This window comes from Garra rufa, chromosome 1 (assembly GCF_049309525.1).
Source record: "Garra rufa chromosome 1, GarRuf1.0, whole genome shotgun sequence".
Classification (NCBI taxonomy): Eukaryota; Metazoa; Chordata; class Actinopteri; order Cypriniformes; family Cyprinidae; genus Garra; species Garra rufa.
The window spans coordinates 41,916,359-42,038,254 of NC_133361.1; the positions used below are offsets into that span (position 1 = coordinate 41,916,359).

Sequence of the window (121,896 nt, forward strand, 5' to 3'; positions counted from 1 at the left end):
CATAAAAGCGCAGTTCATCCATGAAGACGTCCAGAGGCACATTGGCAGGCCGCCGTAACCGCCCTCCGGACTGATAGAAGTAAAGGATGGCGTCAAAGCAGAATCGATTGCGGTCCAGGAAGATCTCGTTGCGGAGTGGGTCAAAGTAGCGCAGACGCCTCTGAGGGTCTCCGAGTAGAGAGTCAGGGAACTGGGCCAGGGTTCGAATCTGTGTCTCGTAGCGCATGCCTGACACATTGATGGCCAGTCGTTCAGACAGCGCCCAGCCTCCTCTCCACATTGAACCAGATCGTCGGTTCTCTCTCTTCCTCTCACCCTTCTCTTTGTCACCCTTTTCCGCCTTGTTGCGCTGGTCCTTGAGCTTCTTGTCACTTTCGCTGATCTCTTCCTCTACTTGTTTTGTATCCTCCGTTCCCGTGTCCAATCCTCCTCCTCCTCCTTTGTCCATCTCTTCTTCTTTCTTGTTCACTCAGTCTGTTATATTGAGCAGAAACACAATCATTTCAGCCAAGCATGAACCCAGCAGTCAAAGGTTTGAACAATAGATAGATAACCTATAAACAGAAGTACTATCTATCTATCTATCTATCTATCTATCTATCTATCTATCTATCTATCTATCTATCTATCTATCTATCTATCTATCTATCTATCTATCGTTCTATCTATCTATCTATCTATCTATCTATCTATCTATCTATCTATCTATCATCTATCGTTCTATCTATCTATCTATCTATCTATCTATCTATCTATCTATCTATCTATCTATCTATCGTTCTATCGTTCTATCATCTATCTATCTATCTATCTATCTATCTATCTATCTATCTATCTATCTATCTATCTATCTATCTATCTATCTATCTATCTATCTATCTATCTATCGTTCTATCTATCTATCTATCTATCTATCTATCTATCTATCTATCTATCTATCTATCTATCTATCTATCTATCTATCTATCTATCTATCGTTCTATCTATCGTTCTATCTATCTATCTATCTATCTATCTATCTATCTATCTATCTATCTATCTATCTATCGTTCTATCTATCGTTCTATCTATCTATCTATCATCTATCATTCTATCTATCTATCTATCTATCTATCTATCTATCTATCTATCTATCGTTCTATCTATCTATCTATCTATCTATCTATCTATCTATCTATCTATCTATCTATCTATCTATCTATCGTTCTATCTATCTATCTATCTATCTATCTATCTATCTATCTATCTATCTATCTATCTATCTATCTATCTATCTATCTATCGTTCTATCTATCTATCTATCTATCTATCTATCTATCTATCTATCTATCTATCTATCTATCGTTCTATCTATCGTTCTATCTATCTATCTATCATCTATCATTCTATCTATCTATCTATCTATCTATCTATCTATCTATCTATCTATCTATCTATCTATCTATCTATCGTTCTATCTATCTATCTATCTATCTATCTATCTATCTATCTATCTATCTATCTATCTATCTATCTATCTATCGTTCTATCTATCTATCTATCTATCTATCTATCTATCTATCTATCGTTCTATCGTTCTATCTATCTATCGTTCTATCGTTCTATCTATCTATCTATCTATCGTTCTATCTATCTATCTATCTATCTATCTATCTATCTATCGTTCTATCGTCTATCTATCTATCTATCTATCTATCTATCTATCTATCTGTCTGTCTGTCTGTCTATCGTTCTATCTATCTATCTATCTATCTATCTATCTATCTATCTATCTATCTATCTATCTATCTATCTATCTATCGTTCTATCATCTATCTATCTATCTATCTATCTATCTATCTATCTATCTATCTATCTATCTATCTATCTATCTATCGTTCTATCTATCTATCTATCTATCTATCTATCTATCTATCTATCTATCTATCTATCTATCTATCTATCTATCTATCGTTCTATCTATCTATCTATCTGTCTGTCTGTCTGTCTGTCTGTCTATCTATCGTTCTATCCATCTATCCATCTATCTATCTATCTATCTATCTGTCTGTCTGTCTGTCTGTCTGTCTGTCTGTCTGTCTATCTATCTATCTATCTATCTATCTATCGTTCTATCGTTCTATCTATCCGTCTATCTATCTATCTATCTATCTATCTATCTATCTATCTATCTATCTATCTATCTATCTATCTATCTATCTATCATTTTATAGTTCTGTCGTTTTATCTATCAAATCTAAATTGGTTCAATACATTGAAAAAAAATCTATAAATAAATACATTTATGATAGCAAACAAGATGTACACAATAATTATGGAATAATAAATGACACATATTAAAATGTATTTTAAACCATTTAAAATGAATTAACAATTTTATTAATTACATTACACTCAGAAATTGCTAAACAAAATGCTAATAATTACAAATACAAAGAACAAACGCATGGAATTTTATGTGAAAAGTAGAAAGACTGAAACAGTACTCTCTTGTAAAACAAAATCCAATAATATTTTGTTCTATTTACAACAAAATCATTTGATATAGTATATATAATACAATTTAATTTAATAGATTAAAATGAAAAACTAAATTATAATACAAAATACTGTTTTTAAAGTAATATAATGTTGAATTAAAATGTGTAATAGATAAATAAACTGCTCTACAACAAGACTTTGGTAAATGTATACAGTCCTGTTCCAGTTATGTAACTGAAGATGGTAGCCTATCGATACTTAAATTCTTCTGCAGAGACTTCTCCTGCCATCCTATGATATCATATACAAAAATTCATGTGCTCTATCCGAACCCTGTGTTGACTCCTGAAGACAGATCCATCAGCAATTTGATCCTTGCCACAAGAAAAAGACTTTCAGTAAGTAAAGAAAGAAATAAAGACTATCTGTTAAGAGAGCTGGTTTATATGAAGACTTCAAAACTACCTGTGAGTATAAAACAAATATAAAATCATTTTTAATTAAACAGACTTAAATAAGAGTAAGAGGTGAAAAAGTTTCGACAAAAGCGTCACAATCCCTTGTAAGTAAATATCTCCCATAAAATCAGAAATTTGATATTGTACAAAGGTTTGTGTCTCTGAAAAGTGTTTGAGAAGACACCCTGTTTGTCCCTCCACTTACCCTCTGCCACTAGTGTCCGTCAATCCAGAATAGTTAGCTCACGCTATCCGTGTTTCTTCTTTACCTGCACCACACCATGAGCTGGGTATCTACTATCCCCCCTTTCTGCCAGATGGTCTACCCTATGAGTCCAACAGGAGGTGTTTTCTCCTGTACCCTGAACCACAAACTCTGTCCTCCCCTTGATCAGTAAAGTACAGATACTTAAACCTGTTTGTAGGTCACTGTCTTCACTCCCTCTCACGCTCACTGCAGCGCTGGGGAATGCTGTCATGCTGAAATTCAATCCAGAGCCCCTCGTCCCCTCATCAGCTCACTGTCCCAAACATCTTCACACCAGCACCACCTTAAAATGCCCGTCTCCCATTTTATCTCTTTTATCTTTGTTTATGCATTTTTCATGTATGAACTGACCGCAGTGATGCTCTAAAATGAGAAGGCAAAGTCCTCAAAGTGTTTATTTAAATATAAATTCATGTCCCAGTCCATTTTCTTGGTTTAATAAGAATTACTTACACTATCAGAAAAAGAAGGAAGAAAAAAAACATTTTATTTTATATTTTAACATGAACAGTGTGATCAATATTCTTTTTATTAAAGCTCCACAGTTCAGTGTTTTTAAGCATTAATTCCAAAATAATAACTCTAGGCAGTAACAGTTTATTTATTTGTGAACTTATGTTCAGCTATTCTTTTTAATAGTTATTTTTTTTTTACTATTTTTGATTTTTTTTTGGATTATCAGTCATCAAAGCTGGGTAAATACTGAGATTTACTTTAAATTTTACCAAGCTGATTACTCACTGAAAACTCCCACAGATTATGTTTTCAGCCATTTCAAGTCTTTTTTATGTAACAAAGTGGCTATATCTAAGTGTGAGAGTTGTTTACCTACTTTTTAAAATTAGTCTTCCCATTAACGCCATTATATTGTTCATTCAGACTGATTCGCAAACATGATTCCCAAACACGCACAAACACAAGAGCCGGGATTTATTACATGAACCAATCACAGCTAAACATAACCAGTCATTACCAATCATATCATGATGAAAGCTGTGCCTCTTCTCACATAAATTTCCTGTTCATTCTCAAATTACCCCCCACCAAACTCATGGCATGTTTTAGGGGGTCTGTTAAAACTCAGTTGGCTCTAGGGAGGTGGTAGAGATGGGGACTCCTGCTGTAACTTTACCTGCTGGTGTCACTGTTGGACAATGTTTCTTTAGAAAAACAAATAATTTATACACTTTCGAATGTTATTTTTTGTAGGGGTGTGACGAGACACTTATTTCACGAGACGAGACGAGACGAGATTTTGGGTTCACGAGAACGAGACGAGACGAGATTTTTTAACTTTTTAAAATAAATCCTCAATGATGAAATATATAGGGGAAAATGGTATTTTATCCAACAAAAAACACAAAATGCAAAAAAAAAAAATTAGGTGCATTTTGATATGAACTTGTACTTTATGAAATTAAACTTATATTTTAATGAATTATATGCAGTAATAAAAATGTAAACTAATGCTGCATGATTCTGGGTAAACTGAAAAACTATTTTCTTTTATAAACTGGAGATCACGATTCTGAAGAAAAAAAAAGGATTAGAAATCTAAACAAAATTACATAATTTACTATTGGTTCTGAAATAATGTTCATTGCTTAAGTCTGAAAAAAATGAAAGAGCCCGTGTCTCCATTAATAAAGACGTGTTTCACCATTGGAGTCTCTTGAATATATAATTCAATGACAAATACTTTTTTTTAAACGTGCAGTTTGTCGCCATCCCCTGGTGAAGAGAATAAACGTTGCTTTACATACGTGTTATACTTTCGTTTTGATTGCTATTGTAGACAATAAGTGTTTATATCCAAACTATAAGCTTTTATCCCAGTACTTATGTTATTTAAATGTCTGTAACAAAGACATAATGATGATTATGTGGTTAAAAAGACTGTTTGTGTTGCTTTCTGAAACCGCTGCAGTAAGAATGCAGATTTGAATGTCTTTAATTACTTACACATCGTAAGCGTCAATGGAGCGCGTGAAACAGTTGTAATAGACACCGCTGAATCGTTGTCATTCATGAATAAGATCACATGGGTGTTTGAATAGAGATCGTGATATTCATATAACTATTAGTCATGCAGCTATAATGTAAACATTAGGTGCGTTCGACTTCATGCAGCGCTGCGCAGACCGATCGGCGGCTGACTTGAAGTAGTGCATGCCGGTTAGAAATTTTGTCCGACTTGAACCGGCGCCGACGCCACGTGACGTTCACGTGTGGCATCAAAGTAACGCGAGAGCGTTTCGAGAACAGCCGGCTTGCTCAGCCAGCGCAACATTTCAGAAGGGACTGCGCCAGGCTGTGATGACGTCACAGCTTCTCATGATTGGCCACATTCACCACATGACGATGATCACGCGTGTTTCCTGCATAACAAATCAATTTGCATGCCATTTCGTAAATAGTTTACGATCTTTTGACTGCAGTACATTTTATTCCCTTAAATTCTTTATATTGGATTTATGCATAAGTTTATTATTGTACTTTTTTCATACAGACCACTTATAGTATTCAGCTGCATATTTAAGTAATATTTTTTATGGAATAACTAAAATGTCACAGACATTTAATGTAATGTGGTCAACACTGATTGATGCTGAAATCTGTAGTTGCTGCTTCACTTGCATGTGCTGCATTTCTTCCAACAAAAAAGGTATTTCTATAGCTTCCAATTCATCTGCAATAAAGTAGGCAAACGCCACGTGATCTGCCATGTTTGAGGAAGCAACGAGATCTCCAACTTGTCCGACTTGACGGCTCCGTTTTCAGCTCCTCCCCGACTGCTTTCGGCTAATCTCGCCGATCGGTCTGCGCAGCGCAGCATGAGCTCGAACGCACCTATTGCAAAATGTTTTGCCATGATATCGTCACGTTCTCGCGAGACCAGTCAGATCTCGCGGGACACCATCAGATCTCGCGAGATCTCGTGCCACGAGATCTCGTCACACCCCTAATTTTTTGTAATAGTTGCGTTGTTTTATTTTGTACTACAGTTTTTTTTCTCATCCAATATTTTGAGGAGGCATTGCTTTTCTTGCCTCCACAGAGAAAACGCCCCAAATGACAGGTTTTTGCAATTTGTTATTTTATCCCAGCCCAAAATTTCTGCAAGGAAACAAAATTATGAATATATATAATATAAATATAATTATACATAATGACATAAATTGGGGTTCTTGTTAAAAACATATATATTGGAAAGTATATCATAACTCTTCAACATTTCTTCAGTGTTTTCAGTTCAAGTCACATTTCGTTTGTAGTTCATTGCTTATGTATGCAGTTTATGATTCTGAACTGCGTATAGTTGTTAATTCTTGATTATACTTTTTTTTTTTGATTAACTCCTTTATATAGGCAATATTCCACAAATATTCCAGTCTTAGTTAATAAAAAACTATGGTTCACAGCAAAACATTAAATATCTTTGTCAGGCCAAAGAAGATGCTTTCAGAAGTGGAGACAGAATCGTGTATAATCAGGCCAGATACACAGAGATAAGAGTGGCTAATAGTAGCTGAATCAAAATTTTTTGTGAACAACTCTGCTTCAGTGTGGGAAGGGCTAAAAGATCGTACAAACTACAAGCCTCTGTTCCACAAATTTATATACGCTCTTAAAAATAAAGGTTCTTTATTGGCATTAATGGTTCTATGAAAAACCTTGAACTGTCACGATCCAGGCGGGGTTGAGGAGTGGAGAATGATGAGGAGAACCGGAGTAGATGAATGAATAAAGATTTATTAAAACAAAACACTGAAACTAATACAAACAAACAAAAACCGGGAGTATAAGATGAGCACATGAAAACAAGCAAACAGAGGTAACAGAATCATTGACGGACAAATGGGGAGTGCACACAAAGACTCTTAAATATACTGAAACGGGGGCGTGGTCACAAACAAGATAACGAGGGGGAAATACAAATATGGGCATGACTGAACTAACTAAACATAACCAAAAGGGGGAGACAAGGACTAAACCATAATAGCTAGAAACATAGGGGAAAAGACACTAGGAAAACATGACAGAACACAGACATGATACTAACATTACCCCCCCCCTCCCCCGAAGGCGCGTCCCGCGCCTAATAACATACAAGGGGAGGGAGGGTGGGCGCCCTGGAGACCACTAAGAGGACACAGAGGACACGGGATACTGAGGTGGTCTCCAGGGCGGATCAGGGATCTCAGGTGGCCATGGCAGGTCGGGAAGCTCAGGGAGCCATGGCCGGGTAAACTGTCCAGACGGCCATGGTGGATCTGGCGGCTCAGGCAGCCATGGCCGGGACAATAGTTCAGGAGGCCATGGTGGATCTGGTGGTTTAGGCAGCCATGGCCGGGACAACAGTTCAGGAGGCCATGGTGGATCTGGTGGTTCAGGAAACCACGGCCGGGTAAACAGTCCAGGTGGCCATGGCCGGGTAAACAGTCCAGGTGGCCATGGCCGATCAGGGGAGTAGCCCCCCCCCCCCCCAAAATTTTCTAGTCCACACAGGAGAGCACGGAAGGGCACGCAGGAGAGAGCTCCGGCTCTGGAGGGCGCGCTGGAGACAGCTCCGGCTCCGGAGGGCGCGCTGGAGACAGCTCCGGCTCTGGAGGGCGCGCAGGAGAGAGCTCCGGCTCCGGAGGGCGCGCTGGAGACAGCTCCGGAGGGCGCGCTGGAGACAGCTCCGGCTCCGGAGGGCGCGCTGGAGACAGCTCCGGCTCCGGAGGGCGCGCTGGAGACAGCTCCGGCTCCGGAGGGCGCGCTGGAGACAGCTCCGGCTCCGGAGGGCGCGCTGGAGACAGCTCCGGCTCCGGAGGGCGCGCTGGAGACAGCTCCGGCTCCGGAGGGCGCGCTGGAGACAGCTCCGGCTCCGGAGGGCGCGCAGGAGAGAGCTCCGGCTCTGGAGGGCGCGCTGGAGACAGCTCCGGCTCTGGAGGGCGCGCTGGAGACAGCTCCAGCTCTGGAGGGCGCGCTGGAGACAGCTCCGGCTCTGGAGGGCACGCAGGAGACAGCGTCGACTTGGCGGTAGCCATCTTGGGTGCAGACTCAGGCTTGGTGGCCATCTTGGCCGGGATTTCAGGTTGGGTGGTCATTTTGGCCGAGGGTTCTGGAACGGCGTTCATCTTGGCCGTAAACTCAGTAACGGCAGCCATCTTGACCGGGAACTCAGCAATGGCGGCCATCTTGGCCGGGAACTCTGGAACGGCGGCCATCTTGACCGGGAACTCAGGTTTGGTGGCCATCTTGGCTGAGGGTTCAGGAACGACGGCCATCTTGACCGGGAACTCAGCAACGGCGGCCATCTTGGCCGGGAACTCTGGAACGGCGGCCATCTTGACCGGGAACTCAGGTTTGGCGGCCATCTTGGCCGAGGGTTCAGGAACGACGGCCATCTTGGCCGGGAACTCTGGAACGGCGGCCATCTTGGCCGGGGATTCAGGCTTGGTGGCCATCTTGGCCGAGGACTCAAGAACGGCGGCCATCTTGCGGGCAGACTCCTGTGTGGCAGCCATTTTGCGTGCAGACTCATGCGTGGAAGCCATCTTGCGTGCAGACTCATGCGTGGCAGCCATCTTGCGTGCCGAATCCTGCGTGGCAGCCATTTTGCGTGCAGATCCCGGCATGGCAGCCATCTTGTGAGCTGGCGTGGTAGCCATCTTGTGAGCTGGCGTGGCAGCCATCTTGTGAGCTGGCGTGGCAGCCATCTTGTGAGCTGGCGTGGTAGCCATCTTGTGAGCTGGCGTGGCAGCCGGCAGATTAGAGCGCTGGGCGGAGGCCGGTAGATGGGAGCGCGGGGAGGAGGCCGGTAGATGAGAGCGCGGGGAGGAGGCCGGTAGATGAGAGCGCGGGGAGGAGGCCGGTAGATGAGAGCGCGGGGCGGAGGCCGGTAGATGAGAGCGCGGGGAGGAGGCCGGTAGATGAGAGCGCTGGGCGGAGGCCGGTAGATGAGAGCGCTGGGCGGAGGCCGGTAGATGAGAGCGCGGGGAGGAGGCCGGTAGATGAGAGCGCTGGGCGGAGGCCGGTAGATGAGAGCGCGGGGAGGAGGCCGGTAGATGAGAGCGCTGGGCGGAGGCCGGTAGATGAGAGCGCTGGGCGGAGGCCGGTAGATGAGAGCGCTGGGCGGAGGCCGGTAGATGAGAGCGCGGGGAGGAGGCCGGTAGATGAGAGCGCTGGGCGGAGGCCGGTAGATGAGAGCGCGGGGAGGAGGCCGGTAGATGAGAGCGCTGGGCGGAGGCCGGTAGATGAGAGCGCGGGGAGGAGGCCGGTAGATGAGAGCGCGGGGAGGAGGCCGGTAGATGAGAGCGCTGGGCGGAGGCCGGTAGATGAGAGCGCTGGGCGGAGGCCGGTAGATGAGAGCGCTGGGCGGAGGCCGGTAGATGAGAGCGCGGGGAGGAGGCCGGTAGATGAGAGCGCTGGGCGGAGGCCGGTAGATGAGAGCGCTGGGCGGAGGCCGGTAGATGAGAGCGCGGGGAGGAGGCCGGTAGATGAGAGCGCGGGGAGGAGGCCGGTAGATGAGAGCGCTGGGCGGAGGCCGGTAGATGAGAGCGCTGGGCGGAGGCCGGTAGATGAGAGCGCTGGGCGGAGGCCGGTAGATGAGAGCGCGGGGAGGAGGCCGGTAGATGAGAGCGCTGGGCGGAGGCCGGTAGATGAGAGCGCTGGGCGGAGGCCGGTAGATGAGAGCGCTGGGCGGAGGCCGGTAGATGAGAGCGCGGGGAGGAGGCCGGTAGATGAGAGCGCTGGGCGGAGGCCGGTAGATGAGAGCGCGGGGAGGAGGCCGGTAGATGAGAGCGCGGGGAGGAGGCCGGTAGATGAGAGCGCGGGGAGGAGGCCGGTAGATGAGAGCGCGGGGAGGAGGCCGGTAGATGAGAGCGCTGGGCGGAGGCCGGTAGATGAGAGCGCTGGGCGGAGGCCGGTAGATGAGAGCGCTGGGCGGAGGCCGGTAGATGAGAGCGCGGGGAGGAGGCCGGTAGATGAGAGCGCTGGGCGGAGGCCGGTAGATGAGAGCGCTGGGCGGAGGCCGGTAGATGAGAGCGCGGGGAGGAGGCCGGTAGATGAGAGCGCGGGGAGGAGGCCGGCCGCATCGGGCTGAGGACAGCTGCGGAGCTTTGGAGGACGACTGGGGATAGGAGACTAGGCTGGCGGTCCGATCCGTTGGAGCGGTATGTGGAGGTTCTCGGCTTATGGCAGGCTGGCGCGATGTGCTGTGTCTGTGAGGGGACCGGAAGATGAGACCGACCAGAATTTGGAAATTCTTCGACTTCAAAATCAGATCCATTCAAATAGAGAATCAGGTTTATTAGCTCGATCAAGGGGAAATTACAAGAGGGAAGATCGCAGCGAATGGTCTCATCATCCAGCCCCAAAACAAACACAGCACCAAGAGCAGCCTCGTGCCAGCCTACCTGATGGGAGAACTCGATGAAATTCTCCACATATCGTTCCAACTCACGGCCACCTTGCCGCAGTCTCCTCAAAGCTGCCTCAGCCCGACTCATCTTCTGTTTTGGTCCGTCAATCTGTCATGATCCAGGCGGGGTTGAGGAGTGGAGAATGATGAGGAGAACCGGAGTAGATGAATGAATAAAGATTTATTAAAACAAAACACTGAAACTAATACAAACAAACAAAAACCGGGAGTATAAGATGAGCACATGAAAACAAGCAAACAGAGGTAACAGAATCATTGACGGACAAATGGGGAGTGCACACACAGACTCTTAAATATACTGAAACGGGGGCGTGGTCACAAACAAGATAACGAGGGGGAAATACAAATATGGGCATGACTGAACTAACTAAACATAACCAAAAGGGGGAGACAAGGACTAAACCATAATAGCTAGAAACATAGGGGAAAAGACACTAGGAAAACATGACAGAACACAGACATGATACTGACATGAACATCTATGGAATCTTTCAAATGCACAAAAAAGGTTCTTTATAGTTAAAAAAGGTTCTTTAGATGTTTAAAATGTTCCTCAAAATGGTTATTTTAGGAATTGTTCACTGAAAGGTTCTTTGAGGAACCAAAAATGGTTCTTCTATGGCATCACAGCAAAAACACCCTTTTGGAACCTTTATTTTTCAATGTAGTGAATCAGCAATTGGCTGATGGCCTGAATGAGTTTTGCTGCAGATTTGAAACTCCAAGTCTTACACCCCGCACCCATTCTGACCATCTTTCTACACAACCATCTTCAGCAACTTTATCTGTGTGTTGTTGTTGTCTTTGTGTACTGGAAGCTACTTCTATTGCCAAAACAAATTCCTTGTGTGTGCAAACATACTTGGCTCAAAAAGCTCTTTCTGATTCTGATTCAGATTTGCGTTGACACTAGTGATGGGAAGTCTGAGTTTGTTTTTCTCTCCAGCAAACTGGTTCTCGTGGACCGTTCGTTTCAATTAACCTATTCAAAAAATAAATTAATTAATAAATTGGTGTCACTATATGCTATCACAAAACACATAAAAAAAGTCAATGTTATGTACATAAGTGCACAGCTGATTTACATTTCGTTTCATTAAATAACAATACAAACATTAAATAATAAATTATAATAATCCTTATTATTATTAGCAATAGTATAAAAATTACATAGATTTAAAAAGCTTTCGCAGTTTAACAAATTATGGTTTTAGGATTCCGTTTTTTCCATGTATTAAAACTAAGATCAGTTCCATAAAATCTAATATATTTTGTGCTATATTGTGAATAATAATATTTTTTTTAAATAATTTGAATGATAACGTACTTGTCATTTTATGATACAAAATATGTCTCAGTTTTAAATACATTTATTATTGTCACATCTTACAATGAAGCCATTAATCAGTGAGATGATTGAGATTTGGACAAATAGACTGTTTTGTAAACAACGCTGGGTGGCGTAAGTCGACATTATTCACCTTTGGCCTAGTAATTCATTCAAGTTTTTTAAAGCGCCAAATACATGCAACTTTATGTAAACGATGATGTTTTACAAGTCTAACGCATGTTAAGTAAATAAAATATTCTTAATCAACTCCCTGTCACGCCGTGCAGGGAAAGGGAAGCCAGGAGAACAAACGTAGGAGTCAGGGATATAAAGAAACACTTATTAACAAAAACCTTAAACAAAACAAACAGGAGCAAACACGACGAAACTTCATGACCGGATAAAGAACTGAGGAACCAAACGACTTAAATAGCAGTGACAGGGGGTGTAGCAGATTAACAAGACAGGTGAACCAAATCAAAGCTAATGGGGACAAACCAATAAAACACAGAACAACAGGGGGAGACAAAGGGAGAAACCAACTGAAGTCCATGTGAGGGGAGAAAACACTAGACAAAACAGGCTATAATCCTGACAGTAACGCCCCCCTCCTAAAAGGCGCGTCCCGCGCCGTATACTTCTAAAGGGGAGGGAGGGTGGGCGCCCTGGAGGCCGCTAGGCAGGGACCTAGGATACAGGGGAGGCCTCCAGGGCGGGTCAGGGTGCTCAGGAGGCCATGGCGGATCAGGAAGCTCAGGGGGCCATGGCCGGATAGATAGTCCAGGAGACCATGGCGGATCTGGGGGCTCAGGAAGCCATGGCCGAGTAAACAGTCCAGGAGGCCATGGCGGATCTGGGGGCTCAGGAAACCATGGCCGGGTAAACAGTCCAGGCGGCCATGGTGGATCTGGCGGCTCAGGCAGCCATGGCCGGGATAATAGTTCAGGAGGCCATGGTGGATCTGGTGGCTCAGGAAGCCATGGCCGGGTAAACAGTCCAGGTGGCCATGGCCGGGTAAACAGTCCAGGTGGCCATGGCCGATCAGGGGAGTAGCCCCCCCCCCCCCAAAATTTTCTTGGGGGAACCTAGGGTATAGTCCTCACAGGAGAGCACGGAAGGGCGCGCTGGAGACAGCTCCGGCTCTGGAGGGCGCGCTGGAGACAGCTCCGGCTCTGGAGGGCGCGCTGGAGACAGCTCCGGCTCTGGAGGGCGCGCTGGAGACAGCTCCGGCTCTGGAGGGCGCGCAGGAGGAGGCGTCGGCTCTGGAGGGCGCTCTTGAGGAGCGGGCTCTGGACGGCGCTCTTGAGGAGCGGGCTCTGGACGGCGCTCTTGAGGAGCGGGCTCTGGAGGACTGGACGACCCCAGCGGAGACTCTGGAGGGCTGGGCGTCTCCAGCGGAGACTCTGGAAGAGCAGGCTCTGGGCGAGCGGTCACTGGAGGGCGCTCTGGCGGCGCAGTCACTGGAGGGCGCTCGGGCGGCTCAGTCACTGGAGGGCACTCTGGCGGCGTATTCACTGGAGGGCGCTCTGGCGGCGCAGTCACTGGAGGGCTGGGCGGAACCAGCGAAGATTCTGACTTGACGGTAGCCATCTTGGGTGCAGATTCAGGCTTGGCGGCCATCTTGGCCGGGGACTCAGGCTTGGCGGCCATCTTGGCCAGGGATTCAGGCTTGGCGGCCATCTTGGCCGGGAACTCAGGAACGGCGGCCATCTTGGCCGGGAACTCAAGAACAGTGGCCATCTTGGCCAGGGATTCAGGCTTGGCGGCCATCTTGGCCAGGGACTCAGGAACAACGGCCATCTTGGCCAGGGATTCAGGCTTGGCGGCCATCTTGGCCGGGAACTCAGGAACGGCGGCCATCTTGGCCGGGAACTCAGGAACAGTGGCCATCTTGGCCAGGGATTCAGGCTTGGCGGCCATCTTGGCCAGGGACTCAGGAACAACGGCCATCTTGGCCAGGGATTCCGGCTTGGCGGCCATCTTGGCCGGAAACTCAGGAACGGCGGCCATCTTGGCCGGGAACTCAGGAACGGCGGCCATCTTGGCCAGGGATTCAGGCTTGACGGCCATCTTGGCCAGGGACTCAGGAACAACGGCCATCTTGCGTGCAGACTCTGGCATGGCAGCCATCTTGCGTGCAGACTCTGGCATGGTAGCCATCTTGAGAGCAGATACTAACATGGCGGCCAACTGGTGAGCAGACTCTGACATGGCGGCCATCTTGGGTGCTGACTCTGGCTTGGCAGCCATCTTGCCTGCAGACTCTGGCGTGGCAGCCATTTTGTGAGCTGACATTGACGTGGCGGCCATTTTGTGAGCTGACGCGGCGGCCATCTTGTGAGCTGACACAGCCGCCATCTTGGGTGCTGACGATGGCATGGCGGCTGACGGGCTTGAACGCGGAGAGGAAGCCTGAGACACTGGGCTGAGGACCATCGTGGGGCTTAGGAGAACTTGGGGACACGGGGGAGGCAAGGAGGGAGTGAGGTCGCTGGAGTGATATGCAGAGGGCTCTGGCTGTCGGTTAGATGGGGTGACTGCATGTTTCCAGATGGGAGGAGGATTACCATCCTCCACCATGACTTGGAACGGGGAATCACATAAATCAAGAACAAAATTTACAAAATCTGCTACGGGACGGTAGCAATCACTAAGAGAAATCAATTTGAATAAACTATCTTTTAGTCCCATCTGGAAACATGCATTGATCATTTTGTCACTCCATCTCATCAGATGGTAAATGCTCAAAAACTCCTCCACATATTCCTCCAGCGAACGCTCACCTTGCTGCAGGTTCCAGAGTTTGTCCTCAGCCCAGGTCATTTTCTTGTTAGATCCGGTCATCTGTCACGCCGTGCAGGGAAAGGGAAGCCAGGAGAACAAACGTAGGAGTCAGGGATATAAAGAAACACTTATTTATTAACAAAAACCTTAAACAAAACAAACAGGAGCAAACACGACGAAACTTCATGACCAGATAAAGAACTGAGGAACCAAACGACTTAAATAGCAGTGACAGGGGGTGTAGCAGATTAACAAGACAGGTGAACCAAATCAAAGCTAATGGGGACAAACCAATAAAACACAGAACAACAGGGGGAGACAAAGGGAGAAACCAACTGAAGTCCATGTGAGGGGAGAAAACACTAGGAAACACTAGACAAAACAGGCTATAATCCTGACACTCCCCTTTTTTCACAGAATTCATAAAAACTTGTTTTCAAACTTCAAATTCAAGTCCTGGTTGCACGCATGCTTGTAGTATCAGTACATAGACTCTTGTTCAGTGGACATCTACACTGATGCTTTTTGTGGAAATGTTTCTATTAAGTAGTTTTGGTGTTTTTTTTTTTTGTTTTTTTTTTTGTTATATTTGTTGAGACAAAGTATATAAAATACAAAATTATTACAATAATTACAATTAAAGAAGTGTGTTAAAAATGCAGCTCTCCAGCTCAGTGAAGCCAACTTAGCGATTTTGTTGCTAAATGTAGGAACTTTTCAGACTACCCTAGCAACTTTTTCTTCCAAAAGCACCTAGTAACAAAAACTCAAACTATAAAAAAGGCATTTTCCATCTAAATTACACAAAAAGAGGAAACCAAAGATGCCTAGCAGTACACTCATCACATGAATGAAGAATTAATTCTGCTATTTGCAATTGTTCAATTTAATATTAGTTATAATAATTAAATAATTTAATAGCGTATTTACTATATACCTTAGTAGCTTGCACCTGCGATTGTTAATCAGTTAGTACGCCATAAGAAAAATATCTAGAAAAATTGCAAAATCTAGAAAGATTGTATAGTTTTACTAGTTTTCTAGTTTCTAGCTTAAATAGTTAAAAAAATGTGTTACTGTTTAATAATTCGATGTATTTAAAAATACGGTTGTTTATATTTTAATACTATTGTATGCATTTATATTGTTTTCCAAATAATCTAAATTAACATTTTTTTTTTTGCCGTGATTTGATGCAGTACCACAATTTTGCGCCGTGATTAGCCTACGTAACATAATTTGCGCAATACGCAATTACATCACAACTTCCTTTAGTAACTTCACATGAAAATTAGTTGGAAACACTGCTCCAGCTTTGCAAACCTTACACGATGGCTGCGTTCGAAACCGCATACTTCCATACTACATAGTAGGCAAAAAGCAGTAGGCGAGCAAAAAAGTATGTTTGAATGTTCAGTATTCAGAAAAGAGTAGGCGAGAATTTGGACGAACGTCTACTTAAAGTGCGTTCGAATATGCCTACTTACTACTATATAGTAGGAAAAAAGAGTATGTGAAGAAAGAAGTACGTTCAAAACCTCAGTATTCATAAAAGAGTAGGCGAGAAATCCCCGGATGTCCTACTGCTTCAGCCCAGATTCTGAAGTGTTCATCTGATGCACACTTTTCAATCCCAGGAGGCCACAGGAGGCCAAAACGTCATCATCGAACGTGATTGGGAACCGCGACGAAGGTGTTTACAAATGTGAGTATTATACTCTTTGGTATTACAAACCAAAACACGGTTCCCTGTCTTAAAATCTTATTTGTTGAGCTGTATCGTAAACTGCTGATTTGCATTAGGTGCCAAGACATTAGACAGTAACGTTAAAGTATATTTGTGATTTCGCTGTAAAACACGTTTTATTACGTATAGCGACCATATACATCTTAAAGATGATTACTAAATGTTTAACAACTGACAGGAACATGTTCTGAGAGAATTAAATGAGCAACACCAAACAGACATCTAAACGAGTGATGGACGTTATGTGAGTTTATGTAGAATTCTCTGTTGTCAACACTGCTTTAGATTAATGTAATGTAAATAAACTCATGTACATATAGTAACTAAACATGAGTTATCTATTTCATTTGTCTAATAGTACTGTTGATAAATTCAGGAGCATTTGTATTGGATAAAAAGCCAATTAACACAACAGCTACCTGATAAATGTAGTATTGAGCACATGAATCAGAGGGAGCTGAATCTTGTGTGGATGTTACAGGGACAGATGAGACAAGTATGCTTGTCTGGTGAAGAGTGATTGATGAAGCAGTGCTGCCATCAAAGGCTTTGAGTGAGTACACTACAGACATCTATTTAAACCTTAAGTTGCAGTTTATTAATAATATTAAAAAAAATAAAAAAAACTTTCTGTGCTTTGTTGCAGATATTTTGCGGTGGAGCAGGACCTGAAAGGAAAGGTGACAGCAGCATTTGTGAGGAAAAAAAGTAAAATCTGAAACTTAATATAAAGTTAGGTAATTTTGTTACTTCTAATACAGAGATCTAATGAAATTGTGCTGTTAAAATGACAACTTTTGTATTGTATTTGTGCATCTTTGTATGATCTGAAATATCTGCTGCAGACTGGTGTGTGCAGTGAGAAAGGAGAAATCCACAGCAGCATCCTGGAAATGGTCTAGTGCCATCGATGAGACCCTTCATCACTCCACCTGCCCTTTGTCTCATCTGGACCAGATGTTGCTGTCGTCTCTTCATCCTCAGAGACCAAAGAGCCAGCAAGAGCATCTAAAGAAAGACTAAATTACCAATATGTCTGAATAAAGCTTTGTTCCATGTGTCTTTATTTATGTTCATGGTTACTTTATTATTTTACTCATTTATCCATGTTGTTATCGGTAAATAAAATATAAGTTTCATTAACATATGCATTAATTAATTACTTGTTTGAAAAAAAAAACATGCTTGTTTTACTAAAAAAATTAATTAATTATAGGTCAGCATTTATCATTATTATTGATCAGTGCATTCTGAGGTAATCTTAATTTCTAAGTAGTAATACTTACATTTTTTGAGTGTAAAATCAACTGTCTTCTCCAAACACAAGATTCACTTCTCCTTTGTGCAGATATTGCAAACATGGAGGAAGATGTACTAGGTAGGGTCGTTGTGTTACTGATGCTATGAGGTGTTTGAGCACCTGTTGTGCTTATTTTCTTTTTATTATTAATACTACATAACTTATTACAGGCTCAGGGATAGATGGTATTTATTTTTAACAATGAACAATCATAATGAGAAAAACTGAAAACAACTATTAGGCTTGCTTACATCATAGTATGTGAATATATACACAGGGAAATATGATTAAATATCTCTGAATAATCCAAATATTCACATCATAGTTTATCAAAAATTGGATTTGTTGTTTTTGTTATTGATAAGCCTCAGGGATGAAAAGAGAAATTCAACAATAATTTAAGCTATAGTTTTGCGTGTGGATAAACAATTTTGAACATAAAACAAAAGTAATAACTTTTAAAAATAAAGAATTTGGGTTTTCCTAACAAAGATTATTAAAAAATACAAAAACCTAAATGAACCCAAAACGTATCCGTTATACTACAATCACAATAAAAGAACAGCTGTTTCTTCAACATGACCACAAAATGAACAAATTTCATCAATATCAAAATATTTATAGAAAGATGAATTTAACCTGTCGCTATATGTTAAGTTGTTGCACCTTTTATAACGTCGTTGGTCACATGATAACGTCAACATGGCGGAAGAGGTGCAGATCACATCCATGCTCAACGAGATTTGGCTGTAGAGTATGTACTCTTTTAGCGCTCGTTAAGTAAGTACTTATTGAAAATAAGTACCTACTCATTGAGTATGCGGTTTCGAACGCAGCCAGACCAGCCCAGTACACGCATGCTCAGTTTCATGCAGCGGTTCTGCACATCAGACATGTCTGAAAAAAAAACAAAAAAAAAAAACTGTTCTTAGATCAGCAAACTGAGGCTTCGGAGTTTGGAGTACACACGTGACATCGGGTACTACTTCTCTATCAGATGATTTTAGTACATTAGAAACCGTTTACTCGAGCAGACGCTTGTGCAGAAATTTGGCTAATTTACATTTGCCGTATAAGTACACATTAGTAAAAGTTTAACGTACTAACATGGCTTGTGCTCAGCGATATGTCAACAAAGTTGTCGTCGTTACTGGGGGCACTAGAGGCATTGGAAGGGGGATCGTAAAAGTGTTTGGTAAGGGTAATATTTATCGTTTCATTAAGTAGCTAATCGAAAGTAAGCCTAAGTTAAAATGAATCCCGTGTTTGCTTTGCAGTCCAAAACGGAGCCAAAGTTGTGTTTTGCGCACCAGAAAGTATGTGACTGATTTAAATAGCCTTTTAACTATACGCCTCGTTCACAAGTAAATGCAATAACGTTTCCTTTCTTTGTTTGTAACTGTCAGCTGAGTTGTCAGCTGGCCAGTCTCTTGAGTCTCTGCTGAATAAGGAAGGACCGGGATCATGCACGTTTGTGTCATGTGACGTGACAAAAGAGGATGACATCAAGGTACCAACAGGCGGTCATGGATCTTTACATTTATAACATGTCTGTCCTACACCTTTAACTTTTTCCTCTTAAACTTGTATTATGTGAGGACAAATATATAATGCAATATATATAATATAATAATAGTAATACTTCACTAAAAATTATATTACAATTAAACTTTTATGGTTTTAGGGGTTTTCCATTTTTGAACTTAAGATCAGTATTATAAAACATAATGTATATGGGTTTTTTGTGCAGTTTTGTGTGTTCATTAATTAAGTTGGTTTGAGAAAGCCAACTTACTGATATTCTATTTTCTTCCTAGCCAAGATTTTTGACTGTATCTCCTCCTAGAGCTTTAACTCTACAAACTCCAAACTCAGCCCAGATCTTCAGTCTGGTCTGAGTCAAGTTGCTATATCTTTTCTAACTGATCGGACTTACGGTTTTCCTAAAAATGCCGATTAAAACTGGGAAAAATCCCATAGACTTACATTGACGGAATGTTCAAATGAGCCAAGACTTTCAAACTCCAACTGTCAAAACTCCCAGAATCCTTTGAGACTCAATCAAACTGCCATCAAAGTCCCTTTAAGCAAAGTCCTTTTAAGACAAGTCATGTCACTCGGCGGCCATCTTTGAAACGCCTCTCGGGCATACAAGTGCAGCTCCTATCTCTTTGAATGGGGAAACATCAAATTCTCCAAAACTGTTTGTCAAACTTGCGATTAAATTTCATATTTGAAATCTCCAAAGAAATCCAACAAGAACTGCCTCATAAATATAGTTCCTTGTGCTTTAATAGCGTTAAAAAAACGCTTATTTCTCCGGCTAGATAAGCCAGTGCGCATGCGCAGTACTGAACGCACGTCTTAGGGGCCGTTCACATGAAGCGTCTTTTGCGCGCGCAAGTTCGTTATTTCAAATGGAGACGCGCGGCTTGCGCGCGCATATTGGAAGCGACGCGGTCGCGACGCGCACGCGGTGCGACGCGCTCGTTTTTTCCAGGCGCGTCCGCGCCGCATCGATTTAAAAACATCTCAACTTTTCAGAATGTCGCAAGCGCACCGCAGGTCATGTGACATGAACTAACCAATCAGCTTCCTCACGTTTTTCCGTTACATTGAAACCTCAGCAGAAACATGGAGGAGCAGCTCATCATTGTGGTCCAGGGATTTCCTGAACTTTATGATTTGTCAAGCCCCCATTATTTTGACGCTAATAGAAGAAACAATAGAGCGCAGCTGATGGTTGCTTAGAAACGGCAGACGCTTCCGGAGTGCAAGCGCCCGAGCGCTTTGTTGATAAGGAAGAAAGAAAGCGGCGCGCCTAGCGTTTTCCACGCGTTTTTAGGCGCGACATGTGAACGGCCCCTTAGAGCGCCTACTGTTTCTATAGCAACCGGAACTTCTCACTGTAGCTGCAGTGACGCGCTGACTTTACTAATCAACGATTGGCTCTTCACTAAGAAGGCGGAGCTTCGCGGCCATGATGACCGTTGCATTTTTCCCCATTCAAAACTACACGAGTGACATGTCTTTGGTATTCTATAGTCTTTGCTTTAAGGCAAGTCATGTCACTCAGCGGCCATCTTTGAAACGCCTCTCGGGCATTCAAGTGCAGCTCCTATCTTTTTGAATGGGGAAACATCAAATTCTCCAAAACTGTTCACCAAGCTTACGAATAAATTTCATATTTTAAATCCCTAACGAAATCCAACAAGAACTGCCTCATAAATATGGTTCCTTGAGCTCCAATAGCGTTAAAAAACGCTTATTTTTCCTGCTAAATGAGCCAGTGCGCATGCGCAGTACTGAGCGCACGTCTTATGCCGAGTTCAGACTGCACGATTTTCAAAGCAATCGCGTCACAGATGTTTTCACACTGCATGACTATCTGGGGTAGCATTCTGTCGCTGCTGTGTTCACGCTGCACGATGGATCGGCGACAGGGGGTTTCACACTGCATGACTTTACAATAGGAAGAATCGCCGACAACTTTGTCCCGGTCCGCAAACTACGTCTCACACCCAAACACACGCGAGAAGTGACATGGAAACAACGCGAGGTCAGGCGTGCAAGTTCTCACGTGAGACTGGGATTATTATAAAAAAAAATGGTAGCCCGCAAGAAGCTTGTCATACAAATAGCATGTGCACTCATTTGCAGCGAAAAGAAAAGAAGCCGAAGCTATTCTTGTTGATACTGTGGTCTATACCTTCGTAACTCCTCCCCCAACTTCCCGCTGGCCTGGATGTTGCTGTCTCATTGGCTGTAGGTAATCGCCGATGTGATTTTCAGTCAGATCACCTTTCACACGGCATGATTTTGAATCGCCGACAGGTCCAGATATTTAGCATGCCAAATATCTCACGGGTGTCGGCGACACGTCGGCGATTCTCTCAGATCGCGTCTTTGATAGTTCACACTGTGTGATTGTCACTCACGTGAACGAGCACCGATTTGCCTGTGATTTCGGGCATTTGTCGGCGATTTCTCAAAACCTGTCGGTGAGTCAAAATCGGGGCTAAAATCATGCAGTCTGAACTCGGCATTAGGGGCCGTTCACATGAAGCGTCTTTTGCGCGCTCAACTTCGTTATTTCAAATGTAGGTGCGCGGTATGCACGCGCATAATGGAAGCGACACGGTCGCGACGTGCACGCGGTGCGACGCGCTCATTTTTTCCAGACGCGTCCGCGCCGCATCCAGATAAAAACATCTCAACTTTTCAGAATGTCGCAAGCGCACCGCAGGTCATGTGACATGAACTAACCAATTAGCTTCATCCTTTCCCTTAATAGCATTAAAAAGCACTGCCAAGTCGGAGAAACAGCTTATCATGGCTGTACAGGAATAAACATTTTTACATAAATTTAATAACAGAGCTACTGCAAATCCATTTATCCTTTGCTGAAACTTCCGCGTATTTATGGAGAGCGCAGGTCATGGTTCCATAGCAACGGCAGACGCTTCCGGAGCGCAAACGCCCTAGCGCTTTGTTGATAAAAGAAGAAAAGTGGCGCGCCCAGCGTTTTCCACGCGTTTTTAGGCGCGACATATGAACGGCCCCTTAGAGCGCCGATCGTTTCTATAGCAACCGGGACTTCTAACGGCAGCTGCAGTGACGCGCTGACTTTACTAATCAACGATTGGCTCTTTCATTAAGAAGGCGGGGCTTCGTGGCCATAATGAGCGTTGCATTTTTCCCCATTCAAAACTATACGAGTGACATGTCTTGGGTACTCTATAGTCTTTGCTGCCATTCTATATACTATATTTCTAATCCAATCAAACTCATCTATCTATCTAAATCATGCTAGTAACTTGCTAATCATGCTAGAAGCATGCTAGTAACTTGCTAATCATGCTAGAATCATGCTAGTAACTTGCTAATCATGCTAGAATCATGCTAGTAACTTGCTTATCATGCTAAAATCATGCTAGAATCATGCTAGTAACCTGCTAATCATGCTAGAATCATGCTAGTAACTTGCTAATCATGCTGGAATCATGCTAGTAACCTGTTAATCGTGTTAAAATCATGCTAGAATCATGCTAGTAACTTGCTAATCATGTTAAAATAATGCTAGTAACTTGCTAATCATGCTAAAATCATGCTAGTAACTTGCTTATCATGCTAAAATCATGCTAGAATCATGCTAGTAACCTGCTAATCATGCTAGAAACATGCTAACAACTTGTTAATCATGCTAGTAACCACCCTGGATGCCCCAGCAATCGCATAGCAACACCCTAGCAACCACCCGGGGTAGGGATGGGAATCGAAAACCGGTTCTTGTTGAGAACCGGTTCCCAGTGTTTCAATTCCATCGAATCGTTTGCAAAATTTGCAAACGATTCCCTTAACGATTCCAGTGGGCACGAATGACGTCATCACGCGCATTGCGTAACTTACGCACGTTGCGTAGCTTACGCTCAGTCAATAAGCATTGGCGCCTAAGCGGAACAAACGCTCAAAAGTCTGGTTGTATTTCACCAAAAAAGACGAAAATAGGGCAACTTGCAATACTTGCAGCGTAGATATTTCCTCAAAGGGAGGAAATACCACTAACATGCTAAAACATTTGCGCACACAGCATGCAATAACAATAAAAGAATGTTGCGTTTTCGATCCGCTCCGGACTAACAGTTCTCAACCCAGCAGCGGCAGCAGCAGCAACAACGTTAGCATGTCCTCGGCTAATAAAGCTGCAGGACTCATTCATTCCCATTATATATTTTCTAGGGAGATGACAAAGATTCTCAGCCCTAAGTACAAAGCCCCAAACAGAGACAGTTTAACTATGCTAATCAACAATTTGTTGTCCGTTTTCTTCCATATGAGAATCGATAAGGGAATCGATAAAGAATCGAATCGTTAAGCAGAATCGAAAATGGAATTGGAATCGTAAAAATCTTATCAATTCCCATCCCTAACCCGGGGTACCCTAGCAACCGCACAGCAACTGCCTAGCAACCACCCGGGGTACCCTAGCAACCACCTAGCAACACCTTAGCAACCACCCTGGGCACCCCAGTAACCGCATTGCAACACCCTAGCAACCACCCCGGGTACCCTAGCAACCGCATAGCAACACCTTAACAACCACCCTAGGTACCCTAGTAACTGCATTGCAACACCCTAGCATCCACCCCGGGTACCCTAGCAACGGCCTAGCAACACCTAAACAACCCACCCAGAGTACCCTACCAACCACATAGAAACACCCTAGCAACCACTCTGAGAAGCTTAGCATCTAACTTGAAGCTTTTAAAACTACTTTAAACTATTTCAGACTGAAAACCATCAAACTTAAAACTTTTTCAACTTGATCTATCTATCTATCTATCTATCTATCTATCTATCTATCTATCTATCTATCTATCTATCTATCTATCTATCTATCTATCTATCTATCTATCGCTGAAAACTATTTCAGACTGAAAACAGTCAAACTTTTAAAAACTTTAAAAACTTTTTTAAACTATCTGGTCAGACTTTCTCAAGCCAACTTCAAACATTGTCTTGACAAAGTTTTTTATCTAGTTTTAATTGTCTTATCTTGAAGCGATTAATCAATGTGACGATTGAGAGGTTTGGACAAATAGACTGTTTGGTGAACAACGCTGGGTGTCGTAAGTCAAAGTTTTATTTACCATTGTTACATTTTTATACTATGAACTTTTTTATTTGTTCTAGACTCTTAATTTGACCCAGATACATTTAGATTTACACTACCAGTCAAAAGCTTTTGAACAGTAAGATTTCTAATGTTTTTTAAGGAAGTCTCTCCTGCTCAGCAAGCCTGCATTTATTTAATCCAAAGTACAGCAAAAACAGTAAAGTTTTGAAATATTTGTATTATTTAAAACAATTGTTTTCTATTTAAATATATATTAAAATATAATTTATTTCTGTGATTTCAAAGCTGAATTTTAGCGTCATTACTCCAGTCACACGATCCTTCAGAAATCACTCTAATATTCTGATTTGCTCATTAAAAACATTTATTATGTTTATTATTATTATTATTATGTTGAAAACAGATCAGGTTTCTTTGATGAATAGAAAGTTCAGGAACAGTATTTATATAAAATAGAAATATTTTGTAACATTATAAATGCCTTTATCATCACTTTTGATTAATTTAAAGCATCCTTGCTAAATAAAAGTATTCATTTCTATAATTTCTTTCCTCCAAAAATAACTGACTCCAAGCATTTGAATGGTATAGTGTATAATGTTATGAAAGCTTTTTATTTCAGATAAATGCTGATCTTTGGATGTTTCTGGATGTTTACTCCATTGTTTTAAATGTTGATAATAAACAAACAAAATCTTGAACAACAAATCAGCATATTAAAATGATTTCTAAAGGACCATGTGACACTGAAGTAATGATGCTGAAAAGTTAGCTTTGATCACAGGAATAAATTACATGTTAAAATATATTCAAATAGAAAGCAGTTATTTTAAGTACTAAAAATATTTCACAATATTACTGCGTTTGCTGTATTTTGGATCAAATAAATGCAGGCTTGGTAAGCAGAAGAGACTTAAAAAAATATATACAAATCTAACTGTTAAAAAACTTTTGACTGGTAGTGTATTTGGATGGAAATTATATTTTATTAAAAAAATAAAAAATAAAATAGATCTTTATTTAAATCCTCTATCAGACCCCCCTCACAAAACCACAGATGAAACCACTGCGGATGAGTTTAGAGACTTGCTAAATCTGAACCTTGTCAGTTACTTCCTTGCTTCAAAGGTAAGGAAGTGATAGTCTCCTTATTTGTGCAGAACTATTTATTTTTATTTTATTTTTTAACCTCTTTTCATTACCTCGGGGCAGTATGCGCTGCCACATCTGCGTGAGACACAAGGAAACATCATCAATTTGTCCAGCATTGTGGCCTCAATAGGTCAGAAAGACGCAGTTCCCTATGTGGCAACCAAGGTGAGTTTCTCTGCTTGTCCTTGATTATCTTACAAGTTGGAAGGAACAGTAATACCCACATATATCCACAAGGGGGCGATCACCGCCATGACTAAAGCAATGGCAGTGGATGAGAGTCGGTATCGAGTGAGAGTGAACTGGTGAGTGACATTACACCCAATTCCTCTAACATCTAAGCTGGCCCTTGCTTTTTATCCATATCTGAACTATTTAGGATTTTCTCTATTTCTGATCTGATTGAATTTCCATCTGTGAGCTTGCTGTTTGCTAACATTCAAACTCTTTTATAGCATCTCTCCAAGCAATATAATGACACCTATGTGGGAGGAACTTGCTGGCCACACAGAAGATGCTGCTGCTGCTATTAAAGAGGGAGAAAATGCTCAGGTAAGTGTTCATAAGGCTAAATGGGCAATAAATGAATGGTGTTCTACTAAATATATGATAGTAATATGTTTCCACTCAACAGCTGATTGGTCGAATGGGAACGGAGGCTGAGAGTGGATTAGCTGCCCTCTTCTTGGCAGCTGATGCCACTTTCTGTACTGGGATAGATTTGTTTCTAAGCGGAGGGGCTGAACTCAACTACGGCTTCAAAAGCCAAATTCCATAACTGGACATTGATGGAAAGGTCCATGAAATGATAATATGGCTTCATTCCTTATCTCAGACAACCTGTTTGATGCTTCTCAATGCACCAATTTAATTTTTTTTTAAATCATTGCACTATTTCAAAGCAATGTGTAAAATGATTTGCACAACTTTTATTTGAATGAGTTTAAGTTTAGTATTAAACAATCACACTAATGAAAGTTTACTGAAGTTCTAAGCAATTGAATTTTTTTTTTTTTTACTTGCCAGTTGCCATTTCACACATTCCTGGTCAGGTAAATGGTATTAGAATTGATAAATTTAAAGCCAGCTGCATTTGTTAATACACTACCAGTCAAAAGTTTTTGGACAAAAAGATTTTTAATGTTTATAATGTTACAAAAGATTTCTATTTCAGATAAATACTGTTCTTCTGAACTTTATTTATCAATGCAACCTGAAAAAAATCTACTCAGCTGGTTTCAACATAATATTTTCTATAATATATTTTTTGTTGTACTTTGGATCAAATAAATGCAGGCTTTGTGAGCAGAAGAGACTTCTTAAAAAGCATTAAAAGTCCAAAAACATTTGACTGGTAGTACATATAATAGTATTAGGATATTATTATCCATGAAATCTTAATTAATTTAAATGCTAAGTTTTTCATTTTTTAATGCAAATATATGTTATATAAAGGGGAGCCGCACTGTGAATCACAGGACCATAAATGTGCAAAGACTTACTGATGTTTACATGTAAACATTCCCTGGACAGTTTGTTACACAATAATCCAGTTTTAACTGTGATGTAGTGATTTTTCTCATCTTTAATGACTCTTGACATGTTGTGATTTGCTTCATACACTGTATTTCTAAAAATGTTTTAGTAATTAAAAAGCTTAATTGTTGTCAAATTGTTTTATTTATTAGCTAGAAAATATTTTTTAACATGGCCAATGCCACTCATGAGGGTTATTCTGAGATAATAATATATGCTAAATAGTGTGTAGTGTTGATACTGTTGTGAGTCTTTGATATCAAAATGTTGTGGGCATTAAAAGATCTGGTGAGTCCTTGACTATGTTAAACAGCTGGAAATGTGCTGTATTTATTTTAGGATATACAGTGCCTTGCAAAAGTATTCATACCCCTTCATTTTTTCACGTTTTGTTGCAGTATTATGTTAAACTGCTTTAAATTACTTTTTTTCCACATCAATCTACATCTCATACACCATAATGACAAAGCACAAAACAGCTTTGTAACAACTTTGCAAATACCCTTTTCTGGGACACTTGAAATTTAGGTCAGGAGCATTCATATTGCTTCTAGATGTTACTACACTTCGAGTGGAGGTAAACTGTGGCAAATTCATTTGAAAGAGTATGATTTAGAAAGGCACACACCTCTCAGAAAAGGTCTAACAGCTGAAAATGCATATCAGAGCAAAAACCAAGTCCTGAGGTCAAGATAACTGCCTGTAGATCTCAGTGACAGACTTGCATTAAGGCAATGATCTAGGGAAGAGTTCAGAAAAAAAACTACGGCATTGAAGGTTCACAGAAGCATGTAGCCTCCATTATCCATAACGGAAGACTGGAACAACTAGGACTCTAGAAAATGTCTGCCAGCCCCCATCCAAGCTGACAGAGCTTGAGAGGTGAAAAGGTGAGGCAAAGAATGGCAGATAGTTGCCAAATGCAGATGTGCAAAGCTTGTCACATCATACCCAAAAAGACTCGAGGCTGTAAAGGTGCTTCAACTATGTACTGAGTTAAGGGTATGAATACTTATGCAATGTACTTATTTCAGTGTTTTATTTTTAATAAATTTGTAACATTTGGAAATCTGGTTTTTGGTTTGTCATTATTATGGCGTATGGAGTGTAAATTGATGTGGGGAAAAACTAATTTAAAGCAGTTTAACATAATGCTGCAACGAAACTAAATGTGAAAAAATGAAGGGGTATGAATACTTTTGCACGGCACTGTTTACTGTATGCACGTTACAGTAAATAATAGAGCTTAATCTAATGATAAAGATGGATGTGAATTTGGAAGCAAGGCATAATATGGGAACCTGCACCACAAACCCAGTCTTAAGTAGCATGGGTATATTTGACGCAAGAGCCAAAAACCCATTGTATGGGTCAAAATTATAGATAGATTTTTATCTTATGCAAAAAATCATTAGGATATTAAATAAAGATCATGTTCCATTTAGATATTTTGTACATTTTCGTATTGTAAATACATCACAACTTAATTTTTGATTAGTTTCCTTCATTTGGAAAAACGATTTTCTCAGTATTTTGATTGTTTTGCAACCTCAGGTTCCAAAATTTCAAAGAGTTGTATCTCAGCCTATCCTAACAAACCATACATCAACGGAAAGCTTTATTTATTCAGCTTTCAGATTATGTATTATTCTCAATTTCGAAAAATTGACCCTAATGGCCAGTTTTGTGGTCCAGGGTCACATATGGTTTCAGAGTTTGAGACAGAAAATTTAAGTCAAAGGAGTATGCCAATGGAAGGTTTCTGTGCAATCTAAAGCAGAACAGCCTTGTTTACATTAGTGACCAACAAAGGTGACAGGCTATTTTTATATTCACCATATCGTCAGCTGAAGGTATTAACATGAAACATATTTCTTCAAATGTCCAGAAGCCAATCATTTAACCGGATCAGACCAACGCCTCATATACTAGCCAATGAATGTAATGTTTCCGTCACAACCTTGTGTAACCCCGCTGATTGCGTAGTTTTGACCCGTACTTTTGTATCCAATCAGATGAGAGAGATCCGTCACGCCTACCCGCAGCCGGGTATTATTAACCCTTTGATAGGCTATATGGGAATAGTTTTATTTGTAACATTAATGACTTTTAAAACTCATGCAGAGATGATAAATGTTATGGTGATATAATATACTCATACCTATTTATTAAAGTTTATCCCATGAGTGTTCAGAAATATAAAACATACTCTACTTATTAAGTAACCCTGACATTTCCAGCATCTGAATTTTACGATGAATAATAACATTTATAATATTTCAAACAAGCCTTCTGATATAAATACCACACTGGCCTGTTTTGAAAATTATGCGAATGAGCTTAATCAAAATTGGAGAAGCCTGTAACAATTCAAAGCCTGAGCAAATTGCCGCTGTTTTTTTTAGTGATCCAATCCGGAACGCAGAGATCCGCCAGTCCTGGGCTGTTGCTCCCACTCGGACTAGTTTACCATTCATCTCAGCACAGCAGCGATGGCAGCGATCAGGACGGTGAGTTCAAAGATCATTTCACTTATCTCCTCTACTACATCCCAAAATCCTGCTGTCAATAATTAACAACTCTGTCTAAACACTCTCGATGTTTTTGGAGTATATTTAACAAAACTAAATTTAGCAGCTTTGAGCTGCAGGTCATCGTCGTTGCAAATCCACAACACGCATATTACAATTATCACATGAGCCGAATGCGTGTTTTTAAGTGTTTGATTTTATTTTTGCATAAAACATCAAAGTGTAGTTTGTTGATTTTCATTGTGAAATGCGGTTTATACTCAAATCTGCATACTCAAACATTTGCGTTATGAATGAGAGCAGCTTTCCACGTATTTCCGTATGAACGCACGTACATATGGCAAGCCGTGTTAACAATCATTCATAAAAATATACATAATAAATAATTTTTTTGTTACCAGTGCTTTTCTAAGAAAAAAAATAAATAATAATTCTATAGTTTCTAGTAGGGTTTACAATTTTACTTGTAGCCTTTTAATAGATCCAAATACTAATTCCAGTCATTTCAGTTAACAATTAACTAGTATTTGAATAACTTTGCTTTTAATCACTATCCTATTCCACTTTCACCGGTTACCGTTTTGCAGATCTAATCAACATGGGTCTGTGATATTAACTACCACACCTGACTAGTATGTAATCTACATGTTGTTGAAATCTATTCCTGTTTTACTTGTTTAACTTGTGATGAGGTGCTAGTACTTATATTTTAGATACATGTAACTAAATGTTTAATCTCACTAGATATATACTAGATAATCTTACTACTAATTTTAAAATATAAAGCAATAGCTTACCAAAAAATGAAAATTCTGTCATTTATTACCCACCCTCATGTTGTTCCAAACACATAAGACTTTGTTCATCTTCAGAACACAAATTAAGATATTTTTGATGAAATGCGAGAGCTATCTGGTCTTGATTTGTGTTGAAGATGAACGAAGGTCTTTCAGGTTTGGAACAACATGAGAGTAATTATGACAGAATAAAAATGTTTGGGTGAACTAACCCTTTAATTTTTAATGTCTATAAACTATAGTCTAAGTATTCATTGCATATAAGTAAAGCGCCATTGTACTTAGTGAAATAAAAAAATAAACTTACAATAGAGTTACATAAGTAGTGTAATACTGTTAAAAATGTGTAGTGCTACTGAAATAATAGTTACCAGTAATACTGGAACACTACTTAGTAGACTTAGAAGACTACTTGGAAGTAAATAGTTGCAACTTATGCCTTTTAATTCTTTTCAAATTGCAATTTGTTATCAATAACATACTTGACAATATGATGGTAGTGACAAGAAGCAAAGAGATAAACGAATACTTATAGTGAAATTGCAAACAACACTAGTCACTATTGGGTTACTTAATAATAATAATAATAATTAAAATAATACTAGTTGCAATAATATATGCTAGTTACACTAGACACTTCTCAGTGCATGTTTTGCAAGATTCCCCTTTCTGTCAAACATATTTTATTGGACTGTCCCTCTTTTAATGTATGCAGAAAACTCTTTTATGAAGTAAATTTACTTAAAATCTTGTGCAATATAATTTTTTTGTCTGATTGTTTGTTTGCCAGTTTTTATTGTATTTAATATACTTATAAATTTTTTAATTGTTTTTGCCATGAAAGTAGCCTAAGATGCTGACATGGCATTGAATAAAAATATACCCATGCTTTTCTAAAAATGACTGTATTTCTTGCTTTAAATGAACCAAAAATAGGTTGAAAATAAACATTTATCAACACTAAACATTTAACCCAACCGCTGAGTCAAAACAACCCAGTTGCTGGATTTGTCCATATTTTACCCAGTGCAGGGTTGTAATTAACCCAGCATTTTTTAGTGTGCCGTTTTTTAGGAACTAATGTTAAAACGTCTTGCCATAAGACACTTTTGCTAGCCAAATTATGCACAGAGTTTGGTGAGGTCACCTCACAGAGCTATCATGTAGCCCTGCTACATTATTTATAATGTAAACAAATGTCAAATAAAACATGAAAAGAAAACCGTAATATAATTAAGTGTGTGTCTTACAGTAAAATAGGCAAACACACACACTTCCTTTTTCATTTTGCTTATTCACTCAGGATTTTTTTAGCTATTAAAAGCACTGTTACTGTGTGAGCCAACTGTCTCCTTTGCACAAATGCAGGTATATACAGCTGGCACATTCAACCTTCACATCTCATGAGAGCTAAATAACAGCTGTCAAGAACAACATGCTCTCTGTCTGTTTGGGCTGTGAATGTAAACGGTTGAGGTCACGCTCTGTTTCTGTTTTAAGGCACTAAATGGACGCTTTCTTCAGCCTCTGTCCCTGTCATGTGGGTCACTGCGGTTCGTCAGTTCCTCCTTCAAGGTATTGAAACAAACCTGTTGTGCCAGGTTTATGCGCTACTTTTATTTCCATGCCGCCACGGGTCAGCCTGGGCCTTCAGGTCTTGTGATTATGTGTTTGTTTAAGTTGGCTCAAAGTTTACGATCACATTTTTTGGGGCGATGCAGGCCTGTAAAGTTTTACAGCTCTTCCTGAGTTGCATTCTCTGAAGTGTTAAACAGACCATGGTGTCACCTTGTGGGATCTGATGTCTGTTTTCTTTGTGCTTTCACCTTCTTGCATGATTTCTTTTTTTTATTTTCCAACACCCCCTTCCCTTCTCTCCGTAATTTAATTGAATTCAATTTCTATAAGAGCTTGACTGGCATGATGAATCCAGATTAATTTTTTTAAATGCATGTGCAATCAATGATAATGAATAAACACCTCTCCACTTGCCCGCTTTACTCCCCGCCCCTCTCTTTCTTTTCGTTTTCTCTCTTTTTTTCTGTCTCTTTCTCCCGTTTGTTTGTGTCAGGCTGCAGATCTTACCATAGAGAAGAACCCTGTAGTGAAGCCAAAGCCAGACCCCTCGACCCTCGTGTTTGGCAAGCAGTTTTCAGACCACATGCTGACCATCAGCTGGTCTGCAGCAGGAGGATGGGAGTCACCTCAGATCAAGCCCTTCCAGAATCTGTCCCTTCACCCTGCTTGTTCAGCCCTGCATTACTCTATAGAGGTGAGGGAGTGTGTGAGCCACATGGTTCCTGGCATGCTCTTCTCATTTATTCAAATGAATATTGACTTTATTTTCCAAGTCTGTTGTTTTTACCTGAATTTTCTCAGATGCTGTGCCCCAACAAACTGTGAAAATGTAGAAATTAAATGTCTGCAGAATTTCCTTTATGGTATTATGATTGCAATTATTAATTTATAAATATTAAATTCAGCAAAATATATCATGTTTTTGAACAGTAGGATTTTTAATGTTTTTTAAAGGAGTCTCTTCTGCTCACCAAGCCTGCATTTATTTGATCCAAAGAACAGCAAAACAGTAAATTTTTTACATATTTTTGCTATAAAATAACTGTTTGAATATATTTTGAATTGTTTTCTGTTCGAAAATATGTTAAAATGTAATTTATTCCTGTGATTTTAAAGCTGAATATTTAGCATCATTATTTCAGTCTTCAGTGTCACATGATCTTTCAAAAATTATTCTAATATTCTGATTTGCTGCTCAAAAACATTTATTATGAACAGCTGAATATAATTTTTTTCATGTTTCTTTGAATAGAAAGTTCAAAGGAACAGAATTTATCTGATTTAGAAGTCTTTTGCAACATTATAAATGTCTTTTATCATCACTTTTGATCAATTTAAAGCATCCTTTAAAAATAAAACTGTTAATTTCTTAAACAAAAATAAAAAATTATATTAACTCCAAGCTTTTAAATGGTATAGTGTATAATGTTACAAAAGCTTTTTGTTTCAGATAAATGCTGATCTTTCTATTCATCAAAGAATCTTGGAAAAAAATATTATTATAATAATAATAATAAATGTTTTTTGAACAGCAAATCAGTATATTAGAATGATTTCTAAAGGATTATGAGACACTGAAGTACTGATGCTGAAAATGTAGCTTTGATCACGGGAATAAATTACATTTTAAAACATAATCAAATAGAAAGCAGTTATTTTAAATTGTCAAAATATTTTACAATATTACTGTTTGCGCTGTATTTTGGATCAAATAAATACAGGCTTATGAGCAGAAGATACTTAAATAAAATCTTACTGTTCAGAAACTTTTGACTGGTAGTGTACACTATACCAAATTAGTAACTTTTTTAATTACATTTATATAATCTTGATGAATATATCCTAAATTATGCAGCTTGACAATGATGTTTATATGCAGTATAGTTTTTATACTTTTTTTGTTGATACTTTTTTATTCAGCAAGAATGAAATGCATTGATCAAAAGAGACGCTAAAGGTATTAACAAAGGTACAAAGTATTTTATATTTCAAATAAATGCTGTTTTTGTTATGTACACACATTTTTTATTCAGGATACCTTGATAAATATATCACATTTTCACAAAATTATTAAAGGTGCCATAGAATGGAAAACTGAATTTACCTTGGCATAGTTAAATAATAACAGTTCAGTACATGGACATGACATACCATGAGTCTCAAACACCATCGTTTCCTCCTCCTTATATAAATCTGGTGTTTGCAAAAGACCACTGAAAAATAGGTCAATTCCAACATATACCCGACTGTTACGAAACTTTCCCGAGATCCTTAATAGTTACGCCTCCAACATTTACATCGCCCAATCATCACTAACGTGAGTACATCAGTTAAACAACGTGAGTCACTCAAGGGACACGGTTAGCTTAATGCTAGTGCTAGCCTGTTACATTGCTATACATAGGATTTCACTTACCACATAAACAGAGAGATGACTGCGCTGATGATGGTGAATGATGGAGAAATAACTGCCTGATGATGACGAATGATTAACAGATCCCGAGTATCACTGACAAGCAGCTCAACTTGTGTGTTAAGAATCACTCCCTCTGCATTATAACTTTACACAGAGCACATGCATCACAGTAATGAAACTAAAATATCCGCGATTCAAAACGGCAGATTCAACAAACCGCATATTAAAAGCGGCTAGAGCTCCTAATTAAATATATATTTTCATCCATGTGCGAGCTATTGAGCTCTGTGAAACAGCCAATCAGAGCAGAGCTCATTAATATTCATGAAGCTTCCAAATAAGGCAAAAACAGAGCCTTTCATTCTAGGAGCAAATCCTAGGGTTGTAAATGGACCTGTAAAACCATTTCTGAAGATTTTTTTGCCCTTTCCTATGCCAAATACCTTCTATGTAGATATCAGAGAACAATTTAAAATATTCTCTCAATGCATTCTATGGCACCTGTAAGCAGCACAACTGTTTTCAACATTGATAACAATAAGAATTTATGCCCAAAATCAGCATAATAGAATGATTTCTGAAGGATCATGTGACACTAGAGACTGGAGTCTTCACTGTCCACTGTTTTAATGTTATATAAAAAAAAAAACATCTATTTTTAAATTGTAATAATTTTTAAATATTTTGTATTAATAATATGTTATGCTTGGCTGTATTTTTTAAACAAATAAATGACTTAGTATTTCCATTAATGTTCTGCAGTTATTTGACCTTGTCAAGGTTTATTTAAGATGAAATGCATGAACTGGAGTGAACTATCCACTTTATTTTTCCCGTAAGAGCGGGTGTGGCCATTTGCAAATTTTATGGGTTTGGCCAGCTTTTTTCAGCTTTACAAAACAGCTTGTTTTGCTGCTTGATATTGCAAATGGGTGTGTTTACCATATTAATTTAATGTATAATCTTAATTATAAACACATTGGTTTGTAGTTCAAACAGTTTTACTGTTTACAGCATGTTGTAATTCTTCTCATTATTTCCCTATAGTGCCTAATGAACCAGAAGTCTTACCCAAAAGCTTACTTTTGTGTTGAAGAATAAGGTGGATAGGGCTTGCAAATGATGTTTAAGACTAATTTCCATAATTCATTTTTTTTTTAATTTCAGCTGTTTGAGGGCATGAAGGCTTTCCGGGGAGTGGATAACCGCATCCGTCTCTTCAGGCCTATGCTGAATATGGAGCGCATGTACCGGAGCTCAGAGCGGAGCTGCCTGCCTGTTAGTCTTTATCTTATTCCATATTGACTGATGCTCTGTGATATTATCACATTTCCACTTAGCCAGTCCGTGTGCCATATCCTCTTCCCACCTCCATCAGCATGTTCTCTTTCTCTCTTTATCTCTCTTAGTTGTTTGATAAGGGCGAACTGTTAAAGTGTATCAGTAAGCTGATTGAGGTCGACCAAGAATGGGTTCCTTACTCCACAGATGCCAGCCTGTACATCAGACCAACATTTATAGGAACTGAAGTAAGACATTTTAGATATTAAAATAGATTTTGTCGAATGATTTTTGGTCTTTTTAGCTTTAATGATAACCTTCCTTCTTTTTGCAGCCTTCTCTAGGCGTGTCTCGAGCAGGTCATGCTTTGCTCTTTGTCATCGTTGGGCCTGTTGGACCTTATTTTGCAACTGGAGGCTTTAGTCCAGTGTCACTGCTGGCAGATCCTCGATATGTCCGGGCCTGGAGGGGCGGCGTTGGAGAATACAAGATGGGAGGGTGAGTTTTTACAAAAGCTTGGTAACATACACTACCAGTCAAAAGTTTTTGAACAGTAAGGTTTCTTCTGCTCACCAAGCCTGCATTTATTTGATCCCAAGTACAGCAAAACAGTAACATTGCAAATATTTTCACTATTTAAAATAGCTGTTTTCTATTTGAATGTATTTTATAATGTAATTTATTAATTTGATCAAAGCATCTGGTTTCAATTGTTGCAGGATAGTGATGCATTTTCTTTGTTTTAATGGTGAGATCATGAATGGCAGAAGAACAATTACATTTCTGTTGGAGCTTATTTTTTTGCAACAGTCTGTTGCCTTTTCAATGCCTCAAGGCAACTTTGGTGTGCTTTGGTTTTTGCACTATTGTTGTGCCAATTTGGTGTCTTACGAGTAGCTTGTCTCATTCAGGTTATACAGAGAAATTCATTAGCTTGCACAGGCTGCAGTAGGCTGGTACAAGTTGCAACATGGGATTGTTGTAAATTCATTGGTCTGCTGACACTTTACACTGATTTAGCTCTGGTTTCTGTTTATGTGCTATATCTGTCTCTACTCACCTCTCTTATCGGGCCTTATCTTACTGTCCCATTATGCATTTAAGGTCCACTTCAGCAAAGCTTGTGCTGCTGTCCTAAAAGTTCACATTATCTTTTATATTATGAATTGAAGTGCTTTAACTGTTGGTTTTAAACCTCTTCCCTGTAATTATGGCTTTATGTTTCTTAGTAACTATGGGCCGACAATTGCTGTTCAGAGCGAGGCTGCCAAGCTGGGCTGTCAGCAGGTCCTCTGGCTGTATGGTGAGAAGGAGGAGATCACTGAGGTCGGAACCATGAATCTCTTCATCTACTGGACCAACGAGAAAGGAGGTGAGAGGGAGAGTAGCTTCTAGAAACTGAAAATTAAAAATCTTTGCAGTCCTAACGTGTGTTTTAGGTGCACAACTGTGTTTTAGTATCCAAAATGTGCACTTTGAGAGGTGCATTTTGTAACTGTTGGTGCTTTAACAGTTCGTAAACAAGACTGCATGGGTCTAGCCAGAGCTACTTCTCTCTGTTTATGAATATGACGAGTCATGCAGGTACTGGGCTACTCCATATAGGGCCCTATGATTTCCGCAATGCGGAAAACACGGACAGAATCGCAGACTCCAGTCATAAAAATGGAATTTACGGTATAATTCAGGGAATTCGCCAAATTTTAAATTAATAAATCAAAAGTAGGTCAGTACACTTAAATCAAAACGTGGTATCGACTACTGTCTGTGAATATCAAGCAGCAGAAATGCTATTTAAATATGAATCCTGCATGTTCTGTGTGTCTCTGTGTTAATGAATTTCATTTACTACACAAATACAGAGGTGCGCATGATTCTCGTCATGATTTCAGACTTTGCTCCCTCATTATACGAGTATGAACATAGTCTCAGCCTCAGGCGTCACGCCCACGGAACGTTGGCTAAACGTCTGATGCATATGGTACACTTAACTGGAAACACTTCAGGAATGTCAGAGTCGTGATCTGATTAGTTGAATTTGATCGGATATCCGGAACACGCGAGTGTCGCGTTTATTTTCGGTCCGCCGGGAAACAAAGCGCCAACTGATTTACTCAGCGTTTTGCTAAAAGGTGCTTATGCAGACGCCGTTGTTGTTATACACATTTGCGACGTTCGCGAACAAATTACTGACTTACTGCTTGTTCTCCCTCCTCTTCGTTAACTTCCAATGCTGGTTATTTCAATGACTGACTTGTTGCACGCCAGTCTGTTGTTGTGGGGGCATTTCTACGCCCCGAAACGTGACGCTGAACAAAACGAACTGTGATTGGTTGTTTGACATGTCGGTCAAACGGCCTAATGGGCGGGCCTTGGCCAATTAAAGCTGCCATGAATTCCAGACCTTCAGCCGTCATACTACGCGAGACTAGTATGAACACAGTCATGAACATAATCTCTAGATTTGCTCTGAGAGTCAATTCATAAGCATTTTATCCTTTTTTTTTTTGAGAAAAGCTTAAACATAAAGGTCTTCACAGCAATCCGTCACAATGAAAGTTCAGTTTTACTTGAAGAAACTGTGACAGGAATATATTACTTAATGTGATGATAGTAGTAGTAGTAGTACTACTAATAAAATTGTTTATTATTAAAACATTAATGAATATTTACCAAAAAATTTACCAGTAAAATGTAAATGCACTGTATTCAGTATTTCTGAAGAAAATAATAATAATAATACATTTTAACTGTGTTCATGACAGAAAATTCCATAACTTAAAATTGTATTTATTTTACAAATCATGATTCTCTCATATTTCCAACCATTTCCTGACTGCAGAAACACTAGGTATTTTTACACACAAAAAAAATGTAAAACTGAGTTTGAGCCATTCAGTTTTATTATTCCATTAATTTTCATAGGGTTTTAATAAATGCTGTTCATAGGGCCTAAAAAAAAATTACTTTTGTTAAATATAATAAATTGCTGCCAAATTGTGTAAGTGTCATGCTTTTTGATTAATTTTATTTAATTTAACCAATAAAGAATTAAAACTGAAATCCATAAATTATAATTGAACACTTTTTTTTTTATGGAAATGGAAAAATGTGATTTTATAGAGCCCTCTCCACAGTGGTTGTCAATAGTCATCCAATGAGGCATACCAAAGTAATTCAACATAAGAAAAAAACTGTTTGGAAGATGTATTCATGATGTATTCACTTATCATATAACTTTTGTTATATAATGTACTTTTAAATGCCTTTGTCACATGGATTATGGCTCTTGTTTCTGTAGACTTTTTTTTTTTTTACAAGGGTTATGTTATTTATAAAATGATACCATACTTCTACATGCATTTTTTTGTGTGTAAAAATACCTAGTGTTTCTGCAGTCAGGAAATGGTTGGAAATATGAGAGAATCATGATTTGTAAAAAATAAATACAATTTTAAGTTATGGAATTTTCTGCCATGAACACAATTTAAAATTTACATTGTGCTCTTCTCTACAATATTTAATTGGCTAGAATTTTTTTTTGTCTACTTTTTAAAATCCTTATTCGAAAATCATGAAGGAATAAAAAAGTTATGGAAATTAATCAAATTGTCCTGATGCCCTGAAGAGAAAAAAAACCCTCTAGATTCTAGAATCTAGATCGCTAGATTAAGTCAAGCACACTACATTTTGGGATACACTTCTCTTGCAGTTTGGCTTGTGTATAGTTTGTCAAGATGTTGACAGTCATTTGGCATTATATGGGTAAAGATTGTCTCCCTCTGCTGGTTGTAGATCTTAATGCATCTTAATGTATTCGCTGACATTTGCATATCTTTGCAGAGAAAGAGCTGGTCACCCCTCCACTTGATGGCGTCATTCTTCCTGGAGTCACCAGGCAGTCGCTTCTGGATCTTGCCAGAGAATGGGTGAGAAACAATGGTGGAAAAGGGGGAAGTTTCTCAACTCTCACCTTCATGTGTTCTTCAAAATATTATCTATCTTAGATTGCCATATGTGTATGATGATATTCAAGTAAATGACGTGACAATAACACGTTAAAGGAGTAGTTCACTTCCTGAACAAAAATGTACAGATAATGTCCTCACCCCCTTGTCATCCAAGATGTTCATGTCTTTCTTTAAATTTAGTTTTTTGAGGAAAATATTTCAGGATTTCTCTCCATATAATGGTTATTTTCTATTTATATACATTTTAGCCTCAGATGCTTGTCTTGTCTAGCTCTCTGTGTCCGGTTCAAGACAGTTAGGGTATGTCGAAAAACTCCCATCTCATTTTCTCCTCCAACTTTAAAATCGTCCTACATTGCTGCAGAAGCACTGAACCAGTGTTAACAAAGAGAACGTGCAAAGAAGATCAAATGCCCTTAACTAAAAAGGTAAAACAGCAATGTAGGACAATTTTGAAGTTGGAGGAGAAAATGAGATGGGATATTTCGCTACGTAAGACCCTTCTTCCTCGGCTGGGATTGTTTAGAGCCCTTTGAAGCAGCATTTAATCTGCATTTTGGAAGTTCAAACTCAGGGGCACCATAAAGTCCACTATATGAAGAGAAATCCTAAAATGTTTTCCTCAAAAAACATGATTTCTTCATGACTGAAGAAAGAAAGACATGGACATCTTGGATGACATAGGGGGTGAGTAAATTATCTGTAAATCTTTGTTCTGGAAGTGAACTTCTAGCACCATGGCATTCTTTTAGATATCATGGCATGCTAAGAAAATACTATGGTATATGAATATGATAATTGTTAAAGGAGACATTAGATGGGCATTTTCTACAAGTTGTTATGATTCTTTAGGGTCTTCATGAAATGTCTGCAACATACTTTAATTAAAATTCCTCAATGGTCGTGTAAATCAACACCCTTTTTACCTTGTCAAAAACAGCTTTGTTCCCAGTGACCCATTTCAGTGCATGGCTCTTGAAATGATAATGAGCTACTGCTCACCCCGCCCCCTCTTCTGTTTTTGTGTATTCAGTGGCGTGTTACCATCAAAAACAAAACTAATCCACTTTGTCCTCAATGACTCTAAGACTTATGTTCACTTCTAAATCTAACTACAAAACACCTGCATTGTTTACGAGACATTGTTGTCACTACAACTGCTCGAGTGCAGAGAAAATGGCGGACAACGTAGTACTGTTTGTAAGGGTTGTGTGTCTTTTTCAGGGGGACTTTAAAGTAACAGAGCGCAGAGTTTTCATGAAAGAGCTGACGGCCGCTTTAGATGACGGACGGGTTCTGGAGGTGTTCGGATCGGGCACTGCATGTGTGGTTTGTCCAGTTGGCAGTCTGCTCTACAGAGGACAGGTAACCAGAAAATGCACTTCGCTTCTCTAATACAAATCTCCGCTGACATCTTTAACCAGTAACATATATACATTTCTCGAAAAAACTCTTCTTTTGTTTAAATCTTTCAGAATTACCAAATTCCCACAATGAAGAACGGTCCAGACCTTGCTAAGAGATTCCATAAGGAGCTGACTAACATCCAGGTAGAGAAAACTTCCAAATAGTCCTTGAATTAATAATAAATGTGTGTGTATATATATATATATACTGCCCTCCAAAGGCAAAGCGCAGTAACTACGCATTTGTTCAAAATTGAGTTAAGGCTTAAAATGACTTTGTGACAACTGTTTTGTCTTGTGGCAAAGTCTCCTGGTTCAATTTTGTCCCAGAGAAACGAGAGTGTTTCAGAGAAACAAGAGTGTCAACATGTTTGACTAGTTGGCGTAAAAACCTTAAAGGCATTTTTCTCAGTTTCAGTGTTGGCGTAGTTACTGCACTTTGCCTTTGGAGGGCAGTGTGTGTATATATATATATATATATATATATATTTTCCTTTCATTCCATCATCACACTGTCTTAATCTCTGCCATGTTTCTCCATTTACAGTACGGACACACTCAGAGGGACTGGGCACCGGTGATCGTCTAAATGATCTTGTGCAGGTTTTATGTCTAAAACCTCTCATCTCAAGTGTTTGTGTCTGGACTAAATAGACAGGTGTGTTATTATACAGTAACAACCTTTCTAAATGGAAATATATGCAGTTTTTTTTAAATGACCTTACATGCTTGCTTGGAAATCCATATGGCACAATTTGTAGCACTAGAGATCATCCTTAAACCTGAGCACAAGCGTCATAAGCCATGTATATGCAACTAAAGGCAACAAATATTGCAGTAGTTACTGATCCAATCTGTAAGCTTTTTTTTTCTGTTTGTTACCAACCAGTCATGCTTTTGCTGTTTCCTTTTTGTCTCCTAAAATGTTTTATTTCCTACAACTTTTATCTGTATTAACATTTACACTTTTATATTGCGGGAACGGTGCTAAGAAATCAGGTGGTTGAGAAGGATCAGACTTCAACACGAAATCATTTTAATGTAAATCTGCATTCACTCAGCTGCTTGTTTGCGTAACACAATAACAGACGTCATGATTTTCTTTCTTACTAGCAGGACAGACGTGGGGTTTTTTTTCTTCATTATTTTAAACAGTTTTCTTTTTTTTAAAGACACTAAATTTGAAAAGAGAGTGTAAATGGTTGTAAATGTCTGTCTAGAGAAGGATAAGGACAGCGTATTATCGCCAGATGTAGATTTAAAACCATGAGCTGAAATTATGCACGCACAAAGGGCTTTAGGATGGCCCAGACATAGCAGCTCTAGAGACCACTAGAAAAGTCTTGATGTGATAATTGTAGGTGATCAATACTAGGCTCTGTGTGTGTGTTATCTATGTGATACCTGGAACAACAATGTGACCTGTATGTAAATGTGTTTGTGAAATATGTAATGTTCACTGAACATGTAGTTTTAATGGCTGGAATACCTATTAGCTCATTGTGAAGCCCCCCATGTTTTATTTTCCTTTTAAACTTGTATTTTAATCCATGAACTCCACATCTCTTCTGTATAAGTGCCTGATGGAGTTGGCTGTTTCACTTTTAGTTCACCATCTTTCACATTGGTCATTACTGTGCTGAGGGGGCCGCTGCTACACTCATGATTGGTTTTTGTTTAAAGGGTTTAGATGGGAGAAGATGTCTTTGCTTTTTCTGTTACTGTATTTTTACAAATAAATTCTATTTGCGTCCAAATACGTAGTATGCTTTTTGCTTTAACTGCCTACATGTATTTGTTTCTGCAGGTCTAGTTTCCTTTTGTGTGTGGCTATTAAGCATACTTTTGATCAACGGTGGCTGTGAACTGTTTGGGAACTACTTGGACACATTATTTGTTGAATTTCAGGAACCAAAAACATGTCTGGTTCATATTTTATCCCAAAAGAAATCAAAGTATAGAGAAAAAAGTACCGTTAAGATTTTTTTCCGTATCTGGATCATTGCTGTAATGACAACAACAATAGGATATATTATAGTAAAATTATCACGGTAGCATTTTGTTAGACTCTGATTATGATTAAAATAAAAAAATTGTAATGTACTTTTGTAGCTTTATAAAAGTCACTGAATATAAATTATATAAATCCATCTTTTGAAGATCAAGGTAAACTGAACTTATTTTCCTGGGAAGCATGTCAGTATCTTCTGTAGCTTTTGAAGGACAATACTAAATGAAACAAATATTATATTTAGGCTCTTAATGCATCGTGTTTCCTTCTGGAGCATCACTGAGCGTTTGAACCTTTTGTAATAGTTGCAAATGAGTCCCTCAGTTGTCCTCAGTGTGAAAAGATGGATTTCAAAATTATACAGTTATTGTTGGAAAGGGTTCAAATACACAAAAATGCTGAAAACCTAAAGAATTTGTGGGACCTGTTTTCGGAAGAAAGCGGACAGTTACCTGACAAATAAGGGACTCATGAACAACTATCACTAAAAAAAACAAAAAAAAAAACAGCTGTGGATCATTCAGGTAACACAGCGTAAAGAATCAAGTGTATGTAAACTTTTGAACAGGGTCATTTTTATGAATTCAACTAGGATTTTCTCTTGTGGACTATAAGTGTCTTTTATCTTAAGTATCTTATTCAGGTCAGTGCTAAATAAAAATAACATACATTTTGTATGATCCCTCTTGTTTTTGTAAATTATAGTGATTCTGCAAGGTGTATGTAAACTTATGACTTCAACTGTGTATGGTCTTAAAAATACCCTTTTTCATTTTACAGAATGTATTTTCATTTTTACTTTTGCATTTGGTTTTATGAGATTTCTATTAGTGTATCATAAACATCACAGTGACAGTTTTTGTACATTTATTTAAGACTTTGAGGTTTTGTTGTTTTTGTGTACAGATAACATCATTTTAAGTCATTTGTCCTATGATTCAGATTAACCAGTAAACCATAACCCAATTTAATCACATCTTTCATCATAAAAAGTAAAAAAAAAATACAACTTATTTTGTATTTCTTTGCATTACTTCAGTATATTACTATATAACGTATATTATATAACAGATAAAGAGAAGATTAAAGTAAATAAAGAGGTGCAGGGATCCATACTATATATATATATATATATATATTTTTTTTTTTTTTTTTTTTTTTTTCTCTTTGTGAAACAGACCCAAATCAATAGATTTATAAAGTCTATTATGAATTAATTATCTATTTTGTTGTCTAGAGCAGGGGTTTTCAAACCTGTCCTGGAGCCTCCCCTGCCCTGCACATTTTGCTTGTCTCTCTCATCTAATACACCTGATTCAAATCATCAGCTCATTAGTAGAGACTGCAAGACCTGAATTGGGTGTGCCTAATAAGGGAGACATATAAAATGTGCAGGGCAGGGGAGGCTCCAGGACAGGTTTGAAAACCCCTGGTCTAGAGGCAGCATTGGATCTCTGGGCTGTAGAAGTTTTTTGAGGATTCTCACATGCTCTCGCTGTCTTTAGGAGAGTCCTCATCAAACAAAGCCATGGTGGTGTGGCCTAGAGGGTTATAAACGATCCCTTCCACCTCTCCGCCACCATTTGCTGTCTTCTGGAAGTGGATCTCCAGGTTGTCCTGCAGGTTGTCTTTGTCCATGATATTAGGGATGTCCGTCAGCAGCACTGTGCGCTTGCACACTGAGTTACAGATCTGAAAGGGAGCAACAGTCAGTTTACATGATAAACAACCCAACATTAGCAAGGACACTTGATTTTTCTCACCTTCATCTGTGAAATCTCGCCATTGAGGAATGGAGTGACTTTCACTTTGTACTTCTTCCTACCAAACTCTACCTCATGATCTTGTTTGTCGGAGAGTTGTTTGGCAACTGAAGACAAATAGAAACAAACAGAATTAAAGGGGACATTGATGTAAAATTCACGTTCACGTGGTGTTTGCATATAAATTTGTCTTAGCAGTGTGTGGGCACAACCACCCTACAATGGTCAAAAATCCATTCACTTTTTGTCCCAATTTCCAAAAAAACCTAAACAGTCTCAATTATCAAGCCACGAACGCTGACTGACTGTTCAGTATTAGCATTTTTCTACCCTCAGCCAGTTTTACACTGTCCGACATTTTCTCGACGCTCGAGCAGCTGTAGCAACAACAGTGGTTTGTAAGCAATGCAGGTGTTTTGTAGTTGGATGTAGAAGTAAAAATAAGAGTCTTCATTTTCTCCCGACATCAGAGTCACTGAGGATGCAGTGGATTAGTTTTGTTTTTGATGGTAATGCATTGCCGAATACACAAAAAACAAAAGAGTTGGGCGGGGTGAGCAGTAGCTCATTATTATTTAAAGAGACATGCACCGAAATGGGTCGCTGTGAACAGAGCTGTTAATGACAAGGTAAAAAGGGTGTTGTTTTGCACTACAATTGAGGAATTTTAACCAAAGACTGTTGCATACAGTCCCTATAGAATCATACCAACTTGTGGAAAATAGGCACCCGATGTCCCCTTTAAAAAAACAAAAAACATCTTGCATCTTGCGCTGAGATGTGTCAGATTGAATACATTTAGTTAACTTACCATTATCTTCTACAAAGGTAATAACCACGGTGCCAGAGTCATGCAGCATGTCTGTGTCTTCCACCTCGCCGCCTCCATTCCTTGTCCTAGAGAAATGGATGTCCAGTTTGTCTAGAACTCTCTCCTCAGGTTCTTCTTTAGGCAGGTTGGAGACTAGGATTCTGCGTGGGCACACCTGCGTTTCCATCTAACAGATGGAGAGAAAAAGAGAGTGTTGTTTTATATCATGTTATATTATCATGTTGGTAAATGGAAGTCAGCTTGTCTCCATTACCTCAACGTATCTGGGTACCAGGAATTGAATTGGTTTAGAATGCACAGTGATGGTACAGTCCCCAAGTTCCACTATGTGATCCTTTAGGGTCAAGATGTTCTGAGCCACTAAGATGTAGTATCAAGAGAGATTTGAAAGAAGATGTTTAATAAAGCATTTAGCCACAACATTCCCTGGTATGCTGCCCTACAAAGGCAAAGTGCAGTAACTACGCCAACACTGAAACTGAGAAAAATGCCTTCAAAGTTTTTACACCAGCCAGTCATGTTGTGGGTAGATTAGTGGTAATGCATTCATGTAATGCCTTCTTAGGAAGAAAATTTTTATATATAAAAACCATGACAACTGATGTGACGTTTGACCACCAAAATACAAATTCTGCACTCTGCCTTTGGTTGACCTGAAAAAACTAAAACACTATTGCATTAGCACTATCTTCCTTACCCGTCTTTGGATATTGTGTAACGGCAGACCGCTGTCAAAGCCGAAAAAAAAAATCTAGAACGCAGTAACATCACTTACTGCGGTTTGTCTTGGTATTAGTTTGGATTTTGTAGTTACTGCAATTTTGACACTCTCGTTTCTCTGGGACGGGATAAAATTTAACCAGGAGACTTTGCCTGCAGTTACTGCGCTTTGCCTTTGGAGGGCAGTATGTATTACAATAATTTTAATGATTTTGAAAAGTGTCTCAGTGTTTTTTTTGTTTTTTTGAAAATCAATGGCAGTGGTTCATAACCAGAAGGCCCGGAGCCACTAGGGGTCCTCAGCAAACTTCCAACATAGTTTCAGTTGACTTAAAATTATTTAAAACATAATATAAAAAAGAACCCTCAACAACTTTTTTTTTCTCTACAGTCTTGGAAAACTAAGAGTGGCCATGTATTAAAATAAGGAGGGCCTTAACTTATATAGGGTTAGGAATCTTTGTGGACAATAGTGTGTTTTCAGGATCAATCGGCCATATTGGTGGCACTGAATGTAAACAATGCCACTGAACTGAATGAAACTCGCATATTTAGCTGATTATTGCTGCTATAGATTGCCAAAAGGTATAACAAATCAAGGAGAAGAGTGCAAAAAACTGAGGAAAGAAGTTGTTTGTGGTTGGTCAAACTTAACCGGGATTTCCAGGGCAAGAATCTTGACAACATTCGTGTTTGTTCTAATCATTTCTGGTCTGGTAGGTGAAAAATTAGGCAAATATCTTAATTAATACTGCTTGTACATATCTTTACCACCTATTAATTTTAGTTTGTCAAAGTATTGTGCCCTTTTCTGCTTACTGAGTCCTTCTCTATGATTTAGCAGCTTCCACACGTTTTTTTCCCATGTTTTAGACAGCATAAATTAGCGGAACAATGTATTCAGTAGTACACTAACCGTGCAATCCATGCTGTTGTTTACAGCCGAGTATTGCCAATATGGCCACGCATCAGGGCAACTGACCAAATCGTGACGCAAACCCTCTCTATGTTGTTTCTGATGCCAAAGACTTTCTGTAACACTCATATTCTGTTTTGTTCATGTTTTCATTGTTTCATCATGTTTTCTTTCTGTCTTCCTTGTTTTGCCTTTTGACCCAGTTTCTTCTTCTATTTAATTACTTGTTTCGTTTACCTGTTAATTAGTTAATTATCTCTTTTATTTCAGTGTATTTAAGCCCTTCAATTCCTTGAGGTTTTTGAACCTTTAGGCCTCTGACATTGATTCTTATTGTGATGACCTTCTGGACCATTACATACCATCCTCTTCCTCAAAGGTGATCAGTGCTGTTCCTCCTTCCATCGGATAAACTATTCGGGGATTCACATCAAAACTCACAACATGCTCTCCCTTTTTTGTTTCTCCCCGAAACACAACCTTCCTCTCAGGCACCGCTGTAGAGATCTGCGGAGTCAGTGTAAAGCCTTGTTAATCTCATATTTTTTAAATAAACATTGAGGTTTTAAGTTCAAATTTATATGAATATAAGGTAAAATATTGAAAACATTTAGAGTGTTATTAAAAAGTATTTACATAAATACCAATATTGTACTGATATATGTGACCCTGGAGCACAAAACCAGTCTTAAGTAGCAGGGGTATATTTGTAGCAATAGCCAAAAATACATTGTATGGGTCAAAATTATCGATTTTTCTTTTATGTCAAAAGTCATTAGGATATTAAGATCATGTTACATGAAGATATTTTGTAAATATCCTACAATAAATATATAAAAACTTGATTTTTGATTAGTAATATGCATTGCTAAGAGCTTCATTTGGACAACTTTTAAAGCAATTTTCTTAATATTTAGATTTTTTTGCACCCTCAGATTCCAGTTTTTCAAATAGTTGTATCTCAGACAAACATTGCCCTATTTTAACAAACAATATATCAATGGAAAGCTTATTTACTCATCTTTCAGATGGCGTAAGAATCTCAATTTCCACAAATTTACACTTACGACTGGTTTTGTGGTCCAGGGTCACATATTGTAAAGCCACACAGCTCTTTCTGGCTAGTGACTGCAGCTAAGATATGAGTGAATATATTTATTTTGACATTGTTAACCTCAGTTTGCTGTTTCAGATTGCTGTTTTTACGGTCCAGGCTTTGCATCTCCTCCTTTATTTTCAGAATCTCCGTCTGCATCTTGCTATTCTCGTCTTCTACAGCTCTGCATTTATCCTGCGCACCGCCAATTACAACAGATTTTTTTTTCAAAAATGTCTTTAAACTAGAGAATAAAATTTGTGTTTGTATATTTTTTATACAGACCTTCTCTTTTTGAATAATATTAGTATATTTCTTTTTTTCGTCTTCATTTGATGCTTCCCTCTCCTCAGCACGTTGTTTAAATTGCTTGGCAAAGTTTTTGTTGCTAGCTATGCCATCTTTCAGTATTTTTTGTTCTGCCAACAACGTCTCATGCTGTGTCTGGACAGATGAGACGACATAAGGATTAATGGTTTGTATTTTGGTTGACATGTATGCTGGTTTACAAGCCATTCACACACCTTGTATTTGCTGATATCCCTCAGAACTTGGTCCAGGCATGCCAAAGACCCACCATCCATAAGACTGAAATCCTAAGTGAAAAGACAAAATGACAAACAGGGTCATTGTACTGAATGGAGAATTAATGCCAAAAGAACAAAGTCTTTGCCAGAGCACTTCCTTACCTCGGTAGACATTTTCTACATACGCAAGAACCTGTAAACAGATAACACTGTTACCTAAGGCAGAAGAACAACAGAACATACCTTTACAACCTTTAAAAACCTTTAAGAGCTGTCTTTCATCAAATATTGGATGTTTTATTAGCCTGAATTGAGCTAGTTTATAAGGCTAGTTAATAAGCTTAGTAAACTTAAGTTAAACATGACAGCATGAAATATTGACGACACAAAAAGTTACTATAAAACACTTTAAAGAATAAAACATTCGACACTTTATTAGCGCCAGCAGATATGTTTTGTTCTGTTTAATGTTTGTTTTGTAAAGTGGTTGAGGAAAATGTCGACATTAAATAGTTTCACTTGCGTTCACTTTATATGCGTCTCTAACGAGTAACGACTACTTTTTAACAACAGCAACACATTAAACACAACGACTTATGTGACTAGTGACTTTTCGTTAGAACCATTGTATAGTTTTTGTTTTGTCATGATCATTTATTAAACACATTAATATAAATAAACAGACGAGACAAATACATACCGTGATACAGCAAACAGCAGATCGTTTCGCTTTCGTTTCAGGTCTGATGGGATGTATTTGCTATGTTCACAAGGGGGTGGCGTCGATTATAAAGGTACAGATTCTTTATCATGAAACACACTGGATTTACATGTTTTATGGGGACATTTAATATACGTAATGGTTTTTATACTGTACAAATTGTATTTTCCATATCCCCCTAACAACCCCTCACACAAAACTTTTTTAGAATTTCATTTTTTTTGTCCAAAATTTACCAAAAGCTTTTTGATAAATCATACAATTTTCATATAACATTTAGCAAATGGTGCCAAAATGGATCTAAAGCTGTATTTCTGCAATGCTTTGGTATAGCTGACCACACCACATCAATTTTAGAGCAGTGCCACCTATTGGTCGTTAAATCGTTAAATAATATTAATTTACTATTGATTTTATGATTTTTCAGCCGTTTTGAGTAAATCATCTTAAAATGTCTATAATTACTTAAAAGTCTTAAAGCGCTCGAACCCCTGCCTGTACGTGTCTTAAAGACTGTTCCAAAATATAGTCTAGATAGATAGATAGATAGATAGAAAAATAGATAGACAGATATGGGCTCTTCTACAGAATTAGTCTAAATTGCTGTCCTGCAACCAAAAAAACACATTTAATAAGCATTTAGGTAAATCTTAGATATTTACTAAGACCATTTTATTATTGTAATAAAATCATATTTAAAATATCAGTAAGCATAAAATATATGAAATCATCATTTAGTGGGTACTTGCAATTGGAGGGCAGCTGTCCCGAACCCTAACTCCTAAATTTCAACTTATGAAAATGATATTGAAGTAATTTTGGCATTTTATTCCATTGTTGTTTAAAAAAAAATAATTATATATTTTTTATATATTTATATATATATATTATAGCCTAATTTTTTTTAATGGAATTTCTCAAAAGTATTTACTTTATATTTTCTTTGTAAATTATGAAACATTTTAATTGACATTTCATGTCACTAGTGTTTTAGTCCATTGGCTGAGACTGATTTTAATTACACCCTTACATTTATGATCAGGAAATATGTCCTTCTCTCTCATTGCTACATGGTGAGTAGGCCCCATCATTTTGAGGTAGGCGATATATCCCATATGGAACACACTGTGAGAATCCCTGCTTTAAGGCGAGTACACTTCAGGTGAATAGGGTAAAAAAATAACTAATATTTATCACCTTACTTACCCAGTTGATTGATTACATTGAAATTGCAAACAATTTTTGTATTACAAGTTTTCTAAAATGTTACGTTTAAATATGAAAACGAGCCATTATTTAATGAAATATGCACTAATTTGCAAACATTTCTAGTACAAAAATCTAAGCACTGAATGAAGTCAGTTTCGAAATTCTTGTAAAAAAATTTTTTTACATAGAGTCAAATGTTTTTACAGATGGGATTTTGGGTATCTCATTTTGTCACTCCATAATTCAGAAAAAAAAACGTATTTTTTTTATTTTATTTTTTTTACCATTTTTATGGGAGTAAAATGTATAAAATCAAGCAAATTATATATGAACAAATCCCTCTGTAAAAACCTTCAGGATATAGACAGGAATAAAAATGTAAAGTTTGGTGTGTGTAAGTGCTCCTGAAGTGGAGATTTATGGCTCAGTGTAAGAGAAAAAAGAAAAGAAAAATTTAGAAAACGGCCTTAAAGAATATGTATTGTAATTGAAATCTATTGACACAAATAGATAAAGAGCTATAAAAGAAACACTTAACAGTGTCTTTTGGATGTTTTTTTTCTGCTAGTCTGAAAAAAAAAAAAAAAAAAAAAAACACTTTATGAAAAAGCAAAAAGCCCGATATCTCAAATTTGACAGGTGCATGAAAAAACAGCGTTTTTGCCTGCAGTGTCTCCCCTTAAAAAAAAAAAAAGATAATCGAGGACTAGGGGGCGCCAAAAGACAATGTTTTCTAGTTGCCTGGATCCAAAATGTAAGTTTTTCAAAGTGACAAATATGATGACAATCACACTCTAAAAGACCGACCAGTTGTTACTTAACCTCTGTAAAGACAGTTACTTTTAATTCAATCATGTTATTCCTGCTGCTTTTCTACACGCTTATGTTATAGTTCAATTTGTGTCAATTATGTAAACAAAATGACAAAACGTGTTAAAAGAACACAAAAATGTGTTTAAAATGAATACATCCTTTTTGAGAGTGTGCTGTAAGCACTCCATTTTATTTTATTTATTTTATTTTATCTTCGTCCTTTGTTGAGGAAAAAGGTGCCTTGCGCATTTCCAAGGAATCAAACACGGATGACACGCCTCTGTTAATACCGGACAGTTAAATTATCCAAAGGCTGCCCTCTAATATAGGTGGAGCTTGAGAGAACTGCACATTTAAGAGGCAAACGTTTATTGACTCCAGCACCGTGTGGGAACGCTGCGAGGAGACAAGGTGGGTCTTGCATTTCTGTAATTCCTTTCAGACGTTCTATGTTCATTTTCAGACAGCATGGTAAAAGTTACATGCGTAAAGTGCTTTGCTCATTGTGTTTCATTTTTGTAAAATTACGCTACGCGTCACTCGTTGCTATAGCAGATTTATTTCCTGCAATGAACTGACTTCACTTTTATGTGGTGCAGTTGTGTAATAAACTGTAAAAGAGAATTAAATGGAATAATAATTTAAAATTTTCATTTAATTTTTCTATTAGCTCATTAGTTTATCTAACACATTATTCTCTACTGGCAGATCGGTAACTTGGACCCCACGGATCCACGGACTGGTCATCACCTTCAGCCGTTTACAAACACACCTGTTCATTTACTATCTAAAGGTAAGTTGAACTGAAGTGCATCCCCTCTCTTTCCTTTACTTCAGCAGAGGTTTATTGTTTTTTAATTCAATTGATTGCTGTGTGGGAAATACCAAATTAAAATTAATCCGTGACAAAAAAAAAAAAAAAAAGATGAAATACCACAGTCACAGTTCCCTTTTTTTTTGCCACAGTAGAAGCATAGGTGCTAAAATCAGTCTATTAGTCACAATGTGGGCTGGCAGTCATAAGGGGGATTTCCTTTTATAAAGAAAAGTAAAGAAAACCGCACAGATTTAATTGACTGATGCCCTTGGTGTGCCCTCAGTCAGAAATAAGAAAATAAGACAGTCACCAGCTGTGCAACAACATTTTATTTGTTGGGTTTGAACCACTTTCTCTGAAACATTCATAATCCTGAGTTTCAGTTATTGTTTCTGAGGTCAGCATAGTTTCTCTGGTAAGCTTCTGGCTTCAAATTGTCAGATGTGAAAGAGGAAGCAGTGCAATAAATAAAATTATATACTTGCACGGTTATTGCTCAACTTTAACAAAAAGTTAATAAAAGTATAATTTTCTGCTTAAACACATCAGACACTATACATTTCAAACCTGTTACTTTTAACATTTTAACTCACTCTCTCTTTCTTTCCATCCATCCAGATGTTGAAAGTGACATTAGGCCTCGCTCTGGTGACCCTGGTTGCTTGCTCGCAGTGCCCCAACAATGAAGTCTGTGAGGCAGGCCAGTCATGCTGCCAGGATCCCACTGGAGATTTCAGCTGCTGCCCTTTCCATCACGTGAGAGACTAAACTAATGACAGATACATAAAGACAGTTTCATTTCCGAGCATTAGTGTCAGGTACTCTTCTGCAAATATAATAAAGGTTGTAGAAAGCAGATCAGATACGACAAGAGAAGGTGGACTGTACATTGATACGGAAGACAGTGTTCTGCGGTCACTCGGTTTTATGCTCTGTCAGATATCCCTCAATAGCACCCTTTTTGTAACACGCATTTACACTGTCAGCTGATGTAATGAGGGTTATGATAAGGCACTCATATAGTATCAACATGCAAATTCCTCTTTGATGACTTTGCTATTCAAAGAGCTCAAAGAAATGAAGCTGTAAAAAAGAGGTTGTGTGCCGGATGTCCAGCTTCAATATTGTTTGTGTGAATGATCAGCTCATGCATGTGTATAATGTGTGTGTATGTATGCGTGTGTGTAGGGAGAGTGTTGTGAGGACCACCTGCACTGTTGTCCTGAAAGCATGCTGTGCAGTGTTATGGACTCCACGTGTATAAACGCCACACATACACTGCCATTTGTGGAGAGGATACCGGCTAAACGGACAGACCTTCCCAAAGTGAGAAATTTTATAAGGAGTCTAGATAATAGTATTCAAATCTGTTTGTTATGTCTAATATGAATAGCTCACCCACAAATGAAAATCTGCCATTATATCTCAACCTCATGTTGTTCCAAACCTGAATATTTTGAAGAATGTTGGTGACCAAAGAGATGGTCAACTGTTTGGTTACCAACATTCTTTAAAATATCTTCTTTTGTGCTCTACAGAAGAAACAAACTCATACAAGTTTGGAACAACGTGAGTTAATGATGACAGAATTTTCATTTTTGGGTGAACTATTACTTTAACAATTCTTGTTTCTCAGTCGTTCAGAATGATTCCCTCATTATCTGCAAGTGAAGACGACATCACCTGTCCAGACGGCTCATTCTGTCCTGCTGAGTTCTCCTGTCTGCTGATGGCTTCATCATATGGGTGCTGTCCTGTAGCACAGGTAAGTTACATTATTGCTGGAATATGAGCCCAAACCACCTGCTCTTAGTCCATGACATGGTGTATTGAATGGCCTCTCACCTCTCCACAACAGAAACATGGTGTTGCTAAAACAGACCATTAGAGATATATTCTTTTTTATAAGAATATATACTACGTTCTTCTCTTTTTTCAGGGCCTTGTGTGCTCAGACGGAAAACACTGCTGCCCAAAAGACCATGAATGCAGTGCAGACAGCAGTTCCTGTGTCAAACTAAAAGGTATGAAAGAAAAGGAATGAGGGTGGACTATTGAGTTAATGATTAAAACTTTTATTTAAAGTACATCCCATGTAAGTTTGTTTTGGATTTACAGTAGTAAGATTAACTGTTTTCATTTGGATAGGATGTGAGTGTAGTTCATGGTGTTGTCCTGTGATTGTTTTTAGAACCAGAGACTGTTCTTTGTGGAGATGGGACCTCAGAGTGTCCTGTGGACACCACATGTTGTGAGTCAGAAGACGGTCAGTGGGGGTGCTGCCCCATGCCAAAGGTATCGGCACAGATTAAATACAGTAATATATGCAGAGACATACTGACACAGAGTTAAAAATTAAGCATATACATTTTTGAAACAGAATTTATTCTGTGTTTTGAAATAAACACCCTTTTTAATATTTATCAATTTATTAAAAAAAAAACTACACTACCAGTCAAAAGAGTTTGAACAGTAGGATTTTTTATGTTTTTTGAAGAAGTCCCTTCTGCTCACCAAGCCTGAATTTATTTGATCCAAAATACAGCAAAAGCAGTAATACTGTGAAAATTTGTTATTGTTTACTATTTACTATTTTTTCAATATTTAAAAAAGTTACATTTTTGTTAGGATTCTTTGATGAATAGAAAGATCCAAAGATCAGCATTTATATGAAATAAAAAGCTTTTGTAACATTATACACTACTATTCAAAAGCTTTTTTTTTTTAGAAAGAAATTATAGAAATTCATATTTTTATTTAGCAAGGATGCTTTAAATTGATCAAAAGTGATGATAAAGACATTTATAATGTTACAAAAGATTTCTATTTCAGATAAATGCCATTCTCCTGTACTTTCTATTCATTAACGAAATCTGAAAAAAATATACTTAGCTGTTTTCAACATAATAATAATAAATGTTTGCAGCAGAAAATGCAGCAAATTAGAATGTTACAATGCTTTCTGAAGGATCAAGTGACTGGAGTAATGATGCTAAAAATTCAGCTTCGAATTGACAGGAATAAATAAAAATTTAAAATATTCAAATAGAAAGCAGATACTTTAAATTGTAGAAATATTTCAACATTTTACTGTTTTTGCTGTACTTTAGATCAAATAAATGCAGGCTTAGTGAGCAGAAGAGACTAAAAACATAAAAAAATCTTACTGTTCAAAAACCTTTGACTTGCTGAATAAAAGTATTAAAGGGATAGTTTACCTAAAAATGAAAATTCTGTCATTAATTACTCACCCTCATGTCATTCCAAAGTCGTAAGACCTTTGTTTCTCTTCAGAACACAAATTAAGTTTTTATTTTTGATAAAATACGAGAGCTTTCTAAACCTTTGTAGACCCAGAAAGGTAGTAAGGATATTGTAAAAATAGTTCATGTGACATCAGTGGTTCAACTGTAATGTTATGAATCTAGAAAGAATACTTTTTGTGCACAAAGAAAACATACTCTCAGTACTCTCGTGAATACACGTCAAGGACTAAAACGGAAGAGAAGAAATTGTTGAATAAATGTATTATTTTAGTTTTTTTACACACAAAGTATTCTTATAGCTTACAGTTAAACCACTGTCTCATGTCACATGGACTATTTTATTGATGTCCTCATTATCTTTCCGGGCCGCTTGAACGTTTCACTTGCATTGTTGTCTATGCAGGGTCATCAAAAATATCTTAATTTGTGTTCTGAAGATGAACAAAGGTCTTACAGGTTTGGAACGACATGAGTAATTAATGACACAATTTTCATTTTTGGGTGAACTTTCCCTTTAATTTCTTAATTTGTTCATGAGTGTTTCACTTGTATACTTTTCTCTGTCATGTATCTTTTCTGTAGGCTGTATGTTGTGATGATAAAATCCACTGTTGTCCAGAGGACAGTGTCTGTGACGTCAAAGCCTCCAAATGCATGTCCTCCACCAATCAGGAGCTGCCTATGTGGGCCAAGTTCCCTGCTCGTCTTCGAGCTGAATGGGAAGATCACAAACGTAGGCTATTGTCTGAGAGAGTTGTTCATTTTCTGAAAACCTCCACCAATATAATTCAGCATTTTCATTTCTTTGCCCTTATTCTTCAAAAGCTGCAGAAATTAGGGCCGAAGCTGAACTCACTACAACCAGACAAATCACTACTGCTGGCATCCAGATGACTACATTGACTGGTGCACTCCCTCAGAGTATGTGCAAATATGTAAATGGCAGTACATATGTGTTTTATATGTGTGTACAAATAATAACACTTGCCTTCTTACAGCCTCTGATGTTCCCTGCAATGACACTGCGGCCTGTCCAGATGGATACACATGTTGTAAGTCTAAAGAAGGAGGATGGGCCTGCTGTCCTCTGCCAAAGGTAAAAAACCCATTGACAATAACCAATCCTGATGCAGAGCTGTGTTTTGGTTAAGTAATAGGTGTATGTTGATTTTCTCTGTAGGCCGTGTGCTGCGCAGACTTCACCCACTGCTGTCCTCAAGGTAAGAAATGTAACGTTGCTCTTGGGACGTGTGAGGACCCTTCAGGCTCTGAGCCCTGGTTCGAGAAATTGCCTGTGCAGCCAATCAGCCGTCTGAATGCGGGTGTTACACAAGGTAGTTCAAACCACTGAATCCAGTGCACACAGACACAGTACAAAACCATTTTATTAGTTTTTAAACTATCCATATATGTTGTGTTTTCAGTGCATTCAAATGTTGCCTGTGATGAGTTTTCGGCCTGTCCAGATGATAACACATGCTGTAAGACTCAAGAAGGAGGATGGGCCTGCTGTCCTCTGCCACAGGTAAATCATCTCACCTGATTTATTACTTTAGCAGAATTAGTGCATTGCTCCCTATACACAATTAGCTCAGCCATAACATCTATCTGTTTGCACTGGGGATGTATAGTCATGTGAAAAAGTTAGGACACCCTATTGAATTTCATGGTTTTCCGTATCAGGGCATCATAAAAAAATCTGGTCCTTGGCTGGTCTTAAAATTTGGAAAATAATTTATTCATTGAATTGTCATTATTTATTGAACAGAAATAAAGCCATGGGTGACAAAGTTAGGACACCCTTACTGTTAACATTGGAATTAAGAGGGTAAATAACAGTCAAGCACTGATTATCAAATATCTTTGATGAACTGATCATCAGCAAGTCTGAGCCCCTCTATAAAAGCATAAACTTTGGCAATTTGCTGGTCTGGAGCCTTCAGGTGTGTGTTAACACAATGCCAAGGAGGTAAGACATCAGCAATCATCTTAGAGAAGCAGTTGTTGCTGCCATCAATCTGAGAAGAGTAATATGGCCATTTCTAAACAATTTGAAGTTTATTCACAAGTGGAAGAAATTTAAAACAGACACCTCTCCTTCCAGGAATGATTTTGTTTGCACCATTAGAATCCAGATTTTCAAATAGTTGTATCTTAATAAACCATACATCAATGGAAAGCTTTTTATTCAGCTTTCAGGTGATGTATAAATCTCAATTTCAAAGAATTGACCCTTATGACTGGTTTTGTGGTCCAATGTCACATATCGATATATCACAGCATTTCCAGGTACTTCTAAATATTACTATGGTACAGTACTGGAAATGCTAATATATATCGATATGTGACACTGGACCACAAAACCAGTCATAAGGGTCTTTGAAATTCTTTGAAATTGAGGTTTATACATTACCCGAAAGCTGAATAAAAGGCTTTCCATTGATGTATGGTTTATTAAGACACAACAATATTTGGCCAAGATACAATTATTTGAAAATCTGAAATCTAAGGGTGCAAAAAATCTAAATATTGAGAAAATTGCCTTCTTAGCAATGCATATTACTAATCAAAAATTAAGTTTTGATATATTTAATAACAATATTATATTATAAAACAATTAGGTCCGATCAAACTATTCATTATATCAACTAATATGTGAATGGACACTAGCGTTTCATTCAGCAGCGAGACCTGTTTCAGTCCTGTTCCAGTTAGGCTACTGCATTACTATTGAATAGTTCAGTTTTTCGTTACAGTAAGTTTACCAAGTGACTCTTACCATTTGTAAATGAGATGGACCTCATCCACCACAATCCCGATCAGGTTGTCCCGGTAGACCTTGTTCGATAACATTTATCGCCACTTCTTTTTTAACAGCTAGGACTCGAGACTGCCTAATGCTATCTGGCATTGCCCGGTTCTGATCTGTTCCTTTTCGTGTTCGCCCAATACGCTTAACTACCAGCGGAGCTAACTGATAGATTAAACTCTTGCCATATCCAGTCGGCAAAACAGCAAAAACGTCCTTCTTGCAAAGGAATGATTCGAGCGCGGTTTTCTGTTCCTCTTTTATATTAAAAGCCAAGTCTAACTCGGTCATTGTAGCGGCCAAAGCCGTTTCAAACAACTGGTTTTCATCTGTAGATCTCTTTCAATGTTTACTAAATGATTCCGGACGTCGCAGCGCTGTCGTCATCGGCTTAGCTCGCCTCTGGCCCGCCTACATCAGATACACCGATTTGATTGGTTCCCAGAATTGCTTACGTATTGCAGTCACATGCATCATTGCTCGATACCAGAGTGTCTTGCAGAGACAATTCAAATTGTGCTCTCGCGAGACCTCTGGATTTCCAGGGTAACAAATATACCCATGCTACTTGCAACTGGTTTTGTGGTTCAGGGTCACATATAAAGACATGACACTTATAAAACAGTACTGTTTTTTTGTAAGCATTAAAATTTTGTGTACTAAGTTAAAGGAGCATCCTAATTTTGTTCTGTAGGCCGTGTGCTGTGAAGACTTTACCCACTGCTGTCCTAATGGTAAGAAATGTAACAATGCTCTTGGGACTTGTGAGGACCTCTCATGTTCTGGTCAGCCCTGGGTGGAACATGTGCCCGTGCAGCCAATCAGCAGTCAGAATATAATTGATACACAAAGTAAGTCAACAAACACTTTAAAGCCCTGAGACCAAACACACAAGCACACATTTAACATAAACTCTACTTTCTGTACCTTCAGCCAATGATGTTCAATGCAATGCCACTGCGGCCTGTCCAGATGGATACACATGCTGTAAGAATCAAGAAGGAGGATGGGCCTGCTGTCCTCTGCCACAGGTAAGTCTCCTATTGACAAGTAGCTTGGCCATTACATCTCTGTCTCATATAACTAATCATGATGCAGAGCTGTGTTTTAGGTTAAGTAACAGGTATATGTTCATGTTCTTTGTAGGCCGTGTGCTGTGAAGACTTTACCCACTGCTGCCCTCATGGTAAGAAATGTAATATTGCTCTTGCAACGTGTGAGGATCCTTCAGGCTCTGAGCCCTGGTTTGAGAAGGTGCCCGTCAAACTGATCATCAGTCAGAATTTGGCTGTTACACAAGGTAGTTCAAAGCATTGAACCCAGCGCACACAGACACAGAATAATACCATATTTGTTTTGGTTCTTAAACTGGTTTTCTTTTTTAGTGTCTTCACTGCATTCAAATGTTTCCTGTGATGACACCAAATCCTGTCCAGATGATAACACATGCTGTAAGACTCAAGAAGGAGGATGGGCCTGCTGTCCTCTGCCACAGGTAAATCAGCTGATCTATTAAAAGAATAATTCACAGAATAATAATTCTGTTAAATTCTGGAACACAAAAGAAGATATTTTAACTCTCCATTTTTTCCATAGGCCGTGTGCTGTGATGACTTCATCCACTGCTGTCCTCAGGGTACGACATGTAACGTTGCTGCTGGGTCTTGTGACGAATCTTCAGGCTCTACGCCTTGGCTGGAGAAGGTGCCCGTCACACCAGTCAGCAGTCCGAATGTGGCTATTACACAAGGTAGTTCCAAGCACTATTTTCCAGCACATACACACAGAATAATACAACTATTTTATTTGTTCTTAAACTGGTTTTATTTTTTCTAGTGTCTCCGTTGCATTCAAATGTTTCCTGTGATGACACCTCATCCTGTCCAGATGATAACACATGCTGTAAGACTCAAGAAGGAGGATGGGACTGCTGTCCTCTGCCACTGGTAAATCTAATAAAGGGGACTTGTGTGTATTTGGCAGTTCAAGCACAATAAGACATGACAGAGAACTTAGTTTAGGACTCACATGGCGTGCGACAGCTGCTTTTTGTGCACATAATTTAGATTTGTGTGCTCAAGAAAACCTTTAAAACATGATTTCAGCATGATAGACATAATCAAAACCAAACAGATGTTTTTAGCAGAGTATCTGAGATATGAGCTGTAAAGGCACAGCTCTATTCTGGAAAAGGGGGTAGGGAGCAGCAGCTCATTGCATTTAAAGAGGTGCACGAAAACAGCGTTTCTCTGTTTTCACTCAAAATAGCCATTTTCAAAATTATATAATATATGATCTTTGAGGTATTTTGAGCTGAACCTTCACAGACACAGTCTGGGGACACTTGAGACTTATGATACCTCTTTTGAAAAGGGGCATAATAGGTCTCCTTTAAAGGAATAATTCACAGAATAATAATTCTGTTAACTTTTCTTTCTTATGCGGAACACAAATGAAGATATTTTAACTCTCCATTTTCTCCATAGGCCGTGTGCTGTGATGACTTCATCCACTGCTGTCCTCAGGGTACGACATGTAACGTTGCTGCAGGGTCTTGTGACGAATCTTCAGGCTCTAAGCCTTGGCTGGAGAAGATGCCCGTCACACCAGTCAGCAGTCCGAATGTGGCTATTACACAAGGTAGTTCAAAGCACTGAATCCAGCACATACAGACACAAAATACTACCACTTTTTTGTTCTTAAACTGTTTTCTTCTTTTTATTGGCTTCGCTGCATTCAGATGTTTCCTGTGATGACACCTCATCCTGTCCAGATGATAACACATGCTGTAAGACTCAAGAAGGAGGATGGGCCTGCTGTCCTCTGCCTCTGGTAAATCACCTGATTTATTTAAGGAGACTTATCAGGAAAATCTGACTTTTTCCGTGTTTAAGGGCTGTAATCGGGTCCCCTGTGCATTTACCGACCCAGAAAATGAGAAACGGACAACCCAGTAACTGTTTTGGTAAGCCTTTTTCTGCAAGTGATGTAGAAATGGGATCATATTATAGTATTACCACCCCCTTAATCTACAGTCGTGGCCAAAAATTTTGAGAATTACATAAATATTGGAAATTGGAAAAGTTGCTGCTTAAGTTTTTATAATGGCAATTTGCATATACTCCAGAATATTATGAAGAGTGATCGGATGAATTGCATAGTCCTTCTTTGCCATGAAAATTAACTTAATCCCGAAAAAAGCTTTCCACTGCATTGTTAAGAAGGCTTCAGGGCGTCCAAGAAAGTCCAGCAAGCGCCAGGATCGTCTCCTAAAGAGGATTCAGCTGCGGGATCGGAGTGCCACCAGTGCAGAGCTTGCTCAGGAATGGCAGCAGGCAGGTGTGAGCGCATCTTCACGCACAGTGAGGCCAAGACTTTTGGAAGATGGCCTGGTGTCAAGAAGGGCAGCAAAGAAGCCACTTCTCTCCAAAAAAAAAAACATCAGGGACAGATTGATCCTCTGCAAAAAGTATGGCGAATGGACTGCTGAGGACTGGGGCAAAGTCATATTCTCCGATGAAGCCTCTTTCCGATTGTTTGGGGCATCTGGAAAAAGGCTTGTCCGGAGAAGAAAAGGTGAGCGCTACCATCAGTCCTGTGTCATGCCAACAGTAAAGCATCCTGAGACCATTCATGTGTGGGGTTGCTTCTCATCCAAGGGAGTGGGCTCACTCACAATTTTGCCCAAAAACACAGCCATGAATAAAGAATGGTACCAAAACACCCTCCAACAGCAACTTCTTCCAACAATCCAACAACAGTTTGGTGAAGAACAATGCATTTTCCAGCACGATGGAGCACCGTGCCATAAGGCAAAAGTGATAACTAAGTGGCTCGGGGACCAAAACGTTGAAATTTTGGGTCCATGGCCTGGAAACTCCACAGATCTTAAACCCATTGAGAACTTGTGGTCAATCCTCAAGAGGCGGGTGGACAAACAAAAACCCACTAATTCTGACAAACTCCAAGAAGTGATTATGAAAGAATGGGTTGCTATCAGTCAGGATTTGGCCCAGAAGTTGATTGAGATCATGCCCAGTCGAATTGCAGAGGTCCTGAAAAAGAAGGGCCAACACTGCAAATACTGACTCTTTGCATAAATGTCATGTAATTGTCGATAAAAGCCTTTGAAACGTATGAAGTGCTTGTAATTATATTTCAGTACATCACAGAAACAACTGAAACAAAGATCTAAAAGCAGTTTAGCAGCAAACTTTGTGAAAACTAATATTTGTGTCATTCTCAAAACTTTTGGCCACGACTGTACATGTTTCCACCCACAGCAACACCATTTTGTTTTTGCAAGCGGCAACGGTGTACCAGTTTTAATGCCATGGCAAAAGTTCAAGCAAAGCATGCTCACTGTTCTGTCGTTGGCTGCACAGTACACTATTTAGAGTCCCAGCCTCAGAGGAGACGAGATCAGTGGATTTATTGATATATTTACTCTTCTGCCACACAGATCTAATATAAACATGCAATTTCTTTCCCAACTGTTTACCTTCACAGACATAACCGACTTTTTTGTAACTCATGTGTGTTTTTAACATAAACGTGTCTGTATTTGACAGTTTAAACACAATAAGACATGAAAGAGATCTTAGTTTAGGACCCTTCATGCTGTGTGACAGCTGCTTTCTGTATGCGTGTTTTGGACTCAGAAGACCAAAACTTTAAACTGATATGGCTTTAAACACATGATTTCAGCTCGAAAGACATGATAATCAAAACCAAACAGATGTTTTTAGCAGAGTATCTGAGATATGAGCTGTAAAGCTCTATTCTGGAAAAGGGGGTGGGGAGCAGCAGCTCATTTGCATTTAAAGAGGTGCACGAAAACCGCAGTATTCAGTATTTTGAGGTGAACCTTCACAGACACAGTCTGGGGACATTTGAGACTTATGATACATTTGGTAAAAAAGGGCATAATAGGTCTCCTTTAAAGGAACAATTCACAGAATAATAATTCTGTTAACTTTCCTTTCTTATGCGGAACACAAATAAAGATATTTTAACTCTCCATTTTCTCCATAGGCCGTGTGCTGTGATGACTTCATCCACTGCTGTCCTCAGGGTACGACATGTAACGTTGCTGCAGGGTCTTGTGACGAATCTTCAGGCTCTAAGCCTTGGCTGGAGAAGATGCCCGTCACACCAGTCAGCAGTCCGAATGTGGCTATTACACAAGGTAGTTCAAAGCACTGAATCCAGCACATACAGACACAAAATACTACCACTTTTTTGTTCTTAAACTGTTTTCTTCTTTTTAGTGGCTTCGCTGCATTCAGATGTTTCCTGTGATGACACCAAATCCTGTCCAGATGATAACACATGCTGTAAGACTCAAGAAGGAGGATGGGCCTGCTGTCCTCTGCCACTGGTAAATCAGCTGATCTATTAAAGGGGACTTATGCTGGGTCCCAGGCAGGTTTTTGAGCCTGTAAGTTACAACTTTAAATCACAACACAGGACTTTGTAGCATTCCAGGCAAGTTACACCAAACTGCCTAAGCGCATTTATTATTGTTATATTATTATTAATTTGATTGCAACGTTATATGTCCTAAAGTCTCATTTCTCACCGTGTACCACTTGCATAAGCACTGCATCCGTAGGGGCTGCCATTGTTGTTTCGCGGGCTATGTGACGTCAGAGCGCAGAACTGGGAGTAAATCGATCTAGTACGAGTTCATGGGTGGGAAGTCACGGGTTTGACTGCAGTTCCAGTGCACTTTCACGGGTAGAAGGTTGGAAAAACATGAGTAACAGGGTTGCCTGGAACGTTTACTATTAGGAAAATCAGAATTTTTACATGTTTAAGTGCTATAATTGGGTGCCCTGTGCATTTACCTAGTAACTGGGATGGAAGGGGATTGTCTTATAATATTACCACCCCTTAATCTGTATGTTTCCACCCACAACACTGCCATTTTGCAAGCGGCAACGGTGTACCAGCTTTAACGCCATGGCAAAGCATGCTAACTGTTCTGTCGTTGGCTGCACAAATGAGCACAGAACCCTATTTAGAGTCCCAGCCTTGAGGAGACAAGAGAGCAGTGGATTTATTGATTTATTTACTTTATATTACACTGCTGCCACAAAGATCTAGTATAATATATCTAATAGATTCTTTCCAGCTGTTTACCTTCACAGACATAACTGACTTTTTTTGTAACTTGTGTTTTTAACAAAAACCTTTGTGTATTTGACAGTTTAAGCACAATAAGACATGAAAGAGAATTTAGTTTAATACTCACATGCTGTGTGACAGCTGCTTTCTGTGTGCGTGCTTCAGATGTTTGTGCTCAGAAAACCTTTAAAACGTATGATTGCAGCATAATAGACATGATAATCAAAACCAAACAGATATTTTTAGCAGAGTGTATGAGATATGAGCTGTAAAGGCACAGCTCTATCCTGGAAAAGCAGCTCTTTTGCGTTTAAAGAGCCATGCACGAAAACACTGTGTTTCTGCTTCCACTCAAAATAGACATTTTCAAAATGATATAATAAATGATCTGTAGGGTATTTTGATCTGAAACTTCACAGACACATTCTGGGGACACCTGAGACTTATATCACATTTAGTAAAAAGGGGCATAATAGGTCTCCTTTTAAAGGAATAATAATTCTGTTAACTTTTCTTTCTTGCGTGGAAAACAAAAGAAGATGTTCTGACTCGTTTTTCTCCATAGGCCGTGTGCTGTGATGACTTCATCCACTGCTGTCCTCAGGGTACGACATGTAACGTTGCTGCCGGGTCTTGTGACGAATCTTCAGGCTCTACGCCTTGGCTGGAGAAGGTGCCTGCTCTCACTAAACCAGGTCAAAGTTCACCTGAGAACGTGAACTGCGACTCTACTCACGCTTGTGCTGATTCCAACACTTGCTGTAAGAACATTGATGGAGCCTGGGGCTGCTGTCCTTTGCCTGAGGTACAGTATATCTTCCCAGAGGAGAAATACTAATCTAATCTTGCGTGAGTAACCAAATAAGAAAATACAAACTCCGTTTTCAACTTTGAATTTTATTACTCTTGGTGATATCAGTCCTGCTTTCACAGTGATGTTCTTCAGCAACATTTACTTGAGAAACCAAACTATTTTCAGAGAATTGCCCTATGGCTCAAAAGATGGGGTCGGTAAGATATTTTATTGCCTTTAAAAGAAGCCTCTTTTGCTCATCAAGGATGCCTTGATGCCAGTGCTATTGTGAAATATTAATACAATTTAAAATAGCTGTTGTTGTTTTTTTGATATACTTTAAACTGTAATTTGTGACCAAATTCTTAGGTAGCACGGGTATATTTGTAGCAATAGCCAAAAATACATTGCATGGGTCAAAATGATCAATGTTTCTTTTTTGCCAAAATGAATTGAATTGTCGTCATTGTCACATAATCCTTCAGAAATCATGCTAATAATTATTATTATCAATGTTGAAAACAGTTGTGCTGCTTAATATTTTTTGGAAACCATGGTAGATTTTTAAAGGATTTCTTGATAAATAGAACATCCAAAAGAACAGGATTTAAAACAGAAAGTTTTGATACTTTTGGTCAATTTAATGCATCCTTGCTGAATAGAATTTATTTAGTTATAAAAAATCTTATTGACCTCAAATTTTTGAACAGCAGTTTATGTAATTAAGTTAATTTTTTCCATAAACACATTCTTAAAACATAAACCTCAGTACTTTTTATAGTAGATTTATTAAAATCTCAATAAATAAAAAAATAAGCTTTAAGATGATGTGTATATATTTTTCTACAAGTATGTGTATCTGGTTTAAGGATGTTTAAATGAAAATCAAGCCCCAAAAATAATTTTGCAACCAAAGGGCACTTTAGACAAGTTTTATCACATAATAATAGTGCATATATTATTATAAAGAATTAATAATAAAAAATAACTAAAAGTCAGGTTGTTCTGTCTGCAGGCTGTGTGTTGTAAGGATAAATTCCACTGCTGTCCACACGGCACCAGTTGTGACTTTGTAACACTCAGCTGCAAAGGCAACACTACATCTGTACCTATGACAGACATAATCCAACCCCCAGCTAAGGAGGAACAGAGACAACATGAGGAAGTGAAAGAGAGAGTGGGAAAGTACAATAGCAGGGTTCCATGTGATGCACAAACTTCCTGTCCTGATCACACTACTTGCTGTCTTATTGCAAAAACCAGCAAATGGGGCTGTTGTCCTCTGCCTAATGTGAGTGTGACTCTGTTATATACAACACAGAGATGTTTATTAATGCTAAACATCTTCTATATTCTCATACAAAGCCATGTGTAAATTCCAAATTCTCATACAAAGCCATGTTTCTGCAAGTTGTCGTTTTGAACAACCTGTTTTTCTGGTTTTATCATCATGATACAGCGTTTATCAATAAGGTCCTTTGTTTTGATGAGTGTATATATAGATCCAGGTACTTCCTTGTGTGAGTAACACAAATAAACAGTCCTCACTGACTCAAATGTGGATACAAAGTACAATACTGTTTAATTAAAATTAATACAAAAATGTTACTAAATTTTATTAAGCAAGGATGCTTTAAGTTAATCAAAAGACATTCAAGACAGTAAAGACATTTAATGTTACATAAAGATTTCTATTTCAAATGAATACTGTTCTACTGAACTTCCCATTTAACCAAGAATCGTGAAAAAAAATCATGGTTTCCACAGAAAAAAAGAAGAAATGTTCCCTAAGCACCAAATCAGCTTATTAGACTGCTTTCTGAAGGATCATGTGACACTTAAGACTGGAGTTATGATACTGAAAATTCAGCTTTGCATCACAGAAATAAATTACATTTGAAAATATATTTAAATGGAAAGTGGTTATTTTAAATTGTAATAATATTTTACAACATTATTGTTCTTTACTGCGTTTCGATCAAATAAATGCAGCCTTGGTGAGAATAAGAGACTTAAAAAACATTAAAAAAATCTTACTGATCTCAAAGTTTTTACAATAGTATGTGATTACAAATAAAAAAAAGAGTTTTAAAAGGAGCATGTTATGAAGGTCAGATTGCCCATATGTTTCATTTTTTTCTCAGGCTGTTTGTTGCACAGATGGGGAACACTGTTGTCCGGCTAACTACAAGTGTGATGTGACCAGTGTGTCTTGCATCAAGGGAGATGTGGTGATCCCCTGGTACAATAAAATCTCCGCTCAAAGCACACAGGCTCCAAGCTTGGATCTCGGCGCTGTTAAGTGCGATGAGCAGTTGAGTTGTTCTGCAGATTCGACCTGCTGCCATCTATCCACAGGAGAATCGGGCTGCTGCCCTCATCCTGAGGTAAGAATATATATAAGTGGACTGGCTACAGAAAATCTATTCACGTTCAATGCATTTATTGTGCCTTTTATATGTCATAGGCTGTTTGCTGCCCAGACCAGCAGCACTGCTGTCCCACAGGCTACAGGTGTGACCTGCGTAGACGCTCCTGCATAAAAACCACCTGGCTGCATGTGGAAATAGTCCCACTTGCCCACATTGGTGGCCAGAATCCACAGTTGAGCGTCTCAGAAAAGGACATTCAGTGTGGAGGTGGATATAGTTGCCAAGATACTGAGACCTGCTGTCCAACCTCCCAGACCACCTGGGGCTGTTGTCCGTCTCCAAAGGTAACCCATTAAACTTTAAACAATAGTTCACCCAAAACATTAAACATTATTTCTTTAATTACGCATGTCCCTCATGTCATACTTTAAGATATGCCACAAATTAAGATATTTTTGATTAAATCAGAGAGCTTTCTGACCCTGCATAGACGTTCAAGGCCCAGAAACGTAGTAAGGACATTGTTAAAATATGTGAAATCAGTGGTTCAACCGTAATTACAGTCGAAGTCAAAAGTTTACATACACCTTGCAGAATCTGCTAAATGTTAATTATTTTACCAAAATAAAAGGGATCATACAAAATGCATGTTATTTTTTATTTAGTACTGACCTGAATAAGATATTTCACATATTTACATGTAGTCAACAAGAGAAAATAATGGTTGAATTTATAAAAATGACCCCGATCAAAAGTTTATATACACTTGATTCTTAACACTATGTTCTTACCTGAATGATCCACAGCTGTGTTTTTATTTTGTTTAGTGATAGTTGTTTATGAGTCTCTTGTTTGTCCTGAAATTAAACTGTCCACTTGTTCTTCAGAAAAATCCTTCAGGTCCCACACATTCTTTGGTTTTTCAGTATTTTTGTGTATTTGAACCCTTTCCAATGACGACTGTATGATTTTGAGATCCATCTTTTCACACTGAGAACAACTGAGGGATTTTTATGCAACTATTACAAAAGGTTCAAACGATGCTTTGGAAGGAAACACGATGCATTAAGAGCCAAGGGTGAAAACTTTTGAACAGAATGAAAATATGTATTTTTTTTCTTATTTTGCCTGAATATCATATTATTTTCATTTAGTCCTGCCCTTCAAAAGCTACAGAAGAACTAATGTTTTCCAGAAGATAAAAAAATAAATTAAATTGAGTTTGACCCTGATCTTCAAATTAAAAAAGTTTTCACCCCCGGCTCTTAGTGCATCGTGTTTTCTTCTGGAGCATCAGTGGGCATTTGAACCTTCTGTAATAGTTAAATATGAGTCCCTCAGTTGTCCTCAGTGTGAAAAGATGGATCTTAAAATCATACAGTCAAGGGTTCAAATACACAAAATGCTAAAGAAACAAAGAATTTGTAGGAACTGAAGGATTTTTCTGAAGAACAGCAGGCAGTTTAACTGTTCTGGACAAACGTATGAACAACTATCACTAAACAAACAAATAAAAAACAGCTGTGGATCATTCAGGTAACAACACAGTATTAAGATTCCAGTGTATGTGGACTTTTGAACGGGGTCATTTTTATAAACTTATAAGTGGACTTATCTTATTCAGGTCAGTACTAAATAAAATAAATGCATTTTGTATGATCCCTCTTTTTTCAACAACAATTCTACCTTTCTGGGCCTTGAATGTGTCAGTTGCATTGCTGTCTATGCAGGGTAAGAAAGCTCTCGGATTTCATCAAAAATATCTGTTTTTCGATGAGCGAACAAAGAATGAATTTCCTTTGAATATATTCATGGAAATGAGCACACTGTCTTGTGATCTCAGTTCTATCGACCTTTCTGTAAATTCAAATGGCAGTCAAACTGTAGATCTTTATCTTAGTCAGGTTCCTGTTCTCATCCTTGTACTTTCCCTTACTCATTTCTTTCCTTTGTTATCGCTCCCTCTAAAGGCGGTGTGCTGCGATGATATGCAACACTGCTGCCCTACTGGATACAAATGTGGCCAGGGTGGAACTTGTACTTCATCCGCAGGCTTTGACTGGAACAACTGGAACAACTGGAGGGTGTTCTTCTCCAAAAAGAAACGAGCTACTGCTCTGTAAAAAAAAAACCACAAGTCTCTTAAATGGCCAACACTCCCTAAAGTGTCAGATTTTTAAAAACGATACATTTATCAAAGTACTAATCAGAGATAATCAAACAGTTTACTGCAAAAGGTTGAGTTTATTTGCAGGAGAAAGTTTCATTAGGGCTGAATATGATTGTTAATGTCTATCAGTAATACCAACTCAATTTTAGCCACTGAGCCTTTTTGTACATTTCAATAATGAGTCATTATTATAAAGTGTACATTGTTCATACGTGTTTTGGCTACTGCTGTTTATCTAAAGAATAATTTGACTACGGAATGAAAAGATGTAACACATATTGAAGCATAGATGACCTCTAGTGGCTGTTCAATTCACACGTCTGTCAGTATAACTTACATGCACAAATATCACAGGCCTCTGTGGTTTACAGGTTACATTTTTGTCAGACTTGACATCATGCAGTCATGTGATTGTGACCACATCGCCCTGGATAAGGAAACATATTAAATTCTCTCTTCAGATAACAAACATCACCTTTTCTTTACAATTTTTTTTTATTGCAGGTCCTGATCTTTACCATTAATTGTGTAATTGTCTTCTTTATTATTTCAAATGCTGGTTTTTAACAGTTATATTGATCGAGCGTCATGACAGATGACTAAAAGTTTTTATGAAGTATAAATGTGACAGCTCTGAAACCTCGTCAGCAATAAGAGAGAAATAAAAGAGAGTTTAAATTAAATTTGTCTATTGTCTTTTTTTTAATCTTCTTTTCGCTTTCAAATTTATCCTTTTTCAAATGTATTCAATTTATTTCAAATGTAAATGAACTTATTACAATTGTTAAAAATATATTTATTTTGTATTTTATAGAAATACACTACCAGTCAAAAGATTTTCAATGTTTTTTAAAGAAGTCTCTTCTGCTCACCAGAGATATTTGGATATGTTTGAGATATTTTTACTACTTAAAATAAATGTTTATTTAATAACTGTTATTTGAATAGATTGTAAAATGTAATTTATTCCTGAGATTTCAAAGCTGAATTTTTAGCATCATTATTCCAGTCATGTGATCCTTCAGAAATCATTGTAATATTCTGATTTGCTGCTCAAAAACATTTATTATTATTATTACTATTATTATGTTGAAAACAGCTGAGTATTTTTTATAGGTTTCTTTAATGAATAAGAAAGTTCAGAAGAACAGCATTTATCTGAAATAGAATTTTCTTAACATTATAAATGTCTATCATCAATTTTGATATTAATATTAATTAAATAATTCAATTTAAATTAATAACAATTAAAAGTAAATATAAGTATAAATGTCTATAATTTATTCCCCCCCCCCCCCCCCAAAAATAGATAAATTATCCTAACTCCAAGCTTTTGAATGGTATAGTGTATAATTGTCACAAAAGCTTTTTATTTCAGATAAATGCTAATCTTTGGATCTATTCATCAAAGAATCCTGAAAAAAAAAAGTACTCAACTGTTTTAAATATTGATAGTAATAAAATGTTTCTTGAACAGCAAATCAGCATTAGAATGGTTTCTGAAGGATCATGTGACTGGAGTAATGATGCTGAAATTTTAGCTTTGAAATTTTAAAATAAATGACATTTTAAAACATTCAAATAGAAAATATAAATAATTCACTTCGTTTTTTTATGTAATGTCTGTAAAAATAGCTTGTAGGCTAAGACCAGTAACTTTAAAACCAACGAGGGCGATTAAAACATTTTAATTGTATTTTTATTTATTTATTTTGCCAGAGTAATAAGAAAGAACTCAGAACAAAATACAAAAATGGTTTCTCAAAAAAAAAAAAAAAAAAAAACTGGAACAATAGCCACTATAGCAGGTAGAGGGCAGCAGAACACCCAGATAACCGACCAAAAAAAATCCTTCAACTGTTGCTGCAGTAGGGATCTACAAAATCAACATGGGGGTGCGCTTCCCAAAAGCAATACCAATAGTTTATGTAGAAGATACTTTTTCTAAATGCTTTTAAATTTGTGTTTGGGATGTTCTATGCTTATGAGAAGACAGAATGTTCTGTGCTTATGAAAAAGACAAAGAAGACTGTGTAACAGAATCTGTTTAGTAAAATGTGTGTGTAGTTGCGAACTCTCTACATTCATGTCACTTCTTAGAAACATCTGGTTACAGGCACGTAGGAGAAAAGAAGCCCTGCAACAGTAGCTTGTTTGAAGGTCGCTTTTGGACCTTTGGTTACTCTAAGAAGAATGGGGTGGGGGCTGTATTTTCTTTTCTGTGGAGGAGCGGTTGGTGATAACAGGCCCTGATTGGAGGAGAAAGCTGAAAGATGTCAGAAGGAGGGGCCTGCAGAATCAAGAATATAAATGCATATTTTAGCTTTGTGAGACATTCTGGACTGCCCAGATGTCAGATTTGATATTGGCTGTTCCAGAATCCTGAGCTCAGCACTCTTTGATTTTACTATTAAATTGGCTTTAAACTTTGACGCGGACTCGAGCTGTTTTATTTAAAGGGCGAATAAACGAGCTGGGGGGAAGTAGGTATTCCGGCAACTTCCAACATTTACCAATAGAGTTTAATGGAACTTGCAACCATATTTAGCTAACGATGCTTTTGGAAAACGCACACCCCTGGTCGATGGTGCCAAAATGGCAGTGATAAAAATCTCTGCTGGGTCAGAACAGTCCAAGGCTGTGTTTGGCACGCAGTCCAACCCACTGACACTTGGGGCGTGCATTAAAACAAACACAGAGAGAATGGAAGGAAAAGTAAATATGGACAGAAACGCTCAACAAACTGTAAAGCCGTGGATTTAACTGTGCGTTTCTCTGACGCCATTACGCACTGACGTAAACATCCTGCCCACACAAATTCGCTGATACATAGAACTTACGGATAGAGCGGCACGTTTGTTGCAACTCTGGTACGTTGGTTCCAGATTACCTCAAGATCTTAGTCGTTTCGATTACGTTGCAATGTTTTCTGAAGACGTAAGTATTACACTGCGCTGCACCTGCTAAAACAGCGGTTGCGTATATTCTGAATTCACGCGAAACAATTCCGCATCAATTAAGTCGGTCTAGGTTGTTTTCGGTTAAAGGACAGCCAGGCTGTCTATCTCAACTATCAATCACATGTCGACGGAGGATCTGTCCACTTCCGACAGCGAAGCTGCCTTCGCCGGAGCCGGGGAGCGCTGGGCGCCCGTGGGAGCCGTGGCCAACCCGGAGGATGAGCAGTGGAAGAGAGGCACGCGGGCTGGTTCGGTGTCGCCCAGCGATGCAGATATGGTATCCAGAATGCGGAAGCTGGAGGATGAGCAGGAGCAGTTGAATTCGTCGCTCCTCGCGTTAACGTCTCACTTCGCTCAAGTGCAGTTTCGGCTGAAACAGATCGTCCACGCACAGAGCGACGAGAAAGAGAGGATGCTGCTGGAGCTGGAGGAGTTTGCCTTCAAAGGATGTCCTCATGTCATAGGCTGCAGAGCACAGGATGCTCAGATGCTGGAAAACTCTGTGAGTTCCATTGTTTTCTGTTGTAGTGGGCTCTACCCTGCAGAAAAAAACATAGTAAACCAACCCAAGAACTTTCAAGACCTGGTCTCTCAGTCTGGTCAGACTAGTTTTTAAAGGGAGTTGGGCTCTTTTCAGCTGGTCAGGTTGTGAAACCAGCTGGACATCCAGCTAAATATCAGTTCGGCCAGACTGGGGTCCAGCTGTTTTGGGGATTTTGACCAGCTTGGACAAGCTGGAACTAGCTAAGACCTCCAAGGCTCCTCCAAACCCCAGCCTAGGTGGAAAACACCTTCAGATCTCAAGTATGACTCAAAACAAGTGCTTTGTAGAAGAATAACATGAAACCGTCTCAAATACATGTAATCTACAGCAGGGCTTTTCAAACTTTTAGGCCCCAAATACGATCATCTTTGTGTGAGGGACCCCATCCTATTGTAAAAAGACCCAAATTAACGTTAACACAGTGGACAAAATAAATGATTATTATTATAATTTGTCTAAATTATTATTTGGGATTTTTTTCTCTATTAATTTACATTATTAATATTTTATACCATTATAATACTGTACATTTCTAAGTATTATTTATTTACTTAGTTTGATCAAATTTTAATCTTGGTTTTATTTATTTATTTATACACTACCAGTCAAAGGTTTGTAATGTTTTTTTTTAAAGAAGTCTTTTCTTTATTTGATCCAAAGTACAGCAATAACAGTACAATCTTAATAAATATTTATAATACATATTTATATAAAATAAATATTTTTTCTATTTAAAATAACTGTTTTCTTTTTGAATAAATTTTAAAATGTCATTTATTCCTGTGATTTCAAAGCTGAATTTTTAGCATCATTACTTCAGTCATAAGATCCTTCAGAAGTCATTCTAATATTCTGATTTGTTGCTCAAAAAACATTTATTATTATTATTCTTATGTTGAAAACAGCTCAGTAGATTTTTTTCAGGTTTCTTTGATGAATAGAAAGTTCAGAAGAACAGCATTTATCTGAAATAAAAAAAAAAGCTTTTGTAACATTATGCACTATATCATTCAAAAGCTGGGAGTCAGTATAATTTTGTTCGGGAATAAATTTATAGACATTAAAATACTTTTTTTTAGCAAGGATGTTTGGAATTGATCAAAAGTTATGATAAAGATATGTATAATGTTACCAAATATGTCTATTTCAGATAAAATGCTGTTCTTCTGAACTTTCTATTCATCAAAAAAAAAAAAAAAAAAACCTGAAAAAAAAGTCTACTGTTTTCAACGTAATAATAACAATAAATGTTTTTTAAGCAGCAAATCTGAATATTAGAATGATTTCTAAAGTATCATGTGACTAGAGAACTGATGCTAAAAAGTCAGCTTAAAATGAAAGGAATAAATTACACTTTTAAAATATATTCAAATAGAAAAGAGTTATTTAAAATAGCAAAAAATGTTCAAAATTTTACTGTTTTTGCTGTACTTTAAATCAAATAAATGCAGGCTTGGTGGGCAGAAGAGACTTCTTTAAAACATTAAACATCAGTCAAAAAACCTTTGACTGGTGGTATATATTTATTGCAATCTGTTTTTTATTCATTATATATATATATATATATATTAAAGAACCTCTAAACTAAAGTCACCAGTATTTTTTGTTTTCGATAGGTCTGCTTTAGTAGTCCTCAATAGGACTATTGCCGTAACAATATGCACCTGGCTGTGATACACCCACCCATAAAAACACAAACCCCCTTTCATTCACACATGACTAGCCTATACAATATCCCTGTGATGCCCTCAGGAATTAGCATTCAATTTGTCTGCATCTCTTTTGTTAAAATGCTTGTTCCTGTGTCATTCAAATAACTAATGAACACCCTCTTAAAAATAATCAACACAGTATTTGATGAAAATCAGAGTAAACACAGTACAAGGAACATTTAAAAGTCACTTTTCCCTGTATTTCTTCCTGCTGGAGTATCTTGTTACTACCATTAAAATGCATTCCTTTCTTCTTCCTCCTCTGCACTCTTTGCTTGCAGGATGAATTGGTGAGTACTGTGAACATGACCCTTGTGCAGTCTTTCTTTAAACTTAAGTGTTTACTTTAAGTATTCTTTACATAGTAGAGTTCATACTTGGTTTCGTTTTGTTCGGTTTCTCTTTTTTATATATTAGTCAGTTACATTTTTATTCCCCAGAGACTATTAAATGTTAAAGCTTTGCAAGGTTTTGTTGTGTGTATAGCAAAGTTTTTTTTTGTGAATTGCTTTGCATTTTTTAGGATAAGCAAAGCTAAACCAAACGAAGCAAACAAATTAAAAGCTAATTATCCTTCACCAGAGCATATGCAAATATGTTCAGCTAGCTATAGTGTAAACATTGTGTGTATTTTAAGGATGGCTTCAGGTTTTTTACATTTGTTTGACTCTGTGCTTTTATAATCTGCAGAGTGAAAGGGAGAAGAGGGAACGCTTGGAAGCTCAGAGAAAGAAGCAGAAGGAGCTGATTTTCCAGCTGAAGACTCAACTCGATGACCTGGAGCGCTTCGCCTACCAGGAGGGCAGCTATGACTCACTGCCTCAGTCTGTCGTCATGGAGAGACAGAGGGTACGTCTGATAATACACTCCCATACTGTTGACATCGTTACGATGACATATTACAAACCCGCCAGACCTTTGTTCATCTTCAGAACACAAATTAAGATATTTATGATGAAATCCGAGAGCTTTCTGACCCTGCATAGACCCAAACAGTACACTGCAAAAAACGCTTACCTTTCATAGTGTTTTTGTTTTGAATTTTAGCCAAAATATCTAAAAATTCTTAAATTGAGATGCATTAATTAGATAAGCAAAATTACAAAAAAAATTTAGTCTTATTTTAAGCAAAATGAATTTAATTTAGTTTTTTCCCCCCCTGGACACAAAACTAAATATCTTATGTCATTTTGGTTATCTAGTAAAATGCATCTTAATTTAAGAATTTTTAGATATTTTGACTAGAAACAAGATAAAAATACTAAGTAAGATAAGCTTTTTTTTTTTTTTGCAGTGTACTACCACATTCAAGGCACAGACAGGTAGTAAGGACATCGTTAAAATAGTCCATGTGACATTAGTGGTTCAACCTTAATGTTATGAAGCTATGAGAATGGGTTTTTGTGTGCAAAGAAAACAAAAATAATGAATTTTCTCCAAAAATGTATTCAACCGTCCTGGGCCTTGATCGTGTCAGTTAAGTTGCTGTCTATGCAGGGTCAGAAAGCTCTTGGATATCATCAAAAATATCTTAAATTGTGTGCGACGGTCTTACTCGACATGAGGGTGAGTGATTAATGGCCAAATTTTTTTTTTTGTGAAATATCCCATTAATGATGTATTGGTCAATGTAAATACCCTTAGACCCTTGGTTAAGGCATTTTATTTAGTGCATGTCCACCTCAATACTGTAGGTGATCATTGATGAGCTGATTAAGAAGCTGGACGTGAACCTGAATGAAGACATCGGGAATCTTACTCCAGAGGAGCTCCGACAGAGAGTGGACGCTGCTATAGCTCAGATAGTCAACCCGGCTCGAGTCAAAGAGCAGCTGGTTGAGCAGCTCAAGACCCAAATCAGAGACCTGGAGATGTTCATTAACTTCATACAGGGTGAGGTTGTTTGCTTATGGGTCAATGATGTGATGCTCATTTTTGTCCTATTTATTTAAATATATTCAAAAGTTTGGAGTCTGTAAGATATTTTGATGTTTCTAAAGAAGTCTTAATGCTCACCAAATACAGTAAATGTGATTTTATTACAATTTAAGAATAACTTTTTTCTTCTGTTTTAAAAGGTCAGTTTTTTCTGTGACGTCAAAGCTGAGTTGCAGCATTTCTCTAGTCTTTAGTCAAGTCTCATTTATCAAATAGCACTTTATACAAGATTGTTTCAAATCAGCTTCACAGTAATAAACTCAGAGTAAATAACTGAGAACAAAATCGTCACTCCCTGATAAACTGGCACCAAATTTCAACAAGAATGGTCCTCTGTTTAGTCAGGTTATGCCATTCCAAAGCGCAGAATGACTTGACTTTTGATGCTCATGGAGGAAATTATTCGCAAAATGTGTTTCCATCGTTGATCATTCGTATAAACCCTTTTACAAAAACCAACTTAAGTAGGTGTAAAAAGTTTTTTCCGAATTAAGGGATTTTTTCCCCACGAAATTCAATCACTTGTTGCTGATGCGATTCTTCGAAATGCGAATAAAAACAGGGTGATGGAAACATAGCTAGTGTTAATGTTCATCAGTTATGGAACAAATTCCGTTTCAGCTATAAATGAGCTTTATTGCAGACAATAGTGTCATTATCCAGCTTAATTCTACGGTGGCCGAGAGAGGCCAACGCGCTGCAAACAAGAAAACACATGCAAACAGAAAAAAAACGACAACAAATTAAGAAAACATCTCATCAGTTTGACAACACAGGCGCTGCAAATCCTCGCAACGCAAACACAAATACGGAAACGCGCTGCAAATTCTCACAACACAACCAAACCCAGAAACGCGCTGCGAACACACGAAGTCGCTGCAAACTAACAAACGCGCTGCATATAGCTCGGTCCACAACGGAAATGTTTCAGGGGGACCTCAAAAAGTGACGAACTCATCTGGGACCTGATTATTTATATCACTATTTTACCTGATTATTTATATCACTATCACCTTTAAGTGATACTATACTATCACTAAAAGGCGATAGTTCACCGATAACACCTCTGCTCTGACCAACAGCCACTGAAAAAATAATCAGGTCCCAGATAGGTTCGTCACTTTTTGAGGTCCCCCTGAAACATTTCCGTTGTGGACCGATCTATATGCAGCGCCCTCGTGTGTTCGCAGCGCCTTCGTGTGTTCGCAGCGCGTTTCTGAGTTTGGTTGTATTGTGAGAATTTGCAGCGCGTTTCCGTATTTGTGTTTGCGTTGCGAGGATTTGCAGCGCCTGTGTTGTCAAACTGATGAAGATGTTTTCTTAATTTGTTGTCGTTTTTTCTGTTTGCATGTGTTTTCTTGTTTGCAGCGCGTTGGCCTCTCTCGGCCACCGTATAATTCAGATTCAGTGTTGAATGAATTCAGTATAACAACAGTGTCAGTGTTGCAAAGTTCATCAGTTATGAAACAAATTGTCAAACTAGTTCAGCTCAAGTTTGTGTTCTCATTTGATAGTGGTTGTAAAGTCAGATTGATAACATTTTGTGAACATCATACTTAAATGCTGATTTGGTGCTTTGGAAACATTTATTATTATTTATAGAGAGTGTTGGGGGGTAACGTATTACAAGTAAAACAAGTTACGTAATTGGATTACTTTTTTACGTAACTAGTAAAGTAACATACTACTTTTCAATTTACAAGAACATATCTGAGTTACTTTTTCAAATAATTTACTTTGTTTTCCCATTTATTCACCGACATGTTGAGAGAAGTTGTGAGCGAGGGACTTCGTCAACATTCACTTTTGGTGTAAAAGGGCCTTTACAGTTGCCAAAAATATAACTTTTGTGGGTTTTTTTGTTGTTAAAAATAATCAGGCAAGCTCAGCTCAGGTGAAAAAAAAGTAATGTAAATGTATTACTTTCCATTAGAAGTAACTAAGTAATGCAAATTAGTTACTTTTTTAATGGAGTAATGCAATATTGTAATGCATTACTTTAAAAGTAACCTTTCCCAACACTTTTTACAGATTGTTTTATTGTTATTAACAGTTATGCTTTATTGAATAGTAATTTTTTTGTTCAATTTAATGCATCTTTACATATCTTTGAATAAAAGTATCAGTGTAGTTAAAAATATGTATTTAAAAAAAATCTTGTTAACCCCAACCGTTTGAACAGCAATAAATATCACTAAGCTTTATGCCACTATCTGCAGTTTCCTGTGCATAATATCTCATCTGTTACCTTTGAGTTTGATGTGCCAATGTGGAGCAACATAAATAGATTTAATTCACCATCCTGATCTTGCTACTCTCAGATGAAGTGGGGAACCCACTGCTAAATGATGGTGTGAAGAGTCAACAGGCCGGCACTGCCAGACCCAACACTGGAGCCACTGGGGGAATGAAGCGAGGTTATTATACTACACTTCATAAAACTGTTTATTAGATTTTACAACTAAGACATTAGGGCTGTGATGCCCTAACGCACCACGATTCATTGATCGATTCTGAGATTTTCCAAATACATCAGGATTTTCTCTGGAATTGATTCTGAGCTTAGTTTTTAACAGCAGATGGTGCTCTGAACTACTTTTTAACCGCACACTCAAATGCTCACAAAGAAGAGTTGTGCAATTTCACCTCAGCTCAGAATGCTTTAATGTAAACACAGCTCACTGTGAACACCTTTGTAATTTGCTTCAGCCTTTTTGAACTTTATTAAAGATTATTTCAGGTTCAAGTGTGTGTAAGGAACTGTAAGCAAGCACAGTACAGCTTTTTCTAAAGCATGCAGTGCCATCTGCTGTTAAAAACTACGCTCAGAATCGATTCAAGAGAGAGTCACGATGCATTCTGAAAATCGCAGAATCATTTCTCGATCCGTGATGCATCAGTTTATTTTTTCCAGCCCTATAAGACATGTAACTTTAAATCCCTTCTCTCTATCCAAAGTGGATCCCGAACAAGCCCAGAGGATGCGGGAAACTGGGCTTCAGCTGATCCAGAAAGCCTTAGCAGTGCTGCAGATCTTTGCTTTGAGTCAGTTCGGATGCACCACGGGCCATGTGCCCCAGAGCATGTGGTCTCAAGGTGGCGAGTCTCAAGATTACGGCTCCCTGCTGCAGAAACTCGAAGGAGCCGTGGAACGCGTACGTCTGCAAGCCTCCCGCCAGCAGCTCAGCTCTCAGGCGGAACACGTGGTCAGCTACTCTGCCTGCCTGTCGCCTGGAGGACCTCGTGACGAACTCACTGCTTCTGTGCGTAAAGAACTGGCCTTGGCGCTCCGCGACCTTCTGGCCCACGGACTGTACGCTCCTTCCCAGGGCATGAGCCTGGTCCTCGCCCCCATTTCCTGCCTGCTGCCCTTCAGCTCTTCCCCCCAGACCCTGCACCCCTGGGAACTTTTCATCAAGTACTATCATTCTAAAAACGGCCAGGCGTTTGTGGAATCGCCGGCTCGGCAGCTTTCACAATCCTTTAGTTTGCCTGTAGGGGGTGGTCCTGTGACTATCACACCCAAGCAATCTCTGTTATGGGCCATCCATACGGTTCTTAAAGAGCATGGACGATATAAGCGTAGCGCCGACTCAGAGTTCAAGGCCTTAGTGTGCATGGCGCTCAATGAGCAGAGGCTTGTGTCCTGGCTCAACCTGCTGTGTAAGTCTGGGACACTCATCCACCCTCACTACCAGCCCTGGAGCTACATGGCTCAGACAGGCTTCGAAGGTGCCCTGCGCATCCTGGGCCGCCTCAGCCATCTCAAATTCAGCCTTCCTGTTGATTTGGCTGTCAGGCAGCTGAAAAATATCAAAGATGCTTTCTAAGCAAAATAAATATATGGGAATTTTGGTGGGTCATCTTAAAAATCTTGATGCATATGATAAAAAAACATTAACTATAACACTAAATCTAATCAATTTAAAAGATACTCCCAGATCATTAAAAAATTGGAAATGAAGCAACTTGTGCACTTTTTAAGACTCTTGTTGAGTCTAATGCCTCTTGTCTCTAAACTGAAGAGGATGATGATGACAGTAGGATTTAATATGCTGCATTGGTCACAACTCAAAGGAAATGTGCTCAGTTTAGTGACCCTGAGCGTGTAACTGCCTCCACTTGACCTTTGAGTGGATTTGTTATGTTAAGCTTTTACCAAAATCAACCACAGTACTCCATGTAGAAGAATGAGTTATAACTTGAAATCTTTTCGAGGGCCATTACGTATGTTTGTATGGAAGCCCGTTTCCGCCACTGAATAAAAAAAAAGGTAATTGCGACTTTTATATTATGCAAGTTATCAACTCAGAATTGTGAGATATAAACAGATAGTAACTGAGAAAATATGAAAATGCCTTTTTTTCCCCCTCAGAACTGGATTTGTAACTCTCAATTGCGAGTTTATATCTCACAATTCTGAGAAAAATTTCAGAAATGCAAGGTTATATTTTGCACTTCTGACTTTTATTCTCACAATTCAGAGTTTGTCCTCAATTCTGATATTTTCCTTTTTCTCACAATTATGGATTTATATCATGCAGTTCTGACTTTATTTCTCGCGATTCTGACTTTTTTCTCACAATTCTGACTATTTTTCTCTTAACTGTGAGTTTACATCATGTAGTGCTGAGAAATAAAGTCTAAATAAATAATAATTAAAATTATGACATATAAACTTGCAACTATGAGAAAAAGTAAAAAAAGCAAGTTTATCTCACAATTCTGACTTTTATTCTGGCAATTCTGACTTTTTTACTTGCAATTGTGAATTTATATCATGCAATTCCGATAAATAGTCAGAACTTCCAATTCTGAGAAAAAAGTCAGAAATGCTCTTTAGCTAGACTTTTTTTTCTCAAAATTTAGAATATTTTTCTCGCAATTGTGAGTTTATATAACACAATTCCGAGAAATAAAGTCAGAATTGTGAAATATAAACTTGCAGTTCTGAGAAATTCTCAGTTTTTTATTCAGTGGCACAAATGGGGTTTGAGATGCACTACAGTATCTATATAACATATTGTGTGTGTGTGTGTGTGTGTGTGTGTGTGTGTGTGTGTGTGTGTGTGTGTGTGTGTGTGTGTGTGTGTGTGTGTGTGTGTGTGCATACATAGTTACAAAATAGTGACGTTATGGTTTAATTAAATTTTTTGTTCTAAACTTATGTAGCCAAGTGCACTCATTTTCTGAGCTTGTACTACATTATTGTACAGTGGTTCACAGACAAATCATAAGATGTTTTTAATTTAACACTGGTCTCCATTTGCATTATTATGGGTCATTACAGTTCAAACACTGGCGTAGTCATTGCGGCTCTGTGTGTTCGTATTGCTTTCTGAGGAGACCATGCATGCTGGTGAGACCTCACTTAGGTCAATTAACACACTCAGGTCATTCTGAACAAACGAAGAGATGCTCAGTGGTGTTCGTAAACCACTGGAAAACCACTGGAAAACCACTTCTCTCCTTTAATCATTTCCATAGCCTGGCCCTTCCAGCCAGCTGACACCGTAAAAATGATTGTAGACCTCTATACTGCTCGTTCGCTGCAACAGGAGGAAATGCACAGCAAGTGAACTGAATTCATGGGGGCCATTCAGCACATTTGTTGAATATGAGTCTGATATGCTGTGCATCAGCAGTGACTGAATTATTTATGGCCTTTTTTTGGCAGAGGCTCTGCTTGAATACCTGCTATTTCCATGTGTTGTCAATCCTTGTTTACTTCTCTGAAATACTGAATGTACAATCTTTGGAATTGTATCCTGCTACTGTACCTGCTATGATTCCTGATTCCTCTTTAAACCACCCTCAACACTGATTGACTAAAACCTTCATGCAGTAAGAAGGGACTGTTTGTGAGAATGTCATGGAAATTGATTCAGTATTTAGTGTATTTCTCTGCACCAGTAGAATACGGAGGAATGGTTGCGATGCGTTTATCAGCCCTGCTCATTTTGCCCTGATTTAATGTATTTTTTTTCCTGTTTCTTTCTAACTTCTGGTAATATATCAACCTGAATACACGCTTGGCTTATTTTCATGTCCATTTGTTATGTCCAATCATATCTATTTAAAAAATATATTTTTGTCCTTGTACCTTCTGAGAATTGACGTTAAATTATTTCAGTAAAGATTTCAAATCAGTGTCAATTACATTCCCTTTTTTAAAACTGTGCCATCATTTTTGGATGTAATGATGGTCTCTTTTCAGTGATTTTGTGGATTAAATGTTCTGGATGCTCTATGAATCTGATGCTGTTGCATTTTCTCCAGTCATTTTCTCACTCCACTTTTAGACACTGTAATTGAATTTATTATTTACAGAATAGTTTTAGTCATTATAGCTAGAGTAAATTGTATTTAAACTCATGTTGGTCCGAATTGAACTGAGAATAGTCTTCTACCGAATTGAATTCCATTTAAATTTTTGAATTTGAAGTGAGATAGTAAGATGTAGTAGAACTCTAAATTGAGTTTAAAATCAGGAACTATAATTAAAATAGAATAAAATGACAAGAAATTCATAAAAATACATTAAGGCCTGGTTTCACAGATGTGGTTTTGCTTAAGCCAGAACTAGGCCTTAATTAAATTAAGATATTTAAGCAGCTTTAAAGGGGACATCGGATGCCTAATTTCCACAAGTTTATATGATTCTTAAGGGTCTTAATGATACTTGTATATACTTGGGTTAAAAATTCTCAATAGTAGTGTAAAAAAAACTCCCTTTCACCTTGTCAAAATCAGCTCTGCAAAATTTCAGCTAATTTTAAGACGTGGCCCTTTTAAATGCCGCCAAGCTCTGCTCGCCCCGCCCCTCTCTGGGATTATGTTTACTTTAGCTGCATTAAGCCGCGTTTATCTGCGAAACTTGCCAACAAGCACATTATTTAAGAAAGGCCATTTGCAAAGATGCATAAAAAACCCTTATACTCACTTCTGCTGTGGGTGAAACTGCATCAGGAATGATTCGCATGAAGATAGATGCTTATGTAGATCGGGATCGGCACTTTCCATTTAAAAACAAAAGTAATGTTCATCCTCTGTCTTCAGCAGCTCAGATGTCGGGAGTAAATGACGACTGCTATGTTATTATTACATCCAACAACAGAACACCTCAATCGCTCAATTAGAGTCTTCCTCTGCACCTGAGTCGACACAGTGAGGATCGTATTCAGACTGTTTCAGCTCAGTGAGGGCGGGTCTAAGGTAAGACGCTCATGTCAATCAAATGTGTTGCGTCACAACAACAAGAAGCTGAGAATGATCTGATTTTAAAAAGGGGATATTACTTTTAAAGATTAAAAAATACGATTGGGTGGATTTTTATCATTGTAGGGTGGTTGTGTACACACACTGCCAACACACATTAATGTGCAAACAACCTGAAAAAGTAAGTTTTGCACCCGATGACCCCTTTAATAAAAATGCCTTAGAAGAAAATGTTACAGGTGTTTGTTTTTACAAAGTGTCATCAATCGGCCATATTGGCGGCACTTAACAATAAACAATGCCACTGAACTGAATGAAACATGCATATTTTTGCTGATTATTGCTGCTGAAAACACAAAAATGGTCAATTATTGTCATGTTTTGGGCTGTACTAATCAGTCTGACTGGAAAAAAAAAACATTGAAGTACTATAGACTGCCAAAAGTTATAACAAATCAAGGAGAAGAGTGGAAAAAAACTGTCTGAAGAACAAAATGCGTTTGTGGTTGGCCAAACTGAACCAGGATTTCCAGAATCTTGACAATGTTTGTGTTTGTGCTTACCATTCCCTGTGAGGTAAAATATTAAGCTAATATCTTAATTAATACTGCTCGTATATATCTTTACCACCTATTAACTTTAGTTTGTCAAAATATTGCGCCCTTTTCTGCTTACTAAGTCATTCTCGATATGATTGAGCAGTTTACACACAATTTGTCTGTGGTTTAGACAACATAAACTAGCAGAACAACGTGTTCAGTAGTACATTACCCATGCAGTCCATGCTGTTGTTTACATCCAAGTGAGTGCAAACCCTCTATGGCATGCATTTTAGTCTGGGACAAGCCTTATCTATAAAAGCAGGGGTTAGTGTTTTTTTTTTTTTTGTAATGTATTTTTTATTATTATGAAAAGCCCACGTTATTATACGTATGAGGTTTTTTCATAATCAGATAATTTCAGAAATACAACTATATTTATACATACAAGGTTTCTGAAAAATAATACGATGTAACTCTTCGAGGAATGCTGTTTTTTTATCGTTTAAGTTGTCCGAATTGAAACTAAATCACTGAATGTCATTTTAAATCAACATCTTTGCACAAACGAGCTAAAAGGAAGGCTTTTCTTATGTTATTATAAGGCATTTCTTATATGAACATGTGCTGCTTACACAGTAGAGGGGGATATTCTACTTTACCAAAGTCTACTAAAACGTACACTGCTGAGAGCAAATCGACGGAAATACGTCACTCCCCGTCGGTGTCAAGGGTCAGGCTTGCGCTTTCAACTTCCTTTCCCGTTATCGTCGGCCATAGAGCACCATCAGTAAGTTTCATACACGAGAAACTAATCCATAAACATCGATAAAAAAACAAGACCTGCGGCTTTCCTATCATGATACTTATAGAGCTAATATCCCTGTTGACTATTTAAAGTGTTTATTGTATGTTTTTTACGTTTGCATTGGAGGATAATAGGTTTAAAAGTCACTCCATCCTTTCCTACCTCTGGCATGATAGCTTTCCTGTCCGTCCACGATAGCTGAGGAACTGGCGGCAGTATACGTTTAATATTGCACGTGTGTAATAAATTAATATGTTGAAAAAAACGTTACGTTGTGAAATTGCTAAGATAGTTATTTCGACCTGAACGTTTTAATACAGCGGTATAGTTACAGTTAGCCTAGTGCTATGTCTAAGTCAATCTAGTGTCATAAACGTGCTGCCCACAAGAAACAACTTGATTTTATAGCTTCTTTTTAAAGTATGATTTAAGATCATTGTTATTTTGCTCATTATGAGAGATTTGGCTACGTTCACTGCTTGAATTGTGCTGTCTTGTATGCTGGTTTTGCTTTTGGAGCTAATGTAATATGCAACCATGTTTTTCAGAGATGGGCAAGTTTATGAAACCTGGTAAGGTGGTGATGGTCCTGGCTGGACGTTATGCCGGACGCAAGGCTGTGATTGTCAAGGTACTTTTTAAAATTTTATCCTATTTAGGAAAAGATGGCTGTTTAGTTGTAATATCCAGAGTGTTTGTAAATTGACAGTGTTGTGCTGTCTTTCTTTTTTCAGAACATTGATGATGGCACCTCAGACCGTCCTTACAGCCATGCTCTGGTCGCAGGCATTGACCGTTATCCTCGTAAGGTCACAACAACCATGGGCAAGAAGAGGATTGCCAAGCGGTCCAAGATCAAGGCCTTTGTGAAGGTGTTCAACTACAACCACCTGATGCCAACCAGGTATGTAGACGCCTGTGCGCCAATTCATACAGGTTCTGTATTGTAACAAAGTGCTGTCTAATGACGCAAGTCATCTTATGTGCACCAAGGCCGTTTATTTGATCAAGAATACAGTAAAAATGGCAATAGTGTGGAATTGGGCTAATTTGTTTCCTCTTGTAATATATTAAATGTAATTGGTAACACAATTAAAGTAATTGGATAACATTAGTTAACTACATTAGTTGACATGAATTAAGAATGAACAATACTTCTACAGCATTTATTAATCTTAATGTTAATATTGGCATTTACTAATGCATTAGTAAAACCACAAGTTGTGCTTGTTAACGTTAGTTTATGTGCTATGAACTAACAGTGAACAGTGTTTTCATTAACAATACTGTAATACATGTATTGTTTATTCTGGTTAGTTAATACATCAACTAACATTAACTAATGTAATCTTATTGTAAGGTATTACCATGCAATTTAGACTCCGTCCACACGAAGCCGGTGCGTTCCCTATCCGATCTTTTTTTTTTCCCCTCGTTCTAAAAAAAGTTCCGTAAACACGAATCCACTGAAAACGGTGTAGTATATATGCCAGACCAGTATGGGGTGCTGTAATTCTGCCATAGACATACACTATACACGGAGAAGAAGACTTTGAGCATGCGCATAACCTTGCGCGTTGTATACGAACCAAGAAGAAGAATCGCTTGTTGCTCATAACAGTTGCATAGAAGCAATAGATTTTGCTGTAATAAAGCTAGTAGGCTTAGTAGCAACACAAACACAATCATGTAGTCCGCCATTATTGTTGTTGCTGTTACGTGTGACGCAGCCGACACGTGATGTGATGACATTCATCGTTTCACAAAATATACGGATTGGCTGTACACACGAAAACGCAAGGGTGTCGTTTTCAGATTTATCCACTTTGGGACCCGGTTTCAGTCTCCTAAAACGCCGGATCCGTGTGGATGAAACGCCAATACGATAAAAAATGTATACGTATACAGCGAAACGCGTCTCCGTGTGGACAGGCCCTTATTCCTATGATGGAAAATTCAAATTTTAAGCAGCCATTACTTCAGTTTTCAGTGTCACATGATCTTTCGGAAGTCATTTGCTTTTTAAGAAACATTTATCATTGATTTTAGAAATATTTGTGCTGACTTTTTTCCCCCGGAATTATTTGATATATGGAAAGTAAACACAACTGAAATAGAAATCTTTTGTAATATGTATGTGTGTGTGTGTGTGTGTGTATATGTATGTATGTATGTATGTATGTGTATATATATATATATATATATATATATATATATATATATATATATATATATATATATATATATATATATAAATATAAATTTTATTTTTTTGCTGTGATTTGATCAATTTAATGGGTACATGAAGAATAAAAGCACTTTTTTACCAAAGAAAGCCCTGCTGACTTTGATCTTTTGAACAGTGTTGTATATGGATGCAACGTTTAATGACTGGTTCCAGTTGAATTGTTTTTTGTTAGAATTGTCTAGTTGGCGGACCATTTATGATTCCCACACAAAGTCACATACAGTTTTGTTGATGTGGCGCTTTCTGGATGTTTGTGTATTGAATTTAATTTGGGGTTTAGTTTGAACTCCAAATTGAAATCATTATCCCTTTATATGCCCACTCAATTTCCTCTCGAAGCCAAAATTTTAGTCAGAATATGTTTAAGGCTTAATTTATCTATTTGGTGACTTAAAGGTGTGTTGGTGTGTTTTGTCTCAGGGTTTTGACTGTCTGTTTAATGAATGCAGACTATCATAAGGCAGGTGTCTTAACCAATGCATCATCTTTCCTCAGATACTCTGTTGACATTCCCCTGGACAAAACTGTTGTCAACAAGGATGTTTTCAGGGACCCTGCTCTGAAGCGCAAAGCCAGGAGAGAGGCCAAGGTTAAGTTTGAGGAGAGGTATGTGTTTGTCACCAGATCTCAACTACTTAAATTTACAGTTGAAATGTATGTTTTTTGATTGTTAATACTTGCACATTAAAGGCTTGATTAAAACTCTTGTTTACTCTAGTGTAGTGTGTACACAAATTATTTGCTGCTTAAATTTGATGCAGAAAAAGAGTTGTGGCATGTTTACACTCAGTCTTGTTGAAACCCACATAATCTAAAGCTCTGACTGTAGCGTCTGTTCAGAAATGACTGTAAGAACAGTTTGATCTTGTTGGGCACTGGACATTATATTTGCTTTGATACTGTCAATGTGATAAGCATGTATTGTCCTACATGATTTGATACACTGATGATACTGAATGTTTTCTTTTGCAGGTACAAGACAGGCAAGAACAAATGGTTCTTCCAGAAGCTCCGATTCTAAGCTTTCATTGGTTTCGCAAATAAATCTGTAAAAATCCCACAGAGTGTTCTTTGCCTTATTTCTGTGCTTATCTTATGTTATTGCTTGAGTCATGATGCTTAAGGGTTGGTTCACCCAAAAATGAAATTCTGTCATTAATTACTCACCCTCATGTCATTACAAACTTATTTATCCTCAGAAGACAAATTAAGATATTTTTGATGAAATCCGGAATCTTTTTAACAATGCATAGACAGCAATGCAACTGACGCGTTCAAGGCCAAGAAAGGTAGTAAAATCGTGGTACTGTGGTGAATGCATGTCGAAAAATGACATGGAAGAGGAGAAATTGTTGAATAAAGTTATTTTTGTTTTCTTGGGGCACAAAAAGTATTCTCGTAGCTTCATAAAATTACGGTTAGACCACTAATGTCATGTGGACTATTTTATTTACCTTTCAGGGCCTTGAACGTAGTAGTTGCATTACTGTCTATGCAGGGTCAGAACAGAAAGCTCTTGGGTTTTATCAAAAATATCTTAAATCGGGTTTCGAAGATGAACAAGTGTTGGAACAACATGAGAGCGAGTAATTGACAACTTTCGGTTTTGGGTGAACTAACCCTTTAATTTTTGAATTGATTCCATACATTGCTTGATAATTTCTTCTTGCAAAACAATACTCTTAAGGGTGATTAGAGTCGTATCTTTTCTGAAGTGACTATTCACATTGTAAAAAATGACTGTCATTATTCAGTGTTGTATCACCTAAAATATTTGTGAACCATATTAACAACTGTATAAACTTGTAATGCAGACACATACAGTTTAGTTTCTATAACTTATTTTTTAACTCTTGAATAGTGGAATAATATAAGAGGAATCACAGTTGTGACATCCACCCTATGATGGCTATGTTTGTTAAAAATGGATGAGCTTACCTGTTGATGTGGTGTTCAACAATGAATTGCAGAATCCCAAAATAAACCCTTTGCTGTTACCTGGATTATGATTGCTCTCTTTATGTAAAAACAAGACAATCTTATAGTGTTAATTTGTCAAATTGCATGCTAGCATGAGGGAAGTGATCTCTCAGGACTTCAGAGGAAAACCATTTAATAAACATCTCGAGATTGTGTGGCTGAAAGCAAGCTATTGTTTCTGTTCTGTATATATTGATGGGTTGTAACTCAGTTCTAATATGATCTGTAAGTGAGTTTGACTGATGAAGGGAAACCTTAGAGAGAGCACCATTATTATAAGAGCTAAATTATCATGTCAAAGGAATAATTAACCCAATAATGAATTCTGTCATCACTTACTTGCCCTCAAGCTGTTGCATCCAACCCTGTTTAAATTTCTTTAATCTGAGGAACACAAAAAAAGTCAAGTCACCTTTATTTATATGCCGCAATATAATTTTACAGTTAAAAGTCAGTTCATCGGTTCAGTGATGTCATTGCCCAGCTCAGTTCAGTTAAAATAGCATCTGTGCAATCACATTGACAATATTGGTAGAAATGAAGTGTCCTCAACTTAGCATCCATCGGTCACAGAAATGGAGAAACAAAAAATCTTGGAAGAAACCAGGCCTCGTCAAGGGGCCAGACGAAACCAGCATGGCGTAGTTTAAAAGAAGATATTTGGAACCCTATTTTGTTCTTTGACATTTTTCTAAATGACAAGTGAAATTAATTTTGTAAAGGCAAGTTTCCATGTCTAAATATATATTTTAAACTTACAGTAGTCAACATTTGAAGTGGCTCAAAACCTTTAATCAAAGTTGTCCTAAATCAAAACAATACCCATTCTTGTCTTAGCACAACTTTGAGGAACGCTTTTGATCCATTTCAGATGTTGAATACTATTACTGTATTTTGAATTTCTGGTGTATTAAACTGTGTAGTTTTTATCCAGACCTCTATTTAGATGACCTTGGTCAATGACCTTGGTCTTGGATGGCATTGGTCTCCTTGAAAAACCTAAAGTGCTGTGCCAGATTTAATAAGAATCTGAGGGAGATATGTCTTTAAACAACATTTAAAGAAAATGAAAGGATTTTCCAACAAAATGCTGTATTAAAGCAGCAATCAATCACAGTTTGGTCATTTTCCTCATGTTTGGGGAAAGTTGAAGGAGAAAGCTATATCATATTCCCCCTGAAACCTTAATTGTTGGAATGCATAATAATGCTTTTGTTTATACAGTCCAATATAGGTTATAAATCATCTATGTTCTTAGTTTAATTAATAAACTATGTAACTTCGTATGTAATCCCTTTTCTTGAAAGTCATATATATCATAATGGCTCTGTGGTAGCTGTCTTATAATTTCAGTTGACGGCAGGCATCCTGAAATATACATAAGTGCGTTCAATGTACTTCTCCCCACTTCCATAACTCTGCTCTCACTGCCTAGAGGACAACTTAAGTAAAACGTGACACGACTTGCCCCATTTTTCTCGCTTCGTGACAAAAACATCCCTAAACCGTTGGTGTATTTGGCAGCAGATCGGCCGCGAGGGGCGCAGTGTGTTTTTCATGTACACCCGCTGAGCTGCTGTGCCTGTGCGCATTGAGACATGCTCCGACTGCGCGGCGGTGGAGAGAGTCTCACTTCAGAATGACACGAACCGAACCAATGCACGAAACCCCTCGGGTTTAGACAAAAGGTAAGTTATCTGCATGAGCAGCCATATAACTCTTTAATTACCCTATCCTTTCTGCTCCATTAGCTTCTAAAGCATTCAATGCTACCACTGCTATGTATACAATGTGCCATCCTGCGCCATTTCGTTTAATGCGATCAGTGCATGAAACTGGACTGATGAAGTAGAGTCGTTACCGTACAGGTAATCGAGGGTTATCTAATTATCACGATGTTCTACAATCGTTTCATTTTATTTGTAACGTTACCAGTATTAGAAATCAGGTCAGTTGTAAGTTATTGTGTTTTTCTGGACAGGCAACATTTTAGCTACCCATGATATGAAGTTCCTCGACTAGTGTTTTTTCTGAGTTAACGACGCGTTTTTTTCTTTAGCTGTTGTGTTTCGTTGAAAGATAGCAGTCATAACATGTTCAGGCCTGTTATTTTTAAAGTAATATGCCTTAAATGTTCTGTAGCCCTTAAAAATATTATGATGTAACGTTAGGTTAGAAAACACGGGGGGAAATTATGAGAAATTAAGGAACTTTTACTACATTCATTGAAAAAGGCATTGCCTGAATTAATCAAACTTAAGGTTGTCACGATTCAGTAAGGTCTACACATTTGTCACTTTGTCACATATTATACAATTTTTTTAACGAATGTCAGTCTCAACAATCCTGTTTTATTTATGTATGTGGTGTATTATCTGTATTGTATCATGTCCCTGCTGAAAAAAACAGCTAAAACCAGCCTAGGTTGGTTTGCTGGTATTAGCTGGTTTAAGCTGGTTTTAAGCTGGAAGTAGCTGGTTTCAGCTGGTCTCCCAGCCTGGTCAGGCTGGTTTTAGCTGGTGGTTTTCCAGCCTGACCAGGCTGGAAAAATGGCCAAAACCCCTCTAAAACCAGCCTGCCGACCAGCTATGACCAGCTAAAACCAGGCTGGTGGACCAGCTAAAACCAGCCAACCAGCCTAGGCTGGTTTTAGCTGTTTTTTTCACCAGGGGTGTTAGTTGTGTTTGATGTTTTTTTTTTTTTTTTTAAATGAAGGGATGTGAAGTAGTGAGATAAGAGCCGTTTGGGGTTTGTTTTGCTACTGTAGAGATGATGGATTGCACTTCAACTGTTGTTTTAGACTGTCATAACACACATGAGATTGAAATATGTGACCCTGGACCACAAAACCAGTCATAAGGGTCAATTTTTTGAAAGCTGAATAAATAAGATGTTAGGACCTGTTAGGATATGACAATATTTGGCCGAGATACAACTATTTGAAAATCTGGAATCTGAGGGTGCAAAAATATTGAGAAAATTGCCTTTAAGTTTGTCGTTCTTAGCAATGCATATTACTAATTAAAAAAAATAAGTTTTGATATATTTACAGTAGGAAATTAAAAAAATATATATTCATGGAACATTATATCCTAATGATTTTTGGCATAAAAGAAAAATTGATTATTTTGACCCATACAATGTATTTTTGGCTATTGCTATAGATATACCCCTGCTACTTAAGACTGGTTTGTGGTCCAGGGTCACATATTTGCACAGATCAAAATTACAGCATTGCAGTAGAAATCTATGATGGCATATTAGCAGCAGCCTCCTGTACTTCATAAATTCATCAGGGCAATGTTTGATTGACATTGTGCTCACAAAAGAATATCTGCTCTGTTGATCGTTTAGTTAGTTGCATATGGATTTTCTTTTCTGTGTCAGTAGCCTAAAGCTGTGATTTGCACCAGCTTTTGCATTCTTGTCAGTATTGTAGAAGCTAATACCAGTCTAATGATTCAAATTCTCCAGTGCATGAGGGATTTTGGGTTTTCCCTCTAGTTGTATGCTGCTATTTCTAAATGACTTGTGTATGACTTTGAGTAACATAAAAGAAGAGATTTTGGAGTATGTTGATGAGCAAACAGTTTTAGGTCAACTGTTTATTTGTCATCTTTTATGTTTAGCAGACAAAATTCAAACAGTTTTGGAACATGAGGGTGAGCAAATTATGGCAGGAATTTCCTTTTTGAATGAACTATCCCCTATTATACCCTTAAAGTCTCATAATTACCCAAATCTTTGAAACTGAACACATTGCATGCTGAATGCATCCAGGTTGCACTCTTAATGTTAGTCAAAGTCTCATGCTCAATTGTGTCTCAGTTCACTGGTTTCTCCAGGAGTAGTGTAGTGACCCACCCATAGCTGTGTGCTCAATAGATAAGATATCAGCATGCTGTGCTTTGCCATTATGGTCATCACAGCCTCTAGCGGTTGCTTTCTTTTCCTATCTGCATTCTTGTTTGCATAAATGTAGCAGATGACATTACATTGTTATTCAGAGGATCAAGGTGGTTAGCAGTTAAACAGGACCATGAAAATAAATATGACCTGAACATCTGTGTCTATGCTGATGTATGCAGAAGACCCCTCTCTGTTGTGTTTCTCAGGTGGGCCAGCAGGATGGGGGAAGGGCCTGCAGTCAGGCCTTCGGCTGCTATTACACCCGTGCAGCAGATGCTGGCGTCTGGCACTGGGGCTGTACTAACATCTCTTTTTGGTGAGGAAAAGAATCAGCACAGTCAATTCTCTATTCAGTCAAAGTTTGTGATATCATTTTCTGAGTGTCTATTTTTAGTGTAATGTTTTCTTTCGTTGTGTGTGTGGATTTCTAAAGTGCCTGATTCTATTTAATGCACATGCACTATCCTTTAAGTATGGGATCAGTCAGTTTATATATATATATATATATATATATATATATATATATATATATATGTATGCATGTATGTATGTATGTATGTATATGTATGGGTACACACACACACACACACACACACACACACACACACACACTTTTATTCATCAAGGGTGCATTAAAAGGATAGTTCACACGAAAATGAAAATTAGCCCAATATTTATTTACCCTCAAGGCATCCTAGGTGTATATGACTTTCTTCTTTCAGACAAATCCAGTTGGAGTTATATTAAAAAATGTTCCAAGCTTTATAATGGCAGTGTGCGGGTGTTTTTGTTCAACAGTCTAAAATAAGTTTTTACTGTGGTATTGAAGAAGTAAAGTGTGCTTCATGTAATTAATAAACGGAAAGCAACGTTACGTTGATATATTACAAAAGTGGCATGCATTTTGTTTTTCTTTGTTTACATTGAAGTTGAAGTAGTATTTTTAGATTTGTGACATAAATTTTTATGTAATGCTAAAACACTGCTGGTCCCTTTTAGAAGTTGTAGTGATGCTTTCTTTTTCAAGAGTGATGCTTTCTTTTCCAAGAAAGAATGAAAAAATGTGTAAAATTTAAAAAAAAAATTAATTTTAATTTCTAAGCATTTTAAAATATAATTTAAACTGATTTTGCACATTTAAAGCAATAAAGTATTGCATATTGAATATTGCATTATTTAACAAGGTATTTTTCTTCAATATCGCACAGCCCTACCTCACATGGCTCCGGGGGGTTAATAAAGACCTCCTGTAGCGAATTGATGTGTTTTTGTAAGTAAAATATTCATATTTAAAATGTCACAAACAGTTTTTTCTAGTTCCGTTTCGGGTGGATGAACCAATGTTTGTTTACATGAGTAAAGGAAGCAAAGTTTCCATATTTTAGCAAAGGAAAACTAGTCTCCTCTTGGCTTATATCAAAATCCTCTGACATTTTTATATACAAATCCTCATTTTGCTCTCTCATCCACTCAGAATGACTTGCGCATACGACAGTTAGCTCGAGCTAGAGAAAACTGTTAACATTTAAAATATGGGTATTTTTCCTACAAAAACGCATCAGTTTGCTAGAGGAGGCCTTTATTTATTTATTGTATTATTTATGTGTTGTTATATTATGGATAGATGCGTTATATTAGACTTCTTTTGGACTGTTGAACAAAAACACCCACCCACTGCTTGGATCCTTCTGAAAGAAGAAAGCCATATACAACTAGGATGCCTTGAAATTGGGTAGAAAAAAAAACTTACTGAACCCAAACGTTTAAATGATACTGAATGCAGGAATGATAATATTTTGTTCGTAAAGTAACTAACTTTTATTTAAATTAAGACAAATTTGTACTTTTTCTCTTTCTTTATTTCTCTCCCTGCAGTCACACCATTGGATGTAGTGAAGATCAGACTTCAATCCCAGCAAACTCCCCTCTATAAAGGTACAGATCTTCAACTCTTCAGTTTTCACAGATAAAATGACCGACCAGTTCAACAGCATCAAGTCATGCCAGTTTAACTGAAATGTGTGTCTTAAAGCTGAAGTGAATGATTTCTGTGCTACTAGCATTAACACTTAGAACAGCAAAAATAGTGACTCTAAACAGGTTTATTAAAAACACTCTTGCCTGCAATTGCTTGCTAGACTGAGTTTTGCCCTAAACTTACACCACTTTTTGTATCAGTGTTGCTATGTTGGGTCAGTGATGATCTAAACAAAGCAAAGTTTTAATAGCACTGGACTTTTTAAATGGATAGTTCACCCAATAATGAAAGTTCTGTCATTAATTACTCACCATCATGTCGTTCCAAACCCTAAGACCTTTGTTCATCTTTGGTACACAAATTAAGATCTTTTGATGAAATCTTAGAGCTTTCTGACCCTGCATAGACAGCAGTGTGCGTTCAAGGCCCAGAAAGGTAGTGAGGACATCAATAAAATAGTCCATGTGATATCAGTGGTTCAACTGTAATGTTATGAAGCTAAAAGAATACTTTTTGTACTCAAAAATGTCACATGGTCTATTTTAACAATGTCCTTACTACCTTTCTGGGCCTTAAACTTGTCAGTTGTGTTGATGTCTATGCAGGTCCAGAAAACTCTTGGATTTCATCAAAAATATCTTAATTTGTGTTCTGAGGATGAATGAAATTCTTAGGGGTTTAGAATGACATGAGGGTGAGTAACTAATGACTGTTTTATTTTTGGGTAAATTATCCCTTTAAATGTTTACTGGACATTGACTTACATTTTAATATGGAATAAAATTATTTGACTTATTTCAGCTTAAAGGGATAGTTCACCCAAAAATAAAAATTTGAAGTTTCTCTGCTTACCCCCAGGGCATCCAAGATGTAGGTGACTTTGTTTCTTCAGCAGAACTCAAACGAAGATTTTTAACTCAAAGAGGTGCAGTATGTCAGCCAAATAATGGGAGTGGATGGGCACCAGACCTTTAAAAGTAAAACAAAACATGCACAGACAAATCCAAATTACATCCTGCGGCTTGTGGCGACACATTGATGTCCTAAGACACGAAACGATCGGTTTTTGTGAGAAACTGAACAGTATTTAAATAATTTTTTACCTTTGATACACAGCCACGTCCATCTCTCCTGAGCCCGAGCTCATCATCCGGCTCGTTACACGTGTATGCGCTCTGGCGTAGAATACGCAAACGCCGGAAGCGATCTGTCACATGTATACTGCCCTCCAATGGCAAAGCGCAGTAACTACACATTTGGTCAAAATTGAGTTAAGGCTTAAAATGGGCTTTGTGACAACTGTTTTGTCTTGTGGCAAAGTCTCCTGTTTCAATTTTGTCCAGTTTCAGAGAAACGAGAGTGTCAAAATTGCAGTAACTACAAAATCCTAACTAATACCATATATGATGTAATAACTTTAAAGGCATTTTTCTCAGTTTCAGTGTTGGTGGGTTACTGCACTTTGCCTTTGTTGGGCATTATACGACACTCATTGTTTACACAGTGCACAGAGATTGTGGGTATAGCGGCTATTCAAAATGGTAATTACTTGCGCTTATCCTGAATGTTCAAACCGATTTAAAGATAAAAGATTACGTTTGCTTGCGCAGATTCATCCGGGACTTTTCACCGATATCCCCTTATGTCGTTTGCATATACCACGCCAGAGCATGTACACATGTCACTAGCCGGATGATGAGCACGTGCTCAGAACAGATGGATGTTGCTGTGTATCAAAGATAAAAAAATTATGTAAATACTGTTCAGTTTCTCGTAAAAACCGATCATTTCGTGTCCTAGGACATCAATGTATCGTCGCGAGCCGCAGGGTGTAATTTGGATTTGTCTGTGCATGTTTTGTTTTACTTTTAAAGGTTTGGTGCCCATCCACTGCCATTATATGACTGACAAACTGCACCTCTTTGAGTTAAAAATCTTCATTTGTGTTCTGCTGAAGAAACAAAGTCACCTACATCTTGGATGCCCTGGGGGTAAGCAAATAAACATAAAATTTTCATTTTTGGGTGAACTATCCCTTTAAATACCAGCAAAAATGAAGCTACACTAACGTTAAGATTAAGATTTTTTAATGTGTTTGAAAGATATCTCACCAAGGCTGCATTCATTTGATCAAATTGAACAAAACCGTAATATTGTGAAAGATTTTTACAGTTTAAAGTATTTGCTTTTTTATGTAATTCATTTTTGTGATGGCAAAGCTTCAGAGTCACATTGTCCTTCAGAAATCATTCAACATGATATGCTGATTTGGTGCTGAAAAAACATTTATGGTCATATTATAACTTTTGATCAGTTTAATGCATCCTTGCTTCATTTCTCAGTCGTTTATTTTTTTTTTAACATAAAGTGTACTGACCCCAAACGTTTTAACAGTAGTGTATTGTCTAATAACTTGCTTTTGCAAACACAGTGCACATAGCAAATGCAAAACAGCATGAGGCCTATGAGCTGTTATTCTCTCTCTCTCTCTCTCTTGTAGCCATGGCATCAGAGTCAATGCCCTGGGCTAGGGTCATCCGCCCTTCAAAATGTGAGTATGTGTACCGCATGAACTGTCATCTGTGCTCATGGTCTCCTCCCAAAGCCGAGCAGCTCGCTTTACTAACGCTCACTAACTACTCAAAGAATTACGAACACACATTTTGGAAAACAGCTAAATCACACGCCAGGTCACGTTGCAAACAAACATGACAAATGTGCATTCCGTAAATATATTTCAGACGTCTGCTCTGCTGTGTATAAATGTTTATTCCGCATGTTTATATCAGTTGACCATTAACAGAACTCATTAGGACAAACTAAAACCCATGCCAGGTAGACATACCTTGAACCTGTCTTATGTAATGTCCAGGAATAGTAGGAAGGTACAACTTTCACGGCATGGTCATTGCCATGGTCGCTAATATTTATAGAGCTTCTTATCTAAGCCCTAATCGCAAAATCCTTTCAAATTGGAAAAGGCTTTTTCTTGGAAGCCCCAATGTCAAAGCACGTGGTTGATGTAATCTAGGTATGTAAACACAACAATCAAAGACAATTAAAGTTGCACACCACATAGACGATTTGTCTCTTTTCCTTTTGGTTTATTTTTGTAACCATATTGTGGCAGTGTGAAACAGATTTGAGTGAAACAGATTATCAGAAATGTACAGCAGTGACTATTTAACACCTATTCATTGGTTGTTGATTGGATGGAGGCAGATCTGAATGCAAGCTTGCCAGCTGATTGCAAGAAAGGGACATGGTTTAAGTGGACTAAACCATTAGCCGATTTTCAAAATTACGAATTTATCTTATGCGCAAAATAAAACATTTGCAATTAAGCTCCATTTCCATCCAACGAGTCAAAGAGAACAAAATCGTCACTTCCTGATAAACTGGCACTATATATCACTAATAAAGTAGAAGAAGCCACTGAATATAATAATTTTCATATATAATACATTACTTGCGCCTCAGAGCGAGTAAATGAAACAATAAATGCGATTTTTGCTTTCGGAGGTGGATGCGTGCTGTTTGGGAACGGAGTCGTGTAAGAGAGTTCATGGAAGCAATTATACATTTTATGTTTGGGCATTTTTTCTTTGACCATAACAACATCTCAGATGCTGTGGAATGAGATTGGTCTGTTGGATAGTCAGGTTTGCCTTCCAGTAGCACAAAGTCACATGATTTTTGATGCGTATGGAGGAGTTTATTCGGCAAATGTGTTTCCATCTCCCATTATTCGCATTAATTGCCCCAGTGTGGGATTAATAAAGTCAATCCAATCCAATTCAAATAACCCTTTTTCGCACAAGTCAAAAACCCCCTCAAGCGAATTTTTTGCTGCAAATTATAGGATTTTTATTCTAAATGCAACATTTCCATCACTCGATAGTGATGCGATACTTCAAAATGTGTGTAAAAATGGTGATGGAAACATAGCTAATGAAGAATCTGGCATACATCACCAAAAAGAAGTCTGCTGAAAGATCGAGTTATGATCATTTGTGTTAAAAAAGGCACACATGAATGGATGAGTTATTCACAGATCAATATCAATATAAAATCAGAATAATATGTATTTAGAAAATGGATGAATTTGTCATTTCATGCTGACTTTAACTCACTTTAAAGCATGTGTAGCGTACAGTTGTTCTCTTTTAGCAAGTCGCAATTTAAAATGCTACCACAATCAATTGCAAAAATAAAAATGTTTTGAAATTGAAAACAAAAGTTCACAAAGAACTTTCAAACCTTTTTTTCCATGATAGATCACTGCATTCACTTATTAGTAATTAGGATACTTGTGGCCATTGGTAATATATTCACAAAAGTATTACAAATAATAACTGTATTTTGTCGCCTTTTTAGGGAAATGCTTCCTCTATTGTAACGGGTTGATGGACCACATCTACGTGTGTCAGAATATGTCAAGCTGCTCCAGCTGGTACAAAACCCCTACCCACTTCAGCGGGACCGTGGTGAGAATTTATTCGCATCTTTCCAAACTGTGCTTCCAAGTTTTTACAATTACACAAACTCATGATTAATTCACATTTTGTTTGTCAGGATGCATTTGTGAAGATCACTCGAAATGAGGGGCTCAGGTCTTTGTGGAGTGGACTTCCTCCCACACTGTAAGTCCAGTGTCATAATTCCAGTTACATAAAAACATGTGCTATCAGATGTAGTCTTTTTTGTGTGTATATAACGCTACCTGTCAAAAGTTTTTGAACAGTAAGATTTAAATTGTTGCTCACTAAGCCTGCATTAATTTGATCCAAAATACAGCAAAAGCAGTAATATTGGACTATTTCTTTTTAAATTTATTGTAAAATGTAATTTAATCCTGTTATCAAAGCTACATTTTCAGCATCATTACTTCAGTCTTCAGTGTCACATGATCCTTCAGAAATCATTCTAGTATGCTGATTTTGTTTTTTTCAGGATTAGCAAGAATGTTTAAATTGATCATAAGTGGTGATAAAGACATTTATAATGTTACAAAAGATTTCTATTTCAGATAAATGCTGTTCTTTTGAAATTCTACTCGGCTGTTTTCAACAATAATAATAATAAATCAGAATATTAGAATGATTTCTGAAGGATCATGTGACACTGCACTGAAGTAATGATGCTAAAAATTCAGCTTTGAAATCACAGGAAACAAAATGAAAAATATTTCAAAATGTTACTGTTTTTGCTGTACTTTAGATCAAATGTCTTCTTTAAAAAACACAAATCTTACTGCACTAAACATTTGACTTGTGTTGCGTTTTGTTCAAAGTAATGACTTGTAGATCAATGAATAAGTCCGTTTCTGTAGACTGATTCAGACAGATGACTCGAGTGTATTGAAGTGATCCATTAAAAGAACTGCTGCATATAGGGTCCATATTTGAAAATAAAACCACAGTAATCCTGCTGTTTACCGAATAGCTATGCAGGAGACGCTGTGCAAGCAAATGACCCTTTGACTTTGTGTATGAGTAAATAACATGTTAATGATTGACCGTCTGGGTCAAGTTCATTGTAATTAACCTTTTTTGGGGGGTTGGTTCACTTGAGCACATGGCTTGGCAAACCAACAAATAGAAACAAACATGAATCTTTAAAATGAGACACATTTGTAATTAATGGATGAGTTAATTTCAGTTGAATGCTCACTGGTTTGTTTGTGTTTGAAGGGTGATGGCTGTTCCTGCCACAGTCATCTATTTCACATGTTACGACCAGCTGCGAGACTTCCTGCGTTACGGCATGGGCTATCAGGGGGACCATATCCCCCTCATAGCAGGAGGGTTAGCAAGATGTGAGTATTTACTTGTCCCTCCTGTCTCATCCAAGCATTGTTTACAAAACTGCAGTATTTTACTGTGTATTATGAAGATCTTGTAATAATATTATGTTAGTCCATAAACATAACTGTGGAAAACAGCACAATACATCAGTACTGTATTGGTTATTAGAGGTTTTAAATTTAAAGTGGTCATGAACTGCCTTCAGTGCCTTGTTTTATTGTTTTGTACTTTTCTCTGAGGTCCGCTTATAATGTTATCCAGATTCTTACACAATAAAAAAAAAACATAATTTAAAAGTAATAGGCTATTTTCTGTTCTGTTTTGACCTCCCTCATCTGAACGCTTTGTTTGAATAGGTGTTGGCTAACAGTTGTGTTTGTTTGACAGCATCTATCCTTCATAGAAAACGATTTGATACTGTGTACAAATCACATTTTTCATACTTGTTACATATAGTCGGCACAGCATCGTCTTTTAGTTTTAATCTTTCTGAAAATCCCTTCAAATTGGGGCTTGTTTGTAAACGAATCTGTTGTAAAATGAAGCGAACAAAGGACCAAGTTCTCACTGATGCAGTCTGAAACTTAAAATAAAGTTAAATATAAAGCTCATCCACTCTTTCCTAGTGTTGAGATCAGAAGGAAGGCAATGCAAAGTGTCTTGTTGTATTCGGAGCAATCTTTCGCCTTCTTGTTAGTTACATTACATGTACTATCTGTAACGATCACCAAGGCTGCATTATTTGATAAAAATATAGTAAAAAATAATGCACATTTATTACATTTTTAAAATAACTGTTTTCTATTTTAATATATTTTCATATGTAATTTATTCCTGTGATGCCAAATTTTAATCATGATCCTTCAGAAATCTTTCAAATATGCTGATTAGGTTGTGTGAAAACGCAGTTCAATACTTTTTTTTCAATATTCTTTGGATAGAAAGTTCAAAAGAACAACATTTACAAGTCTTTTGTAACATTAGTCATGTCTTTACTGTCACAATTTAATCCTTGCTGAATAAAAGTTTTACTTTCAAGAAAATTCTTACTAAACGTTAGTGTATACAACTATAATCTGCAAATGTCAAAATGTACATTATAATATTGCGATGCCTAAATTTCCTACTAGCACAGTACTTTGCGAAAGTATTCATACCTCTTCATTCACATTTTGTTGTTGCTGCCTTAACTTAAACTGCTTTAAATTACTTTTTTTCCCTACATCAATCTACACTCCATACACCATAATGGCAAAGCAAAAACAGGTTTTTAACATTTTTGCAAATTTAATTAAAAGAAAAAACTGAAATGATCCCTTTGCATAAGTATTCCTACCCTTATCTGGGACAGCTGAAATGTAGCTCAGTAGCATTCATATTGCTAGTAAATGTTACTACACATTGAGTGAAGTTAACCTGTGGCAAATTCAATTGAATGGGTATGAATTGTAAAGGCACACATCTCTTAATAAATGGTCCAACAGCTAAAAGATGCATATCAGAGCAAAAACCGAGCCCTGAGATAAAAAAAAAAAAAAAAAACTTTCTGTAGAGCTCAGAAACAGGATTGGATGAAGCCACACATCTGGGGATAAGTTCAGAAACAAATCTGCCGCATTAAAGGTTCACAGTAGCAGTAGCATGTTGTCTCCATTACCCTTAATGAAAAAAGTTTGAAACAACCAGGACTCTTCCTAGAGCTGGCCTCCTGGCCAAACATCGAACTCCAATTGATGGAGAAGTTCCTTGGTTAGAGTGGTGAACAAGAACCTGATGGTCAGTCTAGTTAAGCTCCATGATCATATGTGGGAATGGGAGACACCTATACTGCCCTACAAAGCAAAAAGGCAGTAACTGCATTTTTGGTCAAAAATGAGTTATTGTCATTTTCATGGCATTCAAGGCATCCTTTGTTATGTGACAAAATATCTCATCTCAAATGTGTGTGATTTCGCGGCATCCTCACGGGACGGTTTTATTTACATACATTGGATAACAGGCTGGATGACAGGATAACTTTAAAGTCATTTTTCTCAGTTCTGCACTCGGCGTAATTACTGCCTTTTTGCTTTGTAGGGCAGTATAGAAGAACAAAAATCACTGCAATGGTCCACCGATCTGGGCATTATGGCAGTGTGGCAATTCAAAGCATGATGAAGGAAGCCAGACTCAACAGTAAAGTGTGCTGGTAGTAGCCTCATGCTGATGGGCTGTTTTTTAGCAGCAGGGACTGAGGGACTCGTCAGAGTAGAAGAAAAGCTTAATGTACCAAAATATTGAGAGAGCTTTCATGAAAACCTAATCCAGAGCATTCAAACCCTCAGACTTGAGAGGTAAAGATGTGAGAAGAATGACAGATAATTGCCAAATGCTGATGCACCATACCTAAGAAGACCTTAGGCTTTCAAGGTGCTTCAGCTAAATACTGAGTATGAATGCTTATGCGCAATGTATGTATTTTAGCTTTTTTATTTTTTAATAAATTAACAAAGTTGTGACCAATTCTGTTTTGTTGTGCCATTATGGTGAATGGAGTGTAGATTGATGTGGAAAAAAGTAATTCAAAGCAGTTTAACACAAGGCAGTAACATAACAATACGTGAAAATGAATGAATATTTTAGCAAAGCACTGTATTTAAAATGATTAATTTAAATGTTTTTGTAAATGTATTTGACAAAAGAAAAAAAAAAATAATGTTACTATCGGTGCATCCCTAGTTTTGTTTTCCCGGTGTTCTGTTCGATCGTTGCTGCTGTGGTGTGATCTCTGTTGTCAAGTTATTGACGTCTCTCTCTGTGTTGCTCAGTGGGAGCAGTGTCTGTGATCAGCCCTCTGGAGTTAGTTCGGACTAAGATGCAGTCCCGCAAGCTACCGTACAGCGAGCTAATGGTGTGTATCCGCTCGGCTGTGGCTCAGGACGGCTGGTCATCTCTCTGGAGAGGCTGGGGACCCACTGTCCTGAGGGACGTGCCCTTTTCCGGTCAGTGACCTGTACACTTTCTGGCAGTATGATGGTGAACTGATGTCCCCCAGATGCAATGTTTGACAATTTGTTTTCCCCCCTCAGCCCTGTACTGGTTTAACTATGAGCTAGTGAAGGCACAGCTGTGTGAGCGGTACAGTGCACCACAAACTTCGTTCACCATTAGTTTTACAGCAGGGGCCATCTCAGGAGCTGTGAGTATACTCTCAAAATCCAGATATGATTGACGACTTTCACTTTATTTAAAGTGACGCATTAAAATAAGGAACCTCGATGGCTGTAAATTAATATAGAGGAGTTTATGAATGATTACATAATGCTACGGTGAGAAAAAAAGAGTGATACCTTTTCTGGCCTGACTGAATTACAATGTTGAGAGAACAAATGTTGATTTTGATTCACATGAATGTAGGACATGAATGAAACTGGATTTTGATTTGAATCTAATTAATGGTGAAGATAGTTTTTCTATATTCTTTCTTCTTACTAAATACCTAATGTTACTACATTATTTAACTGTATTGGTTTTGCAGTAAAAAATAGAATTGATTTGTGATTAAATTTTTTTTCTTCTGCTCACTATTTTTTTGATCATTGATTTATTTAGTAAAAATAGTAATATTGTCAAATATTACTACAATCTAAATTAACTGTTTTCTATTTGAATATATTGTAAAATGTAATTTATTCCTGTGATGAAAAGCTGAATTTTCAGCATCATTACTCCCGTCTTCAGTGTCACATGATCCTTCTGAAATCATTCTAATATGCTGATTTGCTGTTCAAGAAACATTTATATGTATTATCAATGTCGAAATTAATATTTGTTAATATTTTTGTGGAAACTGATACATATTTGTCTTTTGATGAATAGAAAATTCAAATCAACAGCATTTATTTGAAATATTTTTTATATGACATTATGCATGTTATTACAGTCATTTTAAATCTAGTTTTAAACCTGGTTGAATTACAGTATTATTAAAAAAAATTAATGTCAATCATACCACCCTGTCTTATCATAATATAATTTTTTTTGACACAGATTGCTGCAATTCTGACCCTGCCGTTTGATGTGGTGAAAACACGCAGGCAAATCCAGTTGGGAGAAATGGAAGCTCTTGGAGGTAAAGCAGCTTCTGTAGTTTCACCTGTTAACACATTAGAAAGAGTGCAGTAACACAACCTGCATGTTAAGTGGCATATGATGTCATTAGGTGAGACGGCTCACTTTTAAAAACAGTTCGGAGCTAATTACTTAAGCTAGATTTAATTACATTTATCAGGCTTCAAATTTCATGACCTTTTTACCTTTCGCAGCAGTCTCTGTGAAGAAACCATCCTCCACGTGGAACATGATGAGGAATATCTGGATTGACATGGGATACAGGGGTTTATTTGCAGGTAGGCTCTAATATCTAGTGATACTGATGTCAGAGTAGTTATATAACTTCACTAGCCAAATTAGAGAATGACATTAGTTAAAAGAGGCCAGTTTGACCGTCAGGAATAGGGATGCACGATATTTTGAAATAAAATCAATATTGTGAAATGGCTTATTGTCATCTCCAAATCGCACAGGCTGCTATTTCAGTAAATACAGTTGAGGTCAAAAGTTTACATACACCATGCAGAATCTGCAAAATGTTAATTAATTCAATGAAATAAAAGGGGTCATAGAAAATGCATGTTGTTGTTTTTTTTTTTTGTACTGACCTGAATAAGATAATTCATATAAAAGATGATTACATACAGTTGCAATCAAAATTATTCAACCCCCTTGACCTGCAAGACATTTTGCTGCAGAGAACAAAATTTTGTGAAAACAATTCAACAAAGGCATCAGTACACTATTAGAGAAAGTTTATTCATACACATTTAAGTAATTTTGAGAATGTAAGTTGATGACTAATGAAAGAAAATTAAATTGGCTCTAAATGTTCATGTTCAAAATTATTCAACCCCTGTTCAACATTGCTGTTTTTTAGTCAGTTATTTTTATGGTGGGGAACAAAATTGTCTTAAAACACAATAAAGCCTTCAGAAACACTATTTAAAAACAGAATGAGCTTGAGCTGTTACACATACATACAGTTAGTACATGCATGTGCTGAAGTTGAGTAGCAAATATGGTAAAGTCAACAGAGCTCTCACAAAAGCTATAGAGAAGAAATAGTTTTATTATATTATAAAGTCTAAGGCTGTATGAAGATTTTCAAGACATTTAAAAGTTCCTAGAGACACAGCTGGCAGCATTATTCTTTAGTTTAAAGTGTGTTGTACCAGAAAACCTTTGAGGGTGTTGAACAAAAAAACACAATATCATAAAATGTTTGATCAGAGCAACTGAGAAAAACCTGCAATGTACAGCCAAAGACTTGCAAGATGACCCAACGAAAGGAGGAAAAACATTTCAATGCAGAGCACAAGATGAACACTAGACAAGTATGGCCTTCATGTTGTGGCATCTTGCCGAATACCACTCTTGACCAAGAAGAACAAAAAGACCGACTTGAACATCCTAAAATTGACCTGGATAGACCTGTGGAGTGCTGGAAGAATGTTTTTTGGAGTGATGTGACCAAACTGAAACTTTTTGGACCCATGGATCAGCGGTATGTCTGGTGCAAAAAAGGCAAAACTTGTAAGCAGAAGAACACCATCTCCATCGTCAAACATTGAGGTGGATCAGTCCTGTTATGGGGTTGTTTTACTTTAGCAGGAAGTGGAAAACATGACTGTATGAAGGACATCCTGGATTCTTTGAAGTATCAGGACATTTTTACAAGAATTGTGATGCCTTTGGTGCAAAGGCTGAAGCTATTAATCAATTGTCTTTCCTGCAGGACAGTCATCCCAAAGTTAACATCCAAATCGACTTAACCCTTATGTGTTGTTAGGGACGTTTTCGTCCACTGAGGGGTGCTGTTGAGTCTTAATTTGGCCACAACTTTTTCTCTGATAAAGCAAATGGAATGATTTTTGGTGACTAATCTTATTTTGATACATATTTTGGGAAAATGCTTTGAAATTTTTCAAAAACTCAACAGTTCACTGTGGGCAAATTTACTACCCTTTCGTTATGTTTCGTGGCTGAAAACAGCCACGAAACATAACGAAAGGTTGTAAATTGAAACAATGCACAAGGGTTAAGCTTGGTTCAGGGATCAGTCACAGAATGTTCTTGAGTGGCCTGTTCAGTCTCCAGATTTAATTCTCATTGAAAATATTTAGTTGAATTTGAAGAAAGCAGTAGCAATGTGAAACTAAATATTATCAGTGGTCTAAAAGCTTTTTCAGGCGAGGAATGGGCCAAGATTGCAGTAGAGAGGTGACAGAAGCTTCTAAACACTTTCAAGCAGTGTTTATTGCTAGTTTTAAAGAATAAAAGATTCTGCACCAGATTTTACTTTTGGGGGTTGAATAATTTTGAACATGAACATTTAGAGCCAATTTAATTTTCTTTCATTAGTCATCAACTTACATTCTCAAAATTACTCAAATGTGTATGAATAAACTTTCTCTAATAGTGTACTGATGCCTTTGTTGAATTGTTTTCACAAAATTGTGTTCTCTGCAGCAAAATGTCTTGCAGGTCAAGGGGGTTGAATAATTTTGATTGCAACTGTTTAGTACTTAAATTTATAAAATTGACCCCGTTCAAAAGATTCTTGATTCTTAATACTGTGTTACCTGAATGAACCACAGCTGGGGTTTTTTTTGTTTAGTGATAGTTGTTCATGAGTCCCTTGTTTGTCCTGAACAGTTAAACTGTCCACTGTTCTTCAGAAAAATCCTTCAGGTCCCACAAAATCTTTGGTTTTTCAGCATTTGTTTTGTATTTGAACCCTTTCCAACAGCATCTGTATTATTTTGAGATCCATATTTTTACACTGAGGGACTCATATGCAACTATTACAGAAGGTTCAAACACTTACTGATGCTTCAGAAAGAAACACAATGCATTAAGAGCCAGGGGGTGAAAACTTTTGAATTTGAAGATCAGGGTAAATGTAACTTATTTTGCCTTTTGGGAAACATTTAAGTATCTTCTGTAGCCTCTGAAGGGCAGAACTAAATGAAAATATATGATATTTAGATATATATCTTCATTCTGTTCAAATGTTTTCACCCTCAGCTCTTAATGCATTGTGTTTCCTTCTGGAGCATCAGTGATTGTTTGAATCTTCTGTAATAGAGTCCCACAGTTGTCCTCAGTTTGAAAAGATGGATCTCAAAATCATACAGTCATTGTTGGAAAGTGTTCAAATACACACAAATTCTGAAAAACCAAAGAATTTGTGGTACCCGAAGGATTTTTCTGAAGAACAGCAGGCGGTTTAACTGTTCAGGACAAAAGAGGGACTCATGAACAACTATCACTAAACAAAAAAACACAGCTGTGGATCATTCAGGTAACAACAACATTAAGAATCAAGTGTATCTAAACTTTTGAACAGGGTCATTTTTATAAATTCAACTATTATTTTCTCTTGTGGACTATATATAAACATATTTTATGTGAAACATCTTATTCAGGTCAGTACTAAATAGAAAATAACATGGATTTTGTATGATCCCTCTTATTTTGGTAAAATAATTTACATTTTGCAGATTCTGCAAGGTATATGTTAACCTTTGACTGTATATGTGCTACAAGTTTCAGAGTGAAGCATGGCATTTTTGAAAACAATAGAAAACAATTTAAAAAGGCACCTCTCACTGCAAAAAATGCTCTGATCGAGGCCTTACATAATATGTGACAATCTAAAGTGAGGTGCTTTCTGGCCTTGTTTCAATAAAAGCTGTTGTTGGACTGAGCTCTGAAACTCACAGGATGTTTTTATAGTACAATGACCTCTTACGTGTCAAAACATCAAAGAAAATTTTGATTAATCAATTCATGTCCCGTTTAAATGTTTTGTATTGTTTAAACAGTCAGTGATAATGTTGTACACATTTAATTAACAGCTTTGTTTTTTTTTTTTGTTAAGGTTTTCTTCCAAGAGTGATCAAAGTTGCACCGGCCTGTGCAGTCATGATCAGCACTTATGAGTTCGGGAAGACTTTCTTTCAAGAACGCAATCTGAATCAGGCGAGATGTGGACTGTGAGATGAGCAAGAGGACCAAGTTGGTCCAGGATGCCTCTTCCTTGCCAACTACTGCAAACACTGATGACCTTAGCCAAGCGTTGAGTTAGTTCTCTGAAAAAAACTTTAATTGCTGGGCGATGTGCCTACTGACTGGCACAGGGACTCAAAAGCTGTGAGACTTGAACCACTACCTTTGCATCTGAGATGAAGGACTTATGGTTACGATGCATCAGTAAATGCACAGTTTCCCCACAATCCCTGTGATGCCTTAAGGAACAATACCAAAGCATGCTGGCAGAAACACTACCTCCCCTATAATGCCCCACTTATTGAAATGGCTGCCGCTGAATGTGGCATCTAGGTTGTTGTATCTGCAAAGCATGACTTGAGTCCCTTTCATTAAAGACACAGTGCTGCCCTCTGCTGTTCATGTGGAAGAATCCTCAGACCGAATATTGAACTGTACTGTCTTCATTTTCAGCAGGAAAAAAAAAATCAAAAATAATTATTGTTTTAATTGTTTGCAAAATATTTAATTCTCCTATAGTATAAGACTTGTCCTTTTTATGGGCCCTGGACTCGGGAAAAGCCACAAGAGCATTTTTTTTTAAGTTTTGTTCCATGCATTGAGAATGTAATGAACCTTTTGTTTTTGTTTTTTTAGTAAAGTATTGTTCTAGTGTGTAGTGGATGGGTCTTTGGTCTTGTCCTGTTAGCTACACCTGTTCACTGCATTTAGTTCAGATATAAACTGCTGTAAAACTTACTGCTGACTTGAAATGATCAGACAGTTCTCAGATTTTATTTAATAAAAGACCTTTAAAAAAAAACTCTTCATCTTAGAAGTTCAATTTGAAGACAACTTAATGTGCATTACTGCACAATGCATGTAGCATACTACATAAATTAGTTGTGGATTGCATTTCTGAGTGAATGTGAGACAAAGTATAACTGAATATGCTTTTTTATGTGTCACAACAGGAGTTCTCTGGCAGAATGACTAAATGAGTGTTTCTATATCATGAGAGTGAATGTGACCACAGCTATCACTGGTCCCTATCCACTTTCATTGTATGGAAAGAACAAAAAGTCTGGGCATTCTGCTGAACTTTTTCTTTTGTGTTACACCCTAGACAGACATACATGCAGGGCTGGACCATCATGAGGGTGAAAAAATGATCAAATTTTAATTTTGGTGGAAGTAAACTTGGTAGTTTTTTTTTTGTTTGTTTGCTTGTTTTTTTTAAAAATATGATTACATGTGTGTGATTTAATTTGTTTATACATATTTTATAGCACACTTGAAAGTAAGAAACATTTAAATAAATACTTTACAAACGTCAGCATGCATATTTCTTATTCTTGGTTTGGTGGTGTACATTTTATGACCTATTTTACCTTGCATATTATTTACTGATTCTCTGTTGTTTTCGACTTTCTCAGTTTCTGGAAATCACTTTTTTATAATTACAGTGTATTTATTTTATACAGGTGGGGTAAATTGTAACAACTTAGGGGCATGTTGTAACATGACCATATGACAGCTTAAAATTTTATATGATCTAGTAAACAAAATATACAAACTAAAATAACTTTTTCAAATAAAATAATGTAATTTTGGAGTTTGGCAGAGAGCACATTGCAATCATGCTTGGGACGGCCCTGATTGGAAAACACATCCACAACATGGGAAAATAGATGAAAAAAACATATTTAGACATAGACATTCAGAAAAGAAAATAGGGTTTGCATTTAGGTCACAATTTGGTAATTTACCCGGATGCACGGCCATATTGGCCATACTTGGATGTAGCATGGGTTGTTCTGCTAATTTATGCTGTCTAAACCACGGAAATGTGTGGAAATCATATATGAATGACATAGTAAGCAGGAAACCTGGTAAGGAAATAGTTGATAAGTATATGTATGAGCAATATTAATTAAGATATTAGCCTAATATATTACCTAATACCTACCTGACCGGAAATTATAAGACAAACATGAAATTTGTCAAGATTTATTCCCTAATCCTGGTTCAGTTTGGCCAACCACGAACTCCTTTTGTTCCTCAGTTTTTTTCACTATTCTTGATTTGTTATAACTTTTGGCAGTCTATAATACTCAAATGTTTTTCCTGGTCCGACCGATTAGTACAGGCCAAAACATGACAATAACTGACTATTTTTTAGCAGCAATAATCAGCAAAATATGCGAGTTTAAAACACTCTAATGTCTAGTTCAAAACAATGTGGGCAAATAGATGAAACACGTTCAGACCATAGACTGTAAAAAGGTTCAGACTCCACAGCTCTCACAAAACAGGAGATACAAAACCAAGTCAAAATGCTTTACATTTCTTGAAATCATTTCTAAACATTAAACACTGACTGTCAGTGAGTGTCTTTACTTGTTTATAGTGGTTTCTCATTAAAACACATCGAATAGCAAAGCGGGGCAGACTGTAAAGCAGTTTTACAACGTTCCCCATCTGTGAATTTAAATCTATGTAGTGTCTACTACTTTGCGAAGCATTACAAAATAATTGAACTGATAAGTAGATTGGAGATTAAAAAAACAGAATATTTGTCTCATTTTAAATGAATACTACACACGATGAAAATTTTACTTTAGCCAGACATTTACTTTGCTATGGTAAAATAATTGTTCAGCGATATCTTCAAAGGATTTTTGAATTTTGGCCCATTTTTTTCTCTATGTAGTCGATAGGGCAACTAGTAAATACCGTAAATTTTGTTATGGTAGCATAACAATGTGGAAATATGTAAACCACGTGTGTTACAACTAAACCCCGCGTTAGTTTGTGCCCCACTCACCCCAACTAAAACAACTTACTTAGTTGCATATTTTGGGTTTACAAAACAAGTGTTTTACACTTTTAATCTGAAAACAGAATGAATATTCACAGCAAGTGAAACATTTCAGATTTAACGTGTGTTACATGTGGAGAACAGTGCATTACTCGCCCGATAGAGGGCGACGCCACTAGAGGATCGTAACGTGCGAGTGACGTATGCAGTGACGCACACGCGTCGAGCGCACATCGTGCTATAAAAAGAAGCGCCGCCGTTCAGACGTTCTCTTTCAATCGGACCGGGGACAAAATGGTGAGTTCTTGCGTCTGCTTTACAATCCATTCTGAATCAAAGCCATCCATCTGATTTTAAACTCATCCTGTTCTGTATAGTATACATAGATGTTAAACGAATGTTTTGCAGTGGTTATATGTTGCAAACGCAGGACCTGAGTTATTTTGCACATGGTGTCTGATTGACCGTAGGGGAAAATGGCAGCGTTCTGTTCAGCTTTGAAATATTTACACAGATAAGCAATTTAAATACGTTTTAGAAAGCGTAAATATGAAAGTGAGGGATTGCGAACCATTCTGGTTGTCTAATTATGTTTATGGCTATCTTATTTTCATGATGCATGATCTTTCTGCGCTTCTTTTCAAGGCCTAGCAAGTGAGGTGTCCAAGTAAAAGGCCAGTCTGTAGTTTCTCAGGCTGTCCGGTATGGCGGCCATAATGTCTATTCCCACGTGGTGACCCGTTAAATGTAAAATTTAAGTCGTTTAGGTTACCTACGACTCTTATGAAAGAAAACAATTTACGTGTCATTGATAAAACTTAAGTTGCGCTTTAAAGACTGGAGTAACGTTAATGGCTTGGTGTTTTTCGTTCGTCCGTGAGATCCTTGTTCTGTTAGGAATTAAATTTAAGTTACGAAGTTTTTACAGGTAAAAATGTGAGGACAGCAAGTTTAAGTAACACTAATTTTAACAAGTTACTTTACTTATTGTTAATGTATTAACATGAACGAACAATGCGTTTATTACACTATTAATGTTCGTTAAAAATGGTCCTTTAATGTTCACTATGCACTAACTATTGTTAATAAACAACTATATATATATATATATATATATTATTATTATTATTATTTTTTTAAATAGTGCACTCTTAAATTCTAAAGACAAACTAACTGATATTAAGTGCTGTAGAAGTGTTGCTTATTCTTAGGTCATGTTAACTAATGAACCTTTATTGTAAGGTGTTATCAATTTCTCTTCAACCATTAATGTTACATTGTTACCAAAGTCAGATTTTGACTGTGGATTTTCTTCTCTGTGTAGTCTCACCGTAAATTTTCGGCCCCACGCCACGGCTCTCTGGGCTTCCTGCCCCGCAAGAGGTGCAAGCGTCATCGTGGCAAGGTGAAGAGTTTCCCTAAAGATGATTCCAGCAAGCCTGTTCACCTGACTGCTTTCCTTGGCTACAAGGCTGGCATGACCCACATCGTCCGTGAGGTCGACAGACCTGGCTCAAGTAAGTTCAACTTAAAGCCTTTAGATTCTGTTGCATGTTGAAATCTACTTGGGTTTTAGTGTCTGCCAGTGATGATATTCTCGACGGGCGGACATATTTGGGCCATAAGCCCTTGCTGAATGTCGAGTTCTGAGCGCAGTTCCAAATAAATCAATCCTGATTCTAAATCTGCATTCTGGTGTTTACTTAATTTAAGCTTCTTGCTTCTAACAGAGGTCAACAAAAAGGAGGTGGTTGAGGCAGTGACCGTTGTGGAGACTCCTCCCATGATTGTAGTGGGTGTTGTTGGATACGTCATGACCCCTCGTGGCCTGCGCTCTTTCAAGACCATCTTCGCTGAGCACATTAGTGACGAGTGCAAGCGTCGCTTCTACAAAAACTGGTGAGGATTGGTTTTGATAGCTTCTGGTTCTAGTTACGTGTTTAATCTGGAGCTTAAAGTTGCTGGCCAGATTGAACACAATCGTGTTTTTCTGAGCCAGTCTAATATATTGGTACGGTGCAGCTCCGCTCAGGTGCCCAGTGCCCTGATGAGCTCCAGGCTCCTCTGGCCGGTGAAAAGGGCTCCTTAGAAGCCGTGCCATGAGCCGAAATGACCTAGTGCTGTCGACGCCTCCCCTTCACCATGAGGACTGGCAAACAGCCGTGCCCAGTCTCCTTCCACTGGCCCTCTGGGCTATGAAGGAACTGTGTGCCAACCTTTCTCTGTGCCACGTTCAGGTACAAGTCCAAGAAGAAGGCCTTTACCAAGTACTGCAAGAGGTGGCAAGATGAAGAGGGCAAGAAGCAGCTGGAGAAAGACTTTGCCTCCATGAAGAAGTACTGCCAGGTCGTTCGCATCATTGCCCACACACAGGTGAGCCTAAAAGAATTTGTGCTGTATCCATGTTCATATTAAAGTTTATGCGTTAAAATGTGGTACGACACCAGTTTGCAATATCAAGCCATTTCAAAATGCGCTGTTTTGGAAGTCACATTAAATTTACAAATGGCTTTGCATGTGCTTACGGGGGAAAAATAAGGTGGATAAATCTTAATTGAATGACTTATTTCTAATACATACAAATGACATTTTTACTAACCGTCCTCTTTCTGTAGATGCGTCTGCTGCCCCTCAGACAGAAGAAGTCTCACTTGATGGAGATCCAGCTGAATGGAGGCTCCATCGCTGATAAGATTGACTGGGCCCGGGAGAAGCTTGAACAGCCCGTTCCCATCGCTAACGTCTTTGGTCAGGATGAGATGATTGACGTTATCGGTGTTACCAAAGGTCACGGATACAAGGGTAGGTGGTTTGCTTTTGTTCTGTCTGCTCCTATAACCTTCAAGCATTGTGCATGTAATGATGAAAAACGTGGATTAATCGCGTCAGGCATGGCGCCCGAAACGCATGAGGAAACTTCCATGCTGCCTTCCTTCTGACAGCACACTTAGCCTTTGTTTTAAGCAAATGAGCTTCTAAAAGCACCGTCTAATCCAAGAACTGTTTCTGTAGGTGTGACGAGCCGCTGGCACACAAAGAAGCTGCCCCGTAAGACCCATCGTGGTCTGCGTAAGGTGGCCTGTATTGGAGCCTGGCATCCTGCCCGTGTGGCTTTCTCTGTGGCTCGTGCCGGTCAGAAGGGCTACCACCACCGCACTGAGGTCAACAAGAAGGTGAGGCGTCCAGGTTTAACCATGTAAGATTGATTTTTACACATTCCTTTCATCTTGAGTCTTGTTTCTCATGATGTTTTGTTTTTTAGATCTACAAGATTGGTGTGGGCTATCACACCAAGGATGGTAAAGTGATCAAGGGCAACGCCTCTACTGAATACGATCTGTCCAACAAGAGCATCAACCCCCTGGTGAGTGTGCAAATGTTTACCTTGTGTGGTTTTCAGTTACTTGGTGTACAGTCTCAAGTTTTTAAACTAACATGTTCTGCATTAGGGTGGCTTTGTGCACTATGGTGAGGTGACCAATGACTTCATCATGCTGAAGGGCTGTGTGGTTGGAACCAAGAAGAGGGTTTTGACCCTGCGCAAGTCTCTTCTGGTCCAGACCAGCCGTCGTGCTCTGGAGAAGATCGACCTCAAATTCATCGACACCACCTCCAAGTTCGGTCACGGACGTTTCCAGACAATCGAGGAAAAGAAGAGTTTCATGGTGAGTGCATTACGACTTGAAGAGCCAGTGGTTACTCTGTACTTTTATCCCTTCTGTGACCTGAGAACCCGCAATCAGACTGGGCCCAAAAATGTCAGGCAGATGCTGCTCTTTAAGTTTACAAGTGCCACACCTAGCTGCCGCCTCGCCTATGATCCTCTGCAGATCAGTGCACTGTTCGTAACCTGTTTCAGTCTGTCAGTCTGATAATTTGGTTCCATTCCAGTGCAAGATTAAAAAGCTCAGTGAGGCAGGGGAGTGGTGCCTTTCTTGTGCTTTCTCCCTGTTCACTCTCTGATGACATGATGCCACTAATGGATGTCTTTATGTATTGAAGTTTATTTTGAGCTAAATCAGGTGGTAACAAATCTTGTCATCTTTCAACAGGGACCCCTCAAGAAAGACCGCCTTGCCAAGGAGGAGATGTCATAAGTGCTCTCTGCCCCTGCTCTGTCTGGTGTTGTCATGCAGTACTGCAGAGTTGTTTAATAAAAATCCACAAAATGAGCTTGATGTAACGCGTTTTAATTTTGCTACACTTCCAAATGGCTGGTCCATTTGGTTTATTGCAGTGGTTCTCAACCTTTGTAATGTGTCCATCCCTGGTGTGGGACTTTTTATATGTAAATAATTAGTTTATCCCTTCCAGTTGTTTGGACTTTTGCTGGGTCATTTCTATTTCAGTCAAATATTTTTAACTTTAAGTGTATCCAACATGAACAAGCTCTGTGGGGTTGCTTGTATTAAGTTTAACTTTAACGGTTACCCTCAGAGGGATGACTAAGTTTGCTGCACTATATTACAAATCCTAATCCAGTGAACCAAAGGTAAAGTGGTTTTGATTTAGGGCAACTTTGATGGCTTTTGATCTGCTTCAAATGTTCTATATATTGACAAAGCCTCCTAAATGGGTGTTATCACTAATTTAAGTATGCAGGAACAGTAACTTGTGGCAATAGTGCACCTCAAATCTACAATGCAAGTTCTGAACTTTGTCAAGGTGTTGTACAACCTTAGTTCACCAAAAAATGGAAATTGTCTTTCACTTTTGTGCTGGTTTTTCAAAGCAAAATGTTTGGATCACCCAGATCTAGATGCACACTTTATCAAGGGACATTGTGATGGAAAAAAAGAGATGGGGACAGTGGCAATGTTTTGTATTTTGCATTGCATTTACACACAACTACTTCAGACTAGTACATCTCTGATGATTGTGCCAATCAGTGATTTAAAAATACTTTAAGCTAAATATATTTTTGTTAGATATTGACCGCTTTTGTGGAGTTATGTTAAAATGTTGTATTTTTTTTTTGGGCCAGTTTTATTACTTTTTTTGTTCCTGAAATCCACCCATCTGCTGGAATTTAATCAATTACCCTAATCTTACTAAAACCTTTTGAACAAACAGGATTTAATCCAGATCAAAACCAAGATTGGATTTTGTGATCTAATCTGAATTCAGAATCCTTATTTTCTTTTAAATGACCAATTTTCAGTATTTGGCCAAATGTGATGGCTAAAATCTGATCAGATTACTTTTGAACAATTGGCCCCTGGTGTCACATGGACCGTTTTAACAGTGTTCTATATTTTTGTGCCTTGACCATGATAGGACCCTTGCTGTCTATGCAGGGTCAGAAAGCTCTCGAATTTCATCAAAATATTTTAATTTGTATTGCGCAGATGAACGAAGGTCTCAGGTTTGGAACGACATGAGGGTGAGTAATTAATGACAGAAATTTCACTTTTTAGCAAACTATCTCTTTAAGTTGTCAGCATCAACTGTTCACACAGAATCTAAATGTTATGCTGTGTCCATTAAAACTGTAACCAAATCATAAGATTAAAAGTCGCCCTAATCTTGGATGTATAGACTCGACCGAAATGGCCTTTGCCAAGAAATGTAGTCTAACTTTATTTTCTGTGTATGACCTCTATGAAAGGTTGCTCCAGGAAAGCAATGCTGCAGAGCAGGAAGCGGATCAATGGCAGCCTTGTGGATCCCCCTGACTCAGCGAAAATCCTGGCCTTCAGGTGCTTGGTCGATAATGAATGCTGTATATACCTTAATTAGTATTGTGCGTTCACAAGGCTCCTCTAGAGGACAAAAGTTGATTCAGAACACGGTTGGGAAAGTCCACACTAATCTTGATCAAAACACTTGTACTGTGTGCTGTTTGTACTGTTTATTCCACAATTCTCCATATCGGACAAGCATTCATCTCAAAATGTGTGTATAGAAAAGCTTTAATTAGCTCAGTCTGACGGCAGCTTCATTGTAATGAGGGATGATGGGACTGATGAGGGCAGCATCAGGAATTTTACCTTTGCCTGTCGAGTTCATCTGTCCAACCGCAACACCCCACAGCACTCATACCCAGATGTCTATACCAAAGAAACAGCTGGCTTTCCCCACTTCCTCTGGCCTCCCACCCCTCCCCACCATTACATCATAGACAAGGGCTGTTAAGGACTTTCGTTGTAACCTTGCGCTCTCTGCCTGTTCTCCTTGTGTATAAATTTTGCTGTAGCAGTCTCAAGAAGCAATGGTTAAGCTTCCCAGTGCCTTTAGGTTTTGTCCTTGAGAACCGAGCATCCCTCTGAGCACTGGGGGCGTCAAGTTCGGATTGAGGCTTTTGTTTACGACAGTCCGAAGGGAGCTCACCTAATTAAGACTCTTTGTCCTCACTGACTCGTTGCAAAACTGCTTCCCCCATCATTTCACAGCGTAATAAGAACTCTGGAAGCTCTTCACACACTATTTAGGCCTTTCTTCCTCCTCGCATGGTAGATATTCTGCACTCTTGGCAAGAATCGCTTCGCCCCTCACCCACCGTTCTTCCGGCAATATGCATGAGGATTTATCTAGCATGGTTCCATCGTTTTTTTTTTTTTTTTTTGATGAGCTTAGACCTTTGAATGTTGTCATCACTTTTTGTCACTGCTTGTCTTTTTGTGCTTTTTCAAAGGGTAAGGCTTACTCAGACTTCAACCGCTTCAACCCAGATTCAGAGAGAGATAGAGGGGGAATAAGACGAAAGACAATTTGGATTTTCAAAATCGAGGGTTCAAGGTTTTACTGATTAGTATGCTAACCTAATAACATTACATTTGCGGTGGTGATTGGCCACAGGGTGCTTCTCAAACAGAGGACTGCATTCTAGTGAGATTGCGTCATTTTTAGACCATTCCTTCTGAGGCTCCAAGGAATGAGACAGTGTAGTAAGTCCACCGGCTATCATAAAAGTTTCTGCCCCCACAGTCACGGCACACTATTAAAAATTAATTGTAGAAAAATATTTCATAATAAAACTATTTTATATTATTATTGCAGTGAATGACAACCATCTGTGGACTTCCTAGAAACAATATAAACCACAGAAATTCTAAAGGTTTCTCCTACAAATACCATTACAAAACATCAACTTTTAACTACTAAAACCATTAAAAAATGGTTTCCTGTAGTGTGTTTTGGGACAAATAACATTAGGATTTAGTGGTTTTAACAAGCCACCAATAGAAGGTGACCAATTACCAGTGGAAAGAGGGTCCATTACAGTTCCCATCGAAACCAGTACAATTCCCATTATAACCAGTAAAACTATTACAAATTCTGTGATGGTTTCTATTGTTTCAGCGAGGTTACATCATGGGCAGTTGTGATTCATCTACAACACAATAAAAGAAAACACAATACTTCCATTTTTCGAAAACACTGTTCGTCTTGGATTTCATAATGAAATCCTGTCAGATCTTTTTCATGAAATGGAAGGTGTGTAAAGAACCGTGAGTGATTGGAAGACACAAAGGATACACTTGATGCATCCTTCAAAATATGATGAATGAAGGACACAAAATCAAGGTTGCCTTCCAAGGATCCTTTAAATTGAGACGGCCTTCAATGGAGCTCGATGACGTGGCAGGCAAGGTACGTAGTCTTACTTGGATAACGGTTCTGTAGTCCATTAGCAAAAATGAAATTTCAAAGCCGATATATTTTTTGAGTCCATTTTTCATTAGAAGTTTTGAGAAGGTTACTTTGGAAATGTAATAGTTTACAAGTTACCCTAAAAATGTTTAATTACTTTAATAAAGTAATGTAGCTGATTACATTTGATTACTTTTTGATTAGTTTTCTACATTTAAATGTCTACATTTTCATTTTTTTTCTTTTTCATTTTTCTAAACTGTTAATCATTTTCAAACATTTAAAGCAGACAGGGTTAACCTTACAGTAGTATGCAACACTGATTACTGTCAGACTTGACGTGTGGCCAAGTAGGGTGACCCATACTCGGAATTTGTGCTCTGCATTTTTATTAGATTACTAGGAGCCAGTTGCATAGACATAGCCACTATGCTACTATGGTCTCTAAAGGACTAATTTGAAGTAGCATTTCCAATTCACATTTTTGTAAATGACTTAAAGAAGTAGTTCACTCAAAATGAAAATTCTGTCATTAATTACTCGCCCTCAATTACTCGACTTTTGTGCATCTTCGGAACACAAATTAAGATATTTTTGATGAAATCTGAGAGAAAAAAAACTATTTTAACAGTGTCCTTACAACAATTCTGGGCCTTGAACGTATCAAAACTGCTGTCTATGCAGGGTCAGAAAGCTCTCAGATTTAATCAAATATGCCTTATTTGTGTCTTAAAGATGAATGAAGGTCTTATGGATTTGGAACTTCATGAGGGTGAGTAATTAATGAGACAATTTTTATTTTTGGGTAAACTAAACTATCCCTTCAATGAAAACAAAAATTAGATGATTAACTTTTTAAGACTTGCTGCAATTTATGCAGCCATGCATTTGTTTCTTACTAAGTTTATTAACATTGTATCAAGTGATACAAATAATACTATGTCCAGTTTGTTTTGTCATGAACTACATATTAAGCAAATATACAGATATTTTTAATTAATGTCATTTGTGTGTACTTAGTAGAACAATTAACTGATTATTGATGGAAACCCTATTTTGAGGGAGGACCAGATATCTCACTGGTATTAAATAGCCCTCTTTTAGATGTATAATAATGGAGTGTGCAGTAAAATAGAAAAGCATAGGGATGAAAGGGCCGAAGCGGTATGCCATTGTGGCCGAAGGGCGAGTCTGTGTTGGTCTCCTGTCTGCGCTGTGCACTTACGTAAGGAGCTCTGGCAGGGCATACAGCTATTCCCCACACTGTCCTATCTTCTGCTCTCCACCCCTCCTCCTCTTCCCCTCTCATGTCATAACTACCCTTCATTACATTGTTTATGCTCTCTAAACGTGCTGGTTACAGTCAGTTAGCGCACTCAATTATACCATTGCTTGTATAGTGTATGATTCCTGAATTTCTTATTTTAATTTTTTTTTTTGCATATTAAAATGATGAATATATAAATATATATATTTTAAAATGTTTGTATTAAATTACAGGAGGATATAATGCCCAAATGCACTTTTAGTATAGGGATAAGTCTGCTAGTAGTGTCATAAAGTGCACAGATGTTTTATAAAGGACAAGCGCATCTGCGCCACATAAAGAAATCCTTTGCATATCCTTTATGGACTGCGTTAGAACCCCACATTATGAGTAGAGCATATCTTCAACCATCTTATATTGCCA

The 121,896-nt window shown here is 38.0% G+C and overlaps 9 protein-coding genes and 2 non-coding genes across 15 annotated transcripts in view; 9 read left to right on the top strand and 2 right to left on the bottom strand.

Moving 5' to 3' along the window:
• The window catches only part of kcna7 (potassium voltage-gated channel, shaker-related subfamily, member 7), an 11,987-nt gene extending 8,618 nt beyond the window's left edge, over positions 1 to 3,369 (bottom strand). The window contains exons 1-2 of the mRNA XM_073840855.1: positions 3,145 to 3,369; positions 1 to 474 (exon numbers count right to left, since the gene is read on the bottom strand). The exon at positions 1 to 474 is cut by the window's left edge and continues 239 nt beyond it. Of these exons, the coding sequence (XP_073696956.1) occupies positions 1 to 448 (448 nt within the window). The 5' untranslated portion in view covers positions 449 to 474; positions 3,145 to 3,369. The remainder of the gene's footprint in view (positions 475 to 3,144) is intronic.
• Positions 3,370 to 18,542: 15,173 nt separating this feature from the next.
• On the top strand, positions 18,543 to 28,118 carry hsd17b14 (hydroxysteroid (17-beta) dehydrogenase 14). Its single transcript, XM_073840877.1, has 9 exons — positions 18,543 to 18,992; positions 19,075 to 19,113; positions 19,204 to 19,307; positions 24,360 to 24,426; positions 25,471 to 25,562; positions 25,647 to 25,751; positions 25,824 to 25,891; positions 26,042 to 26,138; positions 26,221 to 28,118. The coding sequence occupies exons 1-9, from the start codon at positions 18,905 to 18,907 to the stop codon at positions 26,362 to 26,364; spliced, it is 804 nt and encodes a 267-aa protein (XP_073696978.1). The 5' UTR covers positions 18,543 to 18,904; the 3' UTR covers positions 26,365 to 28,118.
• Positions 28,119 to 29,567: 1,449 nt separating this feature from the next.
• Positions 29,568 to 42,859, top strand: bcat2 (branched chain amino-acid transaminase 2, mitochondrial). The gene is made up of 11 exons (XM_073831432.1): positions 29,568 to 29,632; positions 31,951 to 32,025; positions 32,522 to 32,722; positions 35,612 to 35,722; positions 35,854 to 35,973; positions 36,060 to 36,223; positions 36,955 to 37,097; positions 39,569 to 39,654; positions 40,921 to 41,061; positions 41,172 to 41,246; positions 41,650 to 42,859. The coding sequence occupies exons 1-11, from the start codon at positions 29,615 to 29,617 to the stop codon at positions 41,689 to 41,691; spliced, it is 1,176 nt and encodes a 391-aa protein (XP_073687533.1). The 5' UTR covers positions 29,568 to 29,614; the 3' UTR covers positions 41,692 to 42,859.
• A 1,686-nt stretch (positions 42,860 to 44,545) lies between these two features.
• ifi35 (interferon-induced protein 35) lies at positions 44,546 to 49,738 on the bottom strand. 2 transcript variants are annotated; one of them, XM_073831535.1, is made up of 10 exons: positions 49,668 to 49,738; positions 49,130 to 49,160; positions 48,965 to 49,036; positions 48,726 to 48,884; positions 48,519 to 48,635; positions 47,707 to 47,851; positions 45,962 to 46,068; positions 45,688 to 45,874; positions 44,877 to 44,983; positions 44,546 to 44,805 (listed from the first exon to the last, which is right to left on the bottom strand). In XM_073831535.1, exons 2-10 carry the CDS (start codon positions 49,139 to 49,141, stop codon positions 44,596 to 44,598), a joined length of 1,116 nt encoding a protein of 371 aa, XP_073687636.1. In that variant the 5' UTR covers positions 49,142 to 49,160; positions 49,668 to 49,738; the 3' UTR covers positions 44,546 to 44,595. The 2 variants fall into 2 exon arrangements, with proteins under 2 accessions (XP_073687636.1, XP_073687699.1); XM_073831598.1 differs by having other exon boundaries at positions 49,130 to 49,183; positions 49,668 to 49,689.
• A 2,313-nt stretch (positions 49,739 to 52,051) lies between these two features.
• On the top strand, positions 52,052 to 70,749 carry grna (granulin a). Of its 2 annotated transcripts, XM_073840889.1 has the most exons (27): positions 52,052 to 52,121; positions 52,419 to 52,503; positions 53,146 to 53,283; positions 53,716 to 53,853; positions 54,164 to 54,292; positions 54,467 to 54,551; positions 54,719 to 54,822; positions 56,376 to 56,526; positions 56,619 to 56,714; positions 56,792 to 56,889; positions 56,974 to 57,127; positions 57,218 to 57,318; positions 59,297 to 59,453; positions 59,536 to 59,633; positions 59,749 to 59,902; positions 59,988 to 60,097; positions 60,199 to 60,352; positions 60,439 to 60,548; positions 61,089 to 61,242; positions 61,343 to 61,434; positions 63,637 to 63,790; positions 63,873 to 63,982; positions 65,297 to 65,536; positions 66,540 to 66,815; positions 67,669 to 67,911; positions 67,992 to 68,240; positions 69,867 to 70,749. In XM_073840889.1, exons 3-27 carry the CDS (start codon positions 53,146 to 53,148, stop codon positions 70,017 to 70,019), a joined length of 3,648 nt encoding a protein of 1,215 aa, XP_073696990.1. In that variant the 5' UTR covers positions 52,052 to 52,121; positions 52,419 to 52,503; the 3' UTR covers positions 70,020 to 70,749. The 2 variants fall into 2 exon arrangements, with proteins under 2 accessions (XP_073696990.1, XP_073696999.1); XM_073840898.1 differs by lacking the exon at positions 66,540 to 66,815.
• Positions 70,750 to 72,993: 2,244 nt separating this feature from the next.
• Positions 72,994 to 83,455, top strand: rundc1 (RUN domain containing 1). Of its 2 annotated transcripts, XR_012342186.1 has the most exons (6): positions 72,994 to 73,528; positions 75,973 to 76,131; positions 76,977 to 77,175; positions 79,542 to 79,637; positions 80,179 to 82,299; positions 82,338 to 83,455. XR_012342186.1 is itself a non-coding variant. In XM_073831677.1 (5 exons), exons 1-5 carry the CDS (start codon positions 73,148 to 73,150, stop codon positions 81,048 to 81,050), a joined length of 1,707 nt encoding a protein of 568 aa, XP_073687778.1. In that variant the 5' UTR covers positions 72,994 to 73,147; the 3' UTR covers positions 81,051 to 83,455. The 2 variants fall into 2 exon arrangements, 1 of the variants encoding a protein (XP_073687778.1); XM_073831677.1 differs by having other exon boundaries at positions 80,179 to 83,455.
• A 2,231-nt stretch (positions 83,456 to 85,686) lies between these two features.
• Positions 85,687 to 89,093, top strand: rpl27 (ribosomal protein L27). Its single transcript, XM_073831894.1, has 5 exons — positions 85,687 to 85,767; positions 86,334 to 86,416; positions 86,520 to 86,689; positions 88,529 to 88,639; positions 89,006 to 89,093. Exons 2-5 carry the CDS (start codon positions 86,336 to 86,338, stop codon positions 89,052 to 89,054), a joined length of 411 nt encoding a protein of 136 aa, XP_073687995.1. The 5' UTR covers positions 85,687 to 85,767; positions 86,334 to 86,335; the 3' UTR covers positions 89,055 to 89,093.
• A 2,498-nt stretch (positions 89,094 to 91,591) lies between these two features.
• slc25a39 (solute carrier family 25 member 39) lies at positions 91,592 to 111,109 on the top strand. 2 transcript variants are annotated; one of them, XM_073832433.1, is made up of 12 exons: positions 91,592 to 91,701; positions 94,129 to 94,238; positions 95,798 to 95,857; positions 98,401 to 98,451; positions 100,278 to 100,387; positions 100,476 to 100,543; positions 101,594 to 101,718; positions 104,515 to 104,688; positions 104,776 to 104,885; positions 105,737 to 105,818; positions 106,015 to 106,095; positions 109,686 to 111,109. In XM_073832433.1, exons 2-12 carry the CDS (start codon positions 94,142 to 94,144, stop codon positions 109,802 to 109,804), a joined length of 1,077 nt encoding a protein of 358 aa, XP_073688534.1. In that variant the 5' UTR covers positions 91,592 to 91,701; positions 94,129 to 94,141; the 3' UTR covers positions 109,805 to 111,109. The 2 variants fall into 2 exon arrangements, with proteins under 2 accessions (XP_073688534.1, XP_073688533.1); XM_073832432.1 differs by having other exon boundaries at positions 106,012 to 106,095; positions 109,686 to 111,108.
• A 1,756-nt stretch (positions 111,110 to 112,865) lies between these two features.
• On the top strand, positions 112,866 to 116,785 carry rpl3 (ribosomal protein L3). The gene is made up of 9 exons (XM_073832435.1): positions 112,866 to 112,910; positions 113,938 to 114,130; positions 114,344 to 114,512; positions 114,851 to 114,986; positions 115,229 to 115,415; positions 115,626 to 115,786; positions 115,876 to 115,977; positions 116,063 to 116,278; positions 116,666 to 116,785. Exons 1-9 carry the CDS (start codon positions 112,908 to 112,910, stop codon positions 116,708 to 116,710), a joined length of 1,212 nt encoding a protein of 403 aa, XP_073688536.1. The 5' UTR covers positions 112,866 to 112,907; the 3' UTR covers positions 116,711 to 116,785.
• On the top strand, positions 115,463 to 115,559 carry LOC141291778 (small nucleolar RNA U83B). The gene has a single exon (XR_012340382.1). It is a non-coding gene; the product is annotated as a small nucleolar RNA U83B (small nucleolar RNA).
• On the top strand, positions 116,448 to 116,584 carry LOC141291756 (small nucleolar RNA SNORA54). The gene has a single exon (XR_012340380.1). It is a non-coding gene; the product is annotated as a small nucleolar RNA SNORA54 (small nucleolar RNA).
• Positions 116,786 to 121,896: the final 5,111 nt, after the last annotated feature.

Coding starts and splice junctions, on each gene's coding strand:
- slc25a39 (XM_073832432.1), top strand. CDS start 94,142: ATGGGGGAAGGGCCTGCAGTCAGGCCTTCGGCTGCTATTACACCCGTG. Junction 95,858..98,400: donor GCAAACTCCCCTCTATAAAG/GTACAGATCTTC, acceptor TCTCTCTTGTAG/CCATGGCATCAGAGTCAATG. Junction 100,544..101,593: donor AGTGGACTTCCTCCCACACT/GTAAGTCCAGTG, acceptor TTGTGTTTGAAG/GGTGATGGCTGTTCCTGCCA.
- bcat2 (XM_073831432.1), top strand. Junction 32,723..35,611: donor CCCTGCATTACTCTATAGAG/GTGAGGGAGTGT, acceptor TTTTAATTTCAG/CTGTTTGAGGGCATGAAGGC. Junction 41,062..41,171: donor GTCTGCTCTACAGAGGACAG/GTAACCAGAAAA, acceptor TAAATCTTTCAG/AATTACCAAATTCCCACAAT.
- rpl27 (XM_073831894.1), top strand. CDS start 86,336: ATGGGCAAGTTTATGAAACCTGGTAAGGTGGTGATGGTCCTGGCTGGA. Junction 86,417..86,519: donor GCAAGGCTGTGATTGTCAAG/GTACTTTTTAAA, acceptor TTCTTTTTTCAG/AACATTGATGATGGCACCTC. Junction 86,690..88,528: donor AACCACCTGATGCCAACCAG/GTATGTAGACGC, acceptor ATCTTTCCTCAG/ATACTCTGTTGACATTCCCC.
- grna (XM_073840889.1), top strand. CDS start 53,146: ATGTTGAAAGTGACATTAGGCCTCGCTCTGGTGACCCTGGTTGCTTGC. Junction 54,293..54,466: donor GGTGCTGTCCTGTAGCACAG/GTAAGTTACATT, acceptor CTCTTTTTTCAG/GGCCTTGTGTGCTCAGACGG. Junction 59,634..59,748: donor CCTGCTGTCCTCTGCCACAG/GTAAGTCTCCTA, acceptor TGTTCTTTGTAG/GCCGTGTGCTGTGAAGACTT.
- hsd17b14 (XM_073840877.1), top strand. CDS start 18,905: ATGGCTTGTGCTCAGCGATATGTCAACAAAGTTGTCGTCGTTACTGGG. Junction 24,427..25,470: donor GGTGAACAACGCTGGGTGTC/GTAAGTCAAAGT, acceptor ATCCTCTATCAG/ACCCCCCTCACAAAACCACA. Junction 25,892..26,041: donor TATCGAGTGAGAGTGAACTG/GTGAGTGACATT, acceptor ACTCTTTTATAG/CATCTCTCCAAGCAATATAA.
- ifi35 (XM_073831535.1), bottom strand. Junction 48,636..48,725: donor ATATTATTCAAAAAGAGAAG/GTCTGTATAAAA, acceptor GGCGGTGCGCAG/GATAAATGCAGAGCTGTAGA. Junction 45,875..45,961: donor TGGTACCCAGATACGTTGAG/GTAATGGAGACA, acceptor TCCATCTGTTAG/ATGGAAACGCAGGTGTGCCC.
- rundc1 (XM_073831677.1), top strand. CDS start 73,148: ATGTCGACGGAGGATCTGTCCACTTCCGACAGCGAAGCTGCCTTCGCC. Junction 76,132..76,976: donor TCGTCATGGAGAGACAGAGG/GTACGTCTGATA, acceptor TCAATACTGTAG/GTGATCATTGATGAGCTGAT. Junction 77,176..79,541: donor GTTCATTAACTTCATACAGG/GTGAGGTTGTTT, acceptor TGCTACTCTCAG/ATGAAGTGGGGAACCCACTG.
- rpl3 (XM_073832435.1), top strand. Junction 114,513..114,850: donor CGTCGCTTCTACAAAAACTG/GTGAGGATTGGT, acceptor TGCCACGTTCAG/GTACAAGTCCAAGAAGAAGG. Junction 114,987..115,228: donor GCATCATTGCCCACACACAG/GTGAGCCTAAAA, acceptor CTCTTTCTGTAG/ATGCGTCTGCTGCCCCTCAG.